Below are 144,179 nucleotides of genomic sequence, written 5' to 3'. Positions count from 1 at the left end.
CCAAACCTGAATAAGCAATGCGCTTGTTGGCCCCTTTGTAAAAATGATGAAACTGAAGGTTAAGAATACATTTATCCATATACTGTACATGGAGAGGAAGATATAAAAAGATACATATTTAACCGGTAGGAGCTCATATTTTAAGATTGGCAGTTTGAAGACTGCTCATAACAAAAATGTGATTGGAGGCTTCTAAATCTGTGGCATCATTTTTTAAATTGGTTAAAGGATGCAGTTGCACTCAAAAAAGTAGCTAAACAAACTTCTGATCCCTAGGGATTGAGCACACTGACTATCACTTGTGCAGCCAGGAAAATCCAGTTCCTAGCAATGACCACTTTTTCCTGGTAATGATTAAATAGGTTCCACAAGATCATTTGAGAAGTGGTTTGTTTAAATATCATTTATTTGAAGGCCATTAAGTCTCTCGAGTTCAAGGGTAGCAAGGGAGATAATGTCACAGCAATGATATCACATCTCTATTTTATGACACCAACTGTGCCATAAATCTTACTTTGTACATGATTTAGGTGTGGGGAAAAGCTGTTTTATTAATCCATCTTATCCTTCACCTCCTATCAAGGCATTTCGCATTAAGAAAGGAGGTTGGGAGGGTAAGGAAGTTAGGATGTTTGCCATAAGCTGTCTCTGTCAGGTACAGTCACTGCACAGTGAGATCTTTTCTGCAGAGTGAACTTTCTTGTCACAGTGCCATTATGCCACACAAAGTTCTTCATGATTATTAATTTGCTCCATATCCTGCCATTCATACACAGGCATCAATGCCTTTGAAATCACTGAGTCAATGGGAGACTTGTCTGACAAAGAATTACAGGATTACATCCTCAAATTGTTGAAGTTTCATGTGCGTAAGAACAGAATTTCCTTTGCGATGAAGAAAAAAAACCCTTGTAAGGTTAAAAAGTGAATCTGATTTTCATATTTTTCTGAGTCTGTAGTTCTTGCATTGGGTCTCATTTTCGGAAACACAGACTTGGAAGTGGCCCAAAACCTTTTCAGCACCTCATCATTATTAACTCAGCATTTCTGTGTGAACGTAATTTTTCCAGACCTCACTGACTAGACAGGCAGACAAAGCTTAATCAGTTGGGGCATGCTTGCCACATCTACTGTAGTAAAGGAAGAAAAGTGGAGGAGGTTTAAAATTGGGCACCAATACATAAAGTTGCTAAAATGAATGCACTCACACTACCAGGGCAGTATTAAAATTATGCCTGATAGGATAATTATAGGAAGCAGCACTGAAACTAAGACCTTTAGAAGCAGTGGGATTTATCACATTTGGATTTACCAGGAACCACGTGGCCTGAGACAGATGTTATGCATGAGACTGATACTCATCTAAATAGATGGTTTGCCATGGGTTTACTTAGCTTGCCAGAATTTTGCTGTGTTTATAGTTCCTCTGTGGTGGCCATATAATTTCTGACCAGAGCATCACATGCAGTCAACTTTAATCCACCAAAAGAAATCTCCACCAGCAGCTACCCATTTCTGCCACACGGACTCAGATAGGCAGAAATCAGCATCAGTTTCTTTTTCACCTTAAAGTTTTGCTCACAATATTGAGCACACAGGGGTTTGACAACTTAGGAAACTCAATATTTCAGGGACTGTGGCCTGCAACTCTCTCTGTTCCCACCAGTTCACTGTAGCTACCAGGCCTTACATCCTGTCCTGGGAATTAAGTATTTGGAACTGAGAGGGGAGAGGGACCAGCAGCTGGTGAAAAACCTGACAGCTCCCTTTTAATACTTACACTCCTTTTTGCAACTCTTCCTATCCAGATTTCCATTTGCTTAAAATTGTCTTTATCTGAGAACAAAGCAATGCTTCTGAGTGTGTCCTCTGAGTTATAATCCAGCTTTGGCAAGGACATACTTTCTCCCAGGGAAACAACCACTGGCCCAGCCCAGGTCTTGTACCTGATAGGTAGCCACAGGCTTGCCCATGAGTAGGTGTGAACACACACTGTCTGGATTCAGCCAGTGAACTTTGTTCAGGGACTACTGTTTAACACTTCCAGGTATGTTTTTTTTTTACCACAGGCTCATCACCAGCTGCCAGAAGAGAGCTGCTGGAGGAAGCTGCTGAGCTGCCATCCTGCCCCAAACCACCACTCACACCCTGGGCTGTCCCCTGCCTTCTGTTGGCTCAAGTATTTGGGGGAAACCTAGTTCAGGGAGCCAGAACATGTTGTTGTTGTTGTTGTTGTTGTTGATCTGGCCCACTCTGTTGAACTGACCCACTGGCTTTACTAACTCAGTTTTTCTGGACAACTCAGCTCTCTGCTCTGGTCCCATGAAAGCCTCCAGGGAGCAGAGACTATTGAGTGGGAAGGAATGACTTGGGTGTACACACAACTAATGTTAACTAAATTTGTTAGCTATAGAGCGGTCTCAAAGGATGGGGAGGCGAGATGAAAGAAAAGAAAGACTATTTCCAAGAAATCCAGTTCCAAGGAATCAGTGTGTCATTGGTTCGCCCTTCATGAATTAGAGAATTCACGTGGGAGACAGCAGTGGTGAACAAGTGCTTCTCTTGTGTGTAAAGTTTCAAGCAAAGCTCACGCCTTAACAGACATCAGAACCCAACCACAAGACACAATTCCTCGCAGACCAGGCTGCATTGGCTCTGCTGTTCACAAACCTACTCATTTCTTTTTACTCCTTGATAAGATCTGGTGGTTCACTGCTGTCTAACCTCTGTGCAGTAGATGAGTGAAAAAGAGCCAGGTGATCAGAGTATTTTCTGCTCTTGCGTAACTCCTGCAGAGGTGTCAGGACTGGTAAGCCTACTGATCAGGCTGCACCCCTGCAGTTTAGGAAAGGTCCTGATAGGCTTTGTTTTCACCTATTGCTAATCTGTGTGTATCAGATATATGTCATGCTAGTTCCCCTGCTTCATTTTGAAAACAAAATGAGATCTTTATGAGAGGAAAATCATGAAAGAAGGAAACAATCAATATTATGCAGGGTTGCCCTGGGGCATGGTATTTGGTCAGATCTAATGAAAATGACTATTTTTTCACCGGTTATTGTGGGAGACAGTTCTGCAAGGAACTGTGCATCCTACTGTAAAGAGATTTTCCTGCAAATTTCTTCCCTTTTCTGATATATATATCTGTACTACATAAAGGTTTCAATTACTAGAAAGGGTCTTCTTTTTAAAAATACACTTAACACTTCCTATCTGAATCTTCTCTCATAAATTAATCCCTTCAAGTGACACATCCTTTTTCTTGTAGTTTAATCCAATTACAAAATGTGGTTTCAGTGAGCAGAGAGAGGAATTATTTCAATGACATGTCTGTGTCCTATGGCTAAAGTTTGACTTGGTCCTTTCTTGTAACTCTGTTATTGAAAAATCATGTTTAACATTTTGTCCATAAGACTTGGCCAAAAATGGTAGCATCCATGGTAATTTTTGGGAAGACATGGTGACTAATTTCTGAGTTTTTGATCATCCAAGATTAAATTTTTGAAAATACTTGTTTCAAGGTTTTCTTCCTGCCATCTCTACTCCTTTCCATCTCATGCCTTTTTACAGAGAACTGAAAGAAGAAAAGGTAGAAAGGGCAGAAACCTTGTTGAATTCCTTGTCCTTTTCTACTCAGTTCAGAGACTAGAGTATTCTTTTCAACCATAGATGTAGTTACTAACTCAAATATATGTTAGCTCTACAGCTAACATAAAAAAAACCCTTTAAAACTAAATTATTATGCCCTATGCTCAAGGAGAAAACCTTCCACAAGCCCAGACTGTTTTCCACCCTAATTACTAGTATCCTCTCCTCTTGGACCTTCTGGACCTTTATCTTTGCCTGTTTCAAATTACCCAAAATGCATTGACAGGACACACCAAAAAATAAATGGGTAACAGAAACTAATTTGTAAGTATGCAAAGCTTTCTTAATGCTACCTGTTTGTATCAGCAAGAGAGGTGACAGATGTGTTGTCAGGTTGCTAGAAAGCAGATGGAGAAGTAGGCAAAACTTCTGGCCTGTCTCATGAAGCAGGCTCAAACTGATGCTGCCTTGAGACCTTCCTTAGTCAGTGGGAGATTTGTACCAATTCAATTAAGCCTCAACTGTGCAGTTGAAATACAAATAAACTATTCACTGGGTATGCTGAGTTGAATACATGGATTTGGATTATGTGTCTACTAAAACACCTGTGGAGATTGCCAGTTCCCATTATGTTTTCCAGAATCTGACTCTCCATCCAGGGAATGGACTTAGTTCAGCCCTGCCTTGGTTTTGGTATTTGAGTTGTCAGCCCTGGTCATCCCTGACAGCAAAAGGTACAGGAGAATTTTGTGCAAAACAGATATTAGTCAAGATTCCCAGCCAGAAGCTTTTTTGCTTTGTAAGTATTTCTGTTCCCCTTCTTTCTCATTATTTGTCCTGACCTTTCATTTCAATTATTGACAGAAGGGGTAGAAAAAAAGAAAAAACCCAAACCACAAAATCAAAACACCTGTTGTCCCCAGGAGAAATGCAGCAGACCACATAAGCACTGCCTGACTCACTACATTATCCCCCAGTACCTCCAGCAAAAGCAGGGGATAGGGAAAAGCACGGGCCAGACAAGAGAGCTCTGGGCCAGCCACCTTCTGCGCCCTTCCCCAGGGCTGTCTGTGCCTCTGCCCAGCCGCCCACAAGGACACAGCAGCCAGGCTCCACCTACACACGACTGGCCTGTCTGGTTGCCTACATGCACTGAGAAAGCCTCTCCTCTTTCTTCTCCCCAGACTTCGGGGCCAGGAGGCTGGGCACAGGCAGTGCATTGGCACAGGCTCTCTTTTGTCATCTGCAAGCAGTGATGGTGGCTCTCTTGGTGGTACTGCACACACCTTGGAGTGAGAGGAATTGTGGCTCATCTTTTCCCACCTCACCAAGCTGGGTGAAGAGATGCAGGTTAGTGATGTGACATAGTTTTCCAACCCAAAAGCAGAGATTGTTAATACTGCCTGGGATAAAACACAAGTGTTCTCCCAGGTAGTGCAATGAACTGGCAGCTTTGTAGCCTGTCCCCATGGGTCAGGACATTTCTAAGTGATGCTTTGCAGTCCTCCAAGATTCACAAGCATACTCTGAAAGGGGGAAATTGCCTTCAGTTTCCAGGATCCTCACAGGATCCATGGAGGACAGGCATTTGCAGGAGAAACTGTTCTTCCACATTGCAATGTGCTAACGGTATCAACAGCATTTAGTCCAGCACTAGCTCAAGCCAGCCTTCAAATCAGGATCAGCTACTTAGTCAACAGACCTGGAAAAAAGACATTAGGCAATGCATCTTTGAATAGAAACACCCTTTTCAAAAAATAGCATCCCCAAGCCCTCTCTATGGCCCATGCTGTTGAACCTGCTGCCCTGACTAGCTCAAGCTCCTAGCTCATCGAAGAACTGTGGGTAAAGAAATTTACTTTGCAGGCTGCCTGAGGCAGCTCTGGGAACATCTCAGACACACTGAAGAACAAAGCCAGTAATCATTTAAATTATTACCAGGAAACCCTGAGCATCATTTTTTTGCAAATAAAAGAAGCAGTGGCAAAAAGGGTGCAAATCCCAGGGCTGAGGCTCTCCCTCTCTAAGACAACTTCCCAAGACATCTCTTAGGATGTCTCCTCAGAGGCATTTCTTAGAAACCAAAAGAGCATAGAAGTGTGACTCCTTCTCACACACAGCAGCCTGAGTAAGTTAGAGGTTCTGGGAAAGGCCGGTCCAGATGAAGGTATTAGTTAGAGGCATCAAGGGAGTGCTTTGGCTGTAATTTTAAGATGTAGAGGAAGTGGGGGAAAAGGTGAGGCTAGGAAGAGAGCAAAAAATAGGTCCAGACCAACTGTTGACAAAGGTCAGAGCACTTCTGGAGGGTATTTCTCAGTCTTTTTAGGCTCTCTCTACCCTCTGATCCTTAGATGTGTGCCTCAGCATGCTAGTCCTGGGGGTTTTAGGAGGAACTGAGCCCAGCCCGACCATGCTGGCAGCAGGAGGCCAGCTGGCTTGTGGTTCACCTCTCTGAGATGAGACTCACACCTAATTAAGCCCCAGCAGGGCCTTTTCAGAAACATCAGCATCACTTTTGCCTCTTCAATACCTTCCAGCCTTGGAAAGGCTGATGCCAACACTATGACTACCCAGGTGCAAGAAGTGCAAGCCAGGAGCTAGGCCAGCACCCTGCCCCACTCCTTGGAAGATGTTCTGGCCAGCTCTCTGTCCTCCTGGCCAGCTCTCTGTCTCTCTACAGCACAGACAGGTTCAGAGCCTGCTTTTTCCAAAGCAGTGGAATCTGTCTGCACCAAGACAGCTGGACTTGCTGGCTGGTGGAGGACACAGGAGGCAGAAAGTGGAACCTCTGCCTAGGAGTGTTTGGCAGGACCTGGGGGAAAAGGATGAGTCCAAAGGTCTCATCAAGGATGAGTCCAAAGGTCCTGTGCTGTCTGGCAAGGAGTGACAGTGTCAGGTTGGGGTGCTCTGGCACAAGTGTCTCCAGGAGCTGGACAATCAGGCTGAACCACACAAGTGTGGGCAAAAGTCGTCTCACTGCTCTCCGTACCATTCTTGCTGCTGCTCTGGGAGTGAACTGGGGAGAAGGTAACCAGCATGTCAGAACACCATGTCCCAAAATCCTTACCTCATGGGGAGTATTTTGCATCCAATGAAAAAGCAGACCCTTTTATGTGTTTTGTTTGCTGCCTGCCTCCTTGCACATGGTGGCTGCAGGCAGTGCTTTTGCATATTCACAACACCAGCCTGATGGGACCAGCTTCTGCTTGGCCTGAGCAGGGGATGGAGGAGTGTGCTTGACCAGCCCATGCCAGTGGAGCTGCACCAATGCACAGGCACCCTGCAAGAGTCATCCTCATCCCCATCCTCTTGTGGCCAATGGCTCATCAAACATGAAAAGCCGCCTGGAACTGGTGCAGAAGGGTGTCAGGGAGTCTTTGCAAACCAGGGTCCAGGAGGGGAGTGGGCTTTCTGGCTGTGTGGGTCCCACTGAATGGTAGTGGGGCTGAGGAGAATCCTGCTCCTATGCATGGACTGCCTTTGCAATGAGACTGGGGATGCAAGAAGTGAAGTGGGCTGTCAGGGTGATAGTGGTTTCTGGGGTGCTGACAGTGACCCTGGTGCAGAACAGGGACAAAGTCTGTATGGATGAAAGTAGTCAGTGATGGACATGAACTCAATTGCATCTTGCCCATGAATTCACAATAAATAAATCTCCTTTCACTCAGGGGAGAAGCTATTTTGTTTTACGCCAGAGGAAGAAAATCTATCCATGGCTAAGTCGAAGTAAATATGCACTGGCTTTCTGGTTTTTTTAAAAAGATGTTTCAAAAATCATATTTGAAAGTACCCAAGAACTTGTGCCAAGAAATTTCCATGGGGAAAACATTACTTCATTCATTATTTTAAATTCTAATAAGAAATGTGCCATAAGTTTAATTTATGAATGCAACTGATGAACACCAACAAAACATTATGTGAACTTTGGCACACATCTGCTGGAGAGCTGAAACTTAGTTCCTCACACTAGGGATGAGTGGATGGGTAAAACATTTAGGAATATCCCTTCTTCTTACTTCACACCATTAACTTCTGCCTGGATTACCAGTTTATGGAATATTCTAATGGCTCTGATGACTAGCATTTGAGTAAGGATTTGCCTGTTAGGGGAGAGAGCAGAGGCTGATCTGCTGACTCATCTCATGAGGTCCCTTTTCCAGGCAAATATTTGTCTCATTCTCCAGTGACTAATTGCCCACTGACATTAAGTTCTGGAAATAGTAGATCCAAGCGTAACAGTGCTGTTTCATTTTCATGTGGATGTACTGAAGTTAGGACAACCACTGTCCATCCACCAGAGTTCCCCACTAACCCCTCTAGTGACAGCTGAGTCCAGCCTGCCTTTGAGCAGAGATCAAGCAAATGGTTTCCAGCATTCTGGATGAAAAAGTAAGGCTAAAGTCACAAAATAATTGACCAGTAATGCTTCATGTTGACCTTACTCTGATTTGAGCCCTTATAAGGCCTTTTGAACAGCAGTCCAAGCATTTTAATGGCAACAGGGGGTTTTCTATGAGAGCCCTGAGCAAACCCACACTGGGAGGCAGAGGAGGCTGCCCCCACATGGGGGGACACATGCAGGCATTCCCCTCACAGCCACTGCAGTGGCAGCACAAGAGAGGCCAGGCTGGCTCCGCGTGGGTTTCCAGTGCCAGCCCTGGAGTGCTTTGGAGCACTGTCAGACAGCCCTGCTTGGCGAGCCAGCCAGCATGTGCTCCCTGGGGAAAAGGCCCACATTGTAGGCAGGCAGCTCCTCTGGGGAGGGAAGGGCTGAGCTGCCCTGAGAGCAATGTGGGTGCATGACACCCACACCTTGGCATCCCAGGGCCAGACATACAGCCTTTAATCATCGCCTGACCCGCGTCTCACCTTGCAGCATGCATTTACCTGAAGAAACTTTGGGTTGATCTGGTAGGACATACTATACCTGGCTAAACAATGGCTGTCAAAATAAATGCAACTTCTTCTGAAGGATTTGGTGAAATCAGGGGTGAAATTTGTTGCGAAGCTGTCAAACAGAGAGTAAACACTTGCTTATTTGTATGTGACTGGATCAAAGATTTGTTAGTTTAGCCCCCAGGGCTATGTTCCTAACTGTTCTTTCAAAGCTGGGTGAACAAATGTCTGAAGGCAAAAAGAACAGTGTGGAGAGTTACACCATTTTAAATTACATGAAATTGTATTCTTTGACTTATGTAACCCTACCTTAGTGATCCTAATAACACTTACTTGCTATACTGATGGAGAGTTGCTCAAAACCTGCAAGAGCAATATTAAAACATTGGGCATATCCAGGGTACGTAAAGTGACCTTAGAAGGAAAAATTAATGAAGGGAAAAAATGTCTCCTATACAGAAGAGGAAATAGTTACTGTTAAGTAGCCTTTGATTAAAGTGTAGAAGTTTCATCTAGTGTTTAGGGTCTTTCTTACTATCCATTGTCAGTCTGAAAAGCCTGGGGTGTTTATAAAAATGCTATCCCTCTTCATCAGGAAAATAATCTGCTGTTTCCATTAAAAGACTGAATTGTGAGAGCTTTGAGAAATCTTTCCACAGATGAATGAAGTAAATCACAGAGGTAGGCAGGCTGTTGATTTGGATTTGGTTTCTTTTATGTGCACATGCTCTGGTGGTGGTTATTCAGGAAGCCAAACAAGACAGGAGAGATTGTTGAATAACACACCTCATTCAAATTTATACTAATAACCCTCTTTGACCGCTATATATTGTAATGAGATAAATTTGTGAAGCAGACTTTAATACTGGCAGATTAAAAGAATCCCAACTTTGAAACAGGTATTAGGGTTATCTGGTCACCAGTAAGCATGAAGGATTCTACCCAAATACCCTGTTTTCTATGTAAAGGGAAATAGAAGATGCTTTACAACATGAAGGTATTTCTAAACATCAAATACACATCAAAAGCTGTTGCTGGCACCTTCTAAAGCCACCCATTTTTTCATTCCCATGCAGCTGAGATTGTTAAAAATATTGCCTCAGAATAAAATGAACCCCTCTTTCAGCAGATTTAGTCCATAAGGATGCACTAGGTTAACTTGTCTGAACCATAGACAAAAACTGCTGTAGATCAAATGCATTTATTTAACAGGGTGTTTCACAGAAGAGACATGCTAATTACCAGAAAGGACATAAGGAACTATGCAGTGTGAACAGGCTTTTAAAATGTTTTTCTTCCAAACTCGGTCAGGACCGTCTGACACACCACAATCAGCTTATTCATTTGGAAGGTCTACATCTCATACTGGATAACTGCTGAAAACCTGCAAATGTTTTTTAACCTAAGGTTGTGCTGGCTATTTTCCTGTAAACGACCTGATTAAGTAAGGTATATTGCCTGCTGACACATCCTCCACTTCATTGGAACTCATGCAGGGAGAAGACCTTAGTATCTGGGACCTCTTCATCACTAAGAACAAAATTCGCTTTTGCCATTACTCTCACTCTTTTCTCTCATGATCAGTGACAGGACCTGAGGAAACATCATGAAGCTGAGTCAGAGGAGGTTTAGATTGGGTATCAGTAAAAAGTTTTTCACCCAGAGAGTGGTTAAGCACTGGAACAGGCTCCTCAGGGAAGTAGTGACAGCACAAACACAATGATTTGATATTTCTCCAAAAAATAATTTTGCTGAAGTGTTCTTGAAAATACTTATCTATACTATCCAGAGGCACACATCTTCACTTTATAGCATGGCCATGGCTCCATGTGGCTACAGCACCTCTCTTTCACTTAAACCAGTGCAGCTTCCATGTTATCAAGCCCAAGCTGCAGCCTTTTATGAAGGTGGTTGAAGATCACCCCACCTAAGTTTAGACACCTGCACACATAATTCCTCTGACTTTAGACACGCACCTGCAAATGAAAAGAGCTGAACCCCAGATGTGCCCATTTCTCTTCACTGCCTCTTTTGGTTAGAGACCTAACTCCGACACAGATGCCTACATGGTGGACCTCCAGCTTTGGAGCAGAAGTCCCACCAGTATTGCAATGCAGCTGATTCCTACGTGGCTCCATTCTGAGCTAGCCAGACATACACCAGATCTACTTTGGAAGTCATGAGGCTGTGCTGTCATGGCAGCAAGCCCAGCCTAATAAACCACATTGCTGGAAGAGTATGTGGCAATAATAAAGTGGCTACCTGACTTCTGGAACAGAGTGAGCTAGGTAGGGTGCTGTCTGCTCTAATTATAAACAGAGGGGAAAGGCAGCTGTCTGCACTTGTTTGTGTACCTTTTCTGAATTTTTTATTCTTTATAAAAACTTGTGATTGGCACTGGATCTGTTATGAATGTAAGATTTTGATTTAAGCGTCTGAACCACGCACCTTCTCCAGTGTGCTCATTAGGTAAATTCTACTGTATCATCTTAGTGCAGAACAAGTCAAGAAGCTTACACCTTGCCAACTAAAATGTTATTCAGCCTACGACTTAATAACCCTTAAAAGTCTTGCCAGCTTTGTTATGATGTGTGAAAAATTCACCTGAAGCACATAGTCATGCCAAAAGGACTCTAATGTAGATATAATTATATCAACAAAAAAATATCCTTCAGCGGGTGTAGTTTATTTACGTCAATAAAAATGATAGTTGCTTATAGGTATATTTAATATGCATCCTTGTGTACACAATCTTTTATATACCATACATACATCAGCTGCTGTGGTATAGGTAGGCATACAGCAGACTGTCATTAGTGAACACTAAGGTTCTGCTGAAGGAAGATTCCTGGGTATGCTTTTTGCAATGTTTGAAATGTGTGCATCATGTCTATGGAAAGACTGTACGCTTTTCCTATTTTTTCTTAACATAATGTAGGTATAGTGTTTCCAGGGCAGGTTTTTAACTTGTTGGGGTCTTTTCATACAAACAAATCCAGTTAAATTTTCCTAAATGAAGGGATCTAAGTTATTCGTAGCTTTTCTATTAAATGTAGAATGGTTTGAGATTCAAAGTATGGTTTGAGATTCAGTATAAAACAATTCCAGTATTTGAGTTTATTGGTTTGTCCTAGACTAATTAGGGCCTGATCCAAAGCCCATTTGAGGACAGTGGGAGTCTTTCCGCTGGCATTAGTAGATTTTGGATCAGTCTTGGACAGCTATAGAAAAAAAATGTTGTCACAATTCAGCCAAATAAATGAAAGCATCTGTCACTTATCATGATTTAAAACTAATTGCATGGAAAATTAGATTTATGCCCCTTAAAGATCTGTTATTGCTTGAATCTGGATTCAAGCATTTTCTGGTAGTTTATAATATTTTATTTTCACTTTGCTCATTTTCAAGAAATTATCTCCACCCCTTCCTGTAAAAAGAACAGCTTCATCCTATAATAGCCAAAACCAGAACTAATATTAAAGGTTTTCCAGAGAAGAAATTAAATTCCAGCTTTGTAACAGTGATAATTGCAAGCCTGGTTTTGCGTGACAAGAGAGAAGGGAGAGAGCTGAGTAAACAATGGGTGGGGGTGGGCTTTTGCTGCTCTTGTGTGCAGTGGCACAGCGCTGGCCCTTCTGGCACCTGTGTCTGAGCCCCTGTCCCCCTTGCTGTGCCATGGGCAGGGACCCCTCTGGTCTGGGGATCCCCCACATCGAGGGCCTCTGGCTGCTGCCTGCAGCCCTGGCACACGGGGGACACAGGGTAAAGCATCACCTCCTGATGTCTCAGACTCCAGCACCCTGGCTTTTCTCATACTGACACTGTTTAAACTACTTTCTAAGTAAATACATTTCGGACCCAGCTTGGATGCGATTTTTGAAGACAATGACGGGATGGCACGTGACTTTCTTAGGCAGCCTTAAGAAATTGTTTATAAAAAGCAAGAAAATGAAAACTGGGGAGCCCTTTTGATTTTGTTTTCTCACTCGAGAAAACAAAGCTCTATTCGGTTGTTTGGGATAGATTTTCAGCTTGGGCCAAGCGGATCTGCCAACTAGTCTATTCATTACCCTAAAAAATTACTCCACTTAAGCAATCAACAAGACTCATCCTGCCATTTCCATGCTCACTATCAAAGAAGGTGAGCTGAAAAACCCTGTATATGAGATGTGTGTGGGGAATCCAGGGTGTCCTTCTAACAAACCATGTTGCAACAGGCTTTTTGGTACCCAGCCACATTCCAGTGTTTCCCTTATGAAAGGGAGACATGCAGCAGCACATCCTTCTGCACACTAACCCAGGAGGCTACAGCAAGCTGTTCATCAGGGTCCTAAACAAGGGATGGGTGAAATTGTTTTGTCTAATTTCCAACCCACTTGAGTGTCATGGGTTTTAAAGTTCACCAGTCTTGAATGGTTATTTGGTTTGCATTCCTCTGAGGTGAGGCTGCAAGGGTGGGGTGAAACAGAGAAAGGTCCTGGATGAAAAATGGGGCAGAGAACACAAACAAAAACAGAAAGATAATGAAAACAGGAGAATAAAAGAGGAAGGAAAACAGTTTAAAAAATGAAGCATAGCCTATAGGTATCCTATGTATGGCATTTATTGTATGGGGCTGATATGTGCTTCAAAGCCAAATGCAATTGTATTTATGTTTATAAGACTTTGGGCCTTAGGGGCAATTAGGAGGTGAGAGGGAGAAAGAAGGGAGGCAAAAGAGATTTAGAATTGAAACAGGGAATAATGGGCTTTCCCCACCTCAACAGATTAGGGTTTTTAGTGTATGTAAACAAACTAGAGATGGAGTAAGGGAAAACATAAAACCAGGGAGAGCAATGATTAATGGATTTGGGAGTCTGGTTCTTGGGATAGGGTTTAATTAGGAAGAGATTAGTTACACAGAAAGACAAGGAAGGGAGTGGAATCACAGGAGAAACTCCAAAGGCAATGGAAAGAATAGGAGGGAATAAGAAGGTAAAAATAGTGAGGGCACTGACTGAAAGTGGATTACCAGGACTGGCAATGAATTGGCAATGAGCTGGACTAGCAATGAATTGACTGCCAGCTAATTACAGTGTCCCCATTTCTGCAAATTCTATTGTCATATAATAATTGCTACCAGTTTGGGGGCATCATAAGGGCTCCTCCATGGATGCTTTTTTACTCTATGTCTTCTTCCTCATCTTCTGCAGGAGGAATGAAAGTCTATGCTTAACCAGATGAACAAACAAGGTCAATCTGTGCTTGCAGAAATGGTTTCGAATTCTGGGAAAGCTCTAAATCAGTCTCCTGGGCAAGCCCAAAGAGCTAGCTCACAGTGGCTCTTGCTTTCCCACTGCCATGACTGTGATTCTCCAGGAAAAAAAAAAAAAAAGAAAAAAAAAAGAAAACAGCCTTGGAATGCAGACAAATGGCTTTCTCCTGTCCCGGGGGGACTCCGGAGGGCAGAGCCAGGGACAAGCAGAGCTGTCCTATTGTCGTCTTCCCCTTTGGCTTTCCTGCTCTGGAAGAGCCCCGCAGTGAGTGAGGGACAGGGCTGCAGACCCTGCCAGCTCCCCCTTGGCAGCCCGGGAGTCACGAGAGGATGGATCCTCACTCTGCTGCCTCCTTCCCCTGAGCTGCCCCAGGGCCAGCAGAGCCCTGCATCACCCTTGTTGCCAGCCTGTGTTTAAAGAGTACATCGAGTTCCTAGGTATTAGAGAGGGGTCTGTGGGTGCTGTGTGTGCCCTGGGACACGTGCATCACGCTGAATCACTGTCCAGTAGAAGGAGTACCATTAGCAGCTGCATGGGTGGTGTGAGGCAATGAAACATTGAAAGAGCATACACTTTTCTGGTGGGACCCGAGCAGAGCTCTTGCATCACCGACAGCACTTGGCTGTGCTGAGAAGGGCGTATCAGGCACCTCTCTGCAGCCTCACCTGCAGCCTGCACTTTTCCCTGGCATGTGAGTGCCCTGACTGACATGCAGCCATCGGCACCTTTCCACACTCTGCAGGAGTGGCCGGTATGCAGAGGTGCTGGAGTTACCAGCTAGTCTGTAGCTTTCTGGTAGGATGCTAGTGAGAACTGACAGCAAAGTGGGTGCAGTAACAGAACAAATGTTAATGGGATAATGTCCTGCTTTCATTATCTCCACCTGCCTTCTGTATTCCCTTACCTTCAGAGATAATCCCTAACATTTAATTTAATGAGCTTTTGTGTGTGCATGGTAGCTTTCCATTGTACTTTCAAAGCAGAAAAGCAAGCTTATCAGGCAGGATTTTTCAGTCTCTTGGAGCTGCAATTAAAATGTTTGCAGAAAAAAAAGAATAACCATGTGGTAAATTTATGATTATATAGTTGTGGTCTGCACTGTTTTCTGGATTAAAAAAACCCCACTACTCTCACCTCACATCATGAAACCTGACAGACAAGAAATCTATGCACGATGTCTTCCATACATTCTCCAGAGCAGAGGTTTGAAAGCACTTCATTGTTTTTTTATTTAGTCTTTTGAGTGAAAGTTTTCAGAATCACCTTCATCTACTAAAAACATTTTAGGAGGCACAAAAAAAAAAAAAAAAGATGACTAGAGAAACTCTCTCTTATCTTTGTCCCACTTATCAATGGATATTTGGGTCATATATGTGTTGGGCTCTTAGCACTTTCCTTTTCTGATATTCCCGTGCCTTCAACAAAAACCTTTGTTTTATTAATCATTAACTTTCAATTAGACATCAGAGAGCCTGGCAAAAGTCTCCTACTAAAAATGAAACTGATTATTTTACAGATCTAGGGTTTGATAGGTAAGTTATTAATTAGCAGTAAGGCAGATGGATGCAAGAATCTCTCTCTGTTTTTGTTACAGCAGTGTGAAACCCATCATTGCTGTGCCATGTGGAGTATTAACACCCAATGTGAGACAGTACCCTCCACAAACCTCTTGCAGCTGAATGTATAATTTAAAGGACAAGGAGAAAGCAAGAATTCTAGACACAGGTGGAAAGCTGAGCATTCCAAGGATGCAGTCAGTGTAATTCTGTATCAACATAAAAACCAGGACAAGTCTTCTAAGTTCCCAGTCAGTGCATTTGACTTAAGGTCATGTCTCTTTTGATCCCCACCAATTAATATTGCTTTAGTGATTTGGGGTTATGGCAACAAGAATACTACCAAGCATTTTGACATCCTAAAAGCAGACCTGGGCAACCATCAATGTTATCTGATGATGTTTTCTGAAATCCATGATACCTCCTGGAGTTATTTTTTGAGCAAAGGCGTTGCCTCAGACAACCCAGAGAGAGGAAAGTGCTCTCTGCTCCTCAAAGGAGCAGATGTCACCTACTGCTGCCCTCTTTGCCTGCTTCCTATTTCTCACAGCAATTCCCGAGGATTGCTCCTGACCTATCAGGATGTGTCTGTGGCAGTGTTCCAGGCAACTAAACAACACTGGACAGTTTGGGAATATCAGACCAGGAAGGGTTTAGAAGCACCATCATGGGCTGTCTCCTTCATTGTGTTAGTGACTGAACCACCCAGCGCTTGTTTCCTCCAAGTAGCAGCCCTATAATTGTTTCCTCTTGTCTAGTTCATTTTTAGAACTGTTTTAATTTCGCCTATTGTTGACCCTCCTAGTTTAGTCTATTAAGCTTTACATGCACATGGAAAAAAATAACAGCACCTAACTTCCTGCCTTCCACTAGCCTCAAGAGTAACTCTCAGGGCAGCAAACATAAGGAACCAGGAAAGATATATTTAAGCTGTGACATTACCACAGTGGCAATTTAGAAGGTTAAGACGGGCAGGATTTAAGGTATGAAAGGGCAGCTTACCACGTGTGTTGTTGACTTCTGTCACACATTGTGTAGGGCAATGCATCTGGTCTCAGTAGCTGCAGTTTGAGATGCTGCCCAAAGACTTGCTTGCTGCAGCGTTATACTACAGATTTATCAATCTGCTCTGGTTTTATTTCACACTCCCTTTTTCCGCAGGACAAAAAAATCCAGGCACCTGGTGAAATTCTTGGAAGATGCTGCCTATTTTAAAATGTTACAATATTTAATATTTTATCCAAGCTCTCTGAAATTTTCCTTTAAGATGTATTCTTACCTCTAGTATAGTGTAGCCATTTTAAAACATTTTCTTTTGATTTCCCAATAATCTTCATGTTAGTCTGTTCTAAAGTTTTAACTGTGAAGTTGCTTAATGTTGCTTTTGCATAGCAAGCCTGTGCTGAAGATTTTTTTTTTCCTGCAGCTAATGGAGCGACTCCTTCACACTGAAGACAGCAATATCTGTTTTGACTCCTACAGGCTTTGGGTTGGATTCTGGTTACTGCAGATCTGAGATTTTTTTTCTTGCAAGAGCTCTGTGTCCAGCTGCATCTGTACCTGTAATCATCCATACCCTTTTAGGTGACCTCGTGGTGACCTTCAGCATTTGATGGCACATGTTGTCCATGACAGAATGAGAATGTACTGAAGCAGCTGGCTCACACCAATGCTGAGTGTCTATTACTTAAGAAGAACCTTGTTAAGGCCAAGGCACCAGAAGGAATTTCAGCCTTTCAATAACCCACACTACAGGCTGGAACACCTGGCTGTGGAGGGGGATTTCTGGGTGAGGTATATAGCAGGCTGAATGGAGAGAGGTAAGCACCCAAGAATTCCTGTCTGAGTGTTCTACTCAGCATGACAGGACTTTCTAAACAAACTACAGTGAGCACTGAAAAAAAGAGGTGTCAATAATATTTTTCTCTTGCTTGCATATGGCACCCTTTTGAAACAGCTTCAGAGCTTCAAATGATTTTCTGTGCTTAGGGAAGAAATCTTATGCCCTCTATTTCCTTAAGCTCAGATGAAGAAGAAAGTACCTGTGCTTACATTGTACATGATGCCATAGTCCCTTCATCCAGGGAGCAGGAAATCTGGCTGGTGTCTTCAGCCTCAGAGAGTTTGACTCCAAAATTCCCACATCCCAGAAGAACCCTGTAACCACCAGATCGGTTCTTCTGGGACAGATAAACCTTCACCCTTCCCACTGGAGATGAGCAATGACAGGTCAAGCCAAAGGTTCAAAAGGAGAGTAAGTAAGCAAACACCTCAAACACACCAAACTGGGCTCCCCTGAGGAGGACATGCACTGGTGAGAGGAGGTGTTCCCATCTGCCAAAGGCCTTGTGTACAGGGTCCCACAGCACAGAGACCTAGAAGCAGTGGTTCACTGGGAACTTTCTCTGTTCAGAGGACTGATTCCAAAGCAGAAGCATTTCAGTTGCAAAAATTGTAGTGGGTTTTGTTTTCTTTCCCTGAGTAAAATCTGTTTTCTGTTAACTTCACATAAAATCCTAGAAGAAGCTGTAAATTTTAGGGGTTTATTATACTCGAATGAGCAAGCATATAATATATAGACAGAGCAGGAGATGAAATATGATACATTAATATACTTAGCCCTTTTGTTGACAAAGCAATTTGACCATCAAGAAGAAATCTCATGACTCGTAACCTTAATGACTTTCCTTTTGTATACAGTAGGGTGACAAGAAATATACACAAACCCCTGACTTTGGTTTTCTATGCATATTTCTATTTTTATAATTTCATGTCTTTTTGCTTTCCCAAAAACAGAAAGTCTCCAGGTCTTTTCAATTCCATTTTCCTGATTCCAATTTAATTTCTAATTTTGTTTTTAAAATGCATCTCAAAAAAGGGCCAGGAATGTATAAAAATAATCAAGGTCAAATTGAGGTGCACTCTGTGAGCAAAGGCACGAATGGAAAAGAGGGACAAGTCTCTCTTCCGTGTGACAGACCCAGTGCTGGAAGCATGGTTCAGGGGCAGTGGGAAGGAGGCTGAGCACCGTTAGCTGGCAAGAGGAGCAGAGAAAATATTGTGTCACTGCTTTGATTAGGAAATGCGGCAAGTTTCATTCCTGGCTATCTTGGCTACGTAGCACACTTTGATTTGCTGCAGCTACAAGCTCTTCAGTATTTTCAAAACATAGTTCCAAAAATATTCCTGTAGAAGAAAAAAAGGACACTTCTTTCATGTGTTCCATTGGTATTGATGCCAAGCTCTGATTCAACAGCAATGCAAGCACATTTCTGAGAAATGGAGCCTTGTTTATTTCTATTTCAGGGTGCTACATTAGTTTATCATAAAATATGATTCATATGACACCAACATTAATTTGAAGTACAGGAACAAATCTAATAGCTCCCAAGTGCATTGAGCTATCTTCTCTTTTTTCTGTGTTTATCTCACCAAATATTTCTATATACTACTGTATACTTCCTCCACAATTTAGATTTGGATGAAACATAGTACTCAATATAACAATGAATTCTAAGTCAACTCTGACATATATGTTGCTATTAAACAACATGCTGTCAACCATATCAGAGCATCTAAACAGTGAAATAAAAATCTGGAAGTTTTCAAGTATTTGAAAACTGGATTCATGAGGCCTTATATTAAAATAGGGACATATGGTTTCTCTGCTCACCAAGAATGCTTTTACCTTCCTTGTAAGTACATAGCTCTGAAGAAATCAGGACCCCTTAAGCTCTTCATAAAGATAGTTTATAATAGGTAGATACTTCATTCTCGAAAAATTGCAAGCACTAACTGAACTGCAACTTGTTAGCACTCCTGAAACTCCAGTGCCTTATCTATTAATCTGAACAATGTGAGTGATGTATCAGGTATAACAGAGTGACAGTGTTTGCTGACATTCCCATCTGTAGAAAGCAAGAGGAAACCTAATTCTAAAAAGATCCTGACAACAACTGGTTGCCACACTTCTTAATTTTCAAGGAAGGGCGAGCTAGCAGGTGTTAAATTGCACATGCCTGCATGCTGCTCCTCAGAGAGTAATGCATGGGAGAAAATCCATTTTTCAAGACTCTGGTTGCAGGTTAGTGTGCCCTAAGAAAATAATACATGACAGCTTGTCTCTGGTCTCCATGCCAGTTGGTACAAATACGTTTGTCCATCTGCATGTGGCTCAGCATGTTATATAGCCCATGCCATGATATCATAGCTGGTGCTGTGTCACTTGAATGCCATTCAGTGCATTAAATGACACAGTGAAATGAAGCAGAAAGACTGATGTGACATTTCTCAATAGGAAGTGTTTATCTCTGTTCCATCAGTGGTTTAATTGACTCGCAAACCACTCAGGACTCTACAAACATTTAGTGAAGAGATCTTTAGCAGACAGTAACACTTTACACTGAAGTGTCTTTAAGTACACTTATTCATAGTAGAAATGGTCAATAAATAACATAATTTAGATACACATGCTGGGAGTATTAACAATTACATTTACCTTTGAGTTCCCCTGTCTATGTAATTGAAGGAAATTTATGCTTATCATGCTGAAAATACTTATGGTGTTTGTCAGAAGTTTGCAAGTACTTGTCATTCATGCATTAAGTAGCACATGTAGTGTTCATCGTATATGCACAAAATGTTTTCTTGTCCTCTTCCCAAGAGGAAATACATGCAGTGTATTGTTTGGATTTTCTGTTTACAGTATCTGGCACCTTTTTTCTTTTTAGTATACTGTGGAATCTAAGACTATTACACAGACTGGGGTCCAGACAGAAGGCCTGAAAGGATGCTAAGCACACATATTCCACATCTCTCCATCTACCACAAGCCAGATAATTCCCAGCATACCAGAGAAAAAAAGATTTGTCAAGATTCTTTCAGGACCATGTAGTGCCACAAGAGGGGAGCAAGGCAAATCAAGACCACTGGCAACGCCCTGTTTATGTTTGCTGTTTGGTTTGCTCACAGGGCTGCAGGAATTGTGTGCCTCTGTAGAGAAGCCCTCACTCCCTCCAGACACCTAGGGGCCTCACCAATTGGGCATGAGGGAAAATGTATTCCTGATCCCAAATCTGGTGGTTACTTTGTGCACCCGAGAGAGCAGACAAGAGCCCCAGGACATCCTATGTCATATCCTTTTTCTTACTGAAGGTAGTTTATTGCTGCAGAAGGGAGAAGGAAGAAATTATCTTCAAACACAAAACAAATTTGGAGCCAAGTTTAATGTCACGAGAAAAAAATCTTTGGTCTCTGCTAGTGACCAGCAGAAAAGTAAAACCTTTCCTTAATGTGACACAATTCATTTAATGAACGGAGATCACATTTATTTTAGTGCTGATCAGAAGGTCCAAACATGAAACTAACAAAGCCTGATGGCTTAAATATTAATGTCCATGCTTGGAGATCATCATCATCATATCTTGCTGTTTAATCCCATTCATAAATTTATCTTAAAAGTAATTTTGTATTCTTTCTCCATCAACTCTGGCAGCTATTTCAAAACCCAGTGTTTCAATGGTTGAAAAATATGTTCTAATATTTGTTCCAAATGATTATATAAGGCAAGCAAGTCCAAAAAATGGGCCCCAAGGTGCTAGGCCCTTGGAAGGGAAGCTGATGGAGCTCTTCAGACAGGAGTTCACTTATGAATCTGATCATTTGTCTTCCTCAAAGACCATCATCCTTATTACGCTTAGTTTCATTAGAGCAGGGGAAGGGTTTTGCTGCCCGTGGTCTTCACATGGCATGGGAGTCTCTTGGTTTGTGCATTTAATGGTTTGTAGAAGCTGAAAAATAAAAGTTTTCCAATAGCTTTAGATAACTTATATGCTATAGTGTCCCATGCCATGTGATGCTTCAAAAGCCTGTGTACATCACATTGCTATACCCCAGCAGAAGGACATAAATGAGCAAAGCTAAGTTATCATCTACTGAGATAAGATGGAAACTCTTTATTGCAAAAAGATGACAGAAAAGTGGCAGCTGTGATGCCATGTAGGATGAGATAGACTTATAACAGTATTTCGAGGTTGCATCAAGCTATCGAAGCCAGGAGAATTATTCATTATAGCCACAAAGCTATTAAATATTCTGTACAATTCACTTACACATTTTTTGGCATGACTTTATGTCAAATCAATCACTCTTTACTATAATTTTACCTGTCAAATAAATGGGCTATTCTGGTAGAAATAGTGTAAAAGAAAAGTGGAAGAGATTTAAAGATTAGGACTTCCTCCAGTGAGATATTAGTTTAATTTATTGACCTGAAATCTTACCACTTATCTTAATGGAGACAACGTCTTGGTTATAATTTTTAGAAGATAAACACAGGATTTGGGGCACAGAAATGCAGGCATATTCCTATAAGTATGTCTATTCACTGGAGTTATGGAATAATCCATAATTTTAAGAAATTACTATTTGAAAAAGTAGTTCTTTCTAAACCTAAAATGCTGCTTTTCAGTAGGTGTTCTTGTAAATGGCATATTATTCCACCAGATTTATGAGAGGGGTGTTTATATAATGGCATTTTACAATGATTTAGTTAGACATCTATGCATTTGTTAAGGGCAAGGAATATTTTTTCTGTGTGAAAATTGACAATTTCCTTTCAGAGGTCTCCTAGTGAAACTTTCAGGAAGGACACACTATGTCTGTAATTCTTGAGCTCAGATCTGTCTTGAGTGTTAGGAGCTTCAAAACCAAATCAAAGAGCAAGCAATGCAGACAAACCACTGACAAATAGGTACCATGATGTTTGAGAAGGCAACATGTATGCACACAGAATTATTTACAAATACACTTATATATGTGTTCAGAGCACTACTTCAATGCCCGGTCCTGAAACGCTGCAGGTACTCAGGGCTGAGGAAGAGATTTTATCTTCAGTAGAGTGGATATAAGGATGCTCCTAAATTGTAATGTAGCTTCAGCAATCAGAGTTTATTTTGATTCCTCTGTCTGTACAAGCTGAGATGTGTTTTTTGCAACCAGGTACAGCATTGTGGTGAAGTGCATGGTGGTTTTTAGAGATTATCTGTCTATGAAGGAAAAATTTTAAGGTATTTTGCTACAAATGTCTTCCTTTTAAATAGGCCTTACTCTCTTTTTTACTTAATCATGACTGAATTTCCTTGGAGAGTCTGGTCAAATATTTCAGCAGGCACTGGGGAACAGTTAATGACAAAGCCTGTTAAATTCTGTGCACTGCTTATCATATTTTTATGCAGTTAAGAATCTTCACTTGGTTTGCTTGATTTTCTTCAAATGTGAAACATTCTTCAGCTAGGACCATGCTTTGGATGTCACAGATTTTTCCTTGTGTTTATGCTGTATTGCATTAAAACAGTTTAGCAATGCAAGGAAGAGAAGAGGTTGCTATTATTCCTCAATGCCATCAGTGCTGTGGTGAGACAGTGCACAGGGTGCTTTCTCTGCTACATGTACCATGGAGAGAAGGGAGTCAGCTGCTCACCAATGTGTGTCTCTGCAGACAGCCATTTAATTTGCACAGGATTGGTGTCTGTGAACAGCAAAGCCTGTCTCCCCCTCCCCTGCCAGGCACCAGGCTGGTGCCTCACCTGAGCAGGTGTTAGGAGGTCCTGCTAGTGACAAACACTCCCAGCAGCAAAAGATCCACTGCTGGCACATCTGTGAGAAGCACGTGGGAAAAGGGAGACACAGGTGGTTCTGCAGCCCCAAGCATGGCTATGGCAGCAAGGATGATTTCTTCATTTCTGGAGAAAATTTCATCAAGACTTTATGTCCTAAAAGTACATAAGAAATTACTTTTCTACCCACAGTTTCAGTTTCAGGTGAGTGAAGTTTCTTAGTACCTGATCCACCACATAATATAGCGTGTTACAGAAGCAGTCTCCTTCTTTCAAATACACAGATCCCTCTGAAATAATTTGCACAGCAAACTTAAACAATTACTTTTTTATTGCTTAAAACACTCTCTTCAACTTTCATTGTCACCGAGGCAAAACAGCTTCAATCAAAAAAATCCCCTTAAAACAAACAAACGAATGAAGGGTCACGAATACTCAAAAAATAACAATGCAGGTCTATTTTGGTAATCCTCTTGGCAGTGTAATATGGAAGCTTCTCTCCAATGAACTGCTTCCAAGTTTTCAAGGGTACAGATCATAAATAGATTTTTCAGGAAATTCACAAAGTTTGGGTATGATAAGGAAAGAGTAGATAATTAAGAGCAATTTTTTATTTTACCTATGTGAGTAAATAACAGAGAGTGGAGTTGTTCCTAAAACAGGGCACCAGCATGTTTCTTTTTCTTAACCCTTGATGGTGTTTTCTTTCCAAATTAAATCTCCATTCTTCTTAGTGGAGACTTTATCTCCAGAGCCAGAGATAGCCTTTGAGCCTAAGAGGACACAGTACAATAAAGGACATAGAGGTCTTGGTGATGACAACAGGAAAAGCTCAAGGAAGAAAAGAGAGTGGCGCTGAAGGATGTGTGCCAGAGAAGGACTGGGGAGGGAAGTGATGCCGGGGCCGGGGAGGGAAGAAGGTGAAGGAGTCCTGGAAGTCGCTGTTATTTCAAGAGATGGCACAGATAGGCAGAGAGCCGACTGCAGAGCGCGGCCGCTGACCTTTCCCGAGCTTCGTGTTACAGCGACAGAGCTGCTCCGTCCCCAGCCCCTCGCTGCCCGGCGGGAACTCCGCTCTCCCTGCAGGGCAAAACCCGCCCTGTTCGTCCGGCCCCTCCTGAGCCCCTGCGCACCTCCCGCTTTTCATGCAGGCTGGACCGGCTCGGCACAGGGCCGGCAAAAAGTTTGACACTACAGAGTAAGAGGAGGAAAGGACGCTTTGATTTTTTTTTTTACCAAAACATACCGGTTTAGCTTTAATCATTGTCAAAGAAATAAAAAAGTGAAATATTTCCAACTTTCCTTTTCTTACCACAGTGAAAACGCACGTAGAAATGATTCACAGAATTACAGAATAATTAAAAATTGACAAGAATTATTTGGGAATATTGTTGCTTTCTTTTCAAGACGTTTTCAAGACATTTTGTCTTTTTCTGCTGACAGAAATAAATCTACAGGGTTTTTTTTTTTAATAAAAACACGGGAAATAGGCATTGTTCAATTATTTCTCTATTTTAAATTTCATCTGAGCAAGGAAGGCTAGTTTTATTCTGACCATCTCTCCCTATGCAGGCATATTAAACAGGGAAAAGACACAACATGATTGGCATTGTAAAGATTTTTTTCATTAGTAGTGAAAAGAAAATGGAAAATTCAAACTTGTGATTTTATTAATAAAGAAAAAATTTGGATTAACCAGGTCACTTTCTCCTAAAGGATCCTAAAGTATTGTGGGAAAAAACTCTAGAGGATAAGGGACTATTGACTATTGACAGTCATTCTTCTGTTGAAAGTCAGCACCTTGTTGGCAGCAGTACTACCCAGCTATTTAAGACAGGAAGTGAAATACATTTAATTTAATTGCAGGAATAATGTATGTGGCTAGAACAGTACTTTGATATGGCATTTGGTCACGTCATGCATTTAATAGCTCTGTTATTGTGACAACTGCTATGCCATTCTCCACAGCCCAAGTGGTCAACATCATTACATCTGAATTAAACAGTATGGCACTACTCTAAACATCAGCTGGGACACTGATTCAGTGCTGACTCAGAAGGGATATGCTCACATGCTGAATTACAAACATTGTTCTCCACACAGTGGTTACTTGGACATTTTCTCCTCGAAACAAAATCTTTCACATTAGTGTTGAGAATTGAAAGGTACTGTAGGTTGTGAAAGCCTCCTTCAGAGAGCTGGAGTTACCACTCATTCTTAGTTTGCTCTTCTGATCTAGGTAGGCTGCAAACCAAAACCTGAACAGAGAAACAGTGCAAGTTCTGTGACATTTCAGAACACTTTTTATTGAAGTCTGGATATAGCCTCAAAACAACTTTCACTCCGTTTTCCAGAAATATTTCAAAGAGTTTGCTTTCTTTAAAAGTGGGATCAGCAGGAAGTTAAATTCTGCAGCTTGGCTTATTCAAACTTGTATACAACTGCTCACCCTCAGTAAATACACACACAGGCACCACAAATAGAGAGTAGCACATCAAAAAGGTGCAATACAGCTTCTTTTCTCAATAGAAAGCCTCTTGTGCTTGTTGTTTAGGATCTTTTTGTGTCTTGTCCTGGAACTGTTTTCCAGGTATGTGAAGAAGCATGGCCTCTTAGTTACTTCCCCCAGCCCATTTTGTGAGAGTAAGACAAGTTAATTGTGCTTGACGATATGGATGAGCCTTTCAAGTCATGTAAAATGATACTGCTCTGCTTATCACAGGTAGATAACCATTAATATTATGTGTACTGTCTATGGGAAGAGAAAGGGTCTTGTTTGTTTTGAATGTTTTCAAAGGTAGGAAACAAAGGGTCCTGTGGGGACACTAGCACACAGCAGACAGTGCAGCTATACAAATCAAAGTTAAAAGACAGGAACCTGCAGTAAAAAACAGGTGAAAGACAAAAATCTGGCTATTTCTTTATAATAAGCCTAACCCATTGCACCGAGATGTATAGCAGTGAAGAAGTAAAATATCGTCTTTAACTCACACAGAACTCCTAACTGGAGCTCACTTCTCGCCAGTCATTATTTTTACTAAATTAATTCCCCAGTTCTTATTCATTTTCACTGGGTTCATGTGTGCTATATAAAATTCCTTTAAAAAATGGGCATCTCTCAGGGTATGGGTCAGAAAATACTTTTTTATTTTTTTCATATAAGACCCAAAGAAAAGGGGGTTTAGAGACTGAAACATTTGCATTATTGTATCATTTATCATTACAGCTTAGGAGCACAGGTCACTAAATCTAACTATGAACAAATAACCTCTGTACAAGGGTCTTTCTTTGGAAACATGGGCACCAGTCAGCTTATATTCAATAGAAGGGCAAAGCAGGATGAGGAAGGTTCTAGCCAGCTGGGTAAGTGAGGGGTGCATTTATGAGCTGAATTTTGCCTTAGTGAAATATTAATGCTCACAGAACAGAATTTTCAGCTTGATTCAGCCTTCTGAATCCAGTGGACTTTGGAGCTAGCCTTTAAACTGATTGTTTAAAAACACTCCACACCACAACACCCTAAAAAGCCTGAAAGTAAAATGCACCTATTTCTTTGTAACTCATAACATGTATTGCACTCTGACACTTTTAAGTCAATGGAAAATGTCTCATTAGCTTGAGCTGGCTTTGGATCAAGCTCCTGAAGGTTTTCAAAAGACTTTGCCAGCATCTGTGGACTTCAGACAGGCTCACTTTTGGAAGCAGAATATAATAGTTTCTGGTGCTATTTTAGAATTGTATACCATGCACTGCATCTTTTGTGGTAAAACAATATGATAAGAAAGATCAAGTATATATCTCATTTGACAGATTTTGTGTTATCTGCAAAACAAGAATGTAAAGTATAGAATTGCTGGGCAGGCAAAGAGCTGATTGAGGAAAGGGATCTCTCAACAGAGCTCAGTGGAAACACTGCATTTCGGAGAATAATGAAGATCCCAGATCCCCAGTGCCTCAGTCTTTTGGAATAATTAGGGGTTCACTTACTAAGGGTCAGATCATCTCATTGACCTCTAAACTTTCTGATCTTTAAGAAGCTCCTCAAAAGAGGCATAAATCAAACAAGAAAGTACTATTTGCCTTTTAATGTGAGTTTTCAGGAAATCAAAAATACATTATTTCTCTGAAGTTAATTAAAACATTCTAAAAATTTTTGGGTTTGAGGCCTTTCAAAAAGGCAGTTATTGCCACAGCTGAGTGAAAACTTAATCTATTTGTTGTATGTTACAGAGAAGAAATACATTTTTAAATTACTCCAAATGAAAATTACCATTGCTAGTTTTAAAAGAAGACTTTTTTTAAGACAAGTTTTTCTTTACATTTTGATATTCAGTTTTTTATGGTGGAAAAGCTGTTCATTTGAAATTTCTTGGAAAGGTGGAAATATGGGGGAAAGCAGTCAAATTATTTGGGCTGATTTGTTTTGAAAAACCTGCTGAAATATCACAGTATTCGTTAGTTGATTTGAAGTAGTAGGCACATATTAAATGTATGATTAATAAAATGTGCTACGTAATGAAAATGGATAAGGATGGTGAAATGGGAGCAAACGGGTGAGTCAAAATATTCAGTACAACTTTCATCTTGGAAATACGGACATTGAAATGCTCTGAATCCTTTTGATTTCAACAAAATACCTATAATTTCTTTTTACCAATAATAGAAAACCTCAACATCATGGTGACTGAAACACTTTTGTAGCATGTCTGTGAAAAAGAGACATAAAAAATTATGTGGTTGTAAATTAATATTTTGCTAATGCTATAAATGCATGCAGAAAAATATGTATTAGTTAATGAATGGTATATGTTCACTTTATTTACATCAGGTTGAAAGAAAAAACTATCACAAAGGATCTACAGGGTGATAAAATTCAATATTGATACAACTGTGTTGTATCTAAGTGTTAACTTACCATAACGGCTACACAATTTTAGTTCAATTGCAGCATGAGACACTAAAGATTTTAATTAGGAAGATAATAACACCATTATGTGCTTATATATTTTCCTGTGTTTAACAGAACATGGATCTTCTGACTTTCATCTGACCCCTGATATTGCCATGAAACATCTCTTTAAAATATTGTATGGAGACTCCCTTCCTTTCAAAACAAATCTTAACATTGTACTATTTGCTATAACAATGTGCTTATCTTTCTCTGCTAATAACAGAATATTAAACCATCAACTTCAGACATATTAACAATTTCTCTGCTACTCAGAGAAAGTCTCTCACAAAAAGAAGTGTCAGAAGCATCACAAAAACCCCTTGACCTTGCTAATGCCCTTGATTTTTACGTAGAAGGTACTAAGATTCCAAAGATGTTCATGTACCCAGTATCTTAGAAATCACAATACTTGTTAGGTACTTAAATACTTTCAAGCATTTAAGCTTTACACTGCAGTGATAGGCTGTAGTGTGCAATTCTTAGACAAACAGCAGTGCTCTTCCAAATTCAACAGTAATAGGAATAATTGATCACTTTCGTATTCTGAAGTAAAACCTCCTTGCAATAGTTTTCATGTAAGGTTTCATTTTATCTACATGCAAATCCTCAGATATTTTGCTGAACCCTTTAGGAAAGTCTCTTTTGACCTGCATGGAAAACAATTTGCAAGAAAACAGTGCAAGCATAAGTTTTAGAGCTCTCATAAAACATCATGCATGGGACAAGTGAGGCCATGTTACATAGAAGAACGGACTCTGTCCATAGAGTTATCAGTTAGGTTAGTGGTTAATGTGTAATCTTCAATCTACAAACCCTGAAAAACGAACCCTCTGCACTCCATATCACCTCAAAAAATGTGTGGATATAGTCACTTTCCATGATCTCATAATTAATTACTGATTTTGCCTTTACACTATTAAGCAGAACCAAAGTTCTCTTACATCTATTTTTCTGCCACAGAGAAAATTTTCATGGTAAAAAGCTACTTTAAAGTTCTCCTGATACATGCAGTTTTATTCTAGCATTTTTTACCTAGATAGAGCATTAAGAATATTTTTGGTTTTCCTAAGTTATATGATCCATAAATACATATGTAACACATACCTATTATTAAAAACTAGGTGTATTTCAATTAGCTTATTTACAGATTTGATACACCACTTCATATAAGAATTGGTATTTGCCATTCTAATGAAATTGATCAAGCAAGGTCCCACTAATTTTAAGATTTGAGGTTTTTTTGTTATTGTCTTTTTAAAAGCTAATCTGTATTATGCCAGCCAAGCTTCTATGACAAACCTGATTTACATGCCGATTTTTTTTACTGCATTCTCTTCTTACAAGCCATGAGATAGACATATCATGCAGAGTTATGCAGATACCTTTGTGACTATTTTGTTTGTTGCTACACTAGAATTAGAAGTCCTACAGAAATACTTTTTGTGCTAGGCGAGAATGGATTTGGCTTTGTTATTTTCCTTTAACATCATCCATACTTAGAGGAAACTTATTCAAATAGAAATGAGATTCAGGGGGACATTGTGTTCCCTAGAATCCCTAAATAAAGACCCTTTCCCTAAATTATGACCCTGCTCCCTAAATAAATATTCAGCCTTCAGAAGTGACTGAACTTTTATTGAACCCCAAAGTTTTGGCTTATCTCTTAGGCAATGGCTGGGCTGGTTCTTATTTATATCCCTATTTAAAACAAGCTGGTTAATTCTTGGGTTTACTTTCAAATTTAGTCACACATGGAATGTCTTAATTGTTTGTTAAAGGAACAGCAGGTTGTGGTCAGGGTCAAATGCCCTTGTGCTCAACAGATTTTAACTTTGCATAGTACTTACTCTTGAGACTGTGATAAGCAAACCTAGAGGTAGATCATGCTTTATGTGAGGGAAGTGCTGAGTGTGCAGGTATGCAAGGGCAGGGGAAAGGAGGAGGGGACCTGACTTCATTGGACTGAGCATTTTTTTTACCATACCAGACAGCATAGTGTGTACTGGTAAATGAGCTTTCAGAGCACGCTTTTGGACAGCATTGGGTTCTGCAAGTTTTGTAGAAAAACAATGCAAGATGTCTCCACTGCACAGTTAAGCTGGATGTTAGCAGAAAGGTTTAGGTATATGGGCCAGAAACATGGTTATGTGTTCAGTCCTGCTAGTTACTCATCACCTGCTTTGTAGGTGCAAGCTGGACCACAGACCTGCTGATGGTCCTCCAGTGGTGCCATTCCAGAATTCCGTTCTCCTAGACCAGGTGGAGTCTTAAGTAGTTTAATCAACACAGCATAAGGTAACATAAGATTTCTGCTCACATATGGTGAAGATGTCCTTTGATGAACTTGAGGAAAGGAGGACATGGTGGAATGACATAAGCATGAGGTTCCATGAAAGACCTGCCTATAACCATGATCCCAACAATTTGACTAGTGCAGCTATGAGCCATGAGCTGGTTGAGTGGTTTCTAAGGCAGACTCCCAGGCAGATGGGCAATCAAGGCTCTCCTCATTTCCTTGCTTTCATTCTAAACCTGATCTTGCCCATTCAGGGTCAGATTATGAGGGGGATTGGAGGGGCTGAATGGCAGTGGGGAAGACAGAGATAAATCTTTTTTTAATGTGATTTTTGAAGTGTCAGGCTCAGATGTAATGCTCTGATCACTGAATGCCTCTCCTCACTGGTGAGCAAATCATTCTAAAAAGGACAAGTTAAGAGGAGCAAATCAGGGGGAGTTGACCTCCCCTGGCTACAGTGGGCTGTAGGAAGTGGATGGCTCAGCAGGCAAGCCACCTGCTCCAGTCTGGTGATTGGCACAGTGTTTATTTTGCATATCAGGCTGCCTCCAGGGAATAAAAAAGGGTTAACTCAGACAACCATGATTTCAGCTCTGTGCTCTGCAAAAAGAAAAAGGAAGACTGCCCTGTGTTTCCAAACAAGGGACTTGTTCTGTATGATTTTCCTTGGAGAACACTGCTTGCCAACTTTTCCACACCCTGGAACAAGGGGTCTGGCTGAATTTATTTTCAGCACCCTCCAGGAAATGAGGCTGTTAGGTTTATTAACCTGAAACTAGAAGACAAATTCAGTTTCTTTAGTAGGGGTAGGGGCATTGTTACTAAATTTACTGTGATTTTCCCAAAGGTTTGAGTCTTGGAGCAAGTCTGTCTGATACTCCAATGTGTCTTGGGCTGAAACCCTCCAGCTCAGAGCTGCCAGTGTGAGCAAAGATCTTACATAGGCAGCCACCTTCAGTTAGCTCTGGTAAAAGAGAAATCCTAAGAGCTGTGTAGAAATGTGTCTTTCTCCATGTGAGTGGTATCATTAAAAGGGCAGTGAGTGCACCAGTGATTAAGAAGGCTGGTTTACAGCAACATGCCAGTCTCCCACGAGACAAAAAGAAAATCCAGGTAGCATTACACAAGAGAAAGGTACATTTCTTTCTCTGATCTCTTTAGTGCTTACAAGATTTAGATAACATGCTTATCATGAAGCAAATGGAGATATTTTGCAAGTTTTACTTGGTGTGGTAACAACTGTTACCCTTTATACCTTTGTAAATACCCTGAAGTTCGCAAGAGTAAGCGCATAAATGAAGTGAACAAACACAGCCTAACTCCAAATACCTCTTGGCTTTTCACATAGATCATTTAATTAAATGATGAGGATGAATTTTTTGTGAGGTTGTAATAAAATAAAATTATTTAAATAAATAACTGACAAAATAGTCATACGGTCAGAATAAATTACCATGATGTTTTTAATTACTAAAGTAAGTTTTGGTAGGAGGGAATGAATAATATTAAAAGATTTAATTAGTGAATTCAGAGGGATTATTTACAGCACTAACATCAACAACATAACATCTAACATAATTAGAGATCAAAGAAAGTCTACCAGGCAAGCAAGACCCTTCTTGCAGGAGATGTAGTGTCCTAGTCTTTAATTCTTGCTTTTCTCTCATTTAGGTTTCTTTCCCAAGTACTTTTATTTCCTCCAGAATATTTAACTGTAGATAATTAAATCATTTTTGTAAAGGATCAAATAACCTGTAGCAATTGTCTGTTGGTTCTACAGAAGCTAAACATCAGAAATAGGTGAAGAATATTGACATCACAATCCCACTATATATGAGAGGACAGAGGAGAAGGGGAGCTAAATAACACCACTGTTATTTAGTACAAATGCTTGTTTAAATTTTTTTCTCAAGATTCATAAAGGGCTCTTCTGACCTGGGTAATTTCAGCAGTGCTTTGGAATAGCTGGTCTATGAAATTATAGGGCAGAGGCCTTGTTTTACCTTGGCCCTGTCCTGTGCATTTTGATGACTCTCAGGCATGTGCAGAGTTTAGAACAGGAAAGCTGCCAAGAGGCAAAAATAAATTAGATTAATTAGATACAATGAATTAGAGCGAAGTTTGTGAGGAATTTTTTGTGGATTTTTTTCCTACTCAAATGTGTCATACTTATTTCTGCAATTTCTCTGATTTGCTCCATGTTTTCTGGCTGTACTCAGGAACCTGTTCCAGGCACTGAAAAATATCTTTTCTGTCTAGACTGAATGCAAAGGGAGAATATCTAATAAAAATATTCAGAAGAGGAATTTATTTCCATGAAATCTCTCTCAATTTCTCCTCCTTCACATTTTGTCAGCATTTGAAACCATAGGGATAAAAAGCCTTAAAAAAAAAAAAAAAGTTTGCAAAAATTGAATTAAAATTTCCAGGGGAAGAAAAATGTTTAACTTGTTCTAATACACATTGGATCATTGAAATTCCTACACAATTCTCCAAGAGAAGAAAATAACAGAATTCATGAAAGACATTAATTTTCAGTAATATTGTAGCTTGAAAAACTTCAAATTCTTCTATATAAGTGACTATTTACTGAATAAATCACATAGGGTTTCTGTACCAGCCCCACACTACATCAGAATGTATCTCTTGAAAAGTTTTGGTGGTATGGTTTGAAATTAGTTATTAAAAACTTTTCTTATCAACAAATCACATATTGGAGCAGGAGAATAACATGCCCTCATTTTTCTCCAGCTTTCTGTGAGCTCCAGAGGGCTCTGGCCTTGGTTGGCTTCCCTCCTCCCACTGGAAAGGGCACCTCCCCTCTGGGGAAGGTCGTCTGTACACACAAGCCCAACTGCTCACACTGATGACTCAAATCCACCCGTCTGCTCCAAGCCCAAAGCTCAGTCTGCTTCTCTCTGAATGTCTCGCCATCGGCTCAAGCTCAGTATGGCTCACCAGAGCTCTTAATCTGTCTTCTACACTCCCCTTGCTACTGCTTTTTTCAGTCACTGTGCTTAACATCACTGGCTGTTCTGTTGCTTGGCCCTTGAGCTTGTCCAGCACCTTCAGTCTAGGACTCTTGAGGCCCTCTGTAAATTTTGATACACAAAAAAACTTCAAAGCTTTGACCTTCCTCATATTTCCACACAGCTAAAATTACCAGTCCAGTTTTCATCCTTTTACCACAAGATGCTTCTCCCTGATTTGGATGGGGCCTGTTTCCTGCTCATTCCTCCATGCCCACAGCTGTAAGCAGGCTTCCCCTCTCCTCCCATGTTCCCATCCACTGCCCCGACATCAAGCACAACACAATTCTCCTGCGTACAGACTGCAGCCACGCTGCCATCTTGGACAACCCGTGGCACCATCTGTCGTCACACATTCAGGAACCTTTCACAGCAGTAATGCCCTCTTTCTACATTGCTCTGCCAGTCAAGGTGAAGCTCTCTGTAAAAACATTCAGAACTTTGCCATTATGCACCTTCAGCCTTTGCCAGGGAGCTTTCCTTTTTCACAGTCTACAAAACACCAGATTGTGGGCATGCTGCAAGTGTTACATGGACAATGTCCTGTAACATCACTTTGTTTTCCTCCGTGTCTCTGAATGGCGAGCTACCTGTTGTCTTGTGTTCTTCACTTCTATTGAAAGTAGTAGATCATAAATGCATGGAGCATCTCTACCACCTGGCCCCATATGGAAAATGGCACAGTGATGCCCTGGTCCACATCTGAATTGCACAGAGTCTGCAGTACTAGAATTACAGAGATTTGATATTCAGCATCTTTGGAATGTGTTATTCAGTTTAAGGACTAGGTTTGACTCACACTGCTTTAGAGAGGAGTCTAAAGTTATCCCTAAATGTTTAAAAAAAGTGAATTATAATTATTATGATTATTTAGTATCTACTGAAATCAGGTGCCTTTCTTAAAAAGCAGTTCTGGAATTGAATTTTATTAATTCTTCTTATTTTTACCTTCATTGTGGAACTGTAGAGGTAATATTTTAAATGAATTGCTATACAGGGAGGCTAAAGCACTGCTTTGTGGGATAATCTTGCACAGTGTTCAATTTTGTTTGGATTCCAGATCTGGTGATCACTGAATTACATTACATTTTCTTTCTTTCTTTCTCTTTCTCAAGTATTGAGAGGTTCCTTTCAAAGGCATGTGCAAGTCCCTCTTGGAAGCACATTTCTGGTGCTCTGACTCCAAAGTTTATTCTTTCTGCAAGGATCTACAATTTCTATATTTTTATAACCTAAACCAAATGTTTTCTGAGGCATAACAGAAAGCTTTATTTCTAAGCCATTTGAACGCATACATTCTAAACATATTAAATATGGGTAGATGATGACTGCAGAAGAAGATATTTCTAGATGTGGATTCTTTTTAAAAGAGCTAAAACTGTTTTCCTTTCCAAGAAAAATCTATCCGATTCCCTATGTTTAGTGTATTTCAAATTCTGTCATAAATCATGTCATAATCTGTTAACAGGAAGCTGCCTACTGGTTTGCTCACTGCCAAGATTAGGGGTGACATTCCTACACTCTTGAAATCAGTGACAAAACTTCCTTTGACTTCAATAGGCAGAAGATTTCATCCAAAGCAAGAAAATTTTTATCCTTACATTTTCAGAATGGAAAAGAATGAAAAGCCTTCTTCCAATTCATATTTATCTCAATTTCAGATACTGCCACGTAAGAATTCTTTATACTGTCATCCTTTTCTCTATAAAGATTATCTTAGCTGCTTTTGACACTGAAGGCAGGAGTTAGCTTATAAGGTGTTTTTGCAGCATACAATAACAACAACAACAACAAAAGATATTTTGGAAAAGCAAAAGCAACCACTAAAAATTAACCCTTATATTTCCATTTTACAAATCCTAATATGGATTTGCTACCTTTCCACACAAAAGAACGAACATTTCTCTAGACAGAAAATTATATTTGTAAAGATAATTTTGTTTTCAGAGTGATGTTTGGTGGGAGGAGGTGGAGGAAGGGATGGTTCAAAATTCAGTGAAATAAGTGTGGGGAAAAAGTAGACACAAAACCTTCTATTGACTTTGTTGGACTTTATGTCACACCCTTCTCCCTTGTGTGGCAATAAAGTACCGTGTAGCAAGAAAAGTTCAAGTCCTTCTAATTTTTCTTCTGCAAGAGCCTTCTTAAGAAGAATTTGGCAAAATACCTGAGCCATGAGTCCCAGCCAAATTGTATAAGATTAGGATTAATTTCCAGAAATGCTGAAGTAGTATAATCTAGGTATCAGGAACACAGTGATTTGGTGCCGAAGTAGGCACCAGACCTACAAACCTTGCAAACACTGAAGGTCTCTGAAAACTTATTAAACAACCTAAGCACACCACGTGCAGTGAGACCTGAGTATTGACTGTCTACCCAGGGACACAAGGGCACAGATGTTACTATGTGATCTCAGGTTTTTTGGCAAATCTTTCTTTTCATGTTAAAATTTAATAATAATAATAAAGAGTCATGAGTCTTGTCTACGATTAGAATTTTGTTCGCTCTTCACCTCAGGTCACTGCACAAGGAAAAGATGAACCTAAAACACCTTAACTTTCATCTGTCTGAAAAAGTTCCTTCACAGAAAAGTGCTTTTGGATTGGGTGTACTTATACTATGATCTCTGTGTTCATCCTCCTACAACAGTTTAGATATGTTGGTTTAGATTGCCTACCTGATGAAATACCTTTTGATACTACTTTGTAATTGCAATGCCACACTAATGCTTTGTGGACATCACTACATCACTGAACTGACTTCACAGCAGTGTAAGCACATGTAAGCACACCAATGCACATACCCAGGACAAGCCAGAGGATGATTCTGCAGCGTCACACTGACTTCAATGAACCCATCCTGTCCCATGGCATACAGAGAAGTTTGCCACAGTGAAATATTGTTTTGCTTGATAGCACGTTCAAATGTTGATCATGTCATGTAGAAGTTTCTGCGACTGAGATAATAAAACCATATTTTATTATGTAAGCCACTTCATAATTCAGCTCAAAAATAAGCAATCCTTTAATTACCTATAAACAGTACAAAAGGATTATAATTAATGTGTAGGCTAGATGAACATAATTTAGGAATCAAAGGATCACTGAAAATCAACAGGACTTAGGCTCTTGAGTCAGTGCTTCCAAAATAGAAACCCATCAGGGCAGACAGTTTGAGAGTCACATTCCTCCGAAACTGGAGTTATTCGTACGCCTCAGCACACGCTCATCGTAGCACAAGACTGAGGTTCTGCTGACACCTGTTGGTAAACGTCTGAACAGCAGAACTGATGTCACACAATTAAGTAAATGAAATAAAAAAACATGCATAGAAAACAGGAGTAAAAGTACAGACGTGTCTTCATTCTATAACAGAAAAGTTTCCAGTTATTGGTAAGTCATAATGCGAGTGAGGTTGGGGAAAGGGCTACAAGGAAAGGTAAAAACAAAATTTGCTGCTAGATTTTTTGTCAGATCTTCCCTGACCAAGATGATGAGTTCACTTCCTACTGAGTCAATATACTACTTGCAGTGAGTCATTGTGGAGATGCTGACTAAGCTGAAAGAGATTTGCTAATGACTGGATGATCAGCAGAATTATAATTAATATCAGCAGAGACCAGTATCTGTTTTGCAAATGATCAGAATCATGCTAACATGGGAGTGTGATAAGATGACAAACACTACTAAGAGATTTTCAGACTTTTTATTTTATATATGGGAAGATAAAATTTTGCTTACTCAGCGATTTATCTTCAAAACATGTCAAAATATCAAAGCTGAACTCTGTTAGTGTTGGTTAGGCCCAAGAAAAGGTAAAATTTTGGTAGAAATTTACTTTCTGCTACAATACAAACAATTAAGATAGATTTCAAATTTTCAGTCATAGCACAGTCCTAATGTGAATAACTTTAAATTTTGTGTTAACCAAACATATCAAAAAAGGCAGAAGAGTGCTACACCTTTCATTGTAAGGATTTCTGTTATCAGACTGCACACTACACTCTCTTTGCATGGTGCATGGTGTCTGGTAAGAAAGATATGTTTTGTGCAGTGTTTTAGGCACTATGTCACTTTCCTGATAAGAAAAGATCCAACAGTGTAGATTTGCTCTTTCTGCTGTTGTTCACTTCCTTCTCCCCGCACTGCCCCCCAAAAAACAAGGGAGAAGTTTACAGTACAGAGAAAATTCACTTTCACTCCCTGGTGCTCATCTTTGAAAGAAAATTACTGCTTGTAAAATTACGGGTCCAAAGATGTTACCCTGGACTGCTATGCACTTCGGTTTTGGTTTTGGTTTTTTTTGTATATTCCCACCTTCATCCTATATCCAGGATGAATTGAAAGGTATCGTGATGGATAATTGCTGTGCTTACTGGATGCTTGCCAGCCCGTTCAGGAATTACCCTGCTCTGCTCTGAGAGCGCTGCTGGAGCCTGAGGAACTCCGGGCGCTGCCGTGTGGAGCCACAGAGCACCCGTGTGGCCAGGCTGCCCTCTCCCGCCAGCTCAGAGAGCTCCAGCTGTGTGCAAGAAGCACATCTGCCCAAAACTTCCACTACAACTCAGAAGCTGATCTTCGGAGACGTGGAAATGCCCCGGATACAGAGATGTAGGGCTGTTCAGTCAGATATATGACACATAACCGTGCTTGAGCTGCTAAACAGTCAGGCATTCTGGAGAAACGTAAATACATTCACCCCGGACAATAACTTCAGGCTGAAAAACACATTTTCACAAGGCAAACTGCAGGTCTGAATCAAATGCACGGCCTCCACTGTCTACAAAATAAATTTGCAGTAAGCTGCCCAAAACTCCCAGACAAACTGTGGGCATACAGCTTGTCTGTGTTGCACACTGGCAAGCAGAACACTTGACAGAGGTATTGAGCTAATAATTCTCCCCACAATGCAAATTTGTGTGCATATACAATTCTGTCTGGGAAGCTTTAGACAGAAACAGCCTTGGCTTGCCAGTATCTATCTAAGCAAGTTGCTCAGACAATTAGCAAGCTTTTATCAGCATCGGGCATGTCAAGGCATTGCCATCAACCTCCTTGCTGGTGGCATATTCTTGAGCTCCAGAACAAAAGGTGGAGTCATAGTCAGCAGCTGTCCTGTTGCCTTGCAAAGGGAGAAGATTAACTACAAAACAAGGTAAGAAGGAGAAATGACCAAAAGAGAAGGGATGAGAGAAAAGAAGCCACATAGCTGTTGTTTAGGATGTAAGCAAAGATGATGAGCACGGTTATGTCACTTAGTAACAGTGACCATTATGGGGCTGGCATATTTCATATGTACACAACCCTCAGCCTCTAAACAGGATGTCCAATTACAGGTGGTAACTCTTTCCATTAAGAGAAGGCAATCAATACACAGTTCTGAGCTGGTAACTATAAAGGTTTGATGCCATTTCCAAAATGTTTTTGGTCATTGTCATTCCAGGTGGTTACTTTATTAACAACCATGAGCGAACTTTGGGTTTACCAGACATTTAAAGGCCACACACGAACCTCCATGTCTCCAGCTGGAGACATGTCCTCCACACATACACACGAGTTTACCCTGGATGAAGAGCTGCAGTGAAGTCCTCCCCAGGCTGACAGGATAGGTTGGCAAAGGCTATGGGCAGCAGCTTCATTCAGAAGAAAAGCAATTCAGCCATGCTGCCAAACCGCCTCCTGAATCCTGCATTGTGCAGGAGGAGTACACCTGGTCTCTGCCTGGAGGAAAAATGTTTGCAGGTTTTCTGACCCAAGAAATCCTATTGTAAAATAAATACCCATGGATGAGCCTGAAGTCATCCACTTGAAACACCTTTACTGGGTGCCCTTTCATCCAGACTGGCTGTGCAAGCCAGAGCGGGGGCTGGCCTGGGACAACACACCATGACTCTGGGGGCGAGGGTGACAAGCACCAGCTAGCTGGGCTGGTGTTCTGGAGTGGCCATCTTCACTGGGACCAGGCGGCCAACTTGTCCTTCACTGTTAGGGCAAAGGGGAGTCGCTAGAAACTTGCAGATGTATGTTTGATGGAAACACACTAGAGGTTTGAGTGGATGAAGCCATGTTTAGCCTGGCGAAGAGAAGGCTCAGGGGTGGCCTTATCGCTCTTTACAACTCCCCGAAAGGAGCTTCTATCCGGGTGAAGGTTGGTCTCTTGTCCCAGGCAACCAGTGACAGAACGAGAGGACTCAGTCTTAAGCTGCACTGGAGTAGGTTTAGGTTGGACATCAGGAGGAATTTCTTCACAGAAGGGGTGATTAGACATTGGAATGGGCTGCCTAGAGAGGTAGTGGAGTTACTATTCTTAAAGTTTTTAAGGAAAGACTGGATATGGCACTTACTGCCACGGTGTACTTGACAAGGTAGAGTTCTGTCACAGGTTGATGATCTCAGAAGTCTTTTCCAACCTAATCAATTCAGTGATTCTGTGACCTGGATTTGAGCTGCCTGAGTCACAGAATCAGAATCAAAGAATCAACCCCACCGAGGAATGAGCTCTGATTTCGGGCCAGCGCGGAGGGGACCTCTTCAAGCCAGACCCGAGCCTCTTCCCTCACCGTGTGCCAAGGCTGGGGAGCCGAGCGGGAAAAGAATGACAACCGGCGATTTTATTTTTTGGTAAACGTGTGCTATAAGGAGGATGAAACCCGGGTGGAGTCAGGTACACAGCCATGTCGGAGCACGGTGACCGGGAGGCGGGAGCAAAGACCAAGGGCGGCGGGGCCGCAAGGGCAGGACCGGCTCCTCAGCCGCCGCCATGGCGCCCGGTCCCGCTGCGGCCCGCGCGGCGGGAGCCGGCAGGGGGCGCTGCGCGGCGCGCGGCGCTGGCGCTGCGCTGCTAGGGGGCGGCCGTATGGCGGCTGCGGCGCTGCGCCTGTGCCGCGCTGCGCGCCTGCTGCCGGCTGCTGCCGCCACGACCCAAAACACGGCCCCAGCGCCGCGGCCGCCTCCGCGCCTCGCCTCCTCCTCCTCCTCTTCCTCCTCCGCCTCCTCTGCTTCCCGGCCCTCTCCGCCGCAGCCCGCCATGCCGGCCTTCCAGTACCCCGAGGTGTACCGCGACGAGACCGCCGTGAGTAGGGCGCGGGCTGGGACAGCGCTCGGCGTGCGGCGGCCGCCGGGCCCGGGCGCGGGGCACCCGGCCCGCCATTCCCCGCGGGGCCGCCTCGGGGCGGGAGTGCCGCCCCGGCTCTCGGGGCTTTGTTCGGCTGCGGCCCCGGAACGCCCGGCGTGCTCCGTGCAGAATCTCGGGTTTGTCGCGCCCGCGGGCCGCGGCGGCTGCCGGGGGCTTGTTAGGGCGGGATTCGGGCCCTTGCGCCGGTGCCTCCGGGCACATCCCGCGTGTGCGGGGCCGGCGGGGCCGGGAGCCGGTCCGGGGCGGGCGGCGGGAGCGGCCACCGCACGGCGCATCCCGGAGATTCGGTAGCGGTGCGTGTGTCAGGGAAACCCAGGCCTCCGCCCGGGCTGCAGCAGCGTCAGCAGAGGAACAAATAGTCTATTTATATAGGATGGCACATCTGTAACATAGTCTCATCTCCCTGTGTTTCCACCGTATCTGGATACACAAGGGATTGCAGTGTAAGTTTGGCCAAAATAGGTTCGATTTTCTTTCCCTTTCTCAAAGCACTGTGCACCGGCCAGGAAGGATTTACATTGCATTTAAACCAAACTGTTTGCCGGTATGAGCCAAAGCTGGAAAAAATCCTGAAGTATTTACTTTCATAATTGACTGTAAGGCTGAACTGTGCAAGCCCTAGTAGCCGGTATCTAGTCTTTTCTTATCTACTGGAGGAAGGAAGCTGGTAAATTCAACCACGTGGATTAATCTTTTATAGTTTGTTTTGTTTGTTGTTTTGGGGGTTGGCTTTTGATTTCTTAAATTACGATTCTTATATATATATATATATATATATATATACACATTATACATATATTTGTGGGCAACAGTAGTAGGGAGGGCTAAACCAGAGACTGTTTATGTAGCCAGGAACCATACTTTGGGTACATCCAGTAATTGGGTTTTATAAGTTGGCTTGAAAACCTTAAGGTTGATTGGTGGGGTTTCTTTTTTGCTTACTAATCTATCTTGTGGAAGGAATTTATGTGCATTTTTCCATTTTTCTGGATCTCTCTGTTTTTTTCTGAGAACTTCTCTGCTGCTATGGTGCCATCACCAAAGAATGGTAATACTAGTAACTCACCTGGGAGCAATATGTTGGTTCTCTCTTTGCTCCTTAGCACTGTATGCTTTTGTGAAATTCCAAATGCCCTTCCTTGTGCTGACTATCATTCCTTCATGGATAGAGTTTGCTTGTGTGCATGTCTTTTTTAAAATTACTGTCTTCTATAAATTCAGGTGTCAGATTACCATGGATGCAAAATCAGCGATCCGTACTGCTGGCTTGAAGATCCCGATAGTGAGGAGACGAAGGTAACCTTTCTTTGCATAGGAATGGCTGCTTTCACATGCTTCTCTTTTATAGACCAGATGCATTGGTACTCTGCTTTTGAAGAACCTGCCAGTATGTTTTGAAGACTTATATAGTGAACAAAGGTGTAGTTCATGTGGTAACTCATGGCGCCAGCAGCAATGCCATTATTTTGTCCCTGTGTTTTAATGGGGGAAAGGTTGAATGGGGCTTTGAGCATCGTGGTTTACTGGCAAATATCCCAGCCCATGGCATTGAACTAAATGATCTTCAAGGTCCTTTCCTACCCAAACCATTTTATGGTTCTATGAAAGTCTGGAATACTTGATATAACTAGATCACAGAATTTTCAAGGTGGTGGTGTCGTACTGAAGAGAAACATTAACTTTTTTTTTCTCTGTGTTTGCTTGGTTGGATCAGTCAAGGGCAGCTGTAAGCAACCTCCCTCCCTCCTCCAGATATGTAAGGTATATGATGTAATAAAAACAAACCTGTGGTCAGGTGGGGAAGTTCCTATCTCACTTTGGGGAAAGGAAGTGCAGAATGTGAGTTCATGGTCTGCTGCTGTTTTTGGCTGTTGACGTCTAAGACAGATTGAGGAAGCATCCTTGGCGTAGCTGAAATGTGCTACACTGTGAAATATAAAACACTTCTGGTAGTGCCATAGGCCACAACTGCAAAACCACACTTGCACTGTTGTCTTGGCTTTGGCTTAGTTGGACTTCCAACTTCTTGGCTTGTTTTAACACTTTGTGGGAAATAAGCTCATTTTTAGACTACAGCAAAGCTTTTGCTGCTATGTTAGTCATGTACAGTACCTTAACTCACTGACAGTGTAGGCAGTAATGCTGAGCTTGTTCCAGACATGAGGGATGGACAAGTGATGAAAAAGCAGGGATCATGTGGGGTTGGGTTGTGCTATTCTGAACATGTGTATATTTGAATTAGGACTAGAACTGAAACTCTCAAATCTACAATTAAATTGATTTGATAATAGACCATTGTTTTGTTCACATTTTGATAAATTTTCCAAATTTTGCACTTGGAAGTCACAAGAACTCTAACAAATTTTTCTTTGTAATACTTAGGAAAGGTATGTGCTCTCTTGTAGGAGTTGCCCTGAGCTACCCTTGGCTATATATATGAACTTGAATATATATATATATGAACTGTAAATGCTGTGCAGAGTAATAACAAAGACTGGTTATGTTAAAACAGTTGCTATTCTGAGGCTTTTTCTCAGAAAGTATACTGTCAGTGGAATAATTATCTTGATAGAGTAACTTAGTAGAATGTAGAAAGGTGATAGATTGTAGAAAAGCATGGTTAAAAAGAATTTGTGGTATGTGTTTCTTAGATGAAATTTAGTTTGATTATTGTTTTAGAATGATAGTTGGCCTACTTAGACCATCCCTGCTGGTAGTACAATGCTTTAAAAATTGTTTTGCTTTTTAAATTACCTTATCTTCCAAAACAGCCATAGGAAGTTGCTTTACTTGGACCCTTATTCTGTACGTTCTGCTGCTAGCAACGTCTGCCCTGGTTCAAGGTTTATGATACTTTGTCAGATGCAGATATCTACAGGTACAATAAAAATCTTTCTGTCTAGGTTCATGAAGGCGTACAGTTACTGTTGGCCCTGTAGCCTGGATGGCATCTGTTTAGCTCAGTGTGGTGGGTGGAATTGTTTACTGTGAGAGTTTCTGCTGACATATGTTCTTGTACTTTATCTAGAGCAATATTTCAGTTATGTATTGTTTTTTAAACATGAATGCAGCTTCATGTTCAAAAGTGTGGAAACAGAAAGTTTCCAAACTGGACTGTATTCTTCTCCACAAAACTCTTTGAAAAATCTGTAATTCCCTGCTCCTTTTTTATACAGTCATGGCATTTCATTTATAAATAATCTTGGAATCTTTGGTGCATACTAATTGGAAATGAGAAAAATATATTTAGTTCCTGTAAAAGCAAAATTACAAGTGATACAGTTGTGAGTGTAATAATTAGTCTGTAATGCTCTTGGGCGGAAAAGTCTGTGTTTCTTCTTTGAATATCACTAATGAAAGCAGATGTGGTAAGATGTGTCTATGCAGTTAAAAGTGAGTAACACACAGTTCCAGTATACCCTTGCAGCAAAGTTGTCATTTTGGTCATATTATTGATGGATGAGACAAAGATGTGTGCCAGTTTCTGTTCCCTACATGTAACTGGAAAGTGCTTTTGGCTGTCTGGTACACTGGATGGTCTTACACGTGTTTTTATAAGCCACCATTTCACTGAAAGTGTCACAGGACTGAGAAAAGTTAATTTATTCGTATAGGATCCATGGTCCATATTTTTGTGTATGTGGTCTTTAGAGAAACCAATTCAGATACACATAATTCTTGGGTAGATTTGATTAAGTTCTTTCACCATCTGATGGGGGGACAGTTATAGCAATACAATGTGGAGGCTGCATGACTTACCACTGGGATGTACTTTGCACATATTAGTTCTTCGCCTGAAGAATTAATACACCACTAAACACTGATAGCAGCTGGTAAGTGAGTGCCAGGTACTCTGCCTGTGCAGCCACTGGCTTTTCTGAAGATCTGTGAAGCTCAAGTTGTGCAATGTGGATTGTAGCCCTGCTGTTCCTGTGGGTCATGCCTTGCAATGAAGTTGTAACTCAGATGTTACAAAGCGTAGATCTGATTGCCCTGTGACAGATTGAGGACAGGTAGAAACAACAGGCTCTTTCAAACCCCTCACCTGGAAAAGAGCCCCGTGTAAGCAGGGGATGAGTGGACAGGATTTTGTGCTGGAGGTGAGAGGCTGGAGTCTGAGAGTGACACTGCAGCTGCCGCTGCGACATTTGGCTGTGAGTTACAGGCACACACGGTGTCCTGTCCTATCTTCATGTTAGAGACAGAAGAGCCTGCACGTCTCCTTGTTGGCAGCTGTGATTCACCTTAAGATGCTTAGGTATTAATTTTAGGTTAATGTACCATGCTATAAATAGGGATGATGAAACACCAACAGAGCACCAGGTTTTCCATGCATACAACAAACAGCTGGAGTGGTAATGGTTTTGATCACTGTCCTAAGTGTTTGTGACTGGACCTGGAGTGTTTTAAAGAAACCAGACTTCCCAAAGTTTTCAGAGATTAGTATTTTTTTCTTAAGAACCGATCTGTGAGCAGTACTTTGGGCTTATCATGAAATACTGGCTGAGACTAATTCTGTGTGTTATGTTAATAATATGAATAGATGATGCACATGACATTTTGTGTCATCTTAAAGCTCTTCCCAGCTCCTGAAATAATAGTGCAGTCTGTGGGCAATATTTCTCATTTATGTGAATATGAGAGTTTTTAAAAGCATGGTGTGCTTTTGGAGGTTGTTACCTTAGGTTTTGGGAATTTTTTGTGTGTTTGTTTGGGTTTTTGTTTATTTAAGGTTTCTTTGGTTGTTGGGGTGTTGTTTTGGGGTGTTTTAAGGGGAAAGGCAGGAGGACTGTCTTGTCTCTTGGCTGGTTACCCCACTGTATGCCTGCAGAGTCATTATTCAAGATATAAATTGAGTCCTATTAAAGAATTGTGGCATAATGCAAATAAGCGTGTAGGATTCGTCACGTGTGACACTGCATACCATATATGAGGGAAATATGTCTGTGATGCATTACTTCTGAAAATGTTTTCTGTAGAAAATAGGCATTTCTGCTTGAGTTTATATTTTTTTGATTGTTTTCTTTCAGGCATTTGTGGAGGCTCAGAACAAGCTCACAGTACCCTTTCTCGAGCAGTGTCCTGTTAGAGCACTGTTCAAGGAACGAATGACTGAACTCTATGATTATCCTAAGTACAGCTGCCACTTCAAGAAAGGAAAAAGGTATGTGAGGAATGTCTTTGGAGGTGGTGATGAATGTGAAGCAAGTCAGAAGCAACTATTAATTAGGAAAACAAATTATATTTGTATTTATTTTTTTATAGTTGAGAAGTAAGAAAACTAAGCCAATGTTAACATGTGTGGTTGCATGATGCAGAGCACAAGGTGCTTCACTCTCTCCAGTTCCCAATCATATGATCTTCTTCTATTGTCTTTTATTTTATAAGAAAAAATTGTGAGTTTATCAGAACTCAGATGATTTTCTGGAATAATTATTGTAAAAGTAAAGCTTCAAGGAGTTTCTTTCAGAAAGGCTTGGTCACTGTCAGTATAGGTAAATGCATATTGTCTGAAAACAGCATAAGCCCATAATGTGTTCTGTTCCATGTATTTGCTAGAACCCCTGCTCTTACATGGGTCATTCTTTGAGCAGCTGGTAGGCTTTTTTTTGTTTAGTCATAGCTAGTGAAAAGCAGTAGGAATTCCCTTGTGAAAAACTGTTCTTGTAGCTGCAGGGTATATGGGAAATATAATTTGGCGGACTTAAAGCAACTGATGGAAAAAGATCTGGTTTTTTAGAAACAAAGAAATCCTGCTATATTCCAGTGCCTAACCTACTCATATCCCTGGTTTAATTCTGTGGCTAGGTGAAGAAATGGTATTTCTCTGTCTTACCCAAGATCTGGAGACTGCAGCTGCTACTGAATTTAATGTGACTTTTAGAAACACTAGCAAGCTTCTAGAGAAAGGGAGTAAAGGGACTTAACTACATCTAAAGATTGTTTTAGCAGTTGAAAGTGAAGTAGTGCAAACAACCAGCCACTCTTCCTCATGGGAAACACAGATAATCTTTTTCAATATTTTCAATTTGTTTTATCCTTGTTGAGTGGACACCCATGAAGTAGTGCCACCACAACAGCCAGCCACTCTTCCTCATGGGAAAGATAATCTTTTAATTCACAGATAATCTTTTTCAATATTTTCAATTTGTTTTATCCTTGTTGAGTGGACACCCAGGTATGTCATATATGTGTTTACCATAATCCACTGATAATGAGAAAGAGGATAGCTTGTTGCCTTAAGGTTTCTACACAGATATTGAGAGGGATTTGTTTTAATGATCTGTGCTGTGAGGAAGGCACTGATACTTACTACTAAGGAGGGAAATTCTGTACTGCATGGGGTTTGTTGAAGGTACATGGTGGGGAGTGAACCCAAGCTGTTGGTGGATTTAATGTGAATTTTAATTGTCATGGATGTGGCACAACATGTCAGAGTATAGAGGTGTGAGGTTTAAGCCCAGAAGCAGTGGAGCTGTTTAGGACAGTGCTGCATCTGGGGAAGTATGCCTTATTGAGTGAGTCAGGCAAAGCTTGTTAGTGTGTATGTGATGCTCATGCAGATGTAGCAGGTGACCAGGTCTGGTCAGTGACTGCTCTGCATTCTCTGACCCATTCTCCCTGTGCAATGCAAACATGTCTGGGTGTTGTTCCCTTCAGTGCTGTTAAGGCTTAATGTTGCAGAAGGGCTGGCAGTGATAAATACAGTCTCTGCTAACAGATACAAATTCTTAATTTGATGCAGCTGACTGTCCTCCAGAAAGAGCATTTGTGCCAGGAGCTTGATGTGCTTGTAATTTATGACACTGTACTTTGACTTTAATAGATATCTTTTTAGTCTTTCTGAGTGATACTCTATTTCTTGGCATGTGCTGGATTTAAATCGGAGCAGTTCAAATATAATATAAATATAATAGAAAGGCCCTATGTTGTGGTGTGTGAGGCAGTCAAGAGGTCACTACCAAGTTAAATAACAGTCAGTAAGGTGTGGGGTAAGGAACTATTCTCTTTGAAGAATTTTCTGAACTTCTCATGACACTTAGAAATCCTTAAATTTAACTACTCTGGTTTTCTGATGAAGAATAGCTGCTAAAGGTCAGTGTCTGAAGAGTGTTCTGTAGAGTCTGCAGAAGGGAGGGGTGCCCAGGGAGGTGCTGTGTCTGTCTGATTGCTTGACCTTTGCTTCCCAGCATGTTGCCCAGCATTTCAGAGATGAAATTGGCAAGAAAGTGGCTGATCAAATAGAAAACTACTTTTCTTTTTCTTCTATTTCTTTTAATCTTTCAGTTTTGCACTTGCTGAACATTACTGTTATTACTTAAATGTATTACTAGCTGATATTGTTAACCAGGCCTTTGTGAGTATATTTTCCCCTTCTGGCTTGACCAAGTTCCCATATTTGTACCCAAGTACTTTTCAGTCTTAGGGAACATATGAACTTATATTTAGATTTGAATGTTGCTCTGTAAATTTCCCTGTTCCCCCTGGTGGCACTGCTGCCTGTTTTTTTAAGTCATGTGTTTGTATAGTAAAGTACTATGAAAATAGGTGTTAATTTCTGTGAGCTCTGTGGTGTCTTAGGATGTGAACAGCTCTGTAATTGTCTGTTCCTATAACTTTTTCAAATACACATTTGTAAGGACATTTAAACTGTTTTGGTTCTATTCGATGTGAACATAAGTCTGTCACCTAGTATGGATTGAAAGCAGCTGTATGAATGACAAAGCTGAGAACATAAGGGATGGGAACCTGTGCCAGTGCTTGTAACAGAGAAATGCTGCAGCTGCCAGAGTTGTTTAATGTAGACAGTTATGTGGAGTTTATAGTATACTTAGAATTCTTTGAAATGCACTGTGGCAAATGAAACTTTTATTTTTAAAGGATATTTTGGATGCATCCTAGCCATGACTCCTACTCCACTGTGAAACTTGTGTTTCCGTAGCCTATTCATCTGTCTTTTATTCACTTCGTGACAGCTTCATAGAATGTTTTTTGTGCTTGCCTAACTGAAAATCAGAGTTCTTCCTATTTAATTTTTCCCTCTTGTGTTCTTTTTAGGTATTTTCACTTCTACAATACCGGGCTCCAGAATCAGCGAGTTTTATATGTACAAGATTCCTTGGATGCCGATGCCAAAGTTTTTCTTGATCCAAATAAGCTTTCTGATGATGGCACCGTGGCCTTACGAGGTTAGTGAGACAGCAGTTCCTGCTGAGTAAGTCTCAGTTTTCAGCAGAAGTTGAAAATTTAATCTTAAGTATTTACAATAGCCCTATGTGAATTTATGTGGTGTGTCAGAGGAACACTTCTAAATCTACATTGTATCCACAATTAACTTGGTTTAGTTTACCAATGCTCTTTTTCACAACTCTGTAACAGGTTTCCAATGAAATGAGAGCAGCTCTTAAGGCTGTCCATAGCAAGGAAAAAAAGTTTATGTATTTGTATTGATTAGTTCTCTTAAAATTGCAGCTTTAACACAAACCAACAAGTTAAAAGTAAGAGACTGTGAAGGAACATATCATTAACTTCTATGATCACAAAATTGTTTGTGTTCACTAGGGCTGTAATTCTCTTAGCTGTCAATTTTCACACTCCCTACTTACTCATTTTTAGAAGCAGACTCTTGGACCTAAAAGTCTGCTAAGTCTTTTCAAGGACAGTTAATAAAAACAGCCATCAGAATTAGTGAATGTTTCTCTAAAAGTGACCTAGCTGAAAATAATCAATATGGCTTTTTTTTTATGGCCTTAATCTGTGTATATTACATTCATATAATCTCTGTGTATTTCTAGAAGTCTTACGGCATAGTCTTCTTCCAAATGCACTTAGAAAACCAACAGCTGTGTAACAAGAGGGAAAACTGGTGTTGATTAAAAATTGATTTAAGGGCAAGGAAGAACTGATGGGCTGTCAAGTGGAAATCACCAGTAAAGCCCTGTCGGGGACTGTGCTACGATTTGCAGTGTTCATATGCTGAACATACTAGAAAAAGGAGTGAGCAGTGAGATAGCAGTGTTTGGTGTTACAAACAAAGTTACTCCTGGTTGAAGAATGACTGAAGAGTTTCAGGAAAACCTTAATAATAATTTAGGTGGGCAATAAATTAACAAGCAGAAGTCTTTGTGCAGATAAATTAAGTGATACACAGGGGACAAACAATCCTAACCTCATTTATGGAGGAATGGATGACGTGAACTCTTGAGCTCATTATGACCTCTTGGGAACAATGCTTGAAGTGTAACACATAATTCCATGAAAATGTCAACTTGGTTCTTGGTAGAAGCTGAAAGAGTACATCAAATAACAATTTATTTATCAGGAAGAAATTTCTCCCTGGAAGCATTCAAGAAAAACTCAGTGCTGAGATTTAGTTGACAAGGTGGTGATCAGTCAAAGATTGAACTCTTGGAGGTCTTTTCCGACCTTCATGATTCTGTGATCCTATGAAACAGAGAACAAAACAAGGAGACACCATTACATTAGCAACCCAGGAGTTTATACTGTACCATTGAGAACTAAATCAACACCAGTCTCCTTAGCTCAAAAGGGGCTCTGAAATACAGGTTGGAGGAGGGCAATAGGAACAATCAAAGGAAAAACTGAGTGTGCCTGGATTAATCAGCTTGGAAAAGGGACAATTTAGCAAAGATATTAGAGGTCTTCAGAATCATTTGTGGCATACAATAGGATGGAGAGAAGGAATAAGGTTGATTAGTCATTTTTCTGTTACAAGAATGAGGGAATATCAAATGAAAGCAGTGAGAGTCAGGTCCCAAACAAACAGAAGAAGGTGATGGTTCATGCTGCAAGATTGTTAGCAATGGATGGTGGTGGTGGAAAAAAGCAAGCTGGACATAATCAAGGAGAAGGGAGGCATTCAGGAGTATTAGCCAACTACTGCATGGAAAAGGAGTCTGCTAAGCTAAATATGGTTGGAGACGATAAGAATATTTGAGGGAAATACTGCATGTGCTTGCATCGTTCTTGCATTTATTCCTGCATTTTGTTCTTGTGCTTGCATGGCTCAGTATTAGCACAGGGTGGGGAATGAAGAGATTGAGAGCATCCTTGCTAACAAGGACTTGGGTGTCCTGGTGGATGAGAGGCTCGACATGAGCCAGCAGTGTGAGCTTGCAGTCCAGAAAGTGATTTAATCCTGGGCTGCATCCAAAGCAGCATGGCCAGCAGGGCAAGGGATGGGATTCTGCTCCTCCACTGGGCTCCTGTGAGACTCTTCCTGGAGCACTGCATCTAAATCTAGGTCCCCATTCTAGGAAAGACATGGACCTGTGGGGGGAAGTGCAGAAGAGGGCCATGGCCATGAAAAGATTAGAGGGCTGAAGCACCTCACCTGTGACAAAAGGCTGAGGGAGTTGAGGTTATTCAGCCTGGAAAAGAGAAAGCTGTGGGATGACCCTGTAGTAGCTTTCCTGTACCTAAAGGGTGCCTACAAGAAAGCTGGAGAGGGACTTTTTACAAGGGCATGCAGTGATAGGACAGGGGAGAATGGTTTTAAACTGAAAGAGAATAGGTTTAGATTAGATATTATGAAAAAATTCTTTACGGTGAAGGTGGTGAGGCACTGGAACAAGTTGCCCAGAGAAGTTGTGGATGTCCCATCCCTGAAAGTGTTCAATGCCAGGTTATACAGAGCTTTTGTCTAGTGGAAGGTGTCCCTGTCTACAGCAGGAGGGTAGGAACTATATGATCTTAAAGATCCCTTCCAACCAAACCGTTCCATGATTATGTGGTTGTTCTTACTTGTGTAGGTATCACATTGTGGTTACTCCTGAGGACAACTAGGTGGAATTGTGTTCTAAATCAGTCTTGCCACTCTTACATTCTTATGGGAGAGAATATATTGGTGTGGCACAGCTTTGCCTCTCAAAACTATCATGTCTGTGAAATGCAACTTTTTCTTAGGTCGTTTTTGGGTAGATACTTTCAGGTCTGTACAGGCCTGTGATAATTCAGTCTCTTTGCTTGACTTGATTTGCAAGCATGAATTTGATCTTCATCAACTAAAATGGAAGCTCTTTATTCCTCACTGTTTGGATAAAGTGAAATATATATCACAGGTCTTAGCTGAGAATACTGGTAATTAACCATTTGCATGCTAGCGGTAAGGTTTCCCAGTTACTTCAGTTTTCAGGTTTTTAAAGGGTCTAGTTTTCAGTGACTCAATTTTTTTTAAGTGGTATTTGCACTATTTCAGATACATAGCTTGCATCTTTGTTAGCTTCTTTGGTACTGTTTCTTTCTTAAAAATTCCACTCGAGTTCTCTACCTGTGTTCATTTTCATTTTCTAGCTCTTCCTGCCAAGCTCAAAGCAGTAGAAGAAATGTGATTCAAACCATAATTGGTTGGGCATAAGTTATGTTACTGAACATGGATACTTACTGAGTATCTGTGCCTAAACTGGGATCTGTGAATTAATTGAGAAGTCCACAGAGAATGGAAAAGTGGTGTGAATCTCAAGTGATAGCAGATGTAGTGTCTTGCACTGCTTTTAGAAAATAAACCTTATTTTAGTGTTTGGTGAACAGTTTCTTTAACTAGCATCCCAATTTAATCTCTCTTCATTTTGTTTGTTTCCGATTTCCTAGGTTATGCATTCAGTGAAGACGGTGAATACTTTGCATATGGCCTGAGTTCTAGTGGCTCTGATTGGATTACTATCAAGTTTATGAAAGTAGAAGGTCCTGAGGATCTCCCAGATACACTGGAGAGAGTTAAATTCAGTTGCATGGCATGGACCCATGATGGAAGAGGCATGTTCTATAACTGCTACCCGAAACAAGATGGGAAAAGTGATGGTAGGTGTGACCATTCTAATTGCATGCTATGTGGAAGCAAAATCACTTTTGCAGTGAATTGGTGCAACAATTAGCGCTACAAATATGTATTGAAATAAGTGGCTGTATTGGTTGTGCAATTAGAGATCAAATTATGTCTGGTATCGCCAAAGCCTATGTTCAATTAATGTGAGTCACTTTTTGTCTGCCTGCCCCACTTTTTCTCAAAGTTTGCTGCTCCCTTTCTTTTTCTCTGGGATGCTTGACTTAGGTTTCATATTGTTGGTGGTGGTGGCTAGAATTTGATGTCTGATGGAAGCTTACTTAGGTCTTTCCCCTTATGCATTTGTGTGGGCATAGATAAACTGCTTTGGGAGATTGACCTGATGAATAGCAATGTGAGGCATAAGGGTTTTTTTGTTCAACCAGATTAATTCATGTGTGGTTCCCAGCAAAGCAAAACAAAATGTTTGTGCTAGCAAAATTCAAGGAGCACCGCACAAAGTGGAATGAATTGCGGAGGAGCATCATTGGGGAAGGAATTTAGCAGCTATTATTATAAGGCAGAGCTCCTGAAAAGTTTCTTCTGGAGATATGCTCTTCATTAAACTGGAGAGAACCTTAATTTTGCTTCTGTGTTTGCTTTTGAAGCCTGTAATTTTGCCAGACTTGCAAGATAGACACCAACCTCATTTTGTTGTTTTTTTTTAACTCCTGTTTGTATTTGAAGAGCTGAAGTGTTGGAAAATGTTGCAAGAATGAAATTTTAAAAAAATTAAATCAAGTGGCACCTCATGCAGTGCTTTAAAATCACTTTTATATTTTCAGCAAATGGAAGTATAAGGTTTCTAGGAATGTAATTAGCATAAATCTCCCCTTAGTTGCACTGGGTGAAATGGAAATGAAAATGTCATTAGAGTGTGGCAGGGATTCTTGTTTTTCTTCACTTTGCTTGCTTTTATTTCTAGAAAGCAAATCTTGAAATTCTAAATCTTCACATTTGAAGAAGGTATTATCAACAATAAAAGGAAAGGGTTACTTTTTAAACAGGTTTCCAGCATGAAGTTTCATCTTGTTTAGTAGGATGGTGTTTGTTTGTAGGGGAATGGTTGTAGCTTGGAACTATTCCTAGTCCTCTCTTCTGAATTTCTCTTTTATATACAAAGGGATACACAAGTTTCTAAGGGTTTCATATGGTTGTTGCATTTCTTTGAGAACTTACTGGTTTAAATATCTGCATTTCACTAGGCACTGAGACGTCCACTAATCTGCATCAAAAGCTGTATTATCACGTATTAGGAACTAACCAGTCAGAAGATATCCTATGTGCTGAATTTCCCGATGAACCAAAATGGATGGGGGGAGCTGAGGTATGGTAAATGTCCTGCACCTTACCATTATCATGTTCTGGTTTTCAGATTCTAACAACTGATAGTGGATATTAATTTGAAAACATTTTGTTAAAAGAGCACTTTTTATTAGTGTTGTAGAGTTGACAATTGAACTAAGAATCATTGATTAAGGTTTCCTGAAAATAAGACTGCCTAATTTGCTTTAAATCACTCCTCCAGCCTGCAATGACACAATCATATACCCTTTTTCTTCACTGAGGTCATTCTGCCTGATACAAATTCCAAGACAGAGAAGATCATTTGATGGACAATATGTCACTGTTCTTGTTTCTTCTTGGTCTGTGTTTAGCCCCAGCTTGTACTTCCTGCAAAAAAGCTTATTCTAATATCCAGTGTCTGGATATTTCCTGCTGTGTATTTATTTGGTTATATTTAATTTTGTAATGTCTTCCCTGAAAAATAAATATATCTGTTCTGTTAACTGAAGAATGGAGATACGCAGGTCAAAATCTGTTAATAATGTGTGTATGATCAGAGAACTCTAAATTTCCCTACAAGTTTTATCGGCACACATATGGTACAGACTATGTTATTGGAAATGGAATTGATTTCCTAAGCTTATTTTGTTGAACTACTACTACTATATAGTGCAAAATCCCAGTAAGCCTGTAATTAATGTGGTGTATTCCCCATATTAGATTTAGCAGTATGCAGTTGAGTGCGCTTATTTGGAGTGCTGCTGAAATGTAGTGATGGTCGTTCTGTTTATCAGGGAACTGACGTTTTCCCTTGTGGATGAATACTTGTAATACTCTGTACTCTCCTGCCTATCATGTTTAATCAGTACTTTTTGTTTCTATATTGGTCTCTTTTTTGTCTGACACATTTGATGCATATGAAGTGGTTTTAGCCTGGTTTGGGGTACTCAGTTCCTGCAAATACTTTCCTGTGCAAGAGCCTCTTTTGAAAAATGTGATCATCAGTTTGTGTCACATTTCAACACATTAACCCATGAAAATGTTAGGGCTGTGTTTACTGTAGGCTGACAGAAAACAAAGGTACTTTTAATGGTCAGGAGAAAAAATATTACACTATTTTATAAAAAAAACAAAACCCAAACCAAAACAGTGCAATTGCAAAATGTGGTTTTGTCCTTGTGCAATGTGTCAAAAATCTTCTTTCCACGTCATTCCAGCAAGTTTTCCAGTCAGTTTTTCTAAGCATTTAAGAAAGTGGAAGACCACAAAGTAGTGGGCGAAAAATTAAAATATCATTAGTCAAAATCAAATTATATGGCTTTTTGGTGCTGTCCTGCATATACTGCATATACTTCCTTGGTGCTAAGATGCTGCTATAGGTTTTAAAATACAACTTTGCGCAGCGCAGCATGTCGTAAAATGCATGCTTTCATGTGTTTCTGTCAGATAAATAAAAAAATGTTTTTATTTTACCAGCTTTGATAGTCACACTAGCTGGAGACATTGTGTTTTACATAAGCCTCAGTGAAAACAGTTGATTTGTAATGTGGGTGTTCTAGTCTTAAGTACCAAACCTTTGTTTATGGGTAGGGGGAAAGTTGAACTTTCATACCTAGGTTTGAACAGAATTTGCAGGTCTTGCAACGAAGGTCAAGGAAGACAAATACCTCACTTGCAAATGAAAAGCACCTGATAAGGGGATTCTTCAGAGACTGCAAAATTAATAATGTTGCCATGATATTTCAGAAAAAGTAATCTCAGGTGTGCTGTAGGGAGTCAGAGTAGTGTGTATTCTCAATGGAGATAGGAAACTAGGTCATTCATAAGGACAAAAGAGGATTGTATAAAATTTTGTCAGCTTACTATATTTACAAGACAATATGCAAGCAAATAGCTTCAGGGTGCTTTTCCTTATTATACATTCAACACCAACCCCAAGTATGCTTGACTTAAACAAAATCTGTGGTGCTGAAAATGGTGTTGGCAGAGAAACACAGATGCATTTCCAGCTCCTCACTTGAATGGATTGTTTCTGAGGAAGAAAAATCTGGGTTTTTTTAGTCAGATATGTAAGTTTTGAAAAAGAGGCTGTCAAATCTTTTCATTAGTCTAGAAAAAGCATAAGAATTTCTGGTACAGATTCTAGAATGATGGGAGAGTTGTGAAGAGCGGGGATAGAATTTAATTGAATAACAGCCCAGCAGAGGGCAGTCTGGTATGAAGATTTTTAAAATCTTGGCAATGTCATAGGTACTCTGGGAAAACAGGAGCTTCTCATGCTTTTCTGTTTAAGTGGCATTTTCTTGCTTCTTCTCCAGACTGACTGAACATACCTCTCTTTCACAGACAGTTATTCCCAAAGTTAAACAATAAGTTATATAACAGTCTTTCACAGTTGGTAGTGCTAGAAGTCCCTGTGGTACCAGCAGGAAAGTAAACAGAACAGAAAGGAGTGCATGAGAGGAACCCTCCTATCCCAATTCTGCCAGCAGTAAAATAAGTACAATTTTTCATGTTTTCTAAGAAACACTGTCTACTGTCTCTGAATTGACAAACATTTTTTTTAGTTCTTCATTTTATATTTAGAGCTGTCAGTTAACATCAGTGGTTCTAAACCAGGGAGTTGATCTTGCACATGAAATTCAGAGCACAGAGGAGTAGGCTGTGCCAGATGTGTGCTGGCTGTAGTGGTTTCACTGCAGCAACATAGAAGCATCCACTGGGGAAGAGTGAACAGCATGGAGGGCTGAAAACATTGCCAGTTCACTCAAGTGAGACACACTGCTGGGTAAAGCAGGGCTGTGGGAATTTTTCTAAAGCCTTACACTGTCTTAGTCAAGGATGAATCTTGAATAGAAGACTAGTATGAATATCTTCCTACAGCCCTGGCAGTAGGCCCAGAGAATTTTACTTGTAAGAAAGAGGCCAGTAATCATGGCTGCATGTGGGACTATGGGAGCTGATAATTTCTTACATAGCCAGGTTCCAGATGCTTTGGTGCTTTCATTGCTCAAAAGCAAGCTGAAGGCTGCAGTAAAAATTGTGTGTGATGTTTGTCACCCCAAAAGGCTACTGATTTTGTTCTGTGATAGGCTTAGGAAAAAGAATGCATGTAAATATGTGTGTGCATATTGTTGTGGTGAGTGAGCTAGGGTCAAAATTCCTGTTTTCTGGCTTTGGTATGGCTCCTTCAACCCCAAAGCTGACAGAGGCTTGAAAGGATATGGTCAGAATAGAAGTGCTCTTTATACCAGCACATTGTATCTAAAATCCAAGAATAAAACCCCAGCTCGAATAAGAGATTTGAATTAATGCCCAGAGCAAGTTTTCTAACCTGGGGAGTGGCTGGATAGAGCACATCACAATGTTGTTTGCATATAACCATGTCCACATACTGCGTAAAGTGTCTGGCCTGTGCCTCAGAATGTAGGAAGGAGATTGTTTGACCTCAGCCTGAAATTTTGCATTCCTGTGATCACCCATCATTAGGGCTTCTGAAATCTGGTTGATTCTGAAATCGGTACTCTGCAAACAGAAAACAAAGCAGAGACTTTACAGCCTGAGAGTAGCAGCTTCAGGTGGCTTGGATTGTGCAGACAGTCCCAAGAGGTTGCTTTGTGAGAGGGAGTTTGTGCCCCAATCCTCAACGTCTTAAAAGACTGAGAGAACATAAAATGTGATAGGAGCTATTTGCAAGCTTCAGTGACTTTCTGGCACCACTGCAATGATAATATCAGAACATAGCTGTGTATTCCCTTCATTAAAAAAACAACAAACCAGTACAACACCCCACAACCCCCATAAAAAAAAACCACAAAAACCCACAACCCTTTACAAAAGAGTTTCCTATTCTAGGAAAGAAAATAGCTTTGATTTTTCTAACAAATGTGAGATTATAAAAGTGGAATTTGGAAGGCTAGGAGACTACTGTGGGGGTTCTTTGTCATCATGCAGGCAGATCTTTGCAGCACATCTTTGTGCACATCTGTGATGGTAGAACGCTTGAGGCTGTTCAGACAGTGCAATTGCTCTTTACTTGCCAAATCTTTCAGCAAATTTTACGGTAATTTTTTTTCTCTCTGTAGAACCAACGTGCTTTCTGGATTTTTGTGCCTAATATTTTTGTTTGTTCATCTGATAAAAAGCTTAAAAATACTCATAAATAACAAAAGAGGTAATTTCTGCAGCAAGTGGAAGGTTTCTTGCATGTAAATTCTTCTTAGTAGAATCATATCCAGGGTCAGTGGTGTTATGCAAAAGTCTTTGGGCAGCATATATCTAAAGTTAAGGAAGTAACTGTTGTCATTAACCTGTTTTATTGTGGTGACTGGGTGCATTCCTAAATAAGTATTTAAAAAAAAATCTATTCAGTCACTCTGGGTGGTTTTAAGCTGTTACATCCATAGCATATAGTGAAAATTATAACATTGTTAAAGTCCAGCTTATTGATGCAACGAGTTTTTAGTTCAATGTGTTGCACGGTTGCATCTTTATTGCTAGACATCTTTCTTTTTCTGGATGATCTGATCTTTCATGGCTGGATACATTACAGTTAGTAATTTGACCTTTTAGCTCTGTTGGAAAGCTTTGATTCTGTCTGTGATTTTTTTGAACTTTGCTTTTTTTTTTTTTTTTTTTTTTTTTTTTTTTTTTTTTTTTTTTTTTTTTTGTACGTGATTCATTTGCTGTGCTTCATTGGAAATGCATTAGATAGCAATGACAATTGTTCAGTTTAATATGCAAAGGGCACCAGTGCATGAGGAGCAGTAGTTTGTGAAATAACTATAGATGCAGATCAGGTTGTAGATTACCTTATTGTTAATGCCTGCAATTAAGAAGAGAGTTTATCTTTTTCTCAACACAGGCATAGGGTCTGATAACTGAATTTTATTTATTTTATTTTTAGTACCTTGTTACTCAGAAACAAAATACGCAGTGATTAGGTTTTTTCCACCTTGATAATAAAAAAGGGCAAAGGTAGTAAAACTTTGAATTTATTATCTATAAAGGAATGATATGTATATGTATTTGCCTTAATAGAATACAATGTACTCCAAGGGCCCCTATTTGTGAACTGAATATGGAGAGCTCTTCCCTATCCTGAATCTGGCAATTGTGACTGTCCAGGTAGTGTTCACAGAACTTGCATTAATATTCACTGTTGGTATGCACATGACTTGAAAGTAGAGCACTCTAATATCTCTCATATTGACATTTTAGTTGAGTAATATATAAAGCCAGAAAGCCTAAAAACCCCACAGCTTTCTCATGTTCATTCTTTTTTGTTGTTGTTTGTTCAATTATGTATGAGATTTTGGTCTGAAATCTGCTGCTGCTGCTAGACAAAATATTTCACTTTTTTTTTTTTTTTCTGTGGATGCTCATAACCTTTTACAGTTCCTTATATGGCTTGTATAATAAATTAGTTGTATTTTGTAACAAAGACGAGATTTGAGTGGTTAGAAGATTGTTTTTACTGATTAGACTTCATATAATTTTTCTTATTTTGGTGTTTATTGATATATTGAAGTTACAGGTTCTTCTCTTAATGTTTGTCTTCTTAGCAGTGGTTACTGTTCATCAAAATGGAGAGAACAGGTAGCATTGAAATCGCTAGGCTGAAAAACAGCCCAGAGAAAACGCTCCACTATAAACCAGAACTCTACTCTAAAGGAGGACTTAAAGGTTTTTATGCTTGAAAGACTAGATAAAATAGTACTTAGGAGTACAGCTATCTTAGTGATACTGTTGTGTATGTTTGTATGGTGCAATGATAGTCACAACAAATATTTAAGAAATAGTAGGTCTAACAAACTCAAAATTGCCACAACTGAATGACAGTAGTAGTGGAACTAAAAGCTACATACCAACATCAGTTCTTTGAAATAATCCTTCCTTTACTGGTGTTGAGTTAGAGATTAGTGCTGCATTATGCCAGTAAAAGCATTGTTATGCTGAAGGTTTTCAAAAACTCCAGTTGAAAGGCTACAGGATTTCTTCTGTCCTGTTTTGACAGATACTAAATGTTGTTTTAAGAGGTGCAATTGCTTTATAGCCTGATTACCTTTTACCAGTGGGTGTAGTTTGAAATGATAGTAATTATTTTAATGAGAGAAATGTGTACTGACTGGCATTCCAGATCTCTCTCAGAAATTCTTGAGATATGTTTCATTTTCATCTTAAATGTGGGAAATCAGGTCTGACATTACAGCTGTCCCTCTTATGCTGAACCATGAATGCATTCTGAGATTTGAGTGAGGTACTAGTATGAAATTTCAGTTCATAAATTTGTGAGCCAAGAGCAGGGATTGCAGCTCAGCTCATGAAGATGATGTAGCAATGTAAGAATAATTCAAATGATAGTTGGTAAATCCTATATCCTTTTGCCATCCCGAAACCCAGACTCTTGTCTGTTTACAGTGTAGGGTCAGTGGCATTTGGGCTGTGATTACACATTCATCAGTGCTGCAATCTGAGCTGCCTTAAGCAATCTCTATCCCTGTTATTCATGTTTCCAGCTGTTTGGTGCTGTGTGCTAGCTTGGCCATTTGTGCAACTGAACAGTGAACTGATTGAGATACTAATCTGGCAGAGGGGCTTTTATTCTTTTTTTTTTTTTTATTGTGGTTTGTTTAAGTATTTTTCCTTTTTCTTTCTCCTTCCCTTCCTGGATTCTTTGTTTGCTTGGGTGTCTTGTTCTTCTGGATTCTTTCTTCTTTTCTGGTTCTCGGAGATTTAATTTTTTTTGTTGTTGTTGGATATGCCATTTTTGCAGTTGGATCAGTTCCCTGAACTGGTGTACTTCACAAATGGTGGATGCTTGTACTGGTATGACATGGGGAATGAACTTACATGGACACAAGCAACCACAGCAGTAGGAAGAGCTAGAGGTGGAGACTGCATAAGGTGATGCTGCTGCCAAGATTGCTCATCAAACTGTAACTTTGCAATGTAGATGTCTAAATCTGCAGTATAATACTGAACATTTTAGCATGCTGCAGTCAGCCGTCTTGGCCTGTTTCTGTCAAAATCCTTTGGGTTGTAGAACTCAGTGGTGTAAGAATAGCTTTAGTGATAGAGACACACTTAATTGGTATCCCACCAGGAAGATGCTTTGGGAGTTCTTGCTTCAAATTAAACATAAACTGCTATCAACTCTTAACTAGTCCAGCTGGGAATATGGAAGGAAAAATTAGATGTACTCAGATTTGCTGTCATCAGAGATCCTGAATTGCCCTTGCAACAACATCAGAAATTGGCACATCTCTGTTCTTTCTTGAGTATAGTTATCAGTCTTCTCTTTACTCACAGAATCAAAGAATAAATTTATGTGAGTTCTGACCGTGATTAAAAAAGTTTAGTGTGTCATATTCTTGAGTATAACTGAAATCTGTATTTTTGTATATAACTTAAAATTATTTGCTATGTTTTTCCAGTTGGTGAGAAGTGAAGGGAACTTGGTGCTTTCACAAGTATGGACAGACATTTAAGCAGCATATTGCAATAATTTTCTTAATTAAAATTTACATCTGCAATTATTGTTTACCTAAAACCACTGAAGATATATCTTTTAAGAAGGATCACCTAATCTTGGTTTCCATTTCTGGATATACTTGTTTCTTGGTGCAGGGTGCCCTGTTAAAGATGTCTTTGCTGTTTCATATAATGGAGTGGGTTTTTGGCTACAGTAGGAATCTTAGGTGTTTTTTTCTATTTGTCTTGTGAGCTTTCGGCTGTATGGACTTTTTTTGTGGTATAATTAGGTCATAACAAATGCCTGTAAAAATACAATTTGGAAACACTCATTTGGGGTTTGTTTTTGTTTCAAGGAGTGTTTGGTTGTTGGGGTTTTTTTATTAACTTTCATACACTGAGATTTGTTTCTATTCTACTAGGTCCCTTTCTTATGTTCTTAAAATTGTGGATCTGTTGGAATAACAGTATAATTAGAACTTAATTCTTCTGAAATTTATTTTGCACAACTCATTCCACAGATATTTTGCATAACAAATGTTACAGCTATAAACTGAAATATATCTAAGAAGTAATTACAATATAAGAATTGTTTTGAAGCTACGTATAGTGCCAAGTGAAAAATTTCCAGAACCCAGATTCATATTTTATGACTTTAAATTTCCATTAGATGTGGTTATATAAGAATGTGGACAGTAAACAACCTTCTCTATCAGCTCTGTTAATAAAACATCAAAATTTGGTAATTCTGGATTATGCTCAAAACAACTCCGTCAGAAGAAGGAGACTTGAAGACTTCTTGTTACTTTCTGCCTTTCCCTGTTGGACTTGCACTTTCAAAAGCTTTGTCAAGAAATGTAGTGTGTTTGCAAAGTCTGAGTAGCAAGAAGGATTAATTGATGACTTTCTGTACTACAGACACCATTTCAGAAATTATGTTGTGTGTGTACATGCATGTGCAAAAGCGAACCAAGAAGCTTTATCAGAAAATTTATAATGTGGTTATAGCTTGTAATGTTCTTTTAACAGCAGCACTAGATTTTTCTGAATGTGTGAACTCACTTTTGGAGTTCTCTTTTCCAGAGGATGAATTGTCTTTGAATTTTCTGTAACTTCTTACAGGTGTCGGATGATGGTCGATATGTCTTGCTGTCTATCAGAGAAGGCTGTGATCCAGTGAACAGACTGTGGTACTGTGATCTACAGAAGGAGTCTCAGGGTATATCAGGTAGGTGTTGCTTTGTAAGCTTGCTTCCTTTTAAGACAATATAAAATTTGAAATACCTTATGTTTGAATGAAAATATAGATATGTATATTGAAAGACATATATATATTCAAATACATGTATTGCTTAACCACCTTAATGCATAAATTAGATAAAATAAGCACTGCTAGCATTCCATTTTCTGTTATGTATCAGTAGATGAAAAACTCCATTCTTCATTCTATAGTTTGTTTAAAAGGTCACAAGGAAAAGTTGGTATAGTATAAGCAGCTGTACCAGTGTATTTTCAATTTCATTCTACACCACTAATACTTTTCCATGTTAAAACTTTTTTTCATATTTTAAAAATTTCATGTATCTCCCTTCAAGCGCTGATAACACTTTTTTACAAAAAGTGACTAGCTTGTAGATAACATTTTCGTTCTATGGATAGTGCTAGGAAATAAAAATCCTCCAGTGTTGTTTGGTAGCACCATTGTTGTTACAGTAGAAGTATCAACTCATATTTCAAATTCGCTTTCCTGAAGTGCTCCTTTCTTACCTTCTAGTTGGAGTAGCCTTTGGCTTTTGTGTATTAGGCTTTGTAGCCACAATGGTATGAGCTGAAAGTATGGCACTTTATACCTTTATATGGCTGTTGTTAATTGTTGGCATAGTCAGCTGGTTTACTGATTGGTAATTTTGTATTTCCAGGGTATTGGATTATTGAAAGGTATTCCTTAATATGTGTTTTGCGTAGAACACAACTTAGCTTTTTTGATTCTTGCAGCTTCTCTCTCCAGAAGCTTCAGAAGCAGAATAAATACTGCAGTAGCTCTTTGTTGAATATTGGATCTCAAGAAACTTGTTCTCTTGTTTATTAACAGCATATTTCAGGCTAAGGAGGGGACACTACTACTGACTTGTCTACAACCAAACTTCAGCCAAGGCTGGCAACGACTTCCACATGTACAGCCAATTCTTCGTTATTTGTACATACCAGGTCAGGCAGGGAACCTTTCTTTATTTGGCTTCATGATCACCTTGGTAACTTATCATCGAGGCACTGTAGAATTCTGGATTGCTTGAGCCCTAGTTTACATTGTCCTTCACACAGAAGGCATCACATTGGCTAGAATTCCCAGTGTAAGGAGTATGACCTGTGAACATGAGTCTTCTTACAGTTGTCTGAAGAAGGCATCATCTACTTCTTCCTAATTAGGAAGTCCATAGCATGGACTACTACTATGTGCTCTATAGCACATAGTAGTATATACCACTGCAGTAACACCCATGCTGGTCTGCCTATTAATCTTAACCTATGAGCTACTTACCATCTCCTGAGCTGTCCCAAGGCAGAACTCCACAAATTCCAGCTGTTCTTTCACATAAAATACAACTCACCTCCTCACCTTGCCAGCCTATCCTGACTAAAGAACCTTTACCTATCCATGGTAGCACAGCATTACTGTGAGCTATCCCACCATGTCTCCATTATCCCATTGAGGTCATAGTCCAGAAACTGCACACGGACTTGTAACTCCTCCTGTTTGTTTCCATGTTGTGTGCATCAGGGTAAAGGCAGTTCAGGCAGGCACCCAAGTGTGCTGATTCCTCAGTACAGGTTTGAGAGCTTTCTCCATGAGGCTGTTCTGCAGGCACTTCCTTCTTCACATGCCTGTTCTTGGAGAGACTCCACTACAGCTGTTTCATGGATTTTTGTGTCTCTTTCATTCTTACCACCTAGGTCCTTGGCTTGCCTACCCCATGCACATCTTCCTTACTTGTCAAGGAATCACTTTCTCCTGTTTTTTCTGGTTTAAAACTCTGCTGACTGGGTTGTCTAACCTGCAAGGATCCTTTTGCCTTGCTTAATCCAGTGGACAGCAGTGCAGCAATAGTACAGAATGGGGTAACCTAGAATTGCTGCTAAATCATTGATTTTTCTCTTGGATGCTGTCGATGAATGTCTCCTGTTCCTTATTTGCAGTCTGCTTTCTGTGGAAATAAGAGATGCTTAATCCCACTTTGCTTTTGGAAGTATTGGCTCCCAAATGCAATCAGTGATAATGGAAAAGCAGGAGTCCTAGTGGTCCAACCCTCACAAGAATGTGTGGAAGGTCAGTTGGCCAGGCAGACGTGAGACCATAATCTTGTGGCATAAATTTAATCTTGTTAAACCTTGAAGACTCACTCAAATGGATACCCTTATGGATTCCTGAACTGTGGAGATTGCTTCGGAAGAAATTTTTATCATCTTAGACTTGAGCCACTTTCAGTCAAAGTTCTCCCCTGTGGATTCTCAGAGATATGAAAGTCAATGAAGATTTGTCTTCCAACTTTGATATTTCTAGCAGCTCTCTCCTGTGTGAATTCTTGGATGACACCCTGTTTATGATGAATCTTAATATAATTTAGTTAGAATGTGAAATGACTTTATACAAACCCATACACCACTAGGTTCTGCTGTTTCCAGTGTTCAGAGGCTTGTGTCTCTTCGATGCATACAAGATTCTGCCTGTGTGTTGTACTCACTTAAAAGGAATTCTAAGATGCACCCTTCCTGTATATCTGTTATTTGGATCATTATGGTGTTCAGCAGGGCTTTGTCATCACTGGGAGGTTGTGGTGACCTGAGATGATGAAGTTTCAGAACCCATCTGTGGATTAGAAGGAACAGTTATAAGCATAGCTACATTTCTAGAGAGCTCCTTAAACAACCTGTTTTTTATTCTGATTTTTCCCAGAAGTGCTGTCTGTAAGTCATAGATCAGTTCATACTGTGTTAGACAAGTGTGCTCTCAGAGTTGAAATAAAGTCTAACAGGGAAGACTGTTAACTATATGGGGAAATGCATTGTAATATTGTAGGCAAGTAATATTGGCTGATAGGGAGGTGTATCATTTAAAGAACCCATATGGTGGACAAGTGGAGTAATTCTGTTTGGTTTTAAATTTGTAAACCCATCTCCTTGAATGGGCTATTGGCTGAGCTGGGTATGTAATAACAAGGTTAAGTTAGTCCAAGCCACATGTTCATCCAACAGCTGTTACATCATTGACTGCTTTGAGATCCAAAGTGGATGAGATGATTAATGAATTTTCTTACCTTGTGCTGTAATGAAGGACTCTGCTTGCTGCCACATTCTGTGTTGGAGGTAAAGTGAGAATAACCTTCAGACTGTAGGTGTGATAAGATGATGGACTGAATGTACCTATTCAGATTATTAGCTGAGGCTCCTGCTCTCCTGTGCTCCCTCAGGATGATTCAGTCCGTGTGAAATACAAGTATCTCTCTGGACAGATTTGGACCCCTGTGCTGATTGCAAAAAGTGCCTTGTAGCTCGCATGCTTCTAAGATTAAAGGGAGAAAAAGAAAAGATAAATACCTCAAAACTGAAAGCAACTTGAAAAAATTTAAGCAGGAAATCTGCAAAAAGTATAAAGTTGAGAGGAGAGAGAAAATTAACTGATTAAGACACAGATGTTTGTGAAGAAGTTGTCAGAATAAAAAAACTAGTTTCAGGACTGTCTGAGTAAGTATTAGTTATTTCAGAAATTGTACTGACTGGCAAAGGGGGAATGAGGGAAACTGAAAAATGAAGGAAAATGGATGATATTATAGGTAGTCTAGGATCTAGCAGATAACATGTGATATAGATGCTGTTTTAAGGACAGGGTGATTTTACAGTGAAGCTTCAATTTAGTAACCATAAAGAAGAAGTGAAATAATATTGGAGAGGCTCTGCTTATTTCAGTCAAAATGCTTTTGCATCCTGGAGATGCTTGCTGAAGACAGAGGTGTAAATAAGTCTGATTTTGCAACTGAAAGTTGAAAATGACCATTGAATTCTTAGTTACTTTTGGTCTTAACATCTTATTAAAGTGATATTGACTAAACTGCTTCCTGGACTGTTGAAATTAATTGACCAAGAAAAACTTCCGTTAAGAGACAGGACTATGGTTTTGTAATGAAGAGAATAAAAGTAACAGAGCTAGTAATCAAGGGAAAGGACCTAATATATGGAATGTACCTCAGAACTGAAGGGACACAACTGGTATTACAGGCAATCTTGTAGTAATTTTGTACTTAGGTTGTTCTGTCCCGCTCTTCTTTTTTATCCTTCCTTCTGTAATAGACCTCTTATATCCATGTTCCTTATATAATTTCCAGTGTTTGGATCTGTTCTTGAAAATCCCACAGAGGCTGGTTATAGAAGTGTCCTTTATACTGTTTGATTTCTTTGAGATACATCAGAATTTAAGTCCTGTTTGAGCAGCAGGTCAAGATAAATGCACATGTGTGTATTTATGGACTAAAGCCGCACTATGGTCGTAGAAGCTCCTGTGCTCAATGTACTGACTGTGTCATTCTGCAGCAGCATCCTGCTGCAGGAATCACAATAATAAACTATTCCTGTGTAGGTATTTTATAGGGTACTTACCTCTTACTAGCTCTTCTTGTACTGGGTAACAATATTGTGGTTTCTGCGTTGAGGCTCTTGGATTCAGTGAAAGCCACTTGTGTTTCCGTGAAGTGATTCATAGTTTGGAACCTTTTGATAGTATAATGTACAGCTTATTTAGAAATAGTGATTGTTTTTATAATTTTCTCATTTCACTGAGACTGAAGAAAAAGATTTTGAAAACTTCATGCAATCTGGCAATATTGCACTAGATATATAGAGGTTGGTATGTGGCAGATTTCATATGATCAAATAATAATGTAAGTCTTCTCTTTCATGTATAGACTTTATTGATATAGTTTTTCATTATTTTCATTTTTGGGGACTTGTTTGATTTAGCTGAACTAGTCTACTTCTGTGCACAGCTGGACATATGAAATTACATGCTCATTAAATATTTCAAGTCTGGTGTCAACAACTTTCTCATACTTCTGAATTTATTTGTTTTGTAAGGTCAGAGTTTAGAACGAGTAAATGCGCTCTACTTAAGGCTTGTTAGAATTAAGGTTGGCTACCTGATTTGTGGGCTTTATTTCTAACTTACTGTAGGTTAGAAATGTGGCACAATTAAAAAAAAATATTTCTGCCTGTATGTTAGGAGACCTTCTTGCTCAGAATAAAGTTCATTTTGTCTGTCTGAGAGACAAAAAGAAGCCTTTTCCCTCAAAGAGCACACTTAAATTTTAAATTATTTTGCTTAAATTTGCAGGATAGAGTGGGGAAGCAGAGTGAAAAGGGGGTATCCATCTTGAGAAAAGAAAGAAGAAACAGGAGTGCAAAATTAAACAGTATGTTTCATGTGTGGAAATAAAAAATGCGTAATAAATATCTGCCTGATAGAACTTGGAAGATGGCTGTGAATTCAGGGATGAGTCAGCTACTGTGGGAATCATCAAGCAACACAGTATAGCCCATAAGAAGCTTACAGGAGCTCAGATATTTCTTTCCCCAGTAGGTGAAAGGAACGTGTAATCTTCCATTTTACTCTTACTTAAATATGGCATGCTTTTATAGCAAGAAAATATTTCCTTTTTAAATTTCAAATTAAACTCAACAGTTTGTGGCTGTTTTGAAAATACTAATCCAACCAGATAAGCTCATTCAGTTGAAAAAAACCAAAGCTGTAAAACCCTTTTTTGCCTTCTTAAATTGTGAGCTTCTTCTATATTTATGCTCAATTACATGCCTGTCCCATTTTTGCTGTCTGTCTAGACAATACAAATAAAAAAGTAAATTTGCACCTTTTCAATCCGAGGCACCGAAAGCGAAGATCCAGATTGTTCCACAAGAACCATCAAGAAATGGAACAGAATGATTTTGCTAACAATATAAAGTAATTTGCTTTGAGGAAGAAGAAACCTCTGGTTTAACTTTCTCTCAAGCTATCTTTTTATGAAACATGGTTTGTCCAATATTTGCCACTTAATTATTGCTTTAGTAATCTTGAGTTAATGCATTTCATTACCTTCCTGCACAGCATGAGTTGTTGCTTCTTTTTGCATATACTGCCTTTAAATAGTAAGTGAGGTCACAATGATGTCATCAAAGACTCTGTGGAAGAGAGAACATTATATTAGTTCTGTTGTACTGAAGGAAGTTGTGTCCTGTGCATTCACTGATTGTTCATGTATTTCTCAGGCTGTGAGTCAGTGGATGTTAACTTGTCCTGTGTTGAGTGGGAAATTTTCTTAGTCTCTGAATGGAGATCACATCTAACAAATGAGAGTAGACTATTTCTAAATGTTCAGGAGACTTAAAAGGATTTAACTTGTCTATTTCTGCATCTGAAAATTTAGGTGTGTCGATAATCTTCTCCCTTTACTATGTCATGATATTTTTGTCAACAGCTGTAGATTAATCGAATTGGCTGTGCAGTCTCCTGTGATATTCCTTGTCAGACTGTTTTCCTCAGAAGATAATCTACACAGCAGTGTTTCTGTTTCTTTCCATGAATGGTACAGGGAGCATCTGAGCATCTTTTCTGCTTCCCAGATTAGCTAAAATGTTCTTCATGCTTTCCTTCCCCCACTTCACAGGGTTTCTACTGTATACAGACTGAGTCATTTTCCTCTTCAAATGTTCAGGTTGTTTGCTAGGTTTTTAAGCAGGCCATTGTGAGCTACTTGTGCCAAGAATGCTCCTTTTTAGAATAGAAAATCACTGTGCTAAGTAACCTATGACAAATATGTAATAGCTTCATTTTAATGGGGATCTTAAATTAGTCTGAAAAAATAAGAGATTTGGGGAGTTGTTGTTTCCTTTCCTCCCCTACTACCATGGGTGTTTTTTGAGTCCCACCAGATTAACCCAGTTCGTAACATAGTTTTTGTGACAAAACTCTTTGTGTTAGAAATGACCAGGTTTACCAATTGGAATTTTATGTTTACAACTAACCTAACCAAACACACCTTTAAAAAGATTTTTGTCTCATATCAGTATTTTACAAATACTCAATTTCTCAAGACCTGAGGTCATAATTCACAGCATTGTGGCAAGACAATGCTGTGAGAAGACCCCCTGGGAGAAGACGGCTGGCTGCTCTTTAAGCTTTTGGGTAACTCCCTTGCTGTACTCTTGTTTCAATTAACTGTGGATATGGGACCTCTTCCCTTTGTGTTTCATTCTTCCTCTTTAGTTCCTCGTGGGGTGAAGTTCAGAAAGATCAGGGACAAAATTACGGGATTCTTGTCCAGATTTGACCACTCTGTCAGCCAACTGGTAAGGTTTAATTTTGCCTTATGAATCAGTAGCAGGAGTGCAGTGCTGGTTGGGTCAGGAAGGACAGCACTGTGGGTTCATGACCAGAATGTTATTCCCTCATTCAGTACTCCCTCCAGGTTTCCCTACTTATCTTGCTAAGCTGCTCGTAGGCTTTTCAACTCTTGGCTCCGTAACAAACATTTAAAAGTGATCTAATGCTGAGTAGTTATTAAAAAACCCCACATATTTACCCAGTAACTAAGCACTGTAAGGCACAATTTTTGGTAGCTATTTTATCAAACTTGGCTTCCACAAGACAGACAGCACTCAGGTTTGCTTGTTTGTTGAACCAGGCAAACAAGAAAACTTCTTTCATTAATCACTTCACTTAACTGTTCTTGGTACACCTGAAAATGCCTCATAGTAGCCAAACAGCTGGATACACAGTAAAATCAAGCAATTATTTATTAGCAAACATTGCTGTACACCTTACCAAAAAAAAAAAAAAAAAAAAAAAAAAAAAAAAAAAAAAGCAAAAAAAAAAAAAAAGAAAAAAAGGCAAACCAAAAAGCAAAAACCCCAACCAACTAAAAAAAAAAAACCCAAACAGTGGGGTTTTTATGTAGCATGTCTCTTCATGCTTCTGTGCCTGGTTACAATTTTGTTTTTCCCTTTTCTTGAGAAATGAGATTGTTTCTTTTTTATTAGATTGTCAGCCTTGACTGTTTATTTTTTGAATATGTGATTTGGTGCTGTGAAGAAGGAATTTAGCACCAATCTGTTGGTGTGCAACAAGAAATTAATGAAAGCTGTTTAATCACCCTTGGCTATGAACATAGACCAGCATGACATGGCCTATTGGTCTTGTTGAAGTCATCCTTAGTATTGACCTTTTTGTTTATTTTGTATTGTGGTAGCAGCTGGGAAGCCTAATGAAAAAATCAGGATCCTCTTGTGAACACTATAGAACACTCAGAGCTCTGGGCAGAGCCCCACTTTGCTCTTCCTGGGGGACCTGAAGCATGAGAGCAGAGGAGAAAATAGAAGGGATATAAACCAGCATGGGGAGCAGAAGAGGTGGCTCTTCTTATAACCTTTGGGTGTGTAGAAACATAGTCTTAATGAAAAATTGCAGTGATTTCTGGTATGCAAAAAGCTAGAGGGTTGGCTAATAACCAACCTGAGTTGTTGGATTGGAAAGGAAGCTAAACACAGATTTGTTTTAAGTAGGAGGTACAGGGGCTTTCTGGAGAGAGAACAGTGATGGGGGCTCTTTTGCTTGGGTACTGGGTTGCTTGGAGGTTGGTTTGTGTCTGGTGGGAACAGTGTAGGGTGGTAGGAGGACACACGTAGGGGAATAGGAGCTAGTGAAAAATACTTGAGAATCACTGGCTTGAAAAGATGTGATAAAAATGGAGCAAACACAGAAGTTCACAGCTTATTCATTTTCAGCTGGAATTGCTTAGTCATTGTCAGCTGGAATTGCTTTGTATTAGACTGGCAGGGAAAGGTTGAAAGAAAGACTTTAAGAGCAAGGCTATCAGTCAGAATTTTTAAAATTTTCTTTCTTTGTTTAGAATGTTGTTCTTTTTTTCCCCACACCAAAAAAAGCATGTATGTGACTTGAGGGCAGGTGGAAAAAGGTAATGTTTGTCCCCATCAGTGTTGAATATCGAATTGTTTGGCCTTTTATGTTTTAGTTTAGTCTTGCAATTTATCAGGCTCTCTTAATAAATAAATAAGCAATGAACAGTGCTATATACAGTAACATCAAAGGGATGAGTCAGTATGTGCTGTGTAGCCTGAAATAGTGGGTCAAAACCTTTGTAATGAAAATGAACAAGAGACAGTGAGGCGACAGTAGACATCAGCGATAAAGTGGAATGTGGTGAGAGGGAGAATGCTCTTCCATGTTTTGAAAAACTTTTCTGTGATTGAAATAACTTAAAAAAAATGTTTCAAAAATTAATATCAAAACACGGCTGTTGTATCCTAACAAATGGTGAGAAAAAAATGTTTCATATCCCTTAAATGTCAATTTCAATGTTTTGCTTTCACGGTTTGTTTTTTTTTATTATACATAAATATATGCATAAATACATACTTCATATGTATTTATTTTGGAGGGAAATGATTAGCAATAAAAATAAATAAAATTAGTGACAAAAAAAGCACTACAGGGTGTCATCTATTTGAATTTCTGTAAACCTTTGGCATGTTCCCCTACAATATCCGTCTCTCTAAGCTGGAGAGATAGGAATTTGATGGGCAGATTTTTGGGTGAATGAGGTATTGGTGGATGATCACATCCAGAGGGTAGGGGTCAACAGCTCAGTGTCCCAATGGACAGGGGTGATGAGTGTCTGTGGTCTAATGGGACCATAGGTACTCAGGGTCCCGTACTGGGAGCAGTGCTGTATAGGCAGTGGGATGGAGTGCACCTTCAGCAAGCCTGCAGGCATCACCAAGCTGAGTGGTGCCTCACTCCTGAAGGACAGGTTATCATATGGATGGACCTGGACAAGCTCAAGCAATGGACCCATGGGAACCTCATGAAGTTCCATAGGGTCAAGTACAAGGTGCTGCACCTGTATTGGGGTAACCCCCTTTATCAATGCAAGCTGCAGGATGAAGGGATTGAGAGCAGCCCTGCTGGGTCTGAGAAGGACTTGGTATTGGTGGATGAGACGCTGGACATGACCCAGCAGTGTGCACTCACAGCCCAGATAGCCAATTGTACCCTAGGCTGCGTCCAAAGCAGCATGGGCAGCAGGATGAGGGAGGGGATTCTGTGCCTCTGCCATGGTCTCATGAGACCCCATCTGGAACACTGCATCCAGCTCTGGGCATCCCAGCACAGAGAGGACATTGACCTGTTGGAATGGGCCCAGAGGAGGACCATGATGAAGATCAGAAGACTGGAGCACCTCTCCTATGAGGAAAGGCTGAAAGAGCTGTGGTTGTTCCTCCTGGGGAAGAGAAGGCTTCAGGAAGACCTTGCTGCTGCCCTCACAACTTCAAGGGAGTCTGTAAGAAGGGTGGGGACAAACTTTTTAGCAGGGCTTGTTCCCATACCAAAAACAGTAATGGTTTTTAATTTAAAAAGGGGTAGGTTTAGGTTAGACAGAAGGAAGATTTTCACAAGAAATGTGTTAAAGCATTTGAACAGGTTGCCACATCATAAAGAGGTGATGGATGCCCCATTCCTGAAAGCATTTAAATTCAGGTGGGATGGGGCTTTGAGCAGCTGGATCTCGTTGAAGATGTCTCATCTCATTGCAAGGGGATTGGCATAGCTGACTTTTACAGATTCTTTCAAATGCAAACTATTCTATGAAATTAAATAGCTTGTTTATTAATTAAATAGCAAGGACATCTTCATACTGCTTCTCTGTGACTGGACATTACATTTATAAATCACAGAATCATAGAATGTTGAGGGGTTGGAATGGATCTTAAAGATCATCCAGTCCCAACCCTACCTGCCAGGGCAGGGGTACCTCCCTTTAGACCAGGTTACTCAAAGCCTTATTCAAGCTGGCTTTGAACACCACCAGGGTAAATAGTATTCATAACGAAATTATTTTTTAGATGAGGTATTTGTGCTTTCACCTGTTTGTATTAGAGAAAGTGTAGTGTGAGGGAGAGAGATTAGCTTTGATGCCTGCTTTTCAGTTGCTGTGTTCTGCTGTCTGAGGGCATGAGCTATAACTCTCTCAAAATGAATCATATATATTCTCTTCTCCTGTCTTGAGTGATTATCCCAGTGGAAGTAAAATTGGAGCCTTGAAACCGATTGAGAAATGTCTGTTCATAAAAGTGCTTGATTTCTTTCTTCTGGATTAATCTTTGAATATATCTTGACATGTCTGAACTTTTTAACCCAAAGGAATGAAGATTGCTTCCTTCCATTTATTTATATTTTAGATGGCAAATACATTAACTTTCCATCATCGTTGAGTAGCTGTCATCCATCATCTGCAAGATGAGTTGTACCCTCTCAATACAAATACAAAAGTTTCATTCCTTTTAAGAACATCTTAATATCTCCTTGACAGTATTTCCTCCCTCAGATGTTTGTAAGTGAAGTCAGGTCCCAAGGCATAGAGAGATCTTGCTTTTAAAAAAAGTCTAAATTGTTTGAAAATATCTCTTGCCTTTGGAGATCAGAGCGAGACAATTAAATATTTGTGTCTTTGAAGAAAAAAGAGGGGAAAAAACCCTGAGTTCTTTTCCCTAGCTGACTCGCTCAGAGCAGGGGCTTGGGAGCAAGCTGAGTATTGCATGATTCGAGAAATTAGATTCTGATGTGGAAGTAGATGTCTGAGTGAAGGACTCTGCCATTCATTTCCTAGAACAGGTTATGAACATGCCACAGGGGCCCTGAAATAGTTGCTTCCAATCTGATGTATGCTGTGTACCATGAGATTCTGTCTTCTATTGAATGTAAAACCTACTGTGGATTAGTACTGTGAAACACTAAGAGATTGTCCAGTGAGGTTGTGGATATCCCATCCCTGGAGGTATTCAAATCTAGGCTGGACAGGGCTTTGAGCACCTGGTCTAGTGGAAGGTGACCCTATCCCCATGGCAGGGTGGTTGGAACTAGATGGCTTTTAAGCTCCCTTCCAACCCAAATCATTCTGGAATCTATGAAAATCTAGGAGTTAAAAATTCATGATATTTCCATAAGTAGAAGTTTATTTACTTAATATGTGTACCGTAATAAAATGTGGCATCATTCTTTGGGTTAGAAAGCCTGTCCTGTTGTTATGAGCCAAGTCTCCTGGTTCATTTCCTGAGCTTTCTCAGCACTGCCCCATGTGTAGAAAAGCTGTCTTGCAAAAAATGACAACACAGAATGGAATTTATGGAGATGAGCATTTATATCTTCACCTGATAATTTTGGCTGTTAGAACACATGAAAAAAGCCAAATGCAAGTGTTTGCCTTTTGAAAACTTCTTTTTACCAGTGTCTGATAACCCTACCATTGAACCCTGTCTCTCCAGTACACAGACAAGAGGTTATTTGCCATTAATTGATTGTTTGGCCTTTCCATGAAACATGAAATACGGAAGTATCAAGAACATTTTGTGAAGTGATTAACAGTGACTCTCAGCCACTCTATCCTTTCTGTATGAAGAGGGTTGGTAACAAGACCTTGTGATAATTCATGCTCTTACCAATTTGTTCAAATTAACTTTTCTTTCTCCTGTAGTTGTCATTCACAGATCTGCTTCATCACCCAGAGCTCTCAGTAGGCCATGGAATATTTTACTATGTTCAGAGGCCAGTACAAGATTGAGGGCATATTCTGTGATGCTTACTGAAACAATTTCTCTTCTGATCTTCTATGGATCCAAAAACTTTGTTTAAAAATTCCATCTGTATGCTGAATGTTGCTTTTGTCTTTTGCAGAAGCCTAGCTCTGTAGGATTATGATTTTCTGTTGTGTGGCATGGCTTTATTGTCCACTGAATTCTACCTGCAGTTCCTATTGTAATGCAGTTATTTGATGATGAATAATTGATTGGTATAAAATATATAGGCAAAACCATCTGTATCTTCTCAGCAATGTATTTCAATAGAAGAACTGGCAGGGGAAAGAATTGGCATATAGCAGCAGTATACAGGGAACTGGCATGTTTTTCCTGTATGTAATAAATCTGTCTCAGTTGTGTGCTTATGTGGATTAAACTGAAGTCTTCAGCGTTTCAGGTGTTAAGAGTAGCCTTAGACTATCCAAATGTTACTTCTCAGTGATTCTTTTCAAATACACATGTTCCCAGAGGGCTGCTGGTTAAACCTGTAAATGCCTTATCAAGATCCAGTTCTTCAACTCTTTTTTCTCCTTTTTATGAAGAATGGACTCAATGTCTATCCTTCATCTTGTTTGTCTAGTACTTTTTGAAGTTGTAACTTACAGACATACGGTTCTTTTGTTACTGAGGGGCAAGGCCAGAGTGCTTGACATGGGGGCAGTGCCATGCTAGTGAACTCTACAGGCCTGTCCCTTCCTTGTGCTGCCACTGGCATGACCTGGGGAGCAAGGGTGCCTGTCCCCATCACTTTTCAGCCATATTAGTGCCCAGTGAACTGCCTGTGTTTTGCCATCAGGTTGCTATTTCTAGCCCAAAGGAGAAGGCTAAGCAGGAGTATCTGAAGCAATGCTAGAATACCCCTTTCAGTCACAGCCACAACTAGGTCACCTGCAACCAAGCATAAAGAAGCATCCTCTTATGGCTGATACCTGTGCCATTGCAAAGGACTTGTTCCTCTCGCTGGAGAACTGCAGCACATACCCTGTGCAGCAACGATGTGTCTGATGTAAGGGCTGCCTGTAGTTGCCTCGTTACTGCCTCTGATCCTGGATTAGATGTTGGTGTATTTAACCACTTCAGTAAGATAGTGGTTTAGAGGTAATTCAACTGTGATATTTGTCTTCTAAGGACTACATAAAAGCCACTTTAATAAGATGGATGCTCTTGCTTTTGTATAATAACGACAGAGTATACCCTTGCAGAACATCAACCCTCTCACTTATTTACTAGCTGCTCATTTGGGAATGGATGAATGAGTTGCAAGGAAGCAATGTAATTCCCTAGTGTCACATTATTGTCCTTTTTTGTCATGGAATCCAAGTTCCAATGTACTCATAGAGACTACAACTATTGTGCACATTTACCATTAAAAAAGTGTGTTTTTTCAACAGTCTGGCAACTTCTTTTTCTGAAGTCTTGTACTTCAGTATGATGGTTTCATTCTGTCAGATACCAGTATTGTTATGGTGTTACTCTGCAGTTAAAGTTTTTATTTACTAAAATGCCGTGTGACTTGGGATCCTGAAATGTTTTCATGTTGTTTATTAGGGTTCACTGTAGGATGGATTTGCTTTTATTTTACTGGGCATCAAAGCAGGTTTTCTTTGTGGAACTCACAGCAACTGGAGTGACTTAGCAGGATTTTTCTTCAACATGAAATCTCTTGAGAAGGGCAAAACTTTGGATCTTAGGAAAAATCAAAGTGTATTCACTCAGGATACTAAATTGATTGGACTGTGTGGAAAATTCATACTAAAGCAGTACACAAAGTGGAATTTAATCACTTTGCATGAAGAGACAGGGAAGTTTTCTTTAAACCAAAATGGCAATTAAGAGATACAAACTTTATGAATGTACCCGTCCTGACTATACTCTGTTATTACATCTAATGGGTTTAAAATGACCTTAGTCATCTCACTGCTTCCTCAATTATTCTTTTCTTTTTTTAAATTTACAGTAATTACAGCTTGGCTATGATCTACTTGCTCAGTTTTTAATATTATAAAATAAGCTGAAATGCTTTTTTTATTGATACAAACATTACATTATGGAGTTTCACAAACAGATTTATGAACAGTTTATTTGTTTATACTTAAAAGCAAAGACCCAACCTGTAGCTTTAGAAAAGGGACAGACAGTGCACTAAATGTTATTTTAAGAAATAAGAGCTTTAGTTTCACATAAGGATTCTGATTTTTCAGCATACCTAATGTATGATGCTTGCAATAGTAAGTTTGGATGATAGGTTGGGTTGTACATATAACAAGTGTATCACATATCTTATCTAGCCTTGCTTCTTTTTCTTTCTACTAGCCTCTCAACCTATTGCAAAACAGGAAAATGTGAATAAAAAGCAGTGGAGTCTTAAAATCCCATCTTCAGGTTGAGTCAATACTACCCACTCTGTACCACTGTCTGAAGCTGAGGCAATTTATTTTTGAGAGAAGTCTGCTTATTTTACTGAGTGTGATATTGTAGGAGATTTATAGGCAAAATGCAGTTTTCTTTCTTCAGAAACCCAGATGTTTTTGCTAACTGTAGTTGTCCTTTGATGGTGACAAATTTCTGCAAAACAGCATTTCAGGAATGTTGTTTTTGAGTTGAAAGAGAAATTCCTCATGTTGAAGTTTCTTGTACTCATTCCAATAGCATAATTTCTATTCTGCGGGAAGTTCTGGGCTTTTAAGGAGAATGAAAAACTTTCCATTCAAAGAAAAATTTTTGCAGGAGCTAAAATCCCCAAACATCATTTCTATTCTGCAGGAAGTTCTGGGCTTTCAAGGAGAATGGAAACTTTCCATTCAAAGAAAAATTTTTGCAGGAGCTAAAATCCCCAAACATTTCTTTATAATTAAATAGTAATTTTAGAAAAGCTGTTAAAAATAAAATTCCACTTGAAAGCTTAGTGCAGTCTTGCAACTCAGCTGCATCCCTTCATTCTAAGTCTGTAGAAGGGGGCACTTGTGAGCTCACTTGACAAGAACCTGATGTGCTCAGTGGCGTTGACTTCACAGCAGCCACTGTGGTAGGGGCATTGCTGTGGCAAACATCTGAGCTCTCCAGAAGCCCCTTAGGAAAGATGGTGAAACATGAGCCATAATTCTGTCAGGATTTTGCTAGAAATTCCTCCAAACCAGTCATCTTAACATGTCTCCGAACTGGCCTATTGATCTGGAGCAGTCTTTGAAAGTTCTTAATACCTGGTACACATTCTGGCCTTTCCATAACTGTACTGCTTCTGGTCACCAGCCCTGTTCAAGAAGGAGCCTACAGCAATTGTCAGGAGGGCCTTGCCCTCAGGTGTTGAAAGGTTTTGTTTGAGGGATTGACCATTCTGCGTTTGATCTTGCAGGAATTCTTCAATGGGTGAAGTTGATAGATAACTTCGAGGCTGAGTACGAGTATGTCACCAATGAAGGAACAGTGTTCACTTTCAAGACAAACCGCCATTCTCCAAATTATCGGTTAATCAACATTGACTTCAGTGATCCAGAGGAATCCAAATGGAAAGTTCTCGTCCCTGAACATGAAAAAGATGTTCTAGGTAAGAGTTCATGTCAAGTTAAAGACATTAGGTTCTGCTTTTTCCAAATTAATTGAGCAATTAGTCTGTTGAATGATCTTTTACAGACATTCTTGCTTTTTTCCTGTGTTTAAACTTTGGTTAAGATTTGCAATTTAAAAGACTTGCTGAGATACAAGCAATTCAGAACATCTCTTTCTCTCTCTCTCCAACGTCCTGTGTGGCCCTAGTGAAGTTGCTTCATCTGTCCTTGTTTTAATTCAGTGTTTGTAGGAAATGAGGGAAAAGTATTTTCCTGCTTCATGTCAGTGAAATAAATGTTTACTAGACAGTCAGGGATTACAACAAGAGGGACTTTGTAAGCAGAAAGAAGGGAAAGTGCAAATCTGGCAGTGCTGCAGTATGCTTTGAACAGAATTGGTCAGAATTTGAGACAGGATTTCTTTTCTTCCTGGAGTAAGAGGAGTAAACAATACTTGAAAAAAAAAGCCTCAGGAAAGTGTATGGGCAGGGAATTCTTCAAGGATAGAAGCAAGTTCAAAACATAAGCATTTGGTTTTGATACAATTAAAATAAAAGTGTATTTTTTAATCCCATCATTTTGCAGAAAGTTCTATGAAAGCTTAGAATTAGTTTCAGATAATACAGAAGAACCACCTTTGAGCTGTTTTTTGACAGATGCCTCATGTACATTTATGTAGTTTGCTCTCCATACAGTACAAGGTACAATTATGATTTATCTGACTAGCATAATTAGTTATTCAAAAATGCTCTGAATTTTTAATTAATCAATTTTTATACAAATGCATTCATGTTTGCCACTTTTCCAGTGAAGAGCTGCTTTGTAGAATGAGTCGAAATCTGTGTATCTGATTTCATATGTCCATACAGTGTAATTCTGTCTTTCCTCACTGAGACAAACCTATTTTACTACATTTCACAGTCATCTTAAGGCTTTTGTCACTTTAAAAAATAATCTTTATTTCTGTCTGCAGTTCACAATGTGCCATGTGTGATATCTGCCCCAGCCTAGATGTCCCCAGTGTGACATAAATGTTTACTCTAAACATATCTAGAATTGTAGTGGTGTTGCAAATGACTGGGGTCTAGAATATTGAGAGAATTTTAGTGAATGGAAATGTAGCAAATTAGGCTTGGTGAGGCTTTTCTTAAGATTGGTAACTGTTTGAATCAGAATCAACCTGCATCTTAAATGAAGTACGTTTCAAGTCCTAAGCAGAGAATTAATAATAGATGTAAGTGAAAAATTGCTTCCAAAATTGCTTCTTAATTTTGATCATGTGCTAATTCACTGGCAGTGTGTTAAGCTATGCTTAAGTTATGAGGGACAGCAGTTTATAAAGTGGGACCAAATTGAAAAATTGACTTGGACATAGTGAGTGTATAAACAGAATGGGACAGAAACCTGTGACTGACATGAAATGTGGTTACTATGTGTGGATTTACATGGAAGGTGGTCTGGGCAGCCAAAGGAGCTTTGACCAGTGCCTCTGTAAGCACTGATTATCTATTCCTTCCCAGTAAGATAAATGCCAGATCTGCTCTTCCCTACAGTGTGGTATTTAGCTCAACTCCATTTCACTCTAAAGGCAAAGTTGTGATGAATTCATGTTTGTGCACAAACAAAAAAAAAATTAATGCATGCAACATTCATTTAATGGTTTATACATGGCAGCCTTGACAGTACAGACTTAACAAGAACTGCCCTAAAAAACCTGAAAACTCAGATGAATGGGTTTGCTGAGGACACTGGCCTTTAGACTATAAACCCAACAGGCATTCAGCTCTTAAACACTTGAAAGCAAACATAATCTGTCATATAAAACCATCAGGGTGACTTTCAGGAATATGTTTTGTGTCATTAATCTTTTACTGTACTTGAATGTGAAGCCACAGCAGGCAGTCATATGGCTAGCTCTTTCTATATCTTTTTAGAGCAGTATGTAAAGAAATTGGATTGAACTAACAAATGAAAGAGTCTGCATAAGAAGATGAGTTTTAAGTAGATTAATAAATCTATAGTAGATTTTACAGAAAAGTAAATTTAAATTCTTCAGTTGTTTCTTTGGTACAGACACTTGCAGATTAGTCTTGTATCCTTAGCACCAAGATATGGGGGAGTTCTATCATGTTCAGGAAGTTGTAGTCCTGAATAAATAAAAAACCTCACTCCTTCACATGATATAGCCAGCAAGCAAGCCAGTCTCCATGTCAGACTCTTTTAGTCATTACAGGTTTTGTTAAGGAAGGCATAATTATAGCAATGACAGTTAATAATTCGTTCTTGAAAACCTTGGAGTGAAGTGAATTTGATTTGGGCAATAAAGAGATGACAGTGTAATGAAGCTCCTTCTGCAAAAGCTAAGACAGCAGTGATTCAGAGGGTAAATGGGTATTACTGCTTTTTACTTACGTGTGGGAGTGACTTTAACAAGATGTAATTTAGCTGTATTAGTATTTCTTCACAAGCATTATAGTTAGTGGTACCCTAGGTCACAAATGTGTTTTATTGGGATATATAGATCCTACTCTGGTATGACCTACGTGGAAGACACAGCTTGTTCATTTCTGCATCTTAACTTAGATTCAATTTCATAAAAGCTGCAGTTCCAGAAATAGATCTATTTACAAATAATAAATTCATGATTGAGAATTGAGAAGCTCTACCAGTGTCCATCACTGGCATAAAGAGATGTTCCGCAAAGTATCATTGTATTCTTAGAAAGATGCTACAGCTAATACAATCTAACCAAGAAATAAAAACACATGCCTACATGATGATGTGAATGTCTTTTGGTTTCCTCAACATATTCTTTAAGATAGACTTTTTATTGGCTTTGACCCTTTCTTTTTCAAGAGCTGTTTATAAGTGAGAGAATTTGGGAAATAAGCAGAAAAATCAAGCATGTTCCTACAGTGAAGTTGTACACGCACTTCATTTTACAACTGTCAGCAGGGATTTTACACAGAGGTGAGGTAAATTTAGATCTCTACTCTGTGAACTGAGGGGAAGAAATAAATGACAGCTATTTTAAAAGGGAATTGAAGGGGGCGCTTCAGAGCATATTGTAGTGTGATGAGGCTAATTTCCTTCCCTTTGGAGTTTGTTTATAAAGTGTTAGTTTTAATTTTCAGGGAGCCTGAAATAAAACCACAGGACAGATTCACATCTGACATTGAACTTGTGCTTTAAATGACCACATAGCTGCAAGAAGTGTGCTGAATTGAAAGGCAGCTATGACCCCATAAATGCAGACTGACCATAACAGACCTGCAGCCCTAGTTCTAAGGCACGGGATAAACCTGCTGGGTTTGGAAGGTTAAATGATTTATTTTGAGAACTGTGGCACCCCCCATTGCACCCAGAGCAGGGCAAGTGGAGAACAGCAGTTAGTATCCAGGCCCTTTCCTTGTGGCAATGAAAAGCAGAATAGATATCCTGAGTAAGGAGGGCTGAGGAATAAGACATATTCCTGAACGTGTTGTAGATGAGGAGAGGATCTTGAGCAGTTCCTTAATCTCAGCTGGCCATTTAACAAGCAGAGGCAAAGCTAGCAGTGCTCCCTGTACCTTGTACATATCTGCACACCTAAACTCAGTGCATGTAAAATGCTTCCCTTCCCTCAGCTACAATTCCCAAGTGGAAAATAGTATTTTTCTTTATACCTTTAGCCTGCTAACTAATTCATAAATGTGTGGGAGATGGTGAGGTAAGTTACTGCAGCTGAAATTTGTGTTTTGGCACTATAATGAAACCAGGAGGGAAAGTCTGGAAGGAACACCAAATCCTTGACTTGTTGAAATCGGTTGAAGCTTTCCCATTAACTTTAACACGGCAGGCTGCCATTGAGGATGGGATCTCAGTGAGAAGATACATACTTTATATGTATGAGGGCCATATATTTGTATATATATGAAGGCCTGTCAACATTTACTCACTCGTTTCAGAATTATTCATGTTTTATTCTGTAAATTGCTCATGCTTTACCTGCAAGTCTACTCGTAAGTAGCCTTGAGTGATGGTTACAAGTCATTCTAGTTGAGATCAACATTGGTAGAGACATTTATGGTTTATGGTCACTGTGATGACCAAAAAAAACCACCAAGACCTTCCAGGTCTGTGTTGCAGCTACAGCTTTGGCCATCCATTGAAATGCGTTAATTACTCTCACTCAACAATACATGCGTTGAGTGGACACATAAGCACAGCACACATCAAGTAACTCAGCAATTCCTGATGAAGCTCTGTGGCTGCTTGGCTCCTTTAGCGTGGTGTGTTCTCCATCAGCATCTGTCAAAGCATGCATCTGTCAAAGCGTGTTTGTACATTCAGACACTTAACATGCTGTAGTTAGTGCTGCAGAAAGGAAAGGTCAAAACTGTTTTAAGTCATTAAGGTTAGTGGCACAGATGTTTAGTGTGAGGATTTTCGCTGAAACTAGTTCAAAAACTTGTTCATAGCAACACTGCAGGTGCCAAGTTAGAGGCTTTGTGATTAATGACAGCTGTCAAAATGAAAAAAAGAGTTTTTGGAAAGTAGCAGTATATGAATTTCTGGAAGGTTGAACTAGAAGTTCTAGACACAGTTGAGCTCAGTTTTCTAGGCCTTATTAAGAACTGTATCTCCTCTAGCCCAAATTTAGCTCTTGAAGAATTGGGTGTAACCTATTGTTGTCATCAAAGTGGTCACTGTACTCTTCAGAGAGACCTGGCCAGTACCAAGGATAACTCTTCACATTTGCTTTTAGTACTTAGGACTGCCTCCAAGTGTGTTCATCTTTCTGTGGTGCCTGAAGCACGATGCTCAGGTTGGAGGAGGCAGCCTCTTAGTGTTTACTGTGTAGTAATATAAATCCTGTGCCTGATGGATGTTGGAAGTAGGTAGGTTGATAAATGTAGGTGTATCCAGGGGAGTAACTGCTCTGTTCATTGGTATTAACTGAAAATAAATTGACCTATACATTGGTGAGGTTTTGGATAGTTAGCTTTTTAAAAACCATCACTTGTGTGTTTGAAAGCAATTCACAGTATCCCAGAATGAGGTATCCAAAATAAATGGCTCATTTGCACTCTAAAGGTGCTTATTTCTTCTCTCCATTTGTCTTTAAAGGGTGCCTACAGCAGTGGTGTCAGGCTTAGACAGGAGATTTGAAATCACACAGTCTCCGAAGTTCCTAGGAAATACAGAGGCATGCAGGGTGCATCCTGCACTGCACCAGCAAAACCAAAAGATTGGCTGCTAATGCAACATGCCCAACAGTAGCTGTGGTTCTCCGTGCTGAGCATGGGAATAACAGAGACTCAAGTTAAAGCTTGCAGTCAAAAAATAGCTCTTGTTAATAATTCAGCATTATTTTAACTTGCTGTATATATAAGTGTTGGTTATTAGTGTCTTCTTTTTCTTCTGGTCTTTCAAGTCTGCTTCAATGTTTTGCTCTATTTTGATTTTTGCATTTCTTTGTAGCTGGCATTACTGTAAGTTTTGGAGGCAGTTAGCAATGCACCAAACCCAGTTATAATACAGGTACTGTACACAGAAGCTGTGTTCCTGAATTCCATGGAATGTTTTCAAAACATTTTGCTTCTCATCTGTTATCTCCACCTGAAAGCATCTGATTTGTAAACCAGAGAGGTGATGGAGAGTTGATATTGCTGCTTCCTAGGCAAGTTCCTTAGTAGCAGAAATCCCCACATAAGCCAGCAGCCTTTCTCCTGGGCAATTGAATCTTTCTAATAAAAAGAGTAATGCCTCTTCATAAATATGTAAGTCAAAGTAATAATGAGCATCAGTTCTTGAAGAAAAAATCCATTAAACTGAATTGTTTAATCAAATAATTAGTGAGGAATTAAAGCATCACCGCAACGTAATTTTAAAATAAAAATTCCTTATTTGTTTTTGTTGAGGCAAAGCTGTATATTATATACATTCGAAGTTGACCTGAGAGTGTTTATAATCCATTTTGTGAAACTTTTTTCAAGAAATTTTGAGAGTAAAACTAGACATTTTAATTATAGATGTTGTTAAGAATACCAGTGGAGTTCATGGGATCTCCTGCTCATTGCAGAGGCAATAATTCTGCATGCAAAAAAAGTGTGTTGCATTTGGGATGCTAACTTTTAAATTCATATTTTGTATGAATTTCGTAAACCACATAAAAATTGTGGAAAATTTGTGCAGTGACAGTGTAAAAAATATTTTAAATTACTACATAGTCTCCTTGTGTATACAGCCAAGACTGATTCTCTATTTCAAAATATGTAATTGAATAGAACTATTAACTTACAATGTTTATTGTGTTCTCCAGCTTCACTTAAGAAATTTTAGCCACACTAGAGCTAAAATTACACATTGATTACTAATTTATAAACAGTGTTATGTTATGCTGTACCTTATTATTTCAGGTCATGGCTAAAATTTCAGTTAGTGTTCTCTAGGGCTTTGGTTAGAAAATTCCCAAATTTAGACTAGAAGCTCATGAGGGTGTTGGAAAGTTTGAGGGTAAAAAAAATTATGAATGGTGGTGTTTGGGAAGAGGGGAGTAGTAAAGCTTTATTTAGGTGTTTATGAAGCATGATTTCACATGTCTAGAAAGACAAGTATTACATTTCACGGGTCCTTCAGAAACAAGCTAAAAGGATTTAAAGGTCTTTGAGCTCCAGGGGGTCATGACAGACCTGAACTCCATATGAAAGCATATATGATGCTTTCAAAATGATGAGCTTTGACCTTCAATTCCAAAAACTTCTTACCCTTAATGAAAGGGGCACAACATACAAGTCAGAATTTTTATTCTGGAATTTGAATATGCAAAGATGCATTTAACTGTCTTCTTTACAACTCTGTGAATTCAAATTATTTGGCTTTATAGGACTTTGAGGAAACTAGAAAGAGCTGTTAAGATATGAATAACATAAAATGGCATAAAACTGAAATTCCATCAATTTGTATATGCTTATGCTCTGATATTTTTTCATCCAATGTTGTCACATTCAACTCTCCATCTCACAGTGCTACTTTGGCATTAAATTGTACCCCTGTCTGTCCTACCTAAAATTTCTTGCTCATTTGGTTCATCTCCTAATTCTTTGCTTCCAACAGATTAAAAAAAGCCATTTCCCAACACTGGTATTTTGCCCATAATTTAGATTTCCAGTCTGCATTGCCAGAGAAGAAGTTGTATGTATGTAGTTGGAAGAGAATGAGAATCACCTCCTCATCTAGTCTTACCAACAAATAAAATGTCCTACATTACCTCCTTCAGGATACTTTCTTTGATTTTTAACTTTGCTTGTATTTTGTCTTGCTTGTATTCAATTTGTGAATTAATGAGAAGTTAAAATACTGTTGTTGCAAAATAATTTCTTAACTGACAGAAATATTGAGCAAGGTTGAGATGTTTTAATTTTTCTCCTGTCTGTATGAGTAAATAAACAGACTTGTCACTAGAGATCTAAAGCCAATGACACAGGAGACAGGAGAAAATATGTTACATTATATATCTTGGGTGAACTGGAGCTCCAAAGAGTTTCTACAGTTTACAAGCTATAGAGATGGAGATTGAAGTGAGATAGTCAGTAGAACCACAAAGATTTTTAGAAATGACAGCCCAGATATTTTAATTGGTTTTAATTTTTTTAAGTCCAATTTAAAAACTGGCATGCCATGAAATAAAGGTTCACATAACGTCTAGTAATTATTCCAAGGAACAAACTCAGGATGGGAAAAGTTCTGTAGCACAGAAGCTCTCATTCCTACACAGCTGCACAAACATGGTGAGACTAGAACTAGGACTGCCAGGAGAGACATAAAGGCAATGAACCTCTGCAGAGGGATTTGTTCCTGGATTGAGTTCACTGTGCTGCATCCTGCTGCTATTACCTTACAGTCTCAAGAATGCTGTTTAGCAACATCAGCATCATGAATAAGCATGTGGGCTTCTTTAATGGCATGATGAGAATATCACCCCAGAGTAACCCTTTTCTTACACCCGTAGGGCTTGCTTGCAAGAATAGTCTCCTGATTACTTCAGCAATAGAACCAAGAGAAATAGTAATGTCTAGGTTCTATACCTCACTGTGCAATATGGGATCATCTCTCTTTTCCTTACGAGTTTAGTTTGAGTATAAATCATAATGATTGTTTTGATGTCCATGATACTTTCCATAAGTATTGCTGGCAAAGATAAATGTTTTGCTTGGGTTATGCATTGAAATCTGTGATATTTAAGAGCAGTATTGATCTATAAATATCCTAAATGCATACACATATTGATTAAGCAATTTTTATTCCTTTGTCTGCATAAATTAACTTTAGGCAGCATGGTTAATGCATTTCCAGAGAATGTCAGATTTTATTTTGGGTTCATTTACAAATATTTAAGAGTTAAAAATAGTGCGTGTCAGAAATTTTGCTGTATGCATTTAATGCTAAATGCATAGAATCAGAGTATGGATTGTTTTCTTTCTTACCTTTTTAAATTGTATTTTCTGTGGCTTTGTTTTTCTTTTCCATGCTGTGCAGAATGGGTTGCTTGTGTGAGGTCCAATTTCCTGGTTTTATGCTACCTGCATGATGTGAAGAATATCCTGCAGCTTCATGACCTAGCCACTGGTGCACATCTCAAGACTTTTCCCCTAGAAGTTGGTAGTATTGTGGGATATAGTGGCCAAAAGAAAGACACTGAAATATTCTACCAGTTTACTTCCTTTTTATCTCCAGGTAAGATTTTTTGGTCTCATGTTATTGTTCCTTTTCCCGAGAACAGTGTCTTTCTCATTTTCTGTAGTTCAGTAGTTATTTGGTATATTGGTATAAAACTGCTTTCCACCCATGTTAGCAGTGATTGTGCACATAAAAATGTACCAGTCTTTGATCCATCAAGCCTAAATAAGTATTAGTATTTGAGAAACCTGTATTAAGACTCAAGACTGACTTGTACTGGAGATAAAATTGTAGCATTCTCACAGTTCTTGCTTCATACAACAAGAAAGAAGTTGAAAAACTCAGTGAAAGATAATTGTTAATGTGTTTCATGTGATTTTTAATCACAATTTTAAAAAACATTAATAAAAGTCACAGAAATTGTTCTCTGACAATTTATGATTCATTTATGCATAGCCTTATTTGAGCATCCTTACTATCTGTCCTTACAGTATTTGGTGTTGCTGTAGGAATTGTCTTTGTAGAGTCCTGCAAAGCTGGAGCTGTCCAAAGCATTACATAATACAGGTGTGGCAAAACAGTAAATATTCTAGGATTTGCATAGGAAGGGGGCTTCTACACAGTTGTCAATCTAGTATATGACAAGAGAATGTATTTTCTGTTCACTCTTTTTTTTTCTTTCTTTATGGCCCAAACAATCAATACCTAATGCAAGGTGGGATTCAAATATGAAGGGGCAGATAGGTTTCAGCATCTTTATCTCCTTCCAAGGTTTTGTTATCATAAGGGGATAAAAAATGTGCTTATAGGATCTGACCTATGTTTTTGCGTGTTTCAGTTAGAGCACAGCAACATTACATTGCAAAATGGCTGTAAAATACTTTAGATAAGTTTGCTGGTTTTGCTAGAAAGGATTATGTCAAATTATCAAAATTAGGTTTCAATCTTAGCAGATAAGTATGATGAATTGCCTATTGTCCTACTGTTTACATAAACAGAAATATGATCTATTTTCAGTTCCTCTTTTAAACAACATTCAGATTGTTGCAGCCTTGCAGCTGGAGAGTAGCTTGAGGACACTTTTGCATTTGTCTCTTTGTCCAGCTTGATGGTTCGTAGTTCACTTGCCCAGGAGTCGCCAGTTTTGCAGGCCTGCACCATACATCTCAGCTATCTCAGCTGATGCAGTAGACTCTCTGTAGCTGCTAAAAATGTCTAGGGGAAGAGCCCAGATCTGTTTTAGCCTGTGGCTTTCCAGCTGGCCAGCAATAGCTGCTCTCACTGCCTGCTGGTTGCTTAGGCAGATTATTTTTCTCCTTTTCATTGATTTCCTTAGCATCTACAAAGAATTCACTATGGCATAGCTCTGTTAACTGGGGCAGAGTGACCTGGAATCTGGAAGAAAAAGGGGAGGTAAGAAATGTAGGTAGACTGTATGAGGATAAGGAAAGAATGAGAAAAGCAGACCAGAGCGGTAATTTTTAGGTAGGTTTATTTTAGTTTGTGTGCAACCTCTATTCACCTCATCAGAGGAATAGTCATACAAAAAGTATGGGGCTGATCCTTGGTTAACCTAGATATTCCTACTTTACTGTCAATATCATTTGCACCTGTATTAGGTTGGACTATTCTTTTTTTTTTCTAATGAGAAACAAATTAACATACTTGTGTTTAATACCTACAACAAAAGTAATAATAGCCATATATATGAAATAATGAGTAAAGCAGTTCTAAACCCATATATGCTGACACCATAAAATAATTTCTATTATTCCCTGAAAAATATGGCTATCCCTGATGTCCACTCTGGTCAGATGCTTAGGTGACCACTGGTGTTTTGCATTTATTTAGTACCCAGCAAAACAGTTACAAATACTACAATGGTTTTTTATATTAACTGCTGTCACACTAAAAATACAACAGAACAAGAGATGCAGTAGCAGGGGTTGAATTGCAAGTTTGTATAACATTAGGTTGATTTGCTCTGGAAATGCAGTCTGTGACTGTGCTTATTCTTCATTGTGTGATTTGCTAAGATGTGGGAATTCTGCCTGCCCTGTGTGCAGTGTTTCCCAGTACATGGCCCATCTTGAGCAGCTGCCTGTGTGTCAAACAGCTGCTCTGCTGTTGCTGCCTGGATGGCTTTACACTGAACTTGCACATCATTTTCTGGATTCTCATCTTTAAGGGAAATGCTGCCTTAATGCTGGTTTGAACCTATCAACCTGATTAGGCTTGCTGGTAATTTTGTGGTAAATGCAAAAAAAATCACAGCAGACTAGAGTAGTCCTACTTTTAGTCCCCTGTTAATTCAGTTATGGAAAAAGGCTTTATCAATTGCTAGAAATGTTTGTTTACGTCTGCATTTGTTTACCAATCTCTATCTTCCTGATTTTCTGGTCTATAACACTTACTTGAAGAGGCAATTCCCTGCTATCAGATAAGTTTCCTCATTATTTCATGTTTTAGTCTGTATGAATTTGTATAATTATAACCTCTGTAGTAATTACTTCTATTTCCTGAATTTATCTATAATGCACACAATACATCAGGATTTCAATCAAGTCCTGTCCACCTTGGTTAACTTTATTACATTGAGGATCCCAGATCTTAAGGATGAGGATGCCATATCTTTTAGTGTTCTTTTCCCTCATAAACATTCCAAATTTTGCAGGGACCAGCTTGTTGTAAAGGAGAAAAAGAATAATTAACACTCAAGTTAGTTTACGTATCACATGTATCTGTAGTACAGGCATGAATATTAGGATTTTTTAGTATGTTAACCAGTGTGCAAACATGATAGTCATGTTGTATGACACATACTCAAATGTTATTAGGGTTGAATTATAGGAAATACATTTTACAGTGTAAATGCAGAATTATTCTTGGTTAATTACACATCTGTGTAGTGTCTAGATAGCTGCATTCCCTGTGATTCGGCCTCTCCTGCAACCTAGAACCTAAAACTTATAGACATAAGTTTTCTCATATGCATAATCGTTTGGAAATCATATGTCCAACTCAAGTGAAGTTATCTTCAAACCTGCAAGATCAAGATGTAAGAGAAGCTACTCAAGACCAGATTTTGTTCAGTTCCATAGGTAACCTGTGCTAGTCTGCCACAATTTCAAGTGGTTGTTTAGCTCTTTCAGTTATCTGGGCCATTTGAATTTTAATTTCAAATATTTTACCATAAGAAGAAAATTGTTGACATGAGTGAAATTCTTGATATATTTATTATTAGTCTGGTGGATGTAAAAGGGAGTGTTTTAAATTTGACTTTACGTTTCTTTCTTCTGACATTATTGTTCTTAATAAGTCCTTTCTAACTCCACGTGAATCATTTTTTCCCCCTATTTTGTTTAAGCCCCCCTGGCTTTGTGTGAGTGATGAGAATTACTCCTTCTGCACAAAAGCCTTTGCACCCCTCCTAGGTGAAATGCATATATGTAAGTGTTATATTGTATAATAAATGACAAAATGTGTCCAGAACTACTGATTTTCACCCTGCTGAGTTACCTTTCCTATTCATGACTCCATCACAGTACCTAAACTGGCGTCTTTTTAATGATGGATATATACTAAGCTGACAAGCTTGCATTGTATTCTGTATTTTAGGTATTATATATCACTGTGATCTGACCAAAGAGGAACTGGAGCCAAGAGTTTTCCGAGAAGTGACTGTTAAAGGATTTGATCCTTCTGTTTACCAGACAATTCAGGTAATAAACATGAACACTGCTGTCTTGCTCTCACCACCTATGCAAGAGCTCAAGATAACTGGACTTAGCTGTTGGTGGGGAGACTTGCTTTAGAACCCTGCTTTGGTTTTGAATTGAAATACTATTGTAGGTTCTCTAAAGGCTCAGACAAGTATCTCAGTGTAGTAGTGTGGAGACTCCTTTGGAGGTGCCTATTACACATAGTGAAGGTGTATAAGAATTAGCTAAATTTCAGGTTTATGAAGTTGAAAGAAATTAGCTTTTAGCAGTGGAAAACAATGTAAGCTACAGAATATATGGAACAGGTTCAGGAAAATACAGGGTTCTTCATAAACAACTGCTTTGACCTCGTAACAAGTATTATTACTGAAATGATGATACAAAATACACACTTTAAGTACTAAATGATCTTCCCACTAAACACAGCTTTGGTAAGACCCCTGTGCCCTGGTCAAGACTTTTTAAGACAGGTATAGAACTTGCAGAGAGAGTTCGTGGAAATTCATTGAAATCATATTTAGGTTGAAAAAGACCTTTTCAGAGCAAATCCAGCCATAAACCCAATATGGCTAAGTCCATCACTAAATGTGTCACTAAGTGCTCATCTATTTGTCTTTTAAAAACATCCAGGGATGGTGACACAACAGAAATCATTATGGCTCTAGGAAAGCAGTCATTATATTGGGGTGCTTAGCATATTTAATTTATAGAATAAATATTGGAGGGTGGATTCGTTTTTTAATATGTAGGATGTTTTAATCTTCTGACTAAGAGTAAGAATGGAATAGAAGCTTTTTCTTTCTATAAACAAAGGCATAACAAAGTCTAGTGCCAAAAGTGGAACTTAAATAAGCTTGGCTTGCAAAAAGGTGAAATTACATAGAAGGTAAGCAACATAAAGCCTTGTGACAGCATGGCTTGAAGTTTTCGAAGAGATTAGATACTTCTCTTAATATCTTATTTTTAATTTTGCCTCTGACATATGCCAAGGCACATTCTCTAGAAGTGTAAAGGCAGTAGTATGTGTACATGAAGTGGTTGTAAACAGCCCCATCTGTTTGTCTCTGCATCTCCAGACAGAAATAAGAGTGTGGTAGAGAGCAATTTCCTGGAAATGTTCTCACAGGGAATACATTTTTGCTGCTTCACTCAAATTCATTAAGGGACTTCCTCAGGATAGCTTTAGGGCAGGAGGAGCTGGATAAGACAAAGAAAACTGCATTCTCTTTAGGAAGGAGCTTGGTACAATTGTAATGCTGTCGTCAAACTCAGAAGGATAATAGTGAAACACAAATACCCATGTAATTAAAAAGGGTATAGAAGAGGTTGCTGTAAATCAGAAGTAATGTATTTTTCTCGTAAATCAAATTTTATAAAATAAATGTCTGGAAAAATAAAATCTCATTTTACACTTAAATCAATTACATGCTAAATTAAGGTAAAGTAGAACAGTGATACAAATAATTTCAATGAGGAGGCATGCTGTTGCTATGCTCTTGGAAACCTTCACTTTGTAAAGCACTGGCAGAGATTCACTGCTAGGCTGTAATGTGGTGGAAGTCAGTATCACTGTTTCTGGTTTTCTCCTTACTCAGCTTCTGCTCACTTCCAGCTCTAGGGAAATGTGACCTGTGTGTTGACGCTGGGATCAGTGCTTATGAAGAGCACTCTTGGCTCAGCAGTCATCCAGTTTTGCCTTATACCAGCAAATGATCGCAGTATGGCAACCTCTTGGAAATTAGTTTTTGATATGTTTCGTTCAGATCCATGGAGGAATCTCAGCTAAGCTGTGAAAAAGGTTGTTTATCAAGGCCAGGGCTGGGACTGCCTGCTCAAGTTTGTAGTAACTGAGCCTGTCAGTACTGCACAGGTCTGATGGACTCCAGTCTTTGTTTCCATTTGGGTGGTCCCACTTAGAGCCTTGATGGTGCTTCTGCTTGGAGGAGGGAAAAGGGATGGAAGGGTATCAAAGTAGGGTATAACAGGCTGTCAAGCTAAATGAATTCATAGCCATTTCAAAACACAGGCAATGTTGCAGGGAATTGTGAAAAAAAAATCAAAAATAGGAATGCAAGGAATATACTGAAAGTAGGCAAACCCTGATTATTATAGGAGAATGAACAATGCTGCAGAATCTATTTAATAATTTTAATTTCCATCAGAATTACTCAGTAGGAAAGGATAATGTTGCTGACTGTCCTAATCCATGTCCTTAATGAAAGGCAGGTCTCCTGCCAAAGTTCTGTCTTTATTCTCATATACCTGAAGAAATACCTACTAATACTAGCAATCTTCCCAGCTTTGCTGTGTAGCATATATGAAACTATAATGAGTTGTTCTTCAAAAGTCTTTGAATATAACAGGGACAAGATTTGAACTGAAATGTAAGGTGTCACGTGTATATGAAACCTGAATTAATGGCAACTGGAGAATTGCCACAGTGCCTGTTTTAGGTCTTTCAAATCCAATCTGCTGTATTTGGTATATGTTGTAAAGTGCAAGGGTAGACTAGTGATGAACTTTACTACACAAAGAAAATTTGTGGTAGAGCTGCTGCTTTTTTTGTACCTAGGTTAAGATCTTACACTTTGACAGCCCAAACTAAGAACAAATTAAGAACTTGCACTGAAGGGAGAGCTGTTTCAACACACCTGTCTTTTGCACCAGGGTGGGAGCATGTTTGTAAGTTATTGGCTCCGTGTGACACCCTGCAAGTACAGTCTCATTTACTGTGTTCTAACTTGTACTTATGCCCTTACCTTGAAAAACTGTATGACCTTCATGAAGAAGTCAAACTGTTTAAAATGCTTGCCACACATCAAAAATTTATTCTAGTTACTTTTGTTAAATGATACATTAAGTTGCATTAATTACTCTTCCTCTGTCAAGCACTTCTTGAAATTTGGTTTTGCTTCCCTACATACTTCCATCTATCACAATGACAGACTTTTTCAGGAAATAGCCTGGGATGGGCTTTACAGGAGGAAAAAACAATTTTGCAGGAGCTTAAAAACAACACTTGCCCTAAGATATTTATTGTGTTAATAACTCAACTGTTGCTTTAAATAAAAGCATCTTATTTGAATAAAAGTATTTTATCTCTGTAAAGTTGCCAACTATGTACTTATATGCCTCTCCATGTTAGCACCTCACAGTGACACTTAATCATGGATAAACAGTCTTCTGGTGTAGCTCACAACACACCTACTTTAAGGTTGATGTGTAGGCTTTTAAGTGTTAAAATTGCAACAATAAAAATGTTGATTGGCTCCTTTTACCATTCTTTGAATACCCTCCAGTACTTAAAATACTTTGAGATGAACCAAAAATAGATGTTGCTATTGACAGATGCACTTTGAATTAGCTCTTGCAAAAGTGAAATTCATAACACAACTTCGTTTTACAACTTAGCTTGATTAAAAAAGCAGCTGCTGTTTAGATATTGCAGCACAAATGCAAGAAGCACAGGTCTTAAAAGAGATATTTCTCTTCGGGCTGGAATGAATTTCCACCTTTCTTTTGCAGAAATTACTTTTGCAGGTGAAGTAATTTTCATAAGAATTCTTTTCTTTTCTTGCTCAGTCTTTACCTCCCGTCACCAAGCCCTTGCAGTACTGATTTCAAGTTATGAGGCATTAATGGGGAAAACTAGTCTACAGTCATTCTCATTCCAAGTGGAACTTTACACCATACAGTTTGGCACAGTGATTAATCTCTGCTTCAGGAAAATACAACACTGAGAGACGATGAGTCAGGCTTGAGATTGACTGGCAGAGAAACTTGTGCACAGCACCTGCCCATGCTATTCCTGGATCTTGCTGTTGCTGGTGGTGTCATTCCATGAGCATTAGATTCCCTCATTAATATAAAAATAACAGAGGAAAGCAGTGTCCTCTGAAAACGGTAGTAAGCTCAACCTGCTAAGCAATGCAAGAGCTGATACTATAATTATCTCTGGTTTTTTTCAGTGTGGCTATAGAGATGGTCTTAACATAGTTTTTTTTCCCCTTAGCCACATATATGTCATAGAATCAAAGAATGGTTTGAGTTGGAAGGGATTTCAATCATTTAGTTCCAACCCCACTGCTATGGGCAGTGACGTCTTCCACTAGACCAGGTTGCTCAAAGTTCCATCCATCCTGGCCTTGAACACTTCTGAGGATCATGCATCCACATCTTCTTTGGGCAACCAGTGTTCCAGTGTCTGTTCCAGTGTCTTACCACTCTCACAGTAAAGAATTTTTTCATAATTTCTCATCTAGACTTTCCCTGCTGCAGTTTAAGCCCATTTCTTTTTTTTTCTATTGCAATATTCCCTTGTAAAAAGTTCCTCTCCGCTTCTTTTATAGGTCCCTCTAAGGTTCTGGAAAGTCACAATTAGGCTACCCCAAAGCCTTCTCCAGGCTGAACAATCCCAGCTTTCTCAGCCTGTCTTCACAGGAGGGGTGCTCCAGCCCTCTGATGATTTTCATGTGTCCCCTCTGGGCCTGCTCTGACATGCCAGTGCATGTGTTGGGCACCCCAGAGCTGGCTGCAGTGCTCCAGGTGGGGCCTCACCAGAGTGGTGACCTGCTGGCCATGCTTCTTTTGATGCAGCCCTGGACACAATTGGCTTTCTGAGCTGTGAGTGTGCATTGGCTGGGACACATTGAGTGTCTGGTCAGCCAACACCCCCAAGTATTTCTCCTCAGGTATCGGAACCCAAGACCTTCCTCTGGCTTCCGTTGATGGTTCGAGCCCCTGGCAGGGGGCTCAGAGACCTTGGCATGGAGTCAAAGACACCTGTGCCTTTGATTTTAGCCCATGGAGAAAAGTACCAGCTTTGTATGAAGATTTACAAGCCATGAGAGTTTAAGTAGAATGATAGTTAGTTTGTCACAGGGCGAAAAAGTAGAATTTTGGCGTTTTTAGAATGGGGGCTCAGGAGGCAAGATGGACGAATTTGGGCATGTCCTATCCTTCCTCCTTCTCCTTCTTAGCTTCCATCTTCTGTGTGATGGTGGCACTTTTAGATTGGTTTAGAGTAGAGTCAGACCATCTAACATAGGTGATAGATATTGGAAAATTACTGTAAATAAAGTACACGTAGTTCTTAGTATAAAATGTTAACACTACAGGGCAGTCAGTGTGCCATGAACCAACTTGCCAGACAGACCTCAGCAGGTCAGAGAAAGAATGTATTAGATAAGAGAAAATAAACAACCTTGGAAACCAGAGCCGAGGAATCCTGACTCCTTCTTTGGTCACAGCGCTGGGAAAAAAGAGACTTTCTAACACCTCGGGGTCATCTTGATCACAGAGACTCCGACACTCAGGGCTGCTCTCAGTCCACTTCCACCTAGCCTGAATTTGTGCTTGGGATTGTGTCGATCCAAGTGCAGGAGTTTGCACTTGGCCTTGTTGAACTTCATGAGGTTCACACAGTCCCACCTCTCAAGCCTGCCAAGGTCCCTTAAGTTGACATCCCTTCCCTCCAGCACGTCCACTGCAGTGCACAGCTTGGTGTCAGCAAACTTGCTGAGGATACTCTCAGTCCCACTGTCCATTTTGCTGATGAAGGTGTTACACAGCGCCAGCCCAAATGCCAACCCCATTGACCAGAACTCAAGTGTGACTTTCTATAATAATAAATCTTTGTAAGTTGGAGAAAAGTTGAGTAGCTTTGAATCTATCTGCTGAGACAAAGTACTCTCATACCAGAGAACTGAAGGCACATACTTGCAACTGATTCTAAGCAGAGACAAATAATTTTTCCCTTTTCTACAGAGGAGTAGGTAATTTTGGCATAATTTTCATCCCTCTCCTAAGAATCCATCACAACCAAAAAGGGGTTGATTTTTGAAGAGTTGGACTTTCTTCTCACAGTATTTGGGGTTTGAATCCTGCCTTGATCTCATGGGATGGGAGGATAGAATTAATGCTTGGGGAAAACAAGTTGCTTATTGTTTGTTTCTATTTTATTCTTTTTATTTCCTTGAGGTTTTGTATTGCAGTAAGGAAGAAAAAGAGTTCAAGAAGCTTTGGACAATACTTTCTGGCACGTGGTGTGACTCTTGGGGATGGTCCTCTGCAGGGCTAGGAGTTGGACTCAGTAATGCTTGTGGGTCCCTTCCAACTAAGCATATTCTGTGATTCTGTGAAATATTGGTGGGAAGAAGGAATGTCACAAACACGACAGTTTTGTGCTTGCCACAGTATGGCAGACACCTGCTGTCTTGCAGGAGGGAAGTAAGCTTTGAGCCACTTCTTTCAGAGCTCCCAGGAAGGAGATTGAAGTCATTGACTCTGATCTCACCTAGTGTTTGGCACTAAGGCACCAGTCTCTCTCTGGAGGACATCAACAAAATCACAGTGACAACTGTGACAGCATTGGCAGGTTGCCTGTGGAATATAGTATCTTACACCCTTGGCATGTGATTGTTACGAATACCACATTAGTCTGCCATTACCTCTTCTAATTGGAGGTCGGTGAAGAAACACTGAAACACTGAAAATGTAGCACTCTAATTTAAAGGCCCTTGTAGTTCTTGAAAGCTAAGAGATTGTGTATTAAATATTTGCCCACATTACACTCCCTTCTAAGGGAGGAAGTTGTCAGAATCAAGGACTTTACATCTAGGTAGAGTACCAAGAGATGGATTTTCTATGATGACCTTAAATGCTCTTGAACTTTGAAATCATATGCTGGAGTAGCAGAATAGCAGTTGTTTCTACATCCATTATAATTTAAGTAGCCCTATCCAATGCAGTTCAGATATTCCTTTGGTATCTGGAGTAGGAACCACATTTCTCTCTTCCAAATAAGAGGATGAAGTGATAGACTTTGCATTGCTTTCTTCACCCACCCAGTTCAAATCCTATTTTAAGGTCTAAGTGTCTGGTTTTGCTCTATTCCCTTATATACCACTGGGGATTAATGCATAGTTTAGGAAGTTGGGAGCTTTTGTTAGCAGAATGCAGAACAATGGAAATGTGGTGTGGTTTGGGATGCAGGGGAGTGCAGAACTTCTCTTAGGAAGAATTAGCACACTACTGACCACACAATGTGGGAAATAATACTAAAATATTTTTTTTTAAAATACTCTCTGTTTTGTATTGTCGTATAGGCTTTGAGATCCAATAGTTCCAAGCCTTTAATAATAAATTGTTTATTTTTCTGTTGAGTGTGTAGGGAGCTGGAGAGCTTCTTATAATGGAAGCATATGTAGACCCTTCATGCTCTAGACTTTATAAAAACGTTCATTTGTTTCAAGCATACAAGAGAAGTGATTGCTTAGTAGTTTAACTGAAACTCATTATGAAATACTATTCCTGTGCCTTACTCAGTAGAACTTTTGTTTGAACTTGCAGTGGTTTGTTTTCCATTTTTCTAGTGAAGGGAGATGTTAGTTGGCTTACTTAATCCCAAGCTGCATTCCACGCTCTCTCAGAATTCCTTAAAACACAAGGCGAAATAGCACGGACTGAAACAGACCTGTAAGCATTGAACATAGTGTTTATAGTGAATTGAATTCCTCTTTGCACCCAGGGGTTTTAAACAAGAGCTTAAGGAATTTAGCGGAGCTGAAAGGATTGCCTCACATGTCTTAAATGATTGCACTGTTGATTGTAAATAAAAAATAGTTTTGATTTTTACAGTAAATGGAAAAATACCTTTTGCCATAAAAAAGATTTAAAAAGTCATTCACTCAGACACCTTAAATAAACACATGTGTTGAAGTCTTCAGGAACCTCAGTAGGTAGATTCTTTGCTGATATAGAGATATTAAAATGATAATGTTGTAGTAAAAATACTTGGGGTTTGTCTTCTTTCTAAAAACTCACTGAAGAATTTCTTCCCTTCTCTTTCTCCTGGAACTTTCATATTCACTCCTCTGATATAACTCACCTCCACTAATTAAGCATGAACACATTGCTATTTTAATTAAGTCTCTTACTCACAAGGTAAGTAAGAATTCTGTTTAATGTTCCTCAGTGGGAATCTACTTCCAGCTTTTCTTCTCCCATTTGTATAGGCTTATCAGTGTTATTTCTCAAAGGTAGTGAATATTATTAACTTCATTCTACAGGAACAGAAACATTCAGGATGAAATTTTTCCATGGCTTCACATTGATGAGGTGTTGCTCTGGGGATATGGTTTGCTCTTCTAATGGCAGTGGTTTGCTGATCCTCAGAGTTGAGTTTTCAGATGTGGATTGAAAACTTAATCAAGATGGTTATTAAAATCTTACACAAATAGTTCAGGGAACTTTAGCATCAATAAAAAGCCCCCCTCTTGATATGTCTAATAGTAATGAAGGCTGACTGCACACAGTCTTTTGATCATTGTTTGTTTGTCTTGTATAGTGCAGATTGAATGGCCAATACCATTCATGGTAGAGGGTCAAACACAGAATGGTTCCACAGAAAAAAAAATGGTCTAAAGCTTCTTTATAGCTGTTTAATTCTTGCTTAAACCAAGTAGTCAAAAAATGGGAAATTTCAGCATAGTCCTCCACTGAAAGAAAAAAGTGATAGCTGCTCCTTTTCTCACTAAGAGGATAAATGTCAAACTTTGGCATGCCAGCATTGTTCAGAATGAGAATGCTCCTCTACAGAATGGGAATATTTCTGTCCATCTGCCCACCCATCATTTTGCCTCATGGAGCTTGGCTGGTGGGGTGGGGTTTAATTGTGATGATAATGCTGTATTGAGGACAGATTGCTCTGGGACCACAATCATAAGTTTTTTTCAGCTGGCAGAAGATCATTAGATGATTGCAGTTGTCAGTCATCACTGCTGTGGGCCAGCATTCGAGCCACTGACTGAGCTGGGAGACACATTGACTGCCTTTTCTAGGCCTCCAAGAAAACCAGACTCTTCTGGTTGTATTTTTCAGTACTGTACTAGCAGTGTCATCTAAGTGCATTTAATAGTCATTAGGTTTCCTAGGAGGGGGATTTACTCTTAGTAAGAGTTATATACCCAGGTATGTATCTGTCTGTGCCACAGGACAGTGTTTAAATTCAAACAAATCTCCAGAACAGTACCAATTATAGTAATTTTTTTTGTTAGTGAGATTCATATTACTTGAAAATAAAATGTTGGGCACTCTGTTAATAGGTGTTTGTTCATCTATGTTATATATATGGGCAAGTTTTAAAAATGTTTTCTTTGGTTTTAACATGTAAGTGTTTAATGCTTAAATTTTTAAACCATTTTCTCAAGTTTAACTAATACAGATACATAGTGCAAGTGGTGGATTTTTGAATATATCTCTGTTCTCACCAGCTGTTCCTGTAGATTTTGTTATGTATGTAAAGTCCCTGGATGGCCTTCACATTTCTCTGTTTCATGGTTTTATGAAAGGCAAGGGAGAAGGGAGGCACTTGTTCTGTTTTAGAATCTGTCTTCTTCACTTCTGCTTTTGAAGCTTCTCTTCTTGAAATCACATAAAATCTGTGTAAAAACAATCTCAGAACTCATCTTATATATTGGAGTCCCAGGAGGTAGGGTTTTCCTGCAAGAAGAGAGAAACCAAATTCTACTGCCCAACAGGTGGCTGCAGCTGTGAACAGAAAAACCTGTAGCAGAGCTGCTGTAATAAACAAGGGGCAAAAAGGCTGGGAAAAAGAAGTACCATGCCTGAATGTGTTTGGATGTGGTGGTGACATGGGCATGACTGAGCTGTCATGGGCACTATGGCAGGTCACTAGTGTCTGTACCTATTCCTGCCTGATTTCTGTCTGCCTTGTATTTAAATGCCTTCACACTCCCTAGGCAATCTGTCCCAGCTTCTCACTGAGTTTCCTGTTGAAAAGCTTTTGCAGGGCATTGGAGTACACCACCTAAAGGTCTCACCTGAATTCCCTTCTTGAGTTTGAAACGTGTTGCTTTGTGTCCCTCACTGCCTTGGAAGGCAATTGGTTCTCTTCAGGTTACAGCCAACTTCTGCACATTTAAAGACTGACACTGTGTCCCCCCCAATTTTATTTTCCTTTAGACTAAAAACAATCAAAACAAAAGAAAAATCTGCACTGTGTTCAGTTTCTGTAGTGGATTGTATTTCCTGACCTCTTATCACTCTGCATCCTCTTCCTGGAATCTGTTTAGATGCTCAGCATATGGTGTGCCATGGTTTCAGCCGAACACAGCACTCCAGCAAAGACTTTGCAAATGTGAATGCAACAGGAGGGGTTACTTCATAAAACATTGTGGGTGAGACTTTGGTTTATATGTCCTCATGTAGGGATTGCCTTTTCCCTAACAATTCATCATTCAAGTTCAGTTTGGCATGTCTACATCTCCAAGATACTTTTCTAAATTACTTTTTAGGGAGTTCTTCACTGTTCTTTATGTGATTGTATCTGTCAGGTTATATAGTATGTTGTATTTCTGGCCTTGCTGGATTGCATTTTTTTATTTCAAGTAGTTTTGGCTTCTCTTTGTTACTCCTTCCAGAAAGGACTCCCTTGTCCCCTCTTTTCTGCAGTGTCTCCGTGTTTCTTGTTAGCAATTAAGCTTCACCACAGCTCCATACTCCCATTTAAATACTTTACAGTGTATGCATCTCTCATTCTCAATAGTGTCTCTGTAGGCAGCTGGGGAACTGGAGTGTTTTCAGAATAGCTGTGGCTCTGGCAGAGCTGGGAGGTTTGTGTTTCAGAGTTGCAGGCCTCCAGGCACATACAAGTTCATAACTAGTTTATGCAATTATTTATTAGGTTTGGCATGCAACTGTTACCAAGAGGTTTAAGGAGGTGGGGCAGCCAGCAGAGAACAAATTGGAAGGTTGTTGCTCCTTTATTTGGTTGTTTATTGAGTCTTAATCATGGGCCACATTCAGCAGTGTGCTGGACAGCAGGGAAATGCAGACCATCACAGGGCCCTTACCAACCACAGCTTGAAGCAGAACAGAGAAGTAAATTATATTTGGAAGATTGATAATGATAGCTGTGCATTAACTACCTAAAGGAGACAAAACCAAATTAGAACTGGTAAGAAATGCAGATAAACTCTTGATATATATATACACACGTAATCACTGCAGCCCAATAAAATTATACTTGCTGTCTTTATCCAGGGTCAAAACTGCTTGGTGGATTAGGGTTTTTCTTGTTAATTAACATTCATCATCATGGTGGAAAGCAGTTTAACAGAGTTGAGAGTGGAAAACAACAATTTCAGATGTTCGTGAGATCTTACATAGACATATGGAAGATGAAAACCTCTGAAAAATGATTTTGTGTGGCCACTACTTGGAGCAGACTCTGCTATTCAAAGGGGAAAAGGGAAGCAAATTGTAGCAAGTCTTGTAACCTAAAGTTACAACTCTAGCATTCACTGTGAGCAGGATTACCTTAGAAAAGATGCATATTAACCAGGGTGATCATATAATATTGTGAGCAGTTCAGTTTATACTGGGAAAATAAATTTTGCTAAATAGCAACTGAGGAGATTTTGGAGAACCTCTATTCAGTATTAGATGGCATAATCACACCTCAGTAATACACTGGTGTTGCTAACCACTTTGAAGGGCATAGTCTCCATTTACTCCATTTATACCAAACACAGAAAAAAATTGCACTAGTAAAAGTAAGGCAGAGCTTAAAAAGCTTAATAGATGCTTTGTCAACAGATTTGTGGGTTGTTTTTTCTTAAATTGGATTCACTGCTTAAAAGACAAGCTAAACATGAAGTGCTTTAATAAGTATCCAGAGATGCAAAGTTGCAGAATTGTCTAAGTGGAACATATGAGTGGAATCGTTCTGCAAACTTGTGTTATTTGTCCTCAGTATAAGAACTGAAGTAGTAAAAACTTAAAAATTACAAAATCTTGGTGAATTCTGGAAGAACATTTTTTAAAAGGAAAATAAAGGAAGGTAGTTCTTTTTCAGTTCACTTTCTACCCAGAAAACATTTATATCACTCATTTTCTCTGGCCTTTTGTCTGCTTATGATGTAGCACAAATTCATCAGTGTGCAATTTTATTAATGGTAAGCTAGTTTGCATCTTCATTTAGCAGTTGATTTCATTTTCTCAACACTGCTCAGAGGTACTGGTAAAATATTATTTTCCCTTAGATTAATTATTTTTGCTCTGTCCTTGAGTCATCTCACAGGAGATTTATGGGACATGGGGAGCCTCTAAGAACTATTATTATTCACAGTAACTAGTGTTCAACTGTGTAGATGAATGATATAAAGAAAGAGATGATTTCCTTAGTTCTAGCTTCTATTCTCACAGACAGGGAAAAAATGCTACATAAATTCTCCCTGACAACTCCCTGAACTGCTTGCTCTTCATCCAATTTGTCAATATTTTTGAAAGAACCAGTGTACAGAGATCCCTGCTAGCAGCTAAAAATAGTCTGGATGCAGAAAAGCTTCAAAGCATAATGCCTGAAATCAGAGAGTCGTATTTTACCACTAAAGACATCCCTGACTTTTTCTTTCTGCTTACTGGTGGTTTTTGAACTGATAGCACACACTCTAGTTGTTCTGGTGTCATTAGAAATTTGGTCTGTTGATTTATTGAGAGTTGATTATTAGTTGTGGATTATGATACAGGTTTATTGGCTTTTGCTGTCTTGTTCATGTTTTGCCTAAGAAAGGAAAGATTTCTGCAAACTGTCCTTAGTCTTAGGGCTTAAAAAAAAAATGTTCCTCTTTTGTTACTTTTTTTCTGCCCTGTTCCAAGAGTATTACAAGGGTGCTTCAGCACACTCCTTGGTGTTCCTGGTATGAAGTCCCTTCAAAGTTTTAGTTTTGATGTCTGCTGGAAACTACACCATCAGTTGAAATTTTTTGCTGGGTTGCTTTATATTAGACATGGAATAATTTCTTCCCTAAGCATTGTTACAACAATGAATGAAAACTCATACTTCTCTTCTGCTTCTTGCTACTCACTGAGTGATTTTTCTTCATTGTGCAAGTGACTACTACAAATCTGAAAACAATAGTACTGTCTCCACAGGAAACTGTTGAAATCAATAGCATCTGAACCTTAGAATTATTTTTTCTAAGATAGCACCCCAGATATTTTACAGGACTTTAGTTTTTCCTTGACCATTCTCAAGGGATTTTTTTCCCCCTTCTGCTACCATTTTGGTGGTTTTTTAGTCATGTAGGGGCACAAATGAGTAACTTAACCCATGGTAAGTTGCCTCTGTATTTTTGCTCTTAGAGTGTTTCTCATTAAAATTTGAACTGATTTCCAGCACGGTAAAAATGAGTATTGTTTATTTTCTAATGCCTACACACTTTGAGTTATCTCTTGTCAGAGCAGTTTACTCAGTGAAGTAAAGCTCAACTTAATGGAAGAAAATGGACTAGCCAGCAGCTGTTATTTATGATTTTATTCATAATGGTGTGCTACTTCCATCAAGACACCCCTCTGCTTGTCTCATGCTATACTGCTTCACAGTACTACATTTTCTGAATGCATAAACACAGAGGTAATTCAGAAAAGAGACTGTAACTTACAAAGGCCCCTGGGACATTTTTCTGTTTAACATAACTATAGTGCATATTTAAATGAAAAGGTAAATTTATCTGTCTCTTCACTGTACACTAAGTCATCTTCAAGGCCAATTGATGAAAGAAGAGGAATAACTGTATTTGGCAGATTCTAATTCTTCTGCTGCAGGAAGCTCTGAGATTGCACTGAAAGGGGCAAAGGATAAACAGAAGAGGCAAGAAACCTCTCTGGTTGCAGAAGTAGAGGGTGTGTGAGGGTCTCACTGGATCCCATTTACCACTAATGCTTTATGTAAGGGTGATAATAGCTGTTAACTTATGTAGAAAAGAGTGATTTAAAAGCAGCTTCTGCCATGCCAGTCTTGCAGGATTTCTCATCTTTCACCTGTATTTTTCTCTTGTCTTCCCCTACATCCTCCCAACACCCTATGAGATACCTTCCTTCAGCTGGGCAGCTGAACCTAGCAGAAAGGAGACATTTCCTCTAAAAGCCCATCTCCTGGCACTTTGCCTCTGTCAGCATGAGTCTGCTTTTTGTGCTGCTGGGTGGGTGGTGAAACAATTTCTTCTGAGCGGTTTCTTGATTATTTTCATAGTGCTTTTGCAAATGTCTGTGGTGGGTGTCCTTCTTTCTGGGTTTTACCTGCATGAATTTTTACTGTACTGAGTTACTTTGGCCCCTCTCCAGCTCAGTGTTAAGCAAGCTTTGCAGCCCACACAGAATTGCTTTGAAGCTAATTTAAGAGGCTTAAAGAATATTGATGAGGATTCCCCTCTGAAGAAAGGAAACCTCAGATCCTGTGGATTTGCTCTGTAGTGGTAACAGTTCTCTGTTGTTTTTCCTGACTTCTGATTCATGTTCTATATAAGAATACAAAAACTGGTGTTTAGTAAGAGTTGCTCTTATGTGTGGCCCTTGGCTGGCTGCCAGAGCTGCCTATGGGGCCACTGCAGATCTTACACTTGAATCCATGCCACTGCTGCAATAAATGGGGAGTTTTGCTTGTGATGTACTATGGTCTTTAACCCCAGACTAGTGTCTGTTTTTTGTAAGATCAGAGATGATGAGGGATGGAATGGGCTATGGACAGATGGTGTGGAAGGCAGCACCAGCACATGATTCTGTTTGAATCAGTGAGTTTTCTGCCCTGGTGTCTCAAGAGAGGATTTCTCCCTCCCTGCCAGTGCTGCATGTTCAGACTTGCTTGTGTGAGGGCAGTGTCTTTGTGACTTGCCTTCTTGAAGCACCAAGTGTTAGGACTTGTCAGTGGGAGATGTTACTATGTCACATTGCTCTGGCACTGTTATCTCTGTACCTAAACATAGGTTTGAAAAATTTGATGCCACCATCTGTGAAGGAAGACTTTCTCTAGGGACTATTCCTTTAAGTTTACTGTTCCAGTCACCTTTCAAAGATATTGGTGTGGGATTTTTAAAACAGTGCACATTTAACAAAGCATTTGTGACATTTGGCAAAAGGTGTGTGCAGTGTTATGGGATTTACTATGAATTCCTTGTACTTTTCTTCTCCAAATCTCAAAACACAAATGTTGGTGCAAGTGTAATGAGAAATCTTCACTTAACAAGGGGAATACTTTATGTGAGACTGGATGTTTGAAACTCAGTTCCAGGTAGTCATTCCCTGTAGTCCCTGCGCCAGGGGTTGCTGGGACTGAGCAGAGTGTTTTGCCTCCCCAGTTCTGTCTGTAACTTTGTGGTGGCTGCAGCAGTGTGTGAGGGCAGCTTCTCTTACGTAGAAGTAGAAAAAAATTGCTAAATCCCACAAAACTGCTACATCCTCTTTTTGTTTGAAATGAAAATGAATTATCTCATAAAAACTGTATAGGACATATTGGAAAAAAATTATTTTGAAGGCATTGTTGTGGAGTTAATAAACCTAAATCATTGAACATGAATTTTTAATAAGTAGCATTCCAGCTTGATTTATATGCCGTTTTAGTTGCTCTTTGTAGAAATTTTTGGCATTTCACACAATGGATGTCAGTCTAACAACAAGTGTGATTCTTACCTGGTTTTGATCAAGCACACACAGACATGGAAACAATTGCTATTTCTAGTATGTAATACCTAATCTTGAAAGAGAATTTGGGAGAGGTATTATTAGAATAACTATTGGCTTCCTATGAATAATTAGCCTACTGTGACTTTGGGGATGTTTTCAAGTCTCAGAAAGTTTCTTCTCTTGTATAAAATTAATGTTTTATCTACAGGACATAGTTCTTTCTTGACAAGACAAACTAATCTCTTTTAAACTGGATTTTAATGCTTTGCCATTAGTGAGCAAGTCAGGAAAATGATAAAAGATTTGTGAACATTCAAATATTGTTTACAGTTCCAAAAATAAATACATTAGACCCATATGGACAAGATCATTTTCGATTTGTGTTTTACAGCAGCATTTCAAAACCTGTGTTGAATCTTACCTTAGAAGGTTAATTTTTAAATGTGTAAAGATTTGGGTTTGGTTTTTGTGTAGAAGGATTTTAGGTTTTGTAAAAGCAAGATGATTTCAGGTGCACTTTTCTTACCCAAGCAATTATGATTACATACATCTTTTAATCTCTGCATTATATAAATAGATAAAATAGTTCTAAAAGGGAGAAAAAGTAAAACTACATACTCAGAAGTTGCTGAGGATTTTAATTTTTAAAAATTGGAGTTTCTATTAAATGTCAGTAATTTTAGGTATTTTTAGTTATGTGGCACAATGTGAGTATGCAGACAGATTAGTTTTATTTATTTATTGGGATGATTGTGTCACTTTAATATTCTAAGGTACTGATATCATATTTACAAGAGAAGTGCATATTGGATGATTGCCAAAATTATTTTTAGTTCTATGTGTAAGTATCAATATCTGGCTATATTATCTCTGTAGATAAATGAAAGAAAAACTTCATCTGCAGCCTCTGTTTTTCAGACCTTTTGGTTTTCTAAAATACTTAGTTTTGCCTCCTGGTGATTTGAGATGGAGAGGATGCTTTTTGTCATTGCAGAGGCAGAGGTGGATAAATATAGAGCCTTTATGAATTTAGGTCTGTGTCTACCATGCCAGCTGATAGTTCCCCTCTTCCCTAAGGGAAGATTCACCTAATATAAATACTGCACATTTAAAGCGGATGATAATTAGAAGGACAAAGACCTCCCCTGTCTCCGTCTCTCTGGGTGCCACTGCAACACTCCCCAGGAATGAATGTACTGAACTTTTTTATCCTGTTTAACCCCTAAGTAAATTTACAAGCCCGAGCACAGAGATGTTAACTATATTTGCTTGTAAAACTTGCTCTGTAAACTGTCTTTGACTAAACATCCATTGACTTTTTCTGGTGAAAATTAAGTCTAAATTGCTTTCCAATGCTAAGTTTAAAAATCAAAAGACAGTAACACAACACTGTATAAATACCTATGTATGCACTAAAGAATGATTAAAATTAGGCTCTGTTTTGCTTATATAGCTTATTTTTCATGTAATTTGTAGCAATGAGTAACTGTGAAAAGAATGTTGCTTTCTCCTTCCATCACAATAAATACACTAGAGGCTATAAATGTATACTTCAGGTTCGGCCATCTGAATTGAAGGGGATTCTGGCACTGAGACCCCAGTGCCGTGTGACACAGGGACATTAGTATGAGACTGATAGTTACAACTATTCCAGGGCTGCTCTGCTGCTCCAACACTATGGTCCTAGAATAGCACCAAGGGTTGCACGCAGCAGGAGTGCCCTGTCAACCACACAGCATTGCTCTTGCATTCCTAAAGGCTGAAGATACTTATTTTTAGCATGTCCCTCTTTGAATGGTGAGTTTCAGCATTCATAATAATATTTCTGTAGTGTTTTTCTCCATCCTTTTCCCTTCAAATTAATTTTCCTTACTTGTTCTCTTATTATATATGCTAACTTTAGTGACTTAAGACCTTATTGGAAATTATATGAACAATGAGTAATACAATGTGATTGGCACAAATGGATTTCTCCTAACTGTGATAAAACAGGAAAAGTTAGTACCCTTTAATGAGCATTTAGCACTGTAAAAGCTGACAGCATCTAAAGTTAGGCATGAAACACCATCTTGGGAAATCCTTTTTAGGGCTTGCCCTTTGCAGTTTACCTTAATCTTTGAGATAGAAGCATGTCCCTTTATTGGTCACATGAATAAACCATTGGAATTGCTTCAGAGATAACAGCTAATTTAAAGGTGAGATTGAATCAGTTGTTGAAAATAGTCTATTTGGAGAAGCTTAAATGCTTCACATATCTTAGTGTCTCACTGAATTGATTTCTGACCCCCCTCTCTTTTGTTCTTGGAGGGAGAGGTAATAATTATTTTAGCAAAGATAGAACTGAAACCCCTTAAATTGCAAATTTAAGCAATGGTATGCAGCTTGACATGTGTCTTTTTCTTCTGTTGAGATTTCACTTAATGGTATGTTATTTTATCTTAACTGATGACAATAAAAGCCCTACAGAAGTCAGTTTTCAGGGAGCTGTTATATAAAAGATAAAGTCCTCATTCAGAAACCAGCAGTAAGCTTAGTGGTATACATTAGTCATCAGGAAAGGACTGGCCAACAGCAGTAAGTTTCTGGAAATTTATAAAAGCCAGGTGCTTGCTTCCTGAGAATTTCCAGCAACAGCTGGAGTTGACAGATGATGGTTTAGGGAAGAGTCTCTGGAATGCCTCATCATCAGCCTCAGCAGTTCTCTGGTTCATGAGTTATTTTATTCATTTATAGTGTTCAGGTAACTATTTAAAGTGAAAACCTATTATACTCTATTGTTCTGACAAGCACTTTGTCAGTTAAGATACAGTTATGGCATTTGGAAACAGTGATTTCATCTGTGTAGAAACACCCTTAGGCTTTTGGTTTTGGGGTTGTTTTTTTTCCATCTACTGTGGGTGCTGTGAATTTTTATCTGTAATATGTCTAGAGGTTTTGGTAAAGCCTTTGGAGGTAGATGTGATTTCATTTGAAATTTCTCGCATTTCCTTAGCAATGATTAAACTAAAATTAAATGTGATTACTTTGTTTTCAGCCATGTGGATTTACATGTTTCACATTACAGGCAATGCTCAGAATAAATGTGTTGCATAGGTTCATGTTACTGATGAGCTTTGTGTGTTGTAAAAATAGAACCTGTTGATCATATGCTTTACAAATCACGGTGGGACTATTTCCTTTAAAAGCAGAGATTGTAAACATGCAACTAAATTACAAGAATGTGTCATTCTTAATTTACTACATTTTTGTTCTAATTAGAGTCGAAGCTGCAGCGATGTTAAAGCAAGGCAGTGAAAAGGAATCAGACAGAATTTTAGGACAAGCAGTAAGCTGCGTTCACAGCCATGTGTTTTTCTTGTTTGGCAAAATATAACACAGTGGATCCCAAATTAGAGTATGCAGGCAGAGACATGCATCAAAACAAGAAGATGTGGGAACTGTGTTAAGCAATTACAGTCTGTGTTTGTGTACATGGAGTTCAGATTTTAACTTCACACAGTGCTATGGCAGCAATAGAAAGATGTATGAAGGCATGTGCTATGTGGATACTTGGTGTTTTGGGAGCTGGTTTCCTTTCAGGAAGAAAGCCAGTGGGCAGTTCAGTTGTGCTTACTTGATGGACTGGGGATTCTGCAAGTTTGGGTCTCCTGGTTCTAGTTGCCTAGTAATGTCTGAAAATGCACCAAAGTGCAGCAAAAGTTTCTGCCATGGCTTGTGTTACCACCCTGACGAGGTTGAAGTGTCCCTGAGACAACCTGAAAGACTGGGCAATGCTAAGTCCACTTTTGCTGGATACAGACTTGCCTTGGTGAATTCATCTGTACAGGAAATCTGGTTTAAATTCTGTTTGTTCTATGTGCCAGCTCAGTCTTTGCTCATTTCACATGTGATGGACCATGCAGCCCTTGTGGTTTGACAGTCTTCCCTTGCAGAGAGCTGTATTATTTTTGTAACATTTTCTTAAACCCTCTTGTGTGTAGAACTGAGGGATAAGATACCTAAAGGTGATACGTCATACCCTTTGTCTCATTTTGATACATTTTCCTGGGCAATTGGTGCAAGTTGCTCAGAAGGTTTTGCCCATCAGACCCCATAGAAGTGATCACCTCTGATTCTTGTTAATAGCACTTGTGGAGAGTTACAGCACTAAGAGCATTTAATATTTCTTCTTCTCTTGTCTTAGGTTTTCTACCCTAGCAAAGATGGCACTAAGATCCCAATGTTTATTATTCACAAGAAAGGAATTAAATTAGATGGTTCTCATCCTGCCTTCTTGTATGGATATGGAGGCTTCAACATATCAATTACACCGAGCTACAGGTAAGCAGGGTGATTCACACCTTCTGAAGTATCTGGTATTAGCAGCTGTCACAGGCTGTGGGCAGGGTGGACCATGAATCTGACAGGATGCATTTCAAGTTCCTAAGAAGCAAGATGAGGGCCATAAGGGCTGCCCAGACATCATTTGTCTGGGGTTTTACCCAGGCTGACAGAAGAAATTATGTCAGAGCAGAGAAGTGCTCTGCTCTCCTGAGGTTTACAACAGTCACCCTGCCCTTAGGATTACACCTTAACCTCTTCTTGCTCCATCACTGAGTTCAACAGAAAAACATGGACAAATATATTAAGGAAATATTTGAGCCCATTGCTGAACTAACAGCATAGGAAGTTTTCTTTTTTCCAAGCTAAACAATTACCTGTGTCTAAATATTATAGAAAATCAAATGTTTGACTAAATTAATGTAAATAATTTAAATTTGGCTTGGAAACAAAATCCTTCTGTGTCCCATATGATCAGGAAAGAGGATTGTGTATTGAGGCACAAATGATACTGTCTTCACAAATGCAAAGCAACACACTGTAAGCCAAAAATGCTGTGTTCAGAACAGGCTTTGTAGCTCTCAAAAGCCATAAGCTTTATTGCATAGATGGACTCTTTAAAGAAAAGGCTTACTTCTTAAGCAAGGCAATTTGAATACACTTGGCAAGAGGCAGTGCTTGAATACCAAAGAAATGCTCCTGTGTGAGGCAGAGGAAAGCAGAAACGGAAGGGGCTGAATAGAGAAAAGTTTTTCAGGAAGCAGAAGAGCAGCTTACCACAGAAAAATAATCTATTATGAAACAATCCTATTAAGTTTAGGTGCTACCAAACTTGATTCAGAGCTAGCACATTTCAAGAAATTCTTTATAGTGCTTGCCTTCTTGTTTGCTATGATTGTATTTCTGAATAGCATTTACAGTTTCTTGTCCTTTTTAGCAAATACCTTGTCTAACAATGGACCTCCCATCTTGTGCTCTGTGATTATTTGTAAGCTTTTTATCTGTCTTATAAAGCTACACTTCTAATTTCCTGTGGTTCTTGAGAAACACAATTATATAACGAGCATAGTTTTAGAATTCTTTTTTACTTAGGTTTAACCACTGATTTATTACAGTTTATTGCAGATGCTGAAAACTGATAAAACTTATCATCTTTTAATTTTAAAGAATGTAAAATAAATATTACATATCTGTTAATTTAAGGTAAAATTTCATGTACTGCAGAGCTGACATGAGCTGGTTGCTGGCAGAAGGAGAAGGTATTTCACAGTCCCTACTTCCACCTCCCATCCATTGGCCCTGGTGCTTGCTGGATCCTTTGCTAAGCTGATTTACCCCGCAAGAATGACAGAAAACTATCCCAGCAAAACAGAGTGGGTGGTTTTCTGCCATTTTGGCAAGCTAAAAATTGATTCTTGTAGGAGTCCAGCAAACAGCAGCAAAAGGGTGCAGCTGACATTTAGAAGAGAGGAAGATGGGAGGTAGGAGCAGTGACCTATATTTTCCTGAACCCTATGAAACCTTCATTATACAGTTCATAAATTAAGAATATGAATCTGTAACAGTCCCTTAAAAGTAAATGCACAGAGAACTATCAGTGACCTCCAGATCAAAATATATTATCCCACTGACAATGTAAATAAAACATGATTGGCCATACCTCCCTCCTTACTCTCTCCCTGAAATATCAAGATATGATTTCTCAGCTTTCTCTTTCTAAAAGAAAAAAAAGAAAAGCCAAAGCCTTCAATACATGTTTATGGCTAATAACCTGAGAATTGAGTACTTGGTGAGGGAATGTGTTGCAAAAGTAGGCAGGCAAAATCAGGGAAATTGTAAGAGGGAATTTATGTCAGAAAGGCAGGATGTCCAGTTCACCCTTTACCTGGCAGATTCCACTAATGCTTTACTCCATCTCTGTTACTACATTCTGCAGTACTTCACAAGGAGTTCCCAGATCTGAGTGCTATTCCATCCACAGCCCAACACCACGATTTGGTGGTGGTTTTTTTTGTTTGGTGGTTTTTTTTGGTTGGTTGATTGGTTGGTTGGTTTTTGTTTTATTTTATGACCACAGGCATGAGTTGCTAGAAAGCAGCCACAGGATGGCCAAGGCTGAGGCTTGCTACATCACTCACCCGATTCTGAACTGAGATGTTGCTGTGGAAATGTAACCAGTAGGAACCAGCTTACCTTTAAAAAAAAAAAAAAACAAAAAAAAAGTTCCCGGCTAAATACTCCTAGGCTTTTTTACTTAAACTTAAGACTCTTGAAACTTTCCACAAAGCATCCCATCTTCTCCTTTTCCAGTGGTTCAATTCTGTCCTGTATGTCTTCCAGCCTGTACAGTATTTTCTTACTGGTATTTCACACCTATGAATGTGAACAAGCTCTCTGGTTTGGGGAGCTTATTTCTGCTTAATTCACAAACTGATGTTCCTTTTCACATCAAAAATGAAAAAAATATCTTTTTCACTGAAAGCAGTAGAAACAAACCAACAGGTTACAGGATCCAGAAATAACTGCAAGAATGATAGGCCAAAGTCATTAAGTCAGTGACAGTAGTGGTTTATTTTTGAATGCAAGCATGCATCTTTCATATGCTTCGCTGGACTGGGGAGCTTCATTTGGTGGCATTTTGAGATGGTGCTTGCTAGAGCACTGTCATTAATTATACAGCCCACATAGCAAGTGCAAGTGAAGGCTGATAGAGCTGATACCAGTGGCTTGGCAGAGCTGCTGGGGAAATGCCATCACAAACCCACCACTATGTCTCAGATTTGGCTAACTACACTGTAGGAACCAACATGTTTCCCTTCTCTGTTCTGTGTGTGCCTGGGTGGGTACAGGAGAAGCAATTTCTAAGTCATCCTGGAATGCAGCTGGTTGTGCAGCAGACTGTGAAATTGCATATCACTGCCAGGTTTTTCCCGGCCTTTAAGCAAAGAGGTGGTGCAGGGAAGAGAGACTGTGAGCCTGGAGAAAGGTCAGGCAACAGAGCAGCCCTCAGTGCAGAGTGGAGGATTGTGCCTTTTGCTTATTCTGTTACTGCTCTCTTCAGCTCCACAAAAGCTTAAAAAGCAACCAAGTCCAGTGGCTGAGGACTTCTTCCCCATCACCTATGCACTAGCCTGCATTTTTCTGTCAACTCTAATGCCTCACAGCAGATCAGTAATTCTGAGGAAGTGTTCTTGCTCTGTGAAGCACAGCTCCTCACATTGATCTCTACTGTAAAAACAAGATCTGATTTATTATTTCTTGTTTATGCTCCTTATGAGTGATTAGAGGGTCTAGAAGGAGCTCTCCATGGTGGGAACTGTCTTCTGATCCCTCCACTGACTCCATCTTGACCCTGTTGTCCTTTCCTTTACCCTGCTTCCAGGAGAGAAGGAAGAGCAGGGATAATGAGCAAAAGGCTACAGAGACTGTTGGGAAGACCAGGGAGCCAGACTTTGTTTTGCAGAATGAGACATTTCATAGCCATGCAAGTTGACTGGGCAGTTTGCAGTGACTCAGACACCAAGCAGACTTGAAATCAAATCTGGAAGCAAGAAACCACCTGGAAAAACACAGGAGGCAGTAATAGGGTGTTGTGGGAAACTTGAGCTTTGAGCTGTCTGATTACTTGGAATTTTCACTTTTTAAAAAATAATAAGTTTGGATTCTATACTTAAAAAACCTGGTTCCTTGAACTTAAAAATAAAGTTCAAGAGAAAAACTTTGAGAAAGATTTTTACAAATACTCAAAATATTGGTCAAGTTAGGGTTCTGACTCACCATGATCCTTCAGATGGGCACAGTTCCTTTCAGGAGATGGAAGAGGATGGACTCTATTGTGGAATATTTTCTTTTTTTAAGGATTCTCAGGCAGTATGTTTGGGAATGTTATGAAAATGCAGAAGTCTCTTATTAGTTATCCTTGTGCTTTCCTTTTCATTTCCTTACTCCGTGATATACACTGTAAAGAACATGTGCCAGTACATAGGTAATTGCTTTGGGAGGTACGCAAACGTCACCTGTTGTGATACTGCATCCACATGAGACACACTGTAAGACTGCCATTTTTCAAACCATTTCTGATAAGCAGCAATGGGACTTGAAGGTAAAAAGACACAGCCCTTGCCCTTGTGGTTGAACAAATTTATTTTCTGCAGACTGGTTTCTGTGTGAGCAAAGAATTCAAGTAAATAAGAAATTTAAACCTGCTAGAGGGGAAAATAAAGGCTTATTGAGGTTAAATGTTAATATTTTACTTGTCTCCTTTGCATATGTGTGGTTGGCCTTCTGCAGCTTCTGCTGTGTTAAGCTACTGCCTCAACAGATCAACAACTAACATATTTAATTGTTAAATATAATTTGATTACTTCAGTTCATTTAAAAAAAAAGATAGTAATGTCTTTGATACTTTTGCAATTTGGCATTTAAAAAAAAATATGCTGTTTTAGCTTTCAGACAGCTTCAGGAGATAGTAGGGGAGGCAGAACCTGTAATTTTATGTTATACTATTTGTTTTGTATTTAGCAATGTGAGAGGAAAATGCATAAGAATGGGATTGGCCAGCTGCTGACTTGACTGCTGACCATGGCACAAAAGGATGGTAGATACAGAATTTTTCTTTGCAAACACAGTATTGCAAACATCCAAAAGAAGTAAATTAAGCAGAAGTTAGGCTGCAAATAGCTGCTCATAAACAAAAATCAAGTGCTGTTCTTAATTCTTTGATTTCTTCCTTTGGGCTAAATCTTCCTTTCCTCTCAGAAGTGGAGGTCCCATGAAGGAGGAACAATTCAGGAAGCTGTGGAGGTCCAGTGGTACTGCATAAGTCTAGTCTGCAGACTAATGGCTTTGAAGATAATTTTTGTAAATGGTGACACATTCTGAGTGGTCATCTGTTAGGCCAAACCACTGGCCACTCTCCTCCAAAGAGCAGAACTGAGGGAGGAAGAACAGACCAGCACTGGTTCCTTCCTCTCCTAAAGCTGCTGGGAGTTTCATTTCCATGGATAACCATCAAAAAAAGCCTAACTACTTAGGTTCGCCTTCAAGAGGGACTTAATTCACAATTTCATCATTGACTTCGGGAGAGATCTTTCCCTCAAAGTATTTTTGCAGAAGTGGTAGGTGTATAAAAATTGGAAAATAAAAACAATCCTCTTACCTGTTTGCTTTTTCAGCGTGTCAAGACTTATTTTTGTGCGACACCTGGGAGGTGTTCTAGCAGTGGCAAACATCAGGGGCGGGGGCGAATATGGAGAGACCTGGCACAAAGGTAAGTCAGTCAAAGCACAGGAACAAAACTGCAGGCTTAGCAATGAAAATTCCAGCATTTTCTTTTCACTCCTTCTCCCATGCTCACATCTCCTTTTGCATTTTACTTATTCTGCAAAAAAGTAAATATTTTTCCTTACTTACTTGTTAGATCTGTACGTTGTCCAGTGTTAATTTGATGGTTTTCATTAGATTATTTTCATTTTTGCAGCCTATTTAAAAACATTTTCGTACAAAGAGAATATTTTCCAAGAAAATCATTGTCGTTTTTTAGGCAATATCAAGTTCCCTGGACTTAAACACTGGAAAATGCAACTATTTTTCTTGAACTGATCTTACAAAAAATGTCTGCCTATTTAAAAAGACCTGACTTGCTTTCACATGCCTCTTTCATTATTGCAGGTGCCCAGTTCTAATCATCAAAACAACAACACTGACTATTTAGGCTCTCTTCATATCACACACACACACAAAAAAAAATAATTGCAGAACTTTATGGAAGGTGTGAACTTTGAGTTCAGAGTATAAACTCTTCTATATTATTTTTTCATAATCTATGAATAGACTTTTTTTAAAATTTGATGAATGTGACTGGAAAAATGTCTTCACCAAAAGGATTTTCAAGCATGGAACAGGCTGCCCATGGAAGTGGTTGAGTCACCATCCCTGGAGGTATTTAAAAGACACATAGATATGTCTTAGGGACATAGCAGTGCTGAGTTAACAATTGAACTCAATGATCTTAAAGGTCTTTTCCAGCCTAAATGGTTTTGTGATTCCATGATTAAGTTCATATGAAAACTGTCAGCTCCAGAAGTGCATTCACATCATCCCCTCCAAACTCTTGGGGGATGCAATTTGTAAGCAACCATTTGATCTTTTAGGTTTTTTTTTAAGCTGACTGTCATGCCACAGGGAAACTCAGTCAAACACTGAAAAGCTCTGTCAATCTCTTTTTCCCTTTTTCTTAACACTTTTGATATATTTCTGTCCATGGTTTTCCCATCTTGTCTTAATCATTTAATTGTCTTTGTCTACTTTCCTTATTGTTGACAACTCTCCACATTCCTCCACCAGGGGAAAAAGCTTAAAAAAGTCCTTCTTATCTCAGGAACATACCTATCCTTATTTAATCATGACACTTTACTCTTACTCCATGAATCTGGTGCATAAGTTGCTAGGAATGTTGTCAGCAAGGCACATGTACCAAAACAGTGGTGCTTATGATCTAGCAATTTGCCATGGCAGTAATCCATAATATCTTTTTATCAGACAAAATGGTATTTCCAGATCATTGCATCTTGATTTTACTATTTCTTCTGTGGTAACTATTTGTCTGGGTCATTTCCTCACAATTGAGTTAATTATGTAATAGTTTCATAAATAGAAGCTGTGTTTGCTTGCAGATACAGGATATTGCAAAAGATGAAGTATCCTTCATTAATTTTAATTTGCAGATTGATTTGTAGTAGATTTTAATAAAATTTATCTTAATATGATAATGCTTCTTTGATCCACCTATTTCCTGCTTGATTTTGACCCAAGACTTTTATTGCAGTTTGAAATAAAATATGTATCTGTTCTTTTTTAATTCCAGAAGCAATTACAGAAGTTTTTTTCACTTAGGTTTAATTTTATAAATAGGATTCTGACCTTACACCAGCCTGGTGTTTGAGCAAGGAGTAAGACTTATTTCTCCTTTATTGCCACATACTTAAAGGCTTTTTTGTTGTCCCAGTATGTCTGTCTTCAACGGTCTTGTTAATACAAGAATGATGTGTATTTATTTAAAAGAAAAAAAAAACACAAAAAATCACAAATGTACTGCTTTCAATTCTACAAGATCTTTATGACTAAATGTCAGACTTAGTTGCTAAACTTCTGTGACATAGAAACAAAGGTTTTACAAAACCATTGTAAACTGGTTGTCTAAGGATCACTTGATAGAGAATGGAGGTAAACAGACACCTCAAGACTGTAGCTCATCTAATTTAATTTAGGGTAAAATTAATTGTCCTGGAGGTTCTTGGACCATAGGGGGAACCTTAGGCAATCAGCTTGGAATAAGCATCCAGCTTTTAAAGTAGAAGAAACTGGACTTCCATTTCTGCATCTTGTAAGCCCTGCTTGCCTGGCTGGGCCACTGCCTTTGCTACAGGAATGCAATCCCATTTCTTACTAGCATTTAATTGGCTGAGATTACCATGGTCTTTAGACATGATAACGTTTGAGTAGGATCTAGTTTGAGTCTCTTGCCAAACAAGCAACATTTGGACAACTGTGAGTTCTCTAAGCTGATACTCTTCTATTAAAATAATTGAAAGATTGTAGGGAAAATCTTCCTTTTCCTTCCCTATCACACCCTGCAAAAATTCTTTTTTCAGACCTGGAAGTCTTATCAATGATGTCATCAGAACCAACATTTTCTGTCATTATTTGTTCCCTTGTACACCTGATGACATTTGGAATTTGATTCAAAATGATGACAGTATCTTAATTTTTTCAGCATTTCTGTGTTGAAAGTTAATTAATAAAATTTCAAAGCAAGATGGAACTCTGAAGTCCCTTTTTGACCATAGCTTTATATCATGTGGCTTGAAAACACCTAATAGGAAAAAAAAAAAAGTAAATACCCAGCCACATATTATATATCCAAGAAATTAGAAGTGCTTATTTTATATAGCCTATTTTATAAGCTGAATCTTTATTGCCTTAAGAAACTGTCACTGAGTTTAATGATGTTAAAAGTCCCATTAGCTTAAACCTCAAGTGTGTTGTATATGGTCATTTTGTATATATTTTGCTGTGCAAAGCTTTTAGCTTTCCTTTCACTGGTTAGGAACATTACCTGGCACTCACTCCACAGTATAGGTATGTATTATTCAGAGTTTCTGAAAGCATCAGAGTTATTGACAGAACCATTTTATAACCTCTCTTTGTTGACAGAATCCTTCATTTTTGCTGTTCTTCTGAGCTGCATCAATTATTAAAATGTTCATGAAACTGGAATTGTTCCCAGGTATTTTTGGACACATGTTTTTCTGAAGAGATAATATCGAAAGGATTTTATGGTATAAACTGATTTGTTTTGTTTCCATGCTAGGTGGTATCTTGGCCAACAAACAAAATTGCTTTGATGACTTCCAGTGTGCTGCCAAATACCTCATCAAGGAAGGCTACACATCCCCAGAGAAGCTGACTATTAATGGAGGCTCAAATGGGGGCCTCTTAGTTGGTAAGAACTGCTTGTCTATTTCCCAGATTTGGTGCTGGGCTTATTAAAGTAAACAAACAAAAATTGATGAGATCTGCCTGTCAAAAGTTGCCAGAATGTCAATGCATTAATATATACCAGGCGTTAAATATGTATAGTAGTACTTCATTTGCTGTTTGCATAGGACGTTGGAATTCTGCAGTCTCTGGCAAAGGCTGACTGTTAAAAGTCACACAGTTTTGTGTGGTAAGAGCTAATCCTTTGGTAGAATCACACAGAAAGTAAGAATGGTTTAAAAAACATGGGGTTTTTTTATCTTTCTTTCTTCAGGTTAACCATTGCAAAATAACCACTGAACTATTAATTTATGTAGCATTGGGAAACTGTGTGTGGTCTGTTACAAATGCATCTTGTTCACTTAAAATTCACTGCTGTGTTCTTAAATTCAAGAAAATTAATAGCCTTCTCTTAAACAGAAGTCTTGTCACAGAAAGATCTCGCATTCTGAGCAGTCTAAGAGCTACAAAATCTGTTACTGATAGCATCTGAAAATAACAGAAGAAAAAAGAAGGTGATTTTTTGCGCAATTTTGAAAGGAAATGGAGACACAAAGTAATAGTATGAGGGTTTGTTTGCCTTTTTTTGAAGCAGCATGAAAGGTGACAGTATGATAGATTTGAGCTACTTATGTGAGAAGGGGGTAAAAAAGGCACCTGAAGTTCATAAACCACTGAATTACAGAAAATGAGCAGTTTTCCTAGGCCCACTCTGCTTGCTCTTCTTTTTGTACTTATTAGCTGCTGTATATTGACTCTATTGATTTTATTCTATTTTTCAGTGAATTAGCATCCAGCATGAGAAACAGAATTTGGAATTATACGGATCTTTGGTCTAAGCCATCTTGGCTAGACCTGCGTTATTATTTTTAAAAAGCAGTTGTTTTAAAGATCAAGTAACAAGTACTTGTAAAGCTGTATTTTGGTTTTTGCTTACATGCTTCTCAGTAACAAGTGGCAGAAGGTGTTTGTGCATTTGAAATAGAAATGGGTGAATATGATAGAGGATTAAAGAGTTTGTACTCCGTTTGGGAATGGAAGCATTGCACAAGTCAGTTTTATGTTGGGCCTAAATATATAGTTGGAAATGCAGATAAACTTTGAGTATATTACATAGCGTCTGAAAATACTTCTTTATCGTTATGTGGACCTCAGCTTCAGTCAGGATGAGATTCATCCTACCCAGCTTCAGTAATAAAACCCCCTGGGTCACTGGCTGAACTATTCAGCTGGGCTCCTTGTGTCAATAAGGGGAAGCAAGTGACAACTGCAGGAAGTACATCACTCTGGTAGGAGACAAGTGTTAGCAATCTAGACCTCCCTGCTCTCAAAAATCTTGTTAGAATCCGTCCCTTGAATTTACTGGTAGATTACAGTCCAGCAGGATTTTCCTACTCTTGATGAGCCAGATAGGGATTTTCCTTGACTGAGTAGAATTAGGAGAATTCAGGAAATTCTTATAAGGTCTTTTTTATCAAAGCAAAAATAAATTTTGCAATAGTTATTGATGCAACTTTGGAGATCATAACTTATCCTGTAGGTTGAAGGACCCACTGCCAGATTTTATTCGTTCTTATTTATTGAAGAAAAAGCTGACAAGGAAGAGTATTGTCACTCTTCCAAAATACTGTTTTCTTTCAGTCAGACTAACAGGAGGTAACTCTGAGGACTGCGGAGCCCTGAGTTTGTCTTGCCTCATTCAACTGCAAAACAAGACTTCCTTGTCCTGCAGTGTGATCCCCAAACTGAGCAGAGCAGTACAGCTGTGAGCTGAAAACCTCCCTGAAAATGCAGTGTTTGACCACTCATGTTTGCCTAGACAAAACCATTCCAACATTTTGAAGGCATATTTTCGTATTGAATTTTAAAGCTCAAAGTTATGTATAGGGGCGTAAAATTCACAAATAAATTTTTGTTCCAGATTACACTTTATTAATGCATGTAATTATTATGGCTAATTGAAAAGTTGTAGTGTGCATGGATGAGTGTCTCCATAGGTGATTTCTCACTGAAGTAACTACTTAAGGAACTAGCAAGGAGCAATTTCCAAAATCCTGAGCAACAGACAGTGCCTCAAGAGACACTCTGAAATAAATAGTATTAAAATAAAATGTTATGCTAGTTGTTTTGGCTTTTGTTCCTACCACAATACAATTTATGTTCATAAAAGAAAATAGCTTGAAGAGGAGAGATCTGATCTTCCTAAAAATCTTTTACATAGCATCTCTTTAAGGCACTATATGTACCTTATGGAAATGACTCATAAATAAGGAAGAGTTAGCATAGTTACATATCAGAGATGACCAGAAGTAAAATTTCATTTTGCAGAAAGTAAAAATCCTGTTTAAATGAAGAAAATAGGGTGTAGTGTAAACTCTTGGCAGGGACAGACAGACCACAGGAGATGCATGAGCAAATTGTTTCCAATATTAAGATTAGTGATGACATTTTTCTATGCTCATCAGAGGCAGGAAGCTGGTCAGACGATCTGTGGGACTTGCAGGTTAGTGAGATGTAAAAGGAGCATTATAGAAAATGGATTGCAAAGCAGAACAACTAAATGGTCTGTTTGTTTTGATGTTCCCTCCTGAGGAGAGGGTGGGGGGGTTCCCTACACGGGTCTGTCTTCATAGGGAATATTCTGGGGAGCTGACTCCAGTTGAAGCATCAGCAGGAAAGGTTTTGGAATGAATCAGTCCAATGAAAAGTAGTGTGTTGCCAGGACCAGATGGTGCACATGCAGGATCCTAAGTGAACTCTGATATGAAATTGCAGGCTACTAAGCCTGACTATCTGAGGAACAGAAGGGGGCAAGTGTAATGCCAAGTTTTAAATGGTTCATGGTGATCCACAAGCTGCAGATGAGTAAATCTGACTTTTCTAATGGGCAAGCTAGTTGAAACCAATAAATAATAGCTGACATAAAAGAAAGAATTCTACAGGCTGAAGTTGCAGCTTTCAAATGTATTAGAGCTATCTGAAGGAGTTGGGATGCATATGGGGCTTGTAACAGTGATCTAGGTGAGGAGTTATTCTTGGATTTTCAAAAGCCATGAAAGAAAGTCCTTGCTGAGCTGGAAGCAAAGTCATGTCATAGCAATGTCATGGTTAGCAGGAGGCAAAGAGTGATGATAATCAATCCATTTTCACAATGGACAAAAATGAGGAGATAAGAATTTGGGAAAGATCATACCTACATGTGGATCCACAGTGAATAGTTCTGAATTAATTGAGGGATTCTGGGATCCATTGTAGTAGTTATGTGAAAATTTCAGTGCTCTTATTTCTTAAAATTCAAAAAAGGCAGGGGAATTTGTAAAATCACCAGGGAAAAGGTTTAAATCAAGAAACAGGAATTGGAATTGAAGAACTTACTTACAGGATATGATGAACACGGGATGAATGAACAGTAAGAGAGGAAACAGTTATATTTACAGGGGATGTGTGTTTTGATGGCTTTTTTATAGGATGGCTGAAGATAACTCCAGCTCAGAGAAAACTGAAATAACTAGTTCATCAGATAATAATTTACAGGAGAGATCTCCCAGTTGCCACTCTTATACATTGAACACTGAGCTTGATGGGCCTACTGCAGTTGTTTTTAAAATATATGAGGCAAGCATCATTCTTAAAGAAATTGTCCCTTCCAGCTGTAGGAAGATAAAAATCATAAAACAAGAAAATACAGCAGCAATTCACTGTGTTAATTTGAGGTTATTCCACTGATCTTGTAACAGTCTGCTTTTATCAAAACTCTTTTCTTATGGGTTTACATAGTAATTATGGAAAAGGGCATTATTATGCCCTTTCTTCAAACTAATATTGAAAGTTTAAACAGAGAATGGTTTAGGTACCTTCAGTTCAGTAGTTCAAAATCTCACATGGTTTAAAAGTTTATTTCTCCTTCAGTCCCAATTTAGTGGTTTGAAAGGCAGTTTTCATAGAACAACATGTTTGGTGTCTGAAGAGCACAGAAATGGCTCTTAAGTTCTTTTGAAAATATTATTTTTCAGAGTTCTGTTTTTTATCCATTTGTGTATTTGCTTATAGTTTTGCTTGAAAGTCTGTTTGACTTCATATTCACTGACAGCTTCCTCCCAGTACAACTTGGTAGTGAACCTTTTACTATTGAACTTAATTCTTTAAGACCTGAATACTAATGGCATTGTTCTCCTGCTGAAGCTGCCTGTGCTAATCAGCGCCCTGACCTGTTTGGTTGTGCTATTGCCCAAGTGGGAGTGATGGACATGCTCAAGTTCCACAAGTACACCATCGGCCATGCTTGGACCACTGACTATGGTTGCTCTGACTGTAAGGAGCAGTTCGAATGGCTGCGCAAGTAAGTGCCTTTAAATACTTCCTGGGGTTGTTAAAACACATAGTCTGCTCAACAGTTTCCAGTTGTCACAATCAATATCTATTCTAGTGATTACTTCATCCTTTCCCACACTGAATTTGGGGAGTTCAGCATTTACTTACAAGTCAGTTTTGAATCAAAGACTATCTAGAAAGCCCTGTTGAATCAAGTGGTCCTGTTTTCAAAGACCTTTGTTCTCCTAGCAGCTTTTAACAGTTTTTAAAGTTTTCTTTATGAATAATGACTCTTTTAGGCTATTACAACAGAATATTCTCAAGTGGACCACTACATAAATGGTATTTTTTACCATGAGGGAGAGAGAGTCACCATTTTGAATTGTATTATACAATGTGGGTTGGATTTATTTGTAGGAATTGAATCGTACTAGACCATAATAGGATCTTAATTAGTTTCTCAGCTTCGGTTGAGAGTCTCAATTTCCCTGTTTCCAGCAGGATGGATCCTGCTATGGACTTGACAGGTTTTGCTACAGTTTCCCTGCTGGCTTCTCCTGATATTTTGGACATTCCTGCGAGATGTACACATACATCTCTCTTGAAAATAAAGAAATGTACTTGCTTCACGTTTCAGAGCCAGAGATCTGTGGCCACTATTGTATGTCAGTTGCCATTAGCACAATTCTGATTAATGTAACTGAAAACTGTTCTATTCTAGTGCTAACAAATGCCACTGTGATGGTTTCAGTAGGAAAGGACCTTCTTGTTGGGTCTTGAGGAAAAAGATATGGAAACATTTATGTGTTTTTCTCAGGTACTCTCCACTTCACAATGTCAAACTACCAGAAGAAGATGGCATCCAGTATCCCTCCACGCTGCTTCTCACAGCAGACCACGATGACCGTGTGGTCCCTCTGCATTCTCTGAAGTTCATCGCTACCCTGCAGTACATTGTGGGCCGAAGCAGTAAACAAACCAATCCACTTCTCATCCATGTTGACACCAAGGCTGGGCATGGAGCAGGAAAGCCAACTGCTAAAGTTATAGAAGAAGTGTCAGATATGTTCGCTTTTGTAGCACGATGTCTAAATCTTGAGTGGATTGAATAGGAAAAATGCTTATTACTGTCTCCTTTAGAAAACAAGGGCTTTAACATTTAAGAACAGCCACACTACTACTTGGTGTAGTACTTACATTTAAGAACTACAGTTTAATATTTTATTGATCCAACCTGCTATGGAGTTTTGATCTTCTGTGCTTCCCTCTTTTTGGCATTTCTTTGATTTTTTTTCTACTGCATTCCAAACTCCATTTTGAAAAGCATGTTCAAAAAAATAGCTGAGCTACACTCAGTACTGTTGTGAAAATTTAGATTTCAAAACTAGTGCTATTTGAGCTTATTTCCTGTAAACAACTTTAATGTATTTCACCTATATACATATCCAGATCATTTGTAATTAAATGTAAGTACTGTTCACATACAAGATCTCTGAGCATATTTTATTTACACAGTAATTTATTTAAGAATATAAATTGAAGGTGTTCGGTGATAACCATGAAAAACTGAAGAGACCGTAATCCAGTTACATCAAATATTATTAAAAAGCTTATATTACATTCTGTTCATAAACGTGTTACAGTCTATAATAATGATTTTGCTAAATTGTTCTCTCTTTCCAAAGAGACTTCAAAATTTTCTCTTCTGCCATTTATTTCCGCACAGAAAAGTGGAGGCTGAAAAACTTGATGAAATCTTAGATTCTCACTGTAATCTCAGTTACGCTATAAGATACTCTCCAACAACCCATGTGGTCCTCAGACATTCAAGAAACAGAGTTGAACTGTGTCAGTGCATTGAATTGCAAATGCCTGAGTACAGCCAGCTCAGTCATCTCTAGGTCTGTTCCTAGAAATGTTTTTCCTTGTTCTCCAGTTGCTCAAGCACAAAACTTCTGGCACAGGTTAAAAGTAACTCCTTTTCCTTCTGAAGCTTTCTGTTGAAGCTGAGTTCCCTGAATGACTCAGTGTCATGACAGGTGACCCATAATCTGGGGACTTTTGAAGCAAACATTTCTCTGAGTGGCAGTCAGTAGTACTGAAAGTAGAGCTACTTGGACACCACTCACAAAGTAAATGTTCCAGACTATGTCTTGTGGAATGCTGGGGTCAGTACTGGGAAAGCATTGTGTTTCTCTAACAGGGTCATCATGTCAACATTTATTTGATCTTAATCAGCTGTGCCAAGTTCAGGATTCAGGTGCCAAAAAAGTGATGTTGCAAAGCTGTCCTGTTATCTGAGTTGCTGCTTTTGAGACAGGGTCATACTCCAACTGAAATCTGTAATTAAGTCTGAGTGAGTAATGCTCTTGTAATATAGTGGGATTTAAACCTCCGGGGTTTTGATTAAATAGACCTGGAGCTAAACCATTCCTGCTGTATAAAACATAATGAAAATTCTGTTAGTCTAGTTTCAAGGTTATTTTCTCTATAGTGGAAATGCTATTTTATAAAGATACTCTTGTATCTTGTTTTATGGTGTCTATTTCCACTATGTGAAGCAAAATTCACAAGCCTGGGCAAGCTTATGAATTAAAGCTCACATATCTGCTTTTTTCAAAACCACCTTAGAAAAATAAATACTGGTGTTTTGCACCAAGAACCACCCCCCCAAAAAAAGCCCTGTAAGAGGCTTATGCTACATGAAGAAAAATCTGGGTTTATGTGGAAATAAATGAACTTTTTACATAATTCTCCTAATAGTCTTCACAACTGATGTAAAGATATCTTAGTTATCTTTCCTCCCATGAATGGACATTTGCATTAGAGTTGATTTATGTGAAAAAGGTCAGAAGTATTTTTAAAAGCTGAGTGTCTTCATATTCTTTACAGAGACAGAGATTTAAATTCGTTTGCATTGGAGTTGATTTACATTTTGGTAGCTGCAAAAAAGAGATAGAGATAGAGATAGAGATAGAGATAGAGATAGATATAGATATAGATATAGATATAGATATAGATATAGATATAGATATAGATATGTGTGTATGTATGTACTGATTTCAGCTGGGAGCTGCACTCTGTAGTCTAGGGATGGAAGAGGGCAGCTGGCCTGTGGGTATTTAAGAATAAAGGATGCTCAAGACAGAGTTTGGAGACAGATACCTGTCCCTGGCACCTAGAGCTTCTGGACCAGGAGTTTCTTGACTTGGCTCTACTTTGCCATCTGTCTGTAGGAAGGCAGAAACATGAGCAGCAGTACTTCTGGATTCAGTACAGCAAGCAGCAGCTTTCAAAGATCAATGTTGCCAGGTCATTTATTTATTTTTAGCCTGAGGTTGCCCCTCAGGATTGCCTAAAGATCTGCTTATAGACTTCCTGACAGTGTCTCCTGTGAAAGGGGTTTTCCAAGCTGAGTAGGATTTAGGGGGAAAGCCAAGGGAGGGACTTGGAAGCCAGACTAATAAACAACCGCACAATTTTCTGCCAAGCTCTTCTACTTCGAAAATCTTTAGTAGACCACTTTTGTGTAATTGTTTCTTTGTCCAGACCTCTCAGAATATGGATAGGTCCTACTGATTTGAACAGCCAGGTTTGGCAGCTTTGTTCATTTTTCCTTCTGTTAATTACTTCTGCCTTCAGATGTGGCATGCCAGGAGGAAAAAAAAAAGCATTGCTCAAGCTTTTTTTAGCTTGCTCTTGCAGAAGAGTGATGTGGGGTAGCCTTCCAAATCTCATGTCCCTGAAGATAACTATAGTGTGTCCTCAAGATAACATTATCCATTAATAGAAAATTCTGAATAAGCTCATGTCCTCAGTTTATTCACGGGAGTGCAATCCTAGTGACACAGTCCCTCAGTGGAAGCTGGACTAGCTACTGGCACCAAAATTTACTGAAATTCTGGACTAGGAGGACTGTGATTTGACTGTTTCTCCTAATTTTCTATAAGAATAACTGAAAATTCAACATTTAAAACCAAAGCTAAGAAATAATGTATTACTGAGAATCTCTTTCCTGTAGACATCCCTCTGCCTTGTTACCAGGCGTAAGAGAGGCAAGGAACAAACTTGGTACTCATGCCCCTACCCGTTGCAGTGGAAGTTTAATGCTGAAAGTCTGAATAGCAAGAGTCAGTGTGTGGTGACTTCACTAAGCATTACCAGCTGGCCACATGCTGCTCAGGAAACTTATTTGTGCTTGTGCACTGCTTTCAATGCCTCCCAGGCCTTCTGTGTGCAAAAAGGAAGGAGCTACTATTCTTGAAGCCCCTAAGGTGGGGGAACACATGCTGCTTTAAGTAAGAAGTGTCCTAGGTAGATATCTGGTAGTGCTAACTAAGCAGTAATTGTGATACTTCTCTATAACCTCTACAGGGCATTACTAGGCCCAAAATATTATCTCTAATTTTTATCTTAGCCTCACTCTTAAAGTAGTGGGGAAATAATCAGAAAAGCAGAAGTTCAGCAGGAGCACCTGAAATAATAGGAGGTGGTAATTTAATTTAATTCCTAGCACCAGGATTTTTATGCTGCTTTTTCCCTGTGAAGAGCTGTATTTAACCTCTGACATCTCCTGAGATGAAGAACAGATGAACCTGAAGATACATTGCATTTCAGTGATTCCATCAAATATATTCTGCTATGGGACGTTTAAAGTGTTAGAAGACAAGAGCAGCAGAAAAAAAAAAGTTTGCTTTGCCACTTAGCAGTTACTGAACAACCATGAACATACTAAATAACAGAGGAGTTTATTCATTAGTTACTTTTACACCAGTTAATGCAAATTTTTAGAAGTTTGGGGAGTGCTTAGCTGGTTAAAAACTGTTACCCACGCTGATTTATTCTTTTAGGCCATTTCTGGTGTGCAACAAGAGCATGTCATTGTGACAGCAAGTGACAAAATGCTGTGACTTGGACTGTTGTTTCCTTCCTGAGGAAGAAACTGAATAAAGGGCTTGGGCATTTCACTCTTCAGAATCCTCTGGAACAGTAACAGAAGCAGATGAACAATACTTATTGTTTTCTGATTGTCTCAAATGAAATAGTGTCATTTCTCAACAAAATATATTGTTTTCTGGTAGTACTGCTGTTTCAGAGGAAGCTCTGCTGTAGTAGAACAAACTGTGATGTAGGTATGTGCAGATATTTCTTTCAGTAGCTGGGCCAAGCTGTTAAATACTTTCTACTTTATATATTTTGTGTCTCTAATTAACATTCTGCTGCTGAAACTGCTTTTTGGTTTAGTTTAAATCTTCTCAGCATTAAAACCATGTTTGCATCATAAATGGTGTAAAGCCATAGACATAAGACCATTGATAGGGGACCCAAGCTTCAGCTCCTGAATGGGTTACCTTTCATTTTGTGTTTCACTGAGTAGACACAGGTAGAATCATAGAATGCTTTGATTGGAAGGGACCTTAAAGATCATCTAGTTCCAACTACCCTGCTCTGGGCAGGGACAACTTCCACTAGACCAGGGTGCTCAGGATCCCATCCAGCGTGGTCTTGAACACTTAAAGAATGGGGCACCCACAGCTTTTCTGGATGACCTGTTCCAGTTCCTCACGACACTCATATGAAGAGTTTATTCCTAATATCTACTCTAAACCTACCCTCTTTTGGTTTGAAGCCATTCCCCCTTGTCCTGTCACTACATGCCCTTGTAAAAAGTCTCCCTCCATCTTTCTTGTAGGCTTCCTACCTGTAGGGTGCTGAAAGGCCACAATTAGGTCAGCCCAAAGCTGCTTTTTCCCAGACTGAACTAGAAAAACTTCACATAACAGTAAAACAGTGAAATGAGTGAAAGTAGATGATCACTGCCTGTAAATTGAAGATCTTGAGAAACCTCTGTGGTTGACTTTATGTAAACAAGCCTCCAGCTGTTATTTGAAATTAAAGGGATTACTTTTCCTAATTAGAGATGCTCAGCTCTCCTTGAGCTTCAAGGAAGTACAGATCCAAATCTGAACTTCATAAGAGCACACATCACTCAAAATGCCTAAAAGCAAAAGCAGTTCTTGAAATTCCCTGTCTTTGCAATGTGGTTATCCTTCAGCAAAGCTTCGGCTGCCAAGGACAAACTGGAAAACATCCTCCTCTCACAGATGACAGTCACTTGCACAACAACCCAGTCATTAAATAGTTTGCTGCCATGGGCCTGCTGCCCATTCTTCCTGCCTGGTGGAGCCTTCCAGGGCCACTGTGATTGCCAGAGGAAGTCAAATGAGGGGGAGGGGTACCAAATTTACAAAATTGCTTCCAGCTAATGAGTTGGACAGTTATTGAGAACATTTCACTGGAGATTTCGGATTGTTTTCTTTATTTTTGGTACTTGTTCCCTGTTAGGATCCGATTAGTGGGAGATGCCTCTACTAATTAAGGTTCAAGAAAGAAGTCTGGTGTTAATCATTTTTGCTTGGCTGCCATGGTAAAATTCAGAGGTTGTTACCTCAATCTATGCCAGGGGAGGTTCAAATTGGACATGGGAAATAATTTCTTCACAAAAAGGGTTGTTGAGCATTGGAATGGACTGCCCAGGGGAGTGTTGGAGTCACCATCCCTGGAGGTGTTCAAGAAACAGCTGGACTCAGTGCTATGGTGTAGTTGACAAGGTAGTGAACAGTCAAGGGTTAAAGGTCTTTTCCAACCTAAGTGATTCTGGATGCTTGATTCTGTGACCTGGGTCATGTGTGTGGAGAAAAATGGGCTTACATAGGAACTTGGGAAATAAATTTGGAATTTGAGGTCTCCAGGACCACCTGCCCTGACTCAGCAGAGGGCCTGAATGCTGCCAAATTACAGAGGCTACCTTTCTCTTCCTTTAAACATCTGCACTCAAAGCTATTTTTTTCCAAGTTTTTTAGCCTGCTTATCTCATTTGCGGGTTTTCTCCACTGTTCAGGATGACAGCAGACATCCAGAGAAGCTAATTACTCTTCTGTCAAGCCCTCAAAGGCTGCACGAGCCTTTTGGGAGAACATGTCATCTTTATCTCCAGCACAGATTTTGATGAAAATACCAGTTTCGCTTAGAAGCCAGCTTCCCAGGGGTTTTCCTCCCTGCAAGAGAAGCATGGAGCTGATCTCCCTGGCTTGCTAACCCAGGACCCACATAGACCTGTAGATAAGGGAGATGCCGCAAACAAGGAGACCCCTTGGGCGACCAGCAAGAGCAGCCAAGGCAAGGAAAGCTGGGGAGCCCCAGTTTCTACAGGGCTTACCAAAATTCTACCACTGGCTGATTTGTTTCAGCTGTCCTGCTGTCCTGTAAAGTGTGAAGCTGGCAGGAAACTAAGCCTGGCCTGTCATTCAGTGCAGAGGAGAAGTTCTGCTCAGGTCAGGCCTTGGGCACAGCAGAGACTTCAGCTACCAAGAGAGATTTCTGGCCTGCATGAGAGATATTTTTGGAAGGAAGCAATGAACTGACAGGGTTTTCTGAATGACAGCTTTAGACTTAAAAACACAAAGCCTATCTGACATAGATCCTCCTATTGACTCTGAGCCCATATCTTTGTCCTTCTCATTCTCCCATCCCATTCTCTCTACACTGTTTTGCATGTTATAGGAATACTTAATTTTCTTTACCTTTGAGCTCCAAAAGGTGTTCTCATATTTCCTAATCACATTACACCTGATCATTTTTCATTCTTCCACCTTCTTGCTTTTTAACTTTGTCTACTCTTTGAATTGCCCAGAGTTTCAGCATGTGAGAATGTCTACAAAGCTTATGGCAAAACAAACAAGCTGCAGGCTAACACACACACACATATGCAGAGAGAGACCTTTCCTTGGGGTTTTGCCTCATTTTCTCTCTTCTTTCTGTTCCAGATCACTTTTTAGAAATTCAGAAATCCCTTGAGCCAGTTTCTGAAGACTAGCTGTTCTCCTTGGGTGACATATGGTTGCCACAAACATGGCCCTCCTAAGGACTGTTTCACCCAAATTGTCGTTCTGGGATGCAGTAGAGACTGCGACAGCATGCTTATTATCCACAGACGACTGAATCTCTCCCGTCAGGAATGTTTGCTACTAGCATTAAAATTCCCATTTTGCCCTCTGGTTGTAATCCCTGCTTTCGCTGTGCTTTCACCATCTGTTGCAAGCTCCAGCTGTTGATTTTTAAAGAAACACTTTTGGAACATAAGTTGTGGCTCTGAAAAACCTCTCCAGTTGCTTCTGTGATAATTGGATGTCCTTACTTAACAAGTAATGCCCAAGACATACTGCTGCTCTGAACTTCCTCCTGGTCTGTTTGTTGGCTCCTCTAGCTGGAACTAGCTGTGGTTTAGCTTCTGTTGTTTTTTCCTTTCCCTCATTATTTCACCAGGGCAAGCTGTCCGCACAGACTGCTGCCACCTCTTGTGCATCTCCTCCATCTCATTCCTTGAAATTGCTAATTAAAAGATGTTGCCTGTGCACACTTTCCACAGTGGAAGATGGGCAGCTTGCAGAGCTTTCAGCTCTGATGGTGGTTTCACCTCTACAGCAGCCACTTGTCCCAGTAATTGTCTCAGAGACACAGGCCCCCCAAGATAATGTGGGCTTCTTCTCCTGTGAATTCTGTGCTGTTTTCATTACAGCATCTCCTGCAGACACACAAATAGTATGTCTGGCATTTCCCTATTCTCAGTTCAGGAAAACACAGCCAGCAAGGTCTAAGTCAAACAAAATCCAACAGAATGGAGGAGTCTGGGGATTCCTCAAAGTGAAACACCATCCCCCCCAACACAAGATTTTCAGTACTGGAAGCTGAAAAATGACTGGCAGCAGAAGGCAGTCCTCATCCAAAGCACAACAATCCGTGCGAATCTTCCCATTTTGGCAATGAACTTTCAGATCAGATCCAAAAACAGCAGGGAAATTTTCACACTAGTGTAATTGTGAAGTTGTAGCATAGATGGTACCAAAGAGCCTTCAAATACCTGTTGAGATATTTCAGTATACCTTGCTAGGGTAGTTCTGCCTCTGCTAATTTTGTGCCTATATTTAACTGAGTCCTTGAACAATCTGGGAACTGCAGGTCATTAATTGTCACAGCCACCCTCAGGGCGGGTGAGAACACATGTTAGGGACGAGGCAAAGGGACGAGGCCAGGGAGCTGTGCCCTATCACCACCTGACTCCAAGCCAGCAGCTCACCCTAGGGAGCCCTGCAGGCATTCCTAACAGCATCTCCCTCTCAGCCCTGCTGAGAGCAGCAGAGACACCCTGCTGCACCTGCTCACTTCAAGTCCTGGAAAGTCTGAACCTTACAACAAAAGTGGACAATCCCCTCTGAGCTGGAGCAAATCACTTTTATGTACGATTTACTGTTGAAATCAAGGGGAAAAAAACCATCATGTTTCTCAAGTCTCCATGACACATCCTGAAGATTGTTCACACTAGAAAGATGGTGGGAGACAAGTGAGGAAATGGTTGTAAAAAGGAAATAGTTCCCTTCATTCTTAAACCCTTTCCAGCTCTTGCAGTCTGAAGCTATTTAAGATTTAAAAAGGAGTAAGATTGTAAAGACTAAGATCACGTGTTCTCTGAATGTGACACCCTACCACTGCTGGGATTTTTCAGCCAAGGGAATGCACTTCTGTACTCAGTCCTTGAGTGTCTTCATGCCCTGTGATGATCTGAGGTGACTTTGCTGGCCCATAGGAAGGTTGAGCAGCAGAGTGTTTTGAAAGAGAGACACAGGTAAAATGCTCAGAGATGGTTTTATGCTAAGGAATATGTATGTACTTGTTCATTACTACTACTCCCTTACTACTTGGATTCATGCAAGGGTTATCAAGGAGTTTCCTCAGCTCTTTGCTTTCTAATCAAAACAAAACCAAGCTTCTGGTGCCAGCTCGTTACTAGAAATGCCTTTAAATACCTACACATCCTTTGCTCTACTCACATTTAATTTTAAACTGGCTTGACAACTGACAATTTACCTGATATCCTTTCACTCTTTTTCCTTCTCTCTTCTAACTTAATTTACTGCACTGTAGATACTGACATTGATGCCAGCGGTCTCTGCCTTTTCACTTCCATTTTCCACCTCTGCTATTTGTGCAAAATGTGGTTTTCAGTTTTCATGTCAAACTCATATATAATGGGTTCAATGTCTTGCTGTTTGCTTTTTTTCCTCACTGAAATGCATGTCCTAAAATTCTTATTTAATTCCAGAAAAATTGTCATTTGTCCAGGAAAAAAAAATTAAGCACATCTATCACAAAAAGGAGGAAATTTGAAAATGAAATTACTTGATTTTGCCAACATTTTGTGAGACTCTTTTCCAACACTTCACTGAATCTGTCATGAACACATCACTGTGTGGTCCTAAAATATGGAGTCCTGTTTGAGGATATTGTTGTTCACTGTCCTTCTCTAAATAATCCTACATTACCATAAGACTCCCATGCTGTTTCTAAAGTATTTATATGCCTGGGAGAGATTTTTGGTGTGATTCCACCTTTACTTTTATAAGGTTTCTTCAAAGAACAGGTCTGCTGCTGCTCCTCTGTTTCTTTCTGCCAGATTGTTGCTGAAAACATATAAGCTCTCAACAGGAGCTAGAACACAATAGCATTAATCAGTGCCTCCTGCCAAATTCTTGCCAGTTCAAAACAGCACCTGGGGGATTATTTCTCAGCCTCAATTCAAAATCAATGACCTCTTGCTTATTATTTTAACTGCAGTGACAGTTCTGCTGGATGGAGAGACTTCCCCATGTGTCCTCCATTGGATTTGTAGCCGTTACATTCTAGTATTCTTAAATTCATATTGGGGTACAAGATTTTGCCCCATTTTAAGTCTCATCTCTAAATTATTCTGCCCAGTGAAAGGGCTTTCTTCTTTTCCCCTTTCTGCGTGCTTTGGTTTCTCTTTCTCTTACAGTCTCAGACAGAGGCAGCGGGAAAAACTCTGATCCTCGAGGACAAGTCTGAAACAGTAGTGAGAAATTGTGGGTTTCAGCCTCCTTCACGATTTCCATTTTTCAGGAAACGAAGCCTGGCTCACAGTGACACAGCAGCAGTGGCTCAGGAGCCACCAACCTCCCCAGGGCTCCGTGGTCCCCGTGGCAGCTGAGCCCTGCCAGGTGCCTCCCCCTCACTTCCCAACAGTGGCCACCCAACCTCATCGAGCAGGGGCTGCCTTTCCTGTCAGGAACATTGGGGATGCTGCAGGTGCCATGAACCTGCAGGAATGATTCCAGCAGTAAAATGGACAATGGGGTGCTGTTACTGCCATGCTATGTTTCCCAGTAACTGGAAGCCACACGTGCACTGAGCTCAGTTTAAAGATGCTCAGGAGAAAGTTATGAGTAGCTTACTGGAAGGTTTGTATTAAGCCCTTCAGACAATTCAGGTTATGCCATCCCATTTTTAGTTTCTTCTTGCCCGCTTCATTGCCCGCTACAATGAATCTCACAGACACATCTTCAGAGGGAAATGGAAAATATCTTTTAGTTTGCCAGCTGAAAAAAAAAAAAAGATTAACTGCTATTGTCAGCTCTGTTAACAATGTCTTTTGCAGATTTGTCCAATCTTGGTATTATTTTAATGCACAGTGAATTATTACCTATTGTCTCTGTCAAAAGCAAAAAAATTCCATTTCTTTAGCAATGTGTTAAAACCTGAAAAAGAAAAATTGTGCTTCATAATTCCTGACAAGATTCCATTATGCTGAAAGGAAAAAGTTTTCTTCAATTTTACGTAGCCAAATAAATGATGTCTTAAAGGCTATGATGCCCCTGTTACACAAAGAATATTTTTTCACTTCAGTACAGTTACTCTTGGACCACACATCCATTACTGCCCTCCAAGTCTTTGTTTCATGTAATATGGGAGTGTGTTCTATGGAAGACACATGATGACTTTCATATCACAGCAAAATTAATCAAAGTATCACAAAGAATTTCTTTTTCTCAAAATCTTTAAACAATCAATTCTGAACAGAGATCTGTGATTTATAATGAACAGATAAATCATAACCATCTGAATGAACTACACAATACTGTTTCATCCTATAAGTTTGCACCCCTCGGGTTTTACAGCAGAGATAGCTGGAGAAACCCATGACAACTGAAGATGAAAAGGCAAAATCCTTCCATAATAAAAATTCTGCTAACTTCATTAAATTCAAGCCAGCTGCAATGATTTACACTTCTCCAGAGTGTTTTCAGCACACTTTCTTTCATAAATAGAGCAGGGGGAATGGGAATAGTAAAAGGTAGGATTATGGATAAACAAATTGGAGAATGGAGACTTCATGAAGTCTGCTAGAGAACCCTGTTAAATTGTAATTCAGCTAGCAAGTGTGTGTGCTTTATAGTTCTGTGCTGCACAAAAAAAAAAAAAAAAAAAAAAAAAAAAAAAAAAAAAACCCAAAAAAAAACTCCACAAATACACATCTTTAAAAGATCATTACCTATTAAGTCTGGCATAGCCCTGTGTCAGATGTGCTCATGTGTGATTGCTAAGAAGTGCCTGATCAATGGTGTGTCACCAGCAGAGCAGTTCAGTTGCCCACATGTCTGGTGACACTTCACATGCTCCTGAGCATTGCCTCAGCCTCCAGGGGCTCTCCCAAAGGGGACAGATTTCCCAGGCCTCGGGAAATACATGCCAGCCCTGCTGAGACATCACAGACAGCCCTTGGGCATCCCAAACTAAACAACCTTCTTCCATCAGGACCGTAATGGGAGCCGTAAGCTCATGTAAGTGCACTTTATGTCCACAACACAGTCAGTAAGGCTGATATACTTCTCAAGGAAAGTCTTGAGTCACCCAAGAATGAGCCACCCTTCAAAAAAAACCTAGGTTTTTTTACCTTCTTTGCCAGAGCAGGGCTTGAAAGAGGTGCCCATTCACATCTCTGACACCAATATCCCTGTTCTGAGGAGCTTACTTATAACTTTACAGTCCAAGTGTTTAAATATGTCTTGGTACTACTGTGCCACCACAAATACAGAAGTTGTACTCTACTCACTCACTTGGCTTCAAAAATATAAACTGTCCAGCAACTACAAATATTAATACAGTCTTTATCAGGTGGGATTTTGTTATTTTCAAATGGTTTTTCTCCTGAGATGACAATGAATTAAAGTGGAATACCAGCTTAACTCTTTTCAAGGGCAAGGTCTCATCATCTGAAGCTTTGTAAGGCAAAGCTTTCTGGTTACTGGTGTGAGTATGGACTTCATGGTGGTTTACTTCAACTATTCAGATGCTGCCTCTGCTGTCAGTATTTATTTCGTATGCCCATTTTTCAGTACAAACCATCCATGAATGCTTTGAAGACCTGAAAACTGAAGTTGCTATATATTGGCTTCCAAGTGGTAAGTGGCTCGAGTTTTTGAACTCATGTTTTCTGCATTCATCTGTTGAACAAAGAAAATATATTTCACTGGATCAGAAGTAGAGATCTCATCCTACACCTGGTTAAAAGTCTTGTGTACTCCACACCTGTTTTGATGTGCCCCAGAGACCCACAGGAAGGGATTTGGGCACCAAGCTTTGTCTCTGCAGACCCCCCAGGTTCAGTGCTTAGGTAGACTGGAAATCTTTACTTGGATTTTTTCCAATTCTATCATACAAGCATCTAGATTTAAACGCACAAATTTCTTAAATGTCATCTTTTGGACATGCAAATGCAGGTTCTGAGTTTAGCCCATACCTAAACAGCTGTGTCTTACAAGCCTGAAAACCAAACCCTTGCAGGAAAACACACCTGGGATGTGGTACCAGAGAGGACATCTGCACCATCCCAGGTGTAACATGGGTGAAGGCAGCTTCCCAGGCAGCATGCCAGGATTCCCAGCATGTGGGAACAACATACAACAGTGATCCCAAAGAAGGCTTTCTGGCTGTTTTCAAAGAGATTGTTTCACAGAGGAGTCATTAGTCTGTTCAATAATAGTGCAAAGTACATGTAGTCTATACAGAAAAAAAAACCCAACAAGCTAATTGTAAACAATTTTGTCTCTATCTCCTATTTCAAATTTCTGTAATTTCTTATCTGATTTAATTTCATTCTAGTATTTTTGTCAGAGAACTGATATCTTTGCTTTAAGTCTTCATTTGCTCCCACTTCTCATAATTTAGATGCTAATAATCCTCTTCATGACTTCATACATTTCATACTCACTGAAACCCATTATGCCAAGGACAAAGTATGACAGTCTCAGGCGTGGGGAGTAGGAATAACAAATGAGAGACAGCAACAGATGTAAATTAGCTGCTAAAACCAAAGAATTGTACAGTACCCTTCCACAGGAAAGCTCTGGGAAGAAGGCAAACAGCCCAGCAGGGCTCTCTGTACCCTGGGGATGCTTTCTAAAATCCCTCGTCCATTGTCAGCAGCAAAGGAATTGATCAGACCAAAGCTTCTCCTTCACAAAGGAAATGCAGTGGGCTAACAAATGGCAGCTAAAACACAATGTTAAACACAGCCTAGCACTTAGTCTAACCAACTCATGGTTAGCCTTAGGTTGCTTTTAGTTCTAAGTAAAAGCATGGCTTTACTCCAATTCATGGCTTTACTCTGATTGAAAATGTTATCTGTTTTCCTGTGCAACTTGAAATCATGCTCAGTAGTTTTTACATAATTTTACTTTCTTTGCTAATTTCTTAAGGATAGGTAGCACTGTGCACTGAGCTGGGCAGGAGTGCTGAAATAATAGGGATATTTGGATAGCTCCCAGGCTGATTCAGTATCATGTTTAATGTGGTTTTGGCCAGAAGAATACCACCTTTATTGGAAAACTGAATGCTTTTAGTAACATTGCATTGTACTACAGTCAAGTGGTGGAAACAAGTTCAGGGACCACAGTGGCCACAAAAATGGCTTTTACTCAAATAAGGGATTCCCCATGAGTGCTCAGTGGGACAAACGAGGAAGGAAAGTAAGCTGGAAGGGTGCAACAGCAGGCTGAAATGTTAAGGGTCAAACAGCATTTGTCTTTTCACTGTAGTTTCTGTTTCCAAATTTCAGATCAGGAATCACTTCTCCTAGGCAAAAAAAAAAAAAAAAAAAAAAAGGTTCTGTTTTTTCAATATTTAAAGCTACTGATTGCAACATAAAACCAGAAAGATTCTTAAGGTGGTGCCTTGTCTCCAGCAGTGACTGCAAGTGACTCACAGTATGCTGTAATCTTCAGAAAAGCTCTTTTCCATGAGTTTGTCCTGTGTTCCTTGAGTACATGCAAACTTTGGACATCCATGTCCCCGAGCAGGAGCTCACAGCCCAGGAACACTCTGAGGGTGGAACAACCTCTGGTGCTGTCAGCTGAAGCTATTTCCTACTACTTCATCTGCATTCATCTTCAGTGCCCCATTCCTCTACCAGGAGTGTTCTGTTGATCCTCTCTTAGAATGCTTTTCATGACTTCATTAACTCCTGAGCTGGCTGCCTTCCGTGCTATTTCATTGACTCTTCTTTGGACTGTTTTTCTCCCTTCCTCTTTTTGTTTCTCATACAGAAGCAGTTTCATACTTTTGATCATCCTTATTGCTCTTTTCTGATACTTTTTCAGCATCTCTACACCTTTTTGAGGAAGATCAGAACTGCATGCAGAATAGAAGGAATGAGAAATCATGGACATATGAAGTGGCATGATGATGATGCTCTCTTTCTTTCTTTCTTTTCTGTCAGTTGTTAATACTTGTTTTTCCTTAGATTGCATACTGATAACAGCATGAATAGTTTTCATGGCATTATCTGTCATAGCCCAGAGCTTTTGCTGTTGAGGGACTTTTCCTCAGATTGCATACTGATAACAAGCATGAATAGTTTTCGTGGCATTATCTGTCATAGCCCAGAGCTTTTGCTGTTGAGGGAAGCAGTCAGCCCATCTTTTTATATATTTTTACCCATCTTTTTATATATTAAAATAGGATTGGTTTTCCCCCACCTTCATATTTGTCTACATCAAATTTCATCTGTCATTTTATTGCCCACTCAATCTAGCAGGTTCCTTCTGCAAGTCTGCATAATCATCTTTGCTGTTCAGAATAAAATATTGACTTTGTATTCTCAGCAAATCCTGCTCCTCACCCTGCTTCCATGTCCTGTGTGACAGTGTTGAAAAGCACAAGTGCCAGTAAGAATTTCTTGCAGGACTCCCCTTACAATCTCACTTCACCATGAAGAACGACCATTTCCTCCCACCCTTTGGTTTCTTTCTTCTAATAAATTATTTATTCACACATGAACTTTCCCTTTTGCCCCACAGCTGCTTTGCTTCCTTAAAAGCTTCTGGTGAAAGACCTCACTGAAAGCCTTTTGGAAATTACAGTAGACAGCACAGCCAGCTTTTTATTATCCAATTGTTGTTGACATTTTCAAAGAACTGAAGGTCTGAGAAGGTGATGTTCATCTATAAAAGCTATAACAATTATTCTCTAGCAAAAGGGATTGGTGTTATTCCAGCCAAGAAAATTTCCTTGGTGAAATGACAATGCAGGGAATCTATCACTGAGGAAACAGATGATTTTCCACATGACTTATTATCCAGAATTCATTTCCAGAGCAAATCACCCACATCAAGAAGTCAGCAAGATTCCAAAAAAGGTTTGGCAACCACAACTGAAGTTCTTCTGCTTGTTTCCCACTAGCATACAAAGGGATATCGAAACTCATGAATGAGGCATTAAATTATTATCTCTGTATAAAAGATCAGGCTGAAATCTAACATAGTCGACGATCCCGTTATTTCTGGATGCTCCTTCATTTGAGCCTCATCTGACGAAGAGGAGCACAAAGCTTACAGGGGTTAGCAGGAGCATCGGCCGCTCCCAGGCACGGAGCTGCAGGCTATGGAGCCCAGCAGAGGAATCAGGAATTGCTTCCTGCTAATCACCGGGCTGCAGCTCTTGGCCCGCACATGGGGGTAAAGACTGAGACTAGATGATCTGCGAATGTTTTCAACTGCTTATTGATCTTCGTTTTAATGCCTGTGCTTGGGTTATAATGTAAGCTAGCTGAGATCTCAAAACCTTCATTTACATGACAAAACATCCAGTTTATAATGCTCGTAAAATAACTTGCAGCTCTCTAAATCCAGCCTAATGTTTGTGCTTTGCATGTTTTTCACATTAGTTTGCTCTTCCCTTCCTTTCTCTTCCCTTCCTAGCAATTTGCAGCAGGATGAGGTTCTCACACTGTTCAAGTTGAATCTTGTGTTATTCATTGTATTACAATCAGTGCCACAGTATTGTTTAATGATAAACATAAGCTGATCAGCACACTGGGAAATATTTTGGAGCTCTGCAGCCATATCAGTCTCTCGAGGTTGTTTTTTTAGTTTGTTGTTGCTTTACTTCACAGATCATTTGGTAAAATGCAGTATAGTAAATTGTGTTTCCGCTTCTTATTTTTTTCCCGTGTAATGCTTTGTAACCAGTGCAAATAATAACAAAAAAAAAGGTAAAATATTAACCCCCTAGGTTCCATCTTGCTTCTTGAAAACTGCTGGACATTATTTTAGTGCATCTATGTGCCTGCAGGGCTAAGAAAGCACAGACAGCTCTGAGCTGGCTTTGCACTAAACCAGGTACGTCTGCTTTACAGCTGTTGGACAGAAACAGCGTAGCACAGTAAATTAGCATGTTTAGAGGGCTGTGATTTGAAAAATAACTTGGATAAATCTCTGATACATATCTGTCCACACATGTTTACTTCAGAAAGTAAACCTCTGAAGCAGGGGGGAAAAAAAGAATAGCACAGTATTTTTTCTTTATTTCCCTTTGATTTCCATATGCAGCCAAGCACTATAATATTTGAGCATGTCATCCGTGCCCAGATACTCTTACCGATATGATTTTCTGTGCATGTAGCAGAAAAGCACAGTACAGGTTTTGTAGCATTTATTAATTTTATGTGTGCAGTGATACACAGCCTGTTGGCATTATGGCAGACAATCCACACTAGTAAGCAGAATGGCCTTCCCAAATTTCCAGCCTTCAGTTGCCACTTTCATACATACTTCTGAACAGCTTCATATTTTGAGAGCAATCCCAATGAAGCTACATTTTAGCCTATATGTCTGCAATTAGATCTGTCTGTGGTACTTTTGGCTGAATGTGTTTAGCCAAAGCATACACTGCAAATTGTAAAGATAACGCCAGAAAAGACTATAAAGAAAAAAATTTCTCAGTTGCTATAAATAAGTGCAGGCAAACATGTCTGACAACAGATCATGAAAAGAGTAATTGAGATCCTCTTTTAAAGTAATTAAGCAACAAGGAGAGTTAACTCAATTGAAAGACAATATCCTTATTAAGGGAGAACAAGATAAAGGAATATGTTGAAGTGGATGACACTTTCCAGAAAAAATAAGCCATGAAGTCCCTAATTGAATTTCAGTTATTATCCATTTTCTTATCTAAGCCTGTGTATGGGGGTGAAATGACAATGCAGGGAATCTATCACTGAGGAAACAGATGATTTTCCACATGACTTATTATCCAGAATTCATTTCCAGAGCAAATCACCCACATCAAGAAGTCAGCAAGATTCCAAAAAAGGTTTGGCAACCACAACTGAAGTTCTTCTGCTTGTTTCCCACTAGCATACAAAGGGATATCGAAACTCATGAATGAGGCATTAAATTATTATCTCTGTATAAAAGATCAGGCTGAAATCTAACATAGTCGACGATCCCGTTATTTCTGGATGCTCCTTCATTTGAGCCTCATCTGACGAAGAGGAGCACAAAGCTTACAGGGGTTAGCAGGAGCATCGGCCGCTCCCAGGCACGGAGCTGCAGGCTATGGAGCCCAGCAGAGGAATCAGGAATTGCTTCCTGCTAATCACCGGGCTGCAGCTCTTGGCCCGCACATGGGGGTAAAGACTGAGACTAGATGATCTGCGAATGTTTTCAACTGCTTATTGATCTTCGTTTTAATGCCTGTGCTTGGGTTATAATGTAAGCTAGCTGAGATCTCAAAACCTTCATTTACATGACAAAATATCCAGTTTATAATGCTCGTAAAATAACTTGCAGCTCTCTAAATCCAGCCTAATGTTTGTGCTTTGCATGTTTTTCACATTAGTTTGCTCTTCCCTTCCTTTCTCTTCCCTTCCTAGCAATTTGCAGCAGGATGAGGTTCTCACACTGTTCAAGTTGAATCTTGTGTTATTCATTGGATTACAGTCAGTGCCACAGTATTGTTTAATGATAAACATAAGCTGATCAGCACACTGGGAAATATTTTGGAGCTCTGCAGCCATATCAGTCTCTCGAGGTTGTTTTTTTATTTTGTTGTTGCTTTACTTCACAGATCATTTGGTAAAATGCAGTATAGTAAATTGTGTTTTCGCTTCTTATTTTTTTCCCGTGTAATGCTTTGTAACCAGTGCAAATAATAACAAAAAAAAAAAAAAGGTAAAATATTAACTCCCTAGGTTCCATCTTGCTTCTTGAAAACTGCTGGACATTATTTTAGTGCATGTATGTGCCTGCAGGGCTAAGAAAGCACAGACAGCTCTGAGCTGGCTTTGCACTAAACCAGGTACGTCTGCTTTACAGCTGTTGGACAGAAACAGCGTAGCACAGTAAATTAGCATGTAAAAAAAGAATAGCACAGTATTTTTTCTTTATTTCCCTTTGATTTCCATATGCAGCCAAGCACTATAATATTTGAGCATGTCATCCGTGCCCAGATACTCTTACCGATATGCCATATGCAGCCAAGCACTATAATATTTGAGCATGTCATCCGATATAATTTTCTGTGCATGTAGCAGAAAAGCACAGTACAGGTTTTGTAGCATTTATTAATTTTATGTGTGCAGTGATACACAGCCTGTTGGCATTATGGCAGACAATCCACATTAGTAAGCAGAATGGCCTTCCCAAATTTCCAGCCTTCAGTTACCACTTTCATACACACTTCTGAACACCTTCATATTTTGAGAGCAATCCCAATGAAGCTACATTTTAGCCTATATGTCTGCAATTAGATCTGTCTGTGGTACTTTTGGCTGAATGTGTTTAGCCAAAGCATACACTGCAAATTGTAAAGATAACGCCAGAAAAGACTATAAAGAAAAAAATTTCTCAGTTGCTATAAATAAGTGCAGGCAAACATGTCTGACAACAGATCATGAAAAGAGTAATTGAGATCCTCTTTTAAAGTAATTAAGCAACAAGGAGAGTTAACTCAATTGAAAGACAATATCCTTATTAAGGGAGAACAAGATAAAGGAATATGTTGAAGTGGATGACACTTTCCAGAAAAAATAAGCCATGAAGTCCCTAATTGAATTTCAGTTATTATCCATTTTCTTATCTAAGCCTGTGTATGGGTGCCTGGTATGAGTATATATATTCGGAACTCCATCCTCCCTTAAAGCATCAATTTTTTCTCCCACTGGGCTGTCTCAGTAATATATCTGTACAGCTAATACAGAGCCAGCAGAGGTGCTTCACAGACATGCTGCTCAGTGAGAACAGCAGCACCTTCCTGTTTGAGGAAAAGAAGTCCCCAAGCCTTGGCATACCAGTACTCACTAATTTTCATATCTTGTTGCACTTGTACCTTCCTGATGATTTCCATGGCACAGAAATCTACTTCTGTAGTCACAACAGAGATCATTAACCCAGAAATTGCTTCTTCTGGCTGCTTCCTGTGGTCAGTCTGGTCCTGCACATGGGCAGAGTCTGGATGAGCATCTGGAGGTGAGGAGGAGGCAGTGATCTGGGAATGGTCCAGGAGCCAGATGCTCTCTGGTGCCACGGAAGCCCCGGGTGAGTTTTTTTCTGAGGAAACAGCAGCTGTCCTGATGCCACACCACACAGACAATGGGCTGGCTCCCCAGTGCTTGTATCTTTTTTCATCTGTACCTGAATGAATGAGGAAGACATGAGCAAATTCATGTGTCAGGAAGCTGGTCACAGATGCTACTCCAGGCTAATGAGCCCAGCTAGCCAGGCACTTCCTGGCAGTATCAGGAAAAACAGATTTAGCCAGAAATAGCTGAGTAGCTCTTGCAAGGGCTTCTCTGT

General features: G+C 39.4%; 1 protein-coding gene across 1 annotated transcript; it reads left to right on the top strand.

The window, feature by feature from the left end:
• The first annotated feature begins 40,027 nt into the window (after positions 1–40,027).
• On the top strand, positions 40,028–124,672 carry LOC121359247 (prolyl endopeptidase). The gene is made up of 15 exons (XM_041478062.1): positions 40,028–40,258; positions 41,543–41,617; positions 45,352–45,485; positions 48,380–48,510; positions 51,932–52,141; positions 53,369–53,490; positions 62,046–62,151; positions 77,968–78,159; positions 86,681–86,878; positions 90,440–90,543; positions 110,210–110,346; positions 115,521–115,615; positions 118,718–118,849; positions 123,067–123,223; positions 124,013–124,672. The coding sequence occupies exons 1-15, from the start codon at positions 40,043–40,045 to the stop codon at positions 124,305–124,307; spliced, it is 2,304 nt and encodes a 767-aa protein (XP_041333996.1). The 5' UTR covers positions 40,028–40,042; the 3' UTR covers positions 124,308–124,672.
• Positions 124,673–144,179: the final 19,507 nt, after the last annotated feature.

Source organism: Pyrgilauda ruficollis, unplaced genomic scaffold (assembly GCF_017590135.1).
Source record: "Pyrgilauda ruficollis isolate IOZ18807 unplaced genomic scaffold, ASM1759013v1 scaffold43, whole genome shotgun sequence".
NCBI classification, from domain to species: Eukaryota; Metazoa; Chordata; class Aves; order Passeriformes; family Passeridae; genus Pyrgilauda; species Pyrgilauda ruficollis.
This window is presented reverse-complemented; position numbering and strand designations above follow the sequence as displayed.

Bases quoted from the DNA above. Each gene is read 5' to 3' on its own strand.
- LOC121359247 (XM_041478062.1), top strand. From the start codon at position 40,043: ATGGCGGCTGCGGCGCTGCGCCTGTGCCGCGCTGCGCGCCTGCTGCCG. The intron at 48,511-51,931 runs GTTAGTGAGACA...CCGATTTCCTAG, and splicing joins TGGCACCGTGGCCTTACGAG to GTTATGCATTCAGTGAAGAC. The intron at 62,152-77,967 runs GTAGGTGTTGCT...TTGATCTTGCAG, and splicing joins GGAGTCTCAGGGTATATCAG to GAATTCTTCAATGGGTGAAG.